The 144,179-nt window shown below is 37.6% G+C and overlaps 6 protein-coding genes across 13 annotated transcripts in view; 3 read left to right on the top strand and 3 right to left on the bottom strand.

The window, feature by feature from the left end:
- Positions 1-10,675: 10,675 nt before the first annotated feature.
- grm3 (glutamate receptor, metabotropic 3) lies at positions 10,676-57,581 on the top strand. Of its 3 annotated transcripts, XM_051870942.1 has the most exons (7): positions 10,688-10,839; positions 19,058-19,135; positions 29,363-29,976; positions 34,075-34,948; positions 45,893-46,968; positions 50,861-51,038; positions 54,713-57,581. In XM_051870942.1, exons 3-7 carry the CDS (start codon positions 29,518-29,520, stop codon positions 54,787-54,789), a joined length of 2,664 nt encoding a protein of 887 aa, XP_051726902.1. In that variant the 5' UTR covers positions 10,688-10,839; positions 19,058-19,135; positions 29,363-29,517; the 3' UTR covers positions 54,790-57,581. The 3 variants fall into 3 exon arrangements, with proteins under 3 accessions (XP_051726901.1, XP_051726903.1, XP_051726902.1); XM_051870941.1 differs by lacking the exon at positions 19,058-19,135 and having other exon boundaries at positions 10,676-10,839; XM_051870943.1 differs by lacking the exon at positions 19,058-19,135 and having other exon boundaries at positions 10,687-10,839; positions 29,366-29,976.
- Positions 57,582-64,787: 7,206 nt separating this feature from the next.
- Positions 64,788-86,306, bottom strand: elapor2a (endosome-lysosome associated apoptosis and autophagy regulator family member 2a). Of its 2 annotated transcripts, none has more exons than XM_051870945.1 (22): positions 86,109-86,306; positions 82,346-82,466; positions 80,679-80,868; positions 79,943-80,090; positions 79,745-79,834; positions 79,072-79,177; positions 78,830-78,982; positions 77,545-77,633; positions 77,179-77,359; positions 76,939-77,067; positions 76,664-76,754; positions 76,338-76,440; positions 74,972-75,109; positions 74,619-74,882; positions 74,088-74,261; positions 73,828-74,011; positions 72,226-72,331; positions 71,972-72,073; positions 71,552-71,678; positions 70,249-70,427; positions 69,977-70,148; positions 64,788-66,368 (listed from the first exon to the last, which is right to left on the bottom strand). In XM_051870945.1, exons 1-22 carry the CDS (start codon positions 86,295-86,297, stop codon positions 66,300-66,302), a joined length of 3,105 nt encoding a protein of 1,034 aa, XP_051726905.1. In that variant the 5' UTR covers positions 86,298-86,306; the 3' UTR covers positions 64,788-66,299. The 2 variants fall into 2 exon arrangements, with proteins under 2 accessions (XP_051726905.1, XP_051726906.1); XM_051870946.1 differs by having other exon boundaries at positions 72,235-72,331; positions 86,109-86,305.
- A 3,785-nt stretch (positions 86,307-90,091) lies between these two features.
- On the bottom strand, positions 90,092-99,237 carry si:dkey-5i3.5 (uncharacterized protein LOC565091 homolog). Its single transcript, XM_051871077.1, has 3 exons — positions 99,131-99,237; positions 95,240-95,730; positions 90,092-91,401 (listed from the first exon to the last, which is right to left on the bottom strand). Exons 1-3 carry the CDS (start codon positions 99,232-99,234, stop codon positions 91,040-91,042), a joined length of 957 nt encoding a protein of 318 aa, XP_051727037.1. The 5' UTR covers positions 99,235-99,237; the 3' UTR covers positions 90,092-91,039.
- A 10,911-nt stretch (positions 99,238-110,148) lies between these two features.
- Positions 110,149-119,736, top strand: LOC127499356 (uncharacterized). Its single transcript, XM_051869562.1, has 4 exons — positions 110,149-110,805; positions 113,016-113,773; positions 116,077-116,220; positions 118,695-119,736. Exons 2-4 carry the CDS (start codon positions 113,095-113,097, stop codon positions 119,699-119,701), a joined length of 1,830 nt encoding a protein of 609 aa, XP_051725522.1. The 5' UTR covers positions 110,149-110,805; positions 113,016-113,094; the 3' UTR covers positions 119,702-119,736.
- LOC127499360 (proline-rich transmembrane protein 4-like) lies at positions 119,734-121,900 on the top strand (the record flags this gene model as incomplete). The annotated part of the gene is made up of 1 exon (XM_051869572.1): positions 119,734-121,900. A coding segment is annotated over one exon (867 nt), but the record flags the coding sequence as incomplete, so codon positions are not given.
- Positions 121,901-122,055: 155 nt separating this feature from the next.
- The window catches only part of impdh1a (IMP (inosine 5'-monophosphate) dehydrogenase 1a), a 101,395-nt gene continuing 79,271 nt past the window's right edge, over positions 122,056-144,179 (bottom strand). The window contains exons 1-16 of one of the 5 annotated variants that reach the window (XM_051869563.1): positions 137,211-137,462; positions 136,509-136,607; positions 133,721-133,769; positions 131,873-131,974; positions 131,710-131,784; positions 131,308-131,514; positions 130,365-130,452; positions 130,080-130,279; positions 128,004-128,094; positions 127,740-127,835; positions 126,858-127,001; positions 126,596-126,740; positions 125,330-125,473; positions 124,566-124,649; positions 124,094-124,215; positions 122,056-123,057 (exon numbers count right to left, since the gene is read on the bottom strand). In XM_051869563.1, coding sequence (XP_051725523.1) covers positions 122,921-123,057; positions 124,094-124,215; positions 124,566-124,649; positions 125,330-125,473; positions 126,596-126,740; positions 126,858-127,001; positions 127,740-127,835; positions 128,004-128,094; positions 130,080-130,279; positions 130,365-130,452; positions 131,308-131,514; positions 131,710-131,784; positions 131,873-131,974; positions 133,721-133,769; positions 136,509-136,606 — 1,782 coding nt within the window. In that variant the 5' untranslated portion in view covers position 136,607; positions 137,211-137,462 and the 3' untranslated portion in view covers positions 122,056-122,920. Of the gene's footprint in view, positions 123,058-124,093; positions 124,216-124,565; positions 124,650-125,329; positions 125,474-126,595; positions 126,741-126,857; positions 127,002-127,739; positions 127,836-128,003; positions 128,095-130,079; positions 130,280-130,364; positions 130,453-131,307; positions 131,515-131,709; positions 131,785-131,872; positions 132,008-133,720; positions 133,770-136,508; positions 136,608-137,210; positions 137,463-144,179 lie in introns of those variants that run through there. The other 4 variants (XM_051869565.1, XM_051869564.1, XM_051869567.1 and 1 more) reach the window with 4 other exon arrangements.

Below are 144,179 nucleotides of genomic sequence, written 5' to 3' on the forward strand. Positions count from 1 at the left end.
CTTACTAAAGAATGTCATAGAGTAAAAAAGTTTGACATGACACATGAAACAAGCTTAAGAGACTGTTCTTTAAGGTCATTGACATACTTTGAGAGCTGGTGAATTTTACCGCCTCAATCTGGTGTCCATGCCTCCGTTACCAAAACTAATTATCATCAAACCCTGCAGTCATTGCCATAAAAAGTCCCCAAATTAACAGACACATGACATCTCACCTTCAAACACCCCAGCTACAGACAGCTAAACACAGCAAGTGTAACAGGTATAGAAATTACACTGTTAAATATATGTGTTGAGTATAATTCACACAGAATTGTTTATTTATATGTCTTATGTGGTTACCTGATCAAAATGAGTGCTTCTCCTTTAAGTGTTGTGTTTTCACTCAAACTTATGTGTATAATATTATTTTACTTATTTGTGTGAATATTTGTGTCATTTTACACTTTTTGAGTTATATTTTTGTCTTATATGTGGAAGTGAGTACATGATGAATGTACAACACATTTGTTTTAAAGAGCACAATAAGGGCCATTTAATCTGAGAGGCTGCTTATTTGTTTCTGTGTCGATCAGTAAAAAGATCCAGTGAAACTGCTGCCTGCTGTCCCGTGTCTGTCTCCACAACGCTACATAACACAACGCAGAACAAGTTTTTAATAACTGGTGTTGCTGGCCGCGCATCGCGCTGGGCATACACGAGCCACCGGTTACACAAGCAACAAAGTTAAGATGTTCCTTTGTGAACATAAGACACATTCGATTAGTCAACGCTATAGTGAAAGTCAGAATTACGTTTTCAGAAATAGTACTTCATAGATCTTGTCAAGTCAAGGTGACTCTTGATCTTGTCATCTCTTCAGTCGGCAGTGGCATGTAACTTTTATCTCTGGAAATAAGCAGCACACAGTTAAATATTTCATCAACATGTTCAAAAGCTTTTAGTTTTAGCTTATGGGTTTTTATGGGATTGATAGGTTAGTTTTGGTGGATCTGATGCTCTGAAAGGCCTCAGTGACTGTGTATGCGTGTGCATACACTGAACAATAATCAATCAGTGGAGCATAGCTGCCATTGTGCAGTTGATAAATGAGCCATTGATAATCGTATTAATATGTGGACTGCGCTGAACATTAAGGCCATGCATGTCTACAGAGGGGGAACAGATGGACTCACCCTATGTGGGGGAAGTGTTAAACTCTCCCTTTCTCACTCTTTCACACTGACTCTAATTCTGCACATGAAAACGTCTGTGGGGAGACGTAAGAGAGGAAGGGCTTCTCCTTCCCCTTACTTTCCATTTCCCTTTCCATTTAATTTCCTTACTAGTTTCTTCCTTTCTTTTATTTACTTGCATCCTAGCTTTCTTATCTACCATTCCTTACTATCTTTTACATCATTTTACAACACAGGCTTAACTTTGCTTTACTTCTTCCTTCATTTTTTAATTCCTTGCTTCCCTTTTTTTTTTCCCCCATAACTTTGCTTTCCTTCGTCATCTTTTTAGTTCCTTCATTTCTTTATGTCATCATTCATTCATTCCTTTTCCTCCTCCTTCTTTGCTTCCTACATTTCTGTCATTTCTTCCTTTCTTTTACATAACTTTGCTTTGCTTTCTCCTCCATTTTTCATTTATTTTCATTTCTTTAATCCTTCCTTCCTTCTCCTCCTCCCTTTTTGCTTCCTGCCTTTCCTTTTTTGTCATTTCTTTCTTTCTTTTACGTAACTTTGCTTTCCTTCCTCCAATTTTTTACTCCTTGCTTCATTTGTTCCTTGCTTTATTTTCCTCCTTCCTTTTGCTTCCTTCTGTCATGACTTCTTTTCTTTTACATAACTTTGCTTTGTCCTCATTTTTTCATTTTCATTTCTTCATTTATTTATTTCATCCTTTATTCCTTCCTTTTCCTCCTTTTTGCTTTTTTCTGTCATTCATTCCCTTTTTAATAACTTTGAACATTCATTTCCTTTTCATTTTCTTTCCTTCCTTCCTTTTCATCTGTCATTCTTTACTTTCTTTTACATAACTTTGCTTTCCTTCCTTCTCCTCTTTTCATATCTTTTCTTCATTCCTTCCTTCCCATCTCTTTTCCTTTCTGACTTCTTTTTTTCTATTCTTTCCTCTATTTCCCTCCTCCCACTTTCTTCCTCTCCTTGTCCCCCTTTCCTTCCCTTTCCTTCTTATGTTGTTTTCCTTCCTTTCATTTCTTCCTTTTCATTCCATCTGTCCATTCCTTTTCTTACCAAATTTCAACTTTTCCTTTCCAACTTCCTTTTTTCTACTCTTTTCTCTATTCCCCTCCACCCTCTGTTTCTAACTCCACACATCACTTTTTACTTCCTTTTCCCTCCTGTCATTTACCAACAACTGGACAATATGGACAGGCACCAGGCACGAAAGATCTGGCTTTACGGTGTATGGGTGTTTGTGTGTACATTTGTGTGTGTGTGTGTGTGTGTGTGAGAAAGAGAGAGAGGCGTTTGACCAAACAAAGCAGTTCTGTCCAGCATACATGCATGCAAACGTACAAAGCCTCTTTTCTTCGGAGGCCCAGTGTGGAGAGGAGGCTGTTGCTTTAGAGGCATCCATCAAAGCTGCAGTACCAGCAGCAGGGCTCTGAGAAACTACACTGGGAAACAGCTTTGATTGACAGGCTGATCATAACACTCACTTCTATTCAGATGAAGCGAGGGGAGGTCAAGGGCAATCCAGTTAAGCACTGATTGTTGTGCTTTGTTGAGATGTTGAGATACTTCCCACAACAACCACAACAACGACCTCTCTCTCCTTGTTGTTTACACTTTTCGGCTACATCAACGCTGCAAACCAAAGTGCCCATTTCTGATCTATTACATATTAAATAATCAAAATAATATAACTTATACGTTTTGTTAACTTTAAGGAGTACACCATCATATAGACCTCAAAACTAACAGACATTCATTACCTAAAAAGCTACAAAACTCCAGTTTTGATATAATGGGGTCTTAGATGAAACATGTTCATTAGTCACAGTAATGTGCACTGTATTATTAGTAATGGTTTGCTCGAAGACCTATTTATAGATCATTATGCATGTATCCACATATTCATTTGTATAAACACAGCATATTCCACCTCAGAACACCCAGCAAGGACTTGTAAAATTGGCGATTACATGCCTCAATAGAGATATTAAGCAATGACAAAGAGGTTACATAATTCACATCGGTAGGCGACTAATAAAAGTCTTCCATCTGGAAGTCACTACTCATTCCCAACAACATGTATCCCCATGCAATATCATTGGCACATTTGTAAATCTCATATGTAGATGTAAACGGCCTGTTAGATTATCTGTCACTTTTAGAGGACAGAACCAGAGAACAAGAGAGAGAAAGTGAGAAAGAAGGATAGAAAGAAAGAGAGGGAAATGGATGGAGGGACTAACAGCATACCCCGGAGGGTCCTTGCTCAAATAATTCCTCTCAAGTCTTATTTGTTTAGTGGCAGACCCGGCGTGGTATTAATAAATGCTGCCTATTCCCTTTCCCTTGATGCACATTACTCATCTAAAAAAATACACTATTGGAGGTCACCATTAAAATGGCATAAACATTGTTTCAAGATTGGACCCCACCACCTTCCTTCTTTTTATAATGTAAAAATTGCATAATATTAACTCCAATGTAAAATATAATTTAAAAATACATATAAAGACGTAAATAGTCACTAAATGTAAAATAATATATATATAAATTGTTGCTGGGCAAACAATACTTCGCGAGGAGTGTGTGTGTGTGTGTGGCTTAAATAGCTGGCTGACGTGAAACAGGTGCGCCGTAATCAGGCCAGGTATGTGGGCGCTTGGGATTTGTAGTCCAGTTAGTACTCGGGAGAGTGAGACCTCCGGTGGCCGATCGAGGGAACTTCACTGGCATTCGTGACAGAGCCCCGACACATCCGACGCCGGAGTCTTCCACGGGGTCGAGGGGCCGGTCTTCCTGGGTGTGTCCTATGGAACTCTTTGATGAGATTGGGGTCGAGGATATCATCCGCATTGACCCAGGACCTCTCCTCCGGACCGCACCCCTCCCAATCTACCAGGTATTGCATCCGGCGTCCCCGGCGTCTGGAATCTAGCAAATCTCGCACCTGATATGCTTCCTCGCCGTCGATGATCATGGAAAGGGGGCCTGATTCGTCATCCTCCACCTACACTCTCGGGCCACCCGCAGGTTTCAACAGGGATACATGAAAGGTGGGAGAAATACGATAATTAGTAGGCAGTTGGAGTCGATATGACACTGGATTAATTTGTCTCAAAATTTTGAAGGGACCCACATACCTGGGACTGAGTTTCTTGCAAGGTAAGCGCAGCCGAAGGTCCCGGGTTGAAAGCCACACCCACTGTCCAGGCAAGTAGTTGAGGCTGGATCGACGGTGACGATCAGCTTGCACCTTACTCCTGTTTATGGCCCGTTGTAAGTGGACATGGGCCTGATTCCATACGGCCTCACTCCGACGGAACCAATCATCCACAGCAGGAACCTCAGACGGCTCACCCGACCAAGGAAACAGAGGAGGTCGAAACCCCAAAACACACTGAAAGGGTGTTAAGTTTCGTGGAAGGCTTGACAATGGAATTTTGTGCATATTCTGCCCAGGGAAGAAAGCGGCTCCAATCGGATTGGTTCTGCTGGCAGTACATATGGAGGAACTTGGTGATTTCTTGGTTAAGACGTTCTGTTTGACCGTTTGACTGGGGGTGGTAGCCTGAGGTGAGGCTTATGTTTACGTTGATTAAACGAAAGAAGGCCGTCCAAACCCTTGATGTAAACTGAGGGCCCCGGTCAGAAACTATATCTTCAGGGAGACCATAATAATGGAACACGTAGTGGAAAAGGTGTTCTGCTGCTTCAAAGGCTGATGGGAGTTTTGGTAAGGGTATCAACCGGCATGCTTTGGAGAAACTATCAATAACCGTTAATATGGTGGTATTACCTTGTGAGACAGGCAAGTCGGTGATGAAGTCGATGGCTATGTGTGACCAAGGTCGTTGTGGTATGGGTAGTGGATGTAGTAGCCCTGCTGGTGGTAGCTTGGAAGACTTTGCTGCGGTACAAATGTGACAGGAGTTTACGAACGTTCTGGTGTCAGCTTGTAATGTTTCCCACCAGAACTGGTTCCGCAGCAGACGTACTGTTGCCGTAATACCTGGGTGGCCGGAGCCTGAGGCAGAGTGTACCCACCGAATTACCTTCTCTCTTAGATTGGGCGGAACATACATTCGATTGGGCGGGCAGTCCAGTCGACTGTCTTTTGGCAGAGCGCAGGTACTCAAGGTTGCGATGGTCTGTCAGAACCAGGAATGGATGTGTTGCTCCCTCCAACCAGTGGCGCCATTCTTCAAAAGCAGCTTTCATGGCGAGTAATTCGCGGTTGCCAAAGTCATAATTTTTTTCAGCGCCAGAAAGTTTCCGTGAGTAATAGGCACAGGGAAAGAGTTTAGGAGGATTGCCTTGCTGCTGTGAGAGGATGGCACCAATGCCTGTATTAGAAGCATCTACTATGAATGGGGTGTTTGGGTCGGGATGATGGAGGATGGGTGCAGAAGTGAAGCGGTTCTTTAATTTGTTGAAGGCTTAAGTAGCGTCAGAGGACCAGTGAAGCTTGGCATTCCCTTTTTTTACCATGGAGGTGAGTGGAGCTGCGATGGAGCTAAAGTTCCTGATGAATCTTCTGTAGAAGTTAGCGAATCCTAAAAATCTTTGTAGCTCTTTTATTGAAGTAGGCTGAGGCCACTTTAGCACTGCCCGTACCTTGCTTTCATCCATCGACACCCCCTCCGGGCTGATGATGTACCCAAGGAATGTAGTCGAGGTTTGATGGAATTCGCACTTTTCAGCTTTAGCAAAGAGTTGGTTCTCAATGAGACGTTTTAGGACTGCTCTGACCTGCTTGACGTGCTCCTCCTGGGTGTCAGAGTAGATCAAGATGTCGTCAATGTATACAATTACACAGTGGTTAAGCATGTCTCTGAATATGTCATTTATAAAAGACTGGAACACGGACGGACTATTGGACAGCCCGAAGGGCATAACAAGATAATGGTAGTGGCCACTGCTGGTGGAGAAGGCGGTCTTCCATTCATCCCCTGCCCGGATGTGAATGAGGTTATAGGCAGATCGTAGATCAAGCTTGGTGAAAATTTTGGCAGTTCTGAGCTGTTCCAATGCTGCTGGAACCAGGGGTAGTGGATATCTGAACTTGATCGTTATTTCATTTAACCCACGGTAATCGATACAAGGACGAAGGCCTCCGTCTTTCTTCTCCACGATGAGGTGGATGGGCGGATGAAAACTTTGGCTAACTCCTCCGCTATGTAAGTTTTCATGGCTTCAGCTTCAAGCTGAGACAGGGGAAAGATTCTGCCCCTAGGTGGTGTGGTACCTGGCAGGAGGTCGATGGCACAGTCGCTGGGTCGATGTGGTGGTAGTTGAGAGGCTCTAGTTTTGCTGAATGCTTCCAGTAGATCAGAATATTCAGGGGGTACATTGGGGCCAGAATTGGTAATGTTTGTTATTGTGGTTGTTCTCACTGGGGTGGGGAGGATGGACTTTAAGCATGTGGAGGAGCAGATAGGGTCCCAACGAATGATCTGTTTTTCCCGCCATGATATCAGTGGATTATGATCCTGTAGCCAGGGTAAACCAAGAATGACTGGGTTGTGTGGGGAGTGGATGACAAACAGGCGAATTTTCTCAGTGTGTAGTGCTCCAACTTGCAGGGTGAGTTCAGAGGTGGTGTGCAGCACGTGACCGGTCCCTAGGGGGCGTCCGTCTAGCACTGCCACTGCCAAAGGAGAGTTGCACGGTATTAGTGGTATTTTATGCACTTTGACTAAATTTTCATCAATGAAATTGCCTGCTGCCCCTGAGTCCAACAATGCTTTAGTAGACAGTGTGTTATCTTGGAATGTGAGTTGGACAGGTACGTCAATACAATGGGTAGTTTGAATGGAGGAAATCAGTAAACTCACCCTGCGATCCGGCACATGGGGAGGACGCGTCGGGCATTCAGCTCTCAAATGGCCCGCTTGTCCGCAGTATAAGCAAAGGCGGTTCCTGATGCGGCGTTCACGCTCTTCAGCAGAGAGGTGTGTGCGTCCGATTTGCATGGGTTCTGCGACTTCGGGGGCTAGATTAGTTTGGCTGAGAGGATTGGTGACGCAGGTAGATCTACGTGAACGTATCAGATTGTCCAAACGGATGGCTAACTCAATGAACTGGTCCATCGTCATCCCCTAGTCGCGACAAGCAGGTTCGGACTGCAAATCCATATTCAATCCTTGTCGAAACAGCAGCTTTAGTGTAGCTTCCACCCATACGGTCTGCGCAGTGAGCGTGCGAAAAGTTAGGGCGAAATCAGCGGCTGTGACCCTTGCAGGGTAAACAACAGTGTCAGAGACAGTCCTATGATTGTGGTCATAACCGGGCAAGAGATCGGGGCAAGCAGCAAACAATCAAAGACGCAGTCCAGGCAAACAAAGGGTAACAGGCAGGTGGCAAACAATCCAAGGGCAGTAATCCAAACAAGGTCAATACACAGGCAGATAGAAAACAGGGAAAAACGCTCAGAAATTGTTGCTGGGCAAACAATACTTTGCAAGGAGTGTGTGTGTGTGGCTTAAATAGCTGGCTGACGTGAAACAGGTGCGCCGTAATCAGGCCAGGTATGTGGGCGCTTGGGATTTGTAGTCCAGTTAGTACTCGGGAGAGTGAGACCTCCAGTGGCCGATCGAGGGAACTTCGCTGGCATTCGTGACATAGGGTCTAATTCTAACTATTAACTAATTATTAACTATGACTTTTGCCTTAATAAACTCCTAATTACTGCTTATTAATAGTTAGTAAGGTAATTGTTAAGTTTAGGTATTGAGTAGGATTAAAGTATTAGTTCACTTTAAAATGAAAATTACCCCAAGATTTACTCACCGTCAAGCCATCCTAGGTGTATATGACTTTCTTCTTTCTGATGAACACAATCAGAGTTATATTAATAAATATCCTGATGCATCCGAGCTTTATAATGGCAGTGAATGAAACCAACGAGTATGAAGCTCAAGAAAGTGCATCCATCCATTATAAACGTACTCCACACGGCTCCGGGGGTTAATAAAGGCCTTCTGAAGTAAAGCAAAGAATTTGTTTAAGAAAAATTTATGAAAGAACGTGTAATGCGTCTTGCAGTTCAAAACGCTTATGCTATGTCCTTCGCCTTTCATATTCAACTTACGAAAAAAGCTTAACTGATGTGACGTCAGTTCCGCTTTTTTCGTAAGTTGAATACGGAAGGCGGTCTGGCGGAAGCTAGATATTTTACTTCATAACTTGTTAAATATTGATATTTTTCTCATACAAACGCATCACTTCACTTCAGAAGGCCTTTATTTACCCCCCGGACCCGTGTGGAGTACATTTATAATGGATGGATGCACTTTCTCAAAGGGTTAGTTCACCCAAAAATGAAAATTATGTCATTTATTACTCACCCTCATGTCATTCTACGCCTGTAAGTCCTTCGTTCATCTTCGGAACACAAATTAAGATATTGCCAGCAAGTTAATTTACACTGTCAGTGCCCAGAAAGCATATTATAAACAGTTCATGTGACTACAGTGGTTCAACCTTAAAGGGGGTTTCACTGATTTGAAACAAAAGATTCAAAGCAGTGTTTTGAAATCGGCCATCACTAGATATTGTTGAAAAGTCGTTGTTTTGTTTTTTTGGTGCATAAAAAGTATTCTTGTCGCTTTATAAAATTAAGGTAGAACCACTGTACTCACATGAACTGTTTTAAATATGTTTTTAGTACCTTTCTGGGCACTGAAAGTGTAAATTAACTTGGTGGCAATTGAGGCCTCACTGAGCTATCGGATTTCATCAAAAATATCTTAATTTATGTTCTGAAGATGAACGAAGGTCTTACGTGTGTAGAACGACATGTGGGTGAGTAATTTATTTTCATTTTTGGGTGAACTAACCCTTTAAGCTTCATACTAGTTTGTCCTGTTCACTGCCATTATAAAGCTTGGATACATCAGGATATTTATTAATATAACTTTGTGTTCATCAGAAAGAAGAAAGTCATATACACCTAGGATGGCTTGAGGGTGAGTAAAGCTTGGGGTAATATGGTCATGCAGAATAAGGCATTAATATGTGCTTTATAAGTACTATTGAACAGCCAATATCCTAGTAATATGCATGCTTATAAGCAACTAGTTAATAGTGAGAGTTGGACCCTACACTAAAGTGTTACCAATATAAATTCTGTTACTTATAATTATTTAATTAAAAACAGTAATATCTTTCATCATTCATTTATTTAGAAGTCTGTCGTATGTCCGCATTTAGCTAGGTAAATGTTTTTTGTGTGATCAGTGTGCATAAATAGCTCACGTCAGCACTTGTACAACATTAGCTAAACACCACACTATGCATGCCAACTAGTTTATCACTCACACACACACACACGCACACACACACACAATCAGTTCGTGGTTTCGTGCAATACAAAAATGAAACATCCACATTTCTGAATTCCTCTCCACACTTCACAGATTAAAAAAGGCATAAATAACTAAGAGTGAATCAATTATTACATTTTTCCACCTCAAATGAACATTTTGTTTTTTTCATGCAGTTCAGTGTGGACAAAGCAGAGTGCCACACACACAAGTGCAGCCATGCATGCGCCTTTGCCCCGTCCAATTGCAGCCCATTCGAGGGGAACCACAGGCTTAAATACTTGCATTTTAATGACAACCGACAGACCTCTTTGACATCACGTCTGAGACAGAATGGATTAGTATTGAAGGACAGGAATCTAACTGCACAACTACCACTGTAAAGCACAACATGCTCAAGTGTTTACAAGTGTCTGGACGTCTCAATAGGGTCAGCATAATGAGACAGGAGTGTAGCCACACACAATAAGGATGACAGATTGCAGATGTTAAATTGGTTATCGAAACAATTACCTTAAATTGAAATGACCATGGTCTCTCTGCACATAATTATACTCTCAGAGATGTGTTTGTATGCAGAATGAAAATGATCTGGCTGCATATCTAACATCACTGCGCACTGCTGTCGGTGGGCTGAGCTCATTTCACACAGAGCCGCTGACACTCCCACTCATAACCGATCAGTGTTTTGTTGCATTTAAACATGGATTTTAATAGATTTGAAAAATTGCAGATATGCAAAGTGTTTATATGCAATTCATAATGTTGATCTATGCATTAATATAACTAATGCCCAATTATGACTGATGTGACTGCGGACAGAATCATAGCACACCTGAGACCCTGACCATGTGCTCCTGTAGGTAATGTTTGTTGAACTCTCTCTCTCTTTCTCTCTCTTTACCTCCCACCCTCCCAAATGCATTATCTAGGTAGCTGATCTTTATCCGTTTGAGCGTGCAACTCGTATTAATTGTTTAAAGGTGAGTTTTCTCTCTTTGGCCAATAAAAAATGCATCCTCTCCAGATCGATTGTTGTTGCTAGGAGACAGAAGCATCCTGAGGCAAGGCAGCATCCCGAACGCCAGACGTGTGTGTTTTCTACTACAGCAACGGCACTATTTCTCTCTCTCCCTCCCTCTCGCTTTCCCTCTCTCTCTATCTCTCACTCGCTCGCTCGCTCATTCTCTGATGAGTGAGGGCAGTGTTGTCAGCCTCTCTGCTGCGCTTCCCGCGTGCGGACCCACACTAACGGAGTTAAGGAACAGTTTGAAATACAGCAAAGAAGTGGAAACATGCAAGACTGCCAACAAAAGGAATATTTAACAGAGGTAACGCATTTTTTTTTCACATAGAATTTTAAATGAGCTTTGCTGCTGTTTTATAATACTGAAGAGATGGAATGGGAATAAATACAAAAAATTTAAAATGATGCTGTAGATAAGCCAAAGTGCAGAGTTGGGCTTCATAAATCAGGGATGATGTGACATCAGTCATTTATGATCATATGGTAATGCATAAATATGTAGGCAAAACGATATTCGCACGTTTCAAACTTACATATGGAGTTTAAAATGTTTAAAATGACACTTCCTAACGCCAGGGTTGCAAGAGAAAACTTTGCATCACTAACCATGTCTGTTAGTGATGTGTCTTAGTTCACACAAAAGCCACGCGTAAACGTCTTTAACCGATTTTCACTCCAAAGTGAATCAAAACTCACTGGGTAAAATGTTTTTATAGATATATATCTGTTTAAACTTACGCATAAAATGCCATGAATAAAATGAAATGCCATGCCATGAATTGATCAAGCAAACACTTCAGTGTTTCAAAGCATGGCAGATTACGGGTTGAAACTGATGGGGATACTCCTGAACAAAAAGTCCAGAAGTTTTGTAGGACCTCTGAGTCTTGCATTTATTTTTGTAAAGAATATTTATTTATATGAGGTTGTTTGGGAAATCTGAAAAAAGTGATAGCATTGCCTTGTGGTTAAAGATCCCAATTAAAACCCTTTCATTGTAAGGGTTTTCTTAACTTGAGGGGTTTGTTGCTTCTGGTGACTTGCAGGTTTGAACATGAATCATTGTGCCCTTGATCAAAACATGTAATTTCTGGTATCATCAGGACTGTCACCGTCCCTTTACCTGTAAGTCACTTTGGATAATAAACATCAAATAACAGACTCACTTCCAATTAGTCTTTTTTTGGATCCTTGCAGTTAGCTTCAGCAGCGGTGTGGCAGCTGTGCTTTAGACTTCACCTGGATCTGTAAGATAACCAGAGAAAAGACGAGAATGATTCATAATTTATTGCGTCGGGGGTCTGCGCTGAATTTTAATATCTCTGTTGCGTTAGGTTTGAGCAATGAATGTTATAGTGAGATGTGAGGTTGTAAAGCTTAATGATGATCTGATATTCTGCACGCAACACAGGTGTGGCTTTTACTCGTTTGGAATGATAATTAGCACAAGTAGTTAACCTGAAGAACACTACAGAATAGAGTACACACATGTGGAGGGACTTCACTTTCACTTCAGATCAACCACTGATAAAAGCAAAGAATGTCTGTGTCGTCCAGGGTTGCACTGGAGAGTGTCATTAAAGGTCTATAAATGTAATGATGCACCCATTTCATGCACACATGTTTTGTAAATACATTTCTAAAAGAATACTAAAAAAAAAAAATTTAAAATTGAAATAGATAGATAGATACATACATACTCTTGGTCACAGTGAAAAATAGAGACCAAATAAAATAAACTATTATATATATATATATATATATATATATATATATATATATATATATATATATATATACACACACATAGTCAAACCAAAAATTATTCAGACACTAGATACAATTTTTTTTTTTTTTTTTTTTTTTTTTTTTACTAGTGGGAGCAGGACACTATAGTTCATTTATGTAAGTGAGGATAGCAAAATAATGTAAACTGTGACATATTATACCCAAAAATTCTTCATACAGTGGACTACCAGTAAAACTGATAAAAATTTGGAACCAAAAATTATTCAGACACCTGACTATGTTTTGCTTAAGTGTTATCTGACATAATTAAGATTAATATTTTCTGACACAGTTTAACTCTGAGATCTTGTCATATTTTATTACCTTTTTTTTTAAACTATAGTGAATAAACAGTATTAATTAATGAAATTTTCAAGGTGTCTGAATACATTTTGGTTTGACTGTATATATATACATATATATATATATATATATATATATATATACACATACACACATTAGGCCACTATTTTTCACTGTGTCCAAGAGTTTCCACCATTGCAACATATTTTGTGATGACTGAAAATCAGTAGAGGATATGTTAATGTGGGTGTTCTAAACAAATCATTGTTATTGGACTGGAGGAGCTGGCCTTGAATACGCCGGACCACCCTGTTGAAATGCCTGAAGAGTGTATTGTGTATAAAGATTACAATGCATATGTTCTATGACCATGTATATGTGCATGGAATTTACAGCATATAATAAAATTGCACATGTTCATGTGCACACAATAGCATTTGCTAATTAGCATGCGTCAAAGTTGTTATTCAAAATGTCTGCTGGGATTTGCGTGATTTTATGCATGTGTGCACAAGAGTGCTTCTCTCCATCGGCATGCATGTTTGCACATTGGGCCGTTTTGTACACATGTGTGCATGTGTGGGAGTTTAAATTAGTAAGATGCAGGAAGGCCCAAGATAACACTGGACAGTGCTCTATTTACTGAATAGGATGTGGTAAAGTGCCGTATAGTAATAATTAGCCTTTCAACGGTGTGGTCCTCTCAGCGCATGTAAAGAAGTTAGTCCAGTACGCCATAACTAGACTCACACATATGCTGGCTATCTGTCAGTTAGATGAGCGTTAAATGAGACTGAGATCTCACTCTATTACAAATGCATTAAATATCACTTCCAGATGATGATATAAAGTAAACATAAAGTCGCTATGGATTTTTTGCTTTTAGGCGATCACATTTTAGATCATGTCACCAAAAACATAAATTTTTGAACAACCCAAAACATGCAACAAACAGCATTACAAGTCCAAGCCAAAAATGGCAGCCATGTAAACCACTGTGAACACAGCTGAAGTATTTGTGAGTTCAGTGATGCAGAAGCTGTTTATCTCCATAAGCGTTAAAGCATCCTGAGTGCTTATATTTTTCTTCCTCCTACGCATGTGTTCTCTCTCCGCTTAGGAAGTCTACCTTTGTTAGACTGCGTTTTTCCCTGCGACGAAGCCCATGGGTGCAGAGCTCTGTTAGAAATTCTGCTTTAGTAAGAGACTCCAAGGCCCCATCAAGCTTTCAAAAGCCTTGCCTTCATATTCATTAATATGGAAAGAGTATGGAGCTGAAAACTAAAGATGCCATCACTGCGCTGTAATATTCTTACATATGCAGCACAGGTATATACTGCAAGTATGCATGCAAACACACAATTCAAAAGTGCTTCCCTCTTCTCTGCATGCTAAAATATGACATTTGCATTGAAGGACATCATTGTAAAAGAGTAGCGTTAGATCATAATGAGAAGAATGAGCATGTCGAAATGCAGTGTGAGTGTGTGCCAGAGTGTGGCGCTCCCGCTGAAAGTGATTTTATAAAGTAGGCTATAGCCTCTTCAGACTCTTCAAAACAACAATTCTGTTGCATAAGTCATGCATCAAATCAATAAAGAGATGTTTGAGTGTGTCTGTCTGAGTGCATGCAGAGAGAAAGTGATAGTGATATGCAGAGATTTCAGCAGTCTGGCAGTCCCACTCGCTGCCAAGTGAATCCATTTCTGAGCAAAAAGAACAGCTTTGTAGTTTTTTTTTTTCTGTTTTGGAGGAGCAGCGTTGCTGCAGAACACTTCTACACTCTACAGAGCTCTACAATCTCACATTTACAAAGCAAACTGATTCTAAAACCTGATGCTAACACATTATTATGATAAAAATATTCAAGTACTGAATGTTTTTTCCTAGTGCAGCACAATAGTAGGGGATGTCAATTATGTCGATTAGGTTTAGGCTTAAATTCAGCCACAGATTATTTTGGTGGAAAAAAAGATACAAGGGCAATACAACAACGAAAGTAACAACCTTTCGTTTGAGAACATTTCATTCTTCCTCCAGGACAGAATAGGCACACTCTAAAAGGATAGTTCACCCAAACATGACAGTTCTGTCATAATTCACTCACCCTCATGTTGTTCCAATCTGGTATGACTTTCTTTCTTACGTAAAACACAAAAGATGTCATCTTGAAGAATATCCTGGCCACTCTTTTGAATATAACCAAAGTGTCAAACCTGTCAAGCTCTAAATTGACAAAAAAATACCATAATAGTATCATAAAAGTGGTCCATGTTCAGAAAACCGATTTGAATGATTCATTCACGAAACAGACTGATCCAGCTCTCAAATTCAACTCACTTACTAGCTGTAATTGAAGAGTTACCAGTACATTATTTAAAATTTCTGTTTTTGAATTCATGGTTGTGAGCTTGAAACAACATCAAGGAGATTAAAATACTTCTAAATAGCACCAGATCAAGGTTACCTTTCTGGCGCAGTACCATAAAAAAGTTAGGAAAAAAATCATTATATCAATTTTCTGAAATGCATCACTTGGGCACAGTCACCTCTGATAACAGATCACTCTAAATTGTAATGTATACATATGCATTTTCTGTAAAGCTGCTTTGAAACGATATGTATTGTAAAAAGCGCTATACAAATAAATATGAATTGGGTAACACTTTATTTTAGACATACGACAGACTTCTAAATAAATGAAAGATGAAAGATATTACTGTTTTTAATTAAATAATTATAAGTAACATAATTTATATTGCTAACACTTTAGTTTAGAGTCCAATTCTCACTATTAACTAGTTGCTTATTAGCATGCATATTACTAGAATATTGGCTGTTTATTAATACTTATTAAGCACATATTAATGCCTTATTCTGCATGACCATATTCTACATTCTTAATTCTACCCAATACCTAAACTTAACAACAAACTTAGTAATAATTAATAAGCAGTAAATTAGGAGTTTGAGGAAAAAGTCGTAGTTAATAGTGAATATGTGTTCCCTATACTAAAGTGTTACCGTGAATTGAATTTCAACAAGGCTGAAACAATGGAAATGCAAACAGTAATATATGCAGTGTAACACAGTTTCTGCATGTAAACGGCTCAATGACAGCTGATATTCATAGTCAACGCATGGAAGTGTATGGATACAACATCATGTCCTAGAATTATATACTGGAAATATACTCACATTATCAAAGAAAACCTGCTCCGATACATTGCGTTGAGTTGCAAATGTGGCTCGTGTCATTTTCCTATGAAGAAATGTACATATCACATTTCAAAAAAAGAAAAACAGTACATATTTTTTTGGAAAAAGAAATTGAATTTATGCAGATTAAAAAATGTATCTTAAACAATTATTGTACAAAAATACTAATGCAAATGAGAATCAACATTGAGAATAATGACCAAAAAAAAAAAAAAAAATACAGATTCAAAGGTAAAACACTGAAGCGCTTTACAAAGTAATAAGAATTTGGGAATAGGTCAAATGTCACGAAGCAAAAACAAACTAAATACTAAAAACAGGCTTCATTTACTTTATACAATTTTTTATTTTTTTTTTTTTCAAGAAATGTGACCTGGACATGTTTTCTTTAGATTCACCTAGTAGTTTAGCTTATTTACTGGAAAAGCCCTTGTATATTCAGCATATAGTTCAGTTTTGGGGTAGCAATGAACAGGGGATTCAGAATCTGCCTTAAAATTCCCTTTCAGCGCATGTTGAGTGACTGAAGCAGACAACATCTGAAACGACTGAAATGTTAAACATAGCGTAACACACATCTCTCCTAGACTGGAATGAAGACTTTCTAATGATAGTAATTACTGACAGCGACGGCATGGCAGGAGGGATCACAGTTTGACTGGAAAAGTTTGGGCATGTAGCCCAAAACGAAACTAACTACTTTGTGTTTTTTAGGAGTCTACTGCTGATTGTTTCAGAGGATTGATCTATATTGTGTGTGTGCGTGTCTAAATAAATGATGTGTTTTATCAGCTTCAGTCTATGGCTCCTGACAGCGCTTCTCTAAGTCGCCACTGCAGGGCCACTTTCCCCGCTGAGTCACAACATCCTGACATACACTTTATCTCTCTGCTCTCTCCGGCTTCTCTGAACATCTTAATCCATAGAATGCGATTAATAGCGAACTCACTCAACTCCATTTTGTATCTCAGGAAATGCAGCATGCTTTCAGATCATGCAAAAGTCTTAATAAAACACGTTGTGTAGGTCACTCTGTCTTGCAGGACTCGTCCCCAAGCACGGCTCTCTGGATTTGCTGCGTTTGGAGTTTTTCCCGGCTACACCTCAGTGTCGTGTTTATGGATCAGTGGCCTTACAGCTGTTAGAGGAGCACTTTTAATATTTAATTGTGTCCCTCCGCTATGGCATCTAACAAAAGGATTCAGCAATATAATATGAGTGCATTCAATACTATGTGTCATCAAAACAATCAACATATTAAACTGGAATTTTTAAATTTAAGAAAATGTCAAGTCAAGTCACCTTTTTTTATATAGCACTTTATACAATACAAATTGTTTCAAAATAGCTGTGAGGAATACTTGCATTTTTGAGACAGATTTCACAACTTGATTCATATAGATTAATTTGGAAATATTTCATTTGAAAACATTGAGTACGTCAACATTTCTTAAGGAAAAAATATCACTATTGCTATAAACTATTTCAGAGAACCATCTCACTTAGGCCTACCTTACTCTAATATTAAAGGTTAAAATTAACTGAGCCCAAACTAAATTGAATTGCTATGTTTAAAAATTTGTATTAATGTACTGTAAATATAATATATATTTGATTTAATAATAAGCACTCAAAGTTGTAGCCTATACAAACATTAAAATTTGCACACAAGGCAGTTTCTATATCAACCTTTGATGTGTTTTACTCCAATTCGTTGCTGAAATATTTAAATGGTGGCTGTTGTAAAAATTAGTTTTAATGACAGATAGATTTGTGCAAACATATATATATATATATATATATATATATATATATATATATATATAACAGGTCAATAATATAATGAATCTATAATATAGTACATACATTTACCACAAATGCTCCTCTCTAGAGTTTTTCCTAGTTAACTAAAAAATTATGGACACTAATTTTCTGTAAATAGTATGCTGTTTTTAATTAATGCAAATGAAACTTAACTAAACAACATTAGCATGCCTCCCTTCCAACAATAGCAACAAGCTTTGTGCTTTGTTACTTTTGAAATATGAAACAGTCTCAGCTTTCAAACTTTGTCATTTTTTTTATCAAGAAATGTAAAGAATAAATACCGTTTTGGCGCTCCTTGATGACAACTACTAGTTATAGCAAGACATACACAGGGGTGGAGCTAGGGGGTGGCCTTGTTGGTCTAGCTTGACCACTCCGCTCACGACTAGTGCTTTTGTATCTTTTTCTTGACTAGAATTGTGTTTATTTAGACGCAGAACAGACTCTTTTCGTTCACAACAAACGGGAGCCTTTTCAGAAGCGCACTATAACTTAGCTATAACTCAGTGCCAGTCGCAATTAAGTCAAACGAGCGCGGGAAAGGTACAGGTGACGGGTGAACTGCAGTCAGATGAGATGTTGTCAGGCTATAAATACAAGTAGTCCGTGTCCGTGTACGTGTCCGAACTGGAGTAAAATCGAGACTTTAGTCAGTAAAAATCAGAAAAACTAACTTTCCTGTCCTATCAGCCGTTATACTGTGCTGGCGGCGCGCACTCTTGAATTGCACGCGCTAATGCGGCGGCGCGCACTGTAAGTAAATCACTTAAATAAGTAAATAAAGCGCAAAAGAAACTACGAGCATGCGCGTCGTAGTTCTGTTGTAAATTAAGTCATGGAATTACCAAAAATGCGATTAAAGCTGCCTAAAAACTGTGCATGTATTTGTTATATATGCATCACATTTAAGAACATGTCTCTCTGGTCTGAAATATTCTGCTATGTGAGATCACAATATAAGGTACAAGCTGATATGTATTTTTTTTTTTTTTTTAATCTGTAATTTAATGCACAAATAAATGTGAGGAGTGTGCATTATGGTTGATTAACTTTCTGAACTATGTACTTGTGCATGTCTCATACATGAGGATGCAATGATGGAGAGAAAGCTTTTGGGGGTGTTGAAAACCAGAACCAAGCTGACTGAGCAAGTTGAACTTTAGCTGCAATTTGAGCTTTTTTCTATTAATATGCCCAGAGGTGAGGAATAATACAAAAATTCTCAAATTCACTCAATATCACTTGATATATCACTACTATCTCAATTACAATTAAGTACAATTAATTGTATTCAGTTGTGTTGAAGGAACTAAAACAATCCAGTACTTTATAGTCAAACTCGTTTTTTTTATGTTGAAATAATGACAATTTCTGTGCCACCCCAGACTGGTTGCTGGCCCCTGCCCTTATGAAAAAATCCTGGCTCCGCCACTGTACATGATGACTAAACATCAGAACAGAAGGTATGTTGAAAGATACAGTACAACATACTGAAATGTATCATCATGTATTCGTGTTTCAACCACGAAAAGACATCAATAAAACAGCTTGTAAAAACATGTCACGTAACGCTATACATTTACCCAAGGAAAACTGTATTTTTAACCAGCCCTAGTGAGCTCTAGCTGCAGAAATGCAGCACCATCAGTTTCAGAAAAGCAGCGCCAGAACAGTAGCAGAGATGGTCTTGTTATTGGGAGATACGAGGAGCTGTGGCTCTACCATTGGAAAAAGCGTAGTGCCTAACTTGGATCACTTGTGCCTTGATAACCAATCACGTTACAGTCTTGATGTCATTGAATTTCATTCAGAGTTGTGTGACAGTCAGTCACTGTTTGCGGGTACCATAGAAATGAATAAGAAGTGCCGTAAAGTGAATCAAACCAGTTGTCTGTGACTTCCCTTATAAAACAGCATTTTTTTTTTGGTGTAAACTCTAAAGATAGATAAATCCAAAACGATGCGCATATCGTTTTGGATTTATCTATCTTTATATGCATATTTGGAGCGCATATCAAACTGCCAAAGTCGCGTGATTCCAGTAAACGAGGCTTCGTTACGTCATAAGTGTTTTGAAATTTCAATGGTTCACCACTGGGGGGGGCGTGACTTTGCCAGTTTGATATGCGCTCTGAACCACTGATTCAAAACAAGATTCGTAAAGCTTCGAAGCTTCATGAAGCAGTGAAACTATGCCGTAGGCTGTGTGTAGCACACGAACAAAGCAGGACTATTTACACTCCAAATTGTAATTTGCTAAAGCAAGCATCACAATTGGTGATGGTTGGGATTTGAGCAAACCCTATCACTAGCTTTTAGCATTACTATACAAAACTCAAACAATTAACAATATATACATTTCAGAGACTTTTTCGCAGAACAATTTATGCAGCATCTTCAAGTGATTTGAGATTGAACCTACAGTCTTTTAATAAGCAGGCCAGAACCATTAAGCTACAAACATCCTAAACACAACAGAGATTGTGTTAAAGCATGGGAAACAAATGAAGAGCTCTCTGGCTCTGAATAGCTACTTCCTTTAGCGGGGGTTGATAGTAATGGTCCATCGGGCATGTGAGTGTGTTGTGGTGCCAGGTTTCAAGCTTAGTACCACCCCCCTCTATGAAGAACTCAAGTGGATCTTTTTGTCCTTCTTAAAGATTCGCTTCAATAGTGGGAAAGCATTCCTACAGAAACTCTCATAACATACATGCAGAGACACAGAACACAAACACATACTTCAGAAATAAATAAACCCTATTTGAACCTATCCTTAATTATTAAACCTCTCTGTGTTACTCTTCCTACGCGGTTTACCGCTCAGACGTTTTCTTGGGGAATGATAAAACAGGTGAAAAAAAATCAGTCTATTTGTAGACACCAGAATATCATAGAGACTGTTGACTTTCACATTTGAAAGTCTTCCCAAACAGTCATTCAGAAGTAAGCAAAATACAACAACCCAGAACATAGCAACCACCTACTAACGGCCTAGCAATTATCATATAAAACCATAGCAACTGCATAGCAACATGCTAAATGATTTAAATTGTGGATAATGTAATGTTTGGATAATGTTTTAGGTTTTTTTTATTTTGTATTTTTGTTAATGTTTAAACTAGATAAACATTTCAATAAATACATTTGGCAAAAAAATAAAAAAATCTCAACACCATATCAACCACCTAGCAACATGCTAAAAATGACTCCAAACATTATCTGTGTGTGCCTTTGGATAATGTTTATTTTATTTTATTTTATATATTTTTAATTTTTTTGTATGACCTTGTGTTAAACAAGGTGAAAATTTTAAATACATTAGGCAAAAAAAAAAGTCTCAAAACACAGTAGCAACTGCATAGCAACACCCTAGCAACCACCTATTACTAACATAGCAACGTGCTATAAATTACTCAGAACATCTTCGTAACTGCATAGCAACACCCTAGCAACAGTCAATAGTCTACATGATATTCTGGTGTCTACATATGATTTTTAGTGCATTAGTTGGTGGTTGCTATGCAACATAGTCAACATAGCAACCACCAACTAATGCACTAGCAATCACGTAGACACCAGAATATCATAGGCACCGTTGAATATCATAGACACACCATTTTAAACCACTGTGGTTTAAAAACCACAGATCTAACAGACGAATTGTACATGACCTCAACTAGATCAACATGCAGTGACTTTAAAGAGATTTAGATGACAACAGAGGTTCTTAATGAGCTGTATCTGGTATCAGACACATCAGTGAGTGATACGTCCTCCATGTGTAATTTGTCTTCCACTCCATTTCTAAAACCATGTGCTGTCTTAATGTAGTGCACTGTGGTAATGTCCTCCCTTGATCTGCTTTGCTGATTGGCAGATGAATCGATTGGCATGCTGGTTAAGACTCTCCGGTGCCTCTTTTGGTGCGTTTCATCATCAGAGGAGTTACTCACAGAAAGGACGAGTCATCAAAGGCTCTAGTGCACATTACAACATTGCAAATGCGAGCTCTGACAGATGATTGGATGATGTCAAATATCTCGGCCAATCACAAGCTCTCATTTTGCTGCAGTAAAATGGTATTGCGTGCACTACAGGCTTAACTAAATGTGTAAAATATATGATACATTGCTCAGCGTAAATGAGTACACCCCCTTTGAAAAGTAACATTTTAAACAATATTTCAATGAACACAAAAACAATTTCCAAAATGTTGACAAGACTAAGTTTTATATAACATCTGTTTAACTTATAACATGAAAGTAAGGTTAATAATATAACTTAGCGAACAAAATTTTCAGTTTTACTCAAATTAGGGTGATGCAAAAATGAGTACACCCTACTGAAAGTCTCTGGAGCAAAGCTAAATTACAAATGTCTAATTTAACAAGAATTCAACCACAGGTGAGTCTAATTATTCATTACACAGGTGTCCAGCAGACAGTTGACTATAAAAGGGTGTTAAAACCCCTTCCCATTTCATGCTGTCAGCAATGGCACCACATGGAAGAGAAATGTCACAAGACCTGAGAAAGAAAATAATTTCTTTACACCAGAAAGGTGAAGGCTACAAGAAGATCAGCAAAGCTTTACTTATCAGTCAGAATACTGTAGCAAAAGTGGTACAAAAATTTAAAAAAGATGGAACTGCAATCATCTCACGGAGACGTCCAGGTCGTCCACGGGAGCGTCTTTTGATGAGAAGGGTTGAAGAAAATTGGCATGCAAGTTCACTGCAGTTATCTGAAGAAGTAGAAAGCCAAACTGGGGTGACTATTTCCCGTGACACAATACGGCGTACACTGCAGAGGAATGGCATGCATGGGTGTCGTCCACGAAAGAAGCCTTTCCTAAAACCCAGGCACAAAAAAGCCCACCTAGAGTTTGCCAGGGCCTATGCTGACAAAGATGAAGACTACTGGGACTCACTCTGGAGTGATGAGACCAAGATAAATGTTTTTGGAAATGATGGCTTCAAAACTGTATGGTGTCGCAAAGATGAGGAATACAAAGAAAAAAAAATGGTGCCTACAGTGAAACATGGTGGTGACAGTGTGTGGGGCTGCATGAGTGCTGCTGGTGTCAGGGAGCTGCATTATATTAAACTTAGTCTTGTCAACATTTTGGAAATAGTTTTTGTGTTCATTGAGATATTGTGTAAAATGTTACTTTTCAAAGGGGGTGTACTCATTTACGCTGAGCACTGTACTAGAAATGGGAAAGTCGTCTTGTTGGTTCAGCTTTGAATTCTTGACATTCTAGGTAATTATCAAAATTAAGGATTTGTTTCTCTGTATGGCCAGGTCAGTAATTCAGATTTATACCTGCCCTATAAGTTATCTATTTCTTTTTTGTGGCAGTTACAACACAGTATCATGGCGATTTTTATGTTTTGGCAAATTGGTGGCTAATTCATATGAATTTGTACGATCTCATTTGTACGTTTTAGTACGATCTGCTTACACCCCATTGACCGATATGTTTAGGGGTGGGATTAACAAATTCACGCAAAATCGGCACCTCGTAACATACTTACATTTTCCTGTGAGGCTGGCAGTTCCAGTGAAAATGTTGTACTACTGGCCTGACGTAATTTATATATAATATATATTATATATATATATATATATATATATAATATGTCAGTTACATACAAAATTTTAAAATATTATGTAAAACTATATAAAAATTGTAATTGTTCATTTAAAAAAGGTTAAACACACCAGCGCATTTTGAAGCATTTTTTCCTTATAACAGCGAACAGAAATACTCTGTTATAATTGGTCATAGATAAGAGTAATACATCTTTTGAAACTATAAAGGGTTTTTATTTGTGTAAACTCAAATATAAACAACAAAACACTGTGCTTTTTTAAAATAAAGAAAATAAACAGGGTGTACTGTGCTTTCTGCTGTCTCAGTCTCCGTGAATGTCTTTCTAAAACGTGTCACAAAAATGAACCGAAATTCGGCAAATACTTGCCACGTAGACATGAGAAACATGTCGAAAGCTTGAAATGTCTACTTTTACATGAACCAATTCAAACTGAAAACAAATAACCTCTGATTATTTAATCTGTATGAAACCAACAAGAAGTACAATCTTTCCCATCTGAGCTCATTAAGCACAAATGTCAGGCATGTCAAAACATCTCCAGGGCCTAAAACCCCCAGTAACTCTTAGAAAGTAACATTATATATTTATAATCACAACTTTGCTGGAAAACAATGGCTTACAATACTTTATAATTTTCAACCCATTCTAACTGATACTTCCACTATCCACAGTGCCATAAATCATTCTCAATGTCAACAAAGCCTCATCTGTGTAAGCCAGCAACATAATGTTACATTGGTGACATATTTAATTTGCAAGAACAATGCTAAAATACACAGAAATCACAGAAAACCAAATGTTTAAATTTGAAAGGCATAAAAACACATGCACATGATCAACAAACTTAAAAAGCAGTGACAGCGCAGCACTGGCAAGTGACAGTTCTGTCAACTGGTCTGAAACTCTCATACTCGCCCTGGGTCATCCTTACTGTTGAGCCCTGCTATTATTCCTGAATTCATATAAAAAGCAAAAGTATGCAATTTAATAGAAAGTATGCTGTCCCAGGAGGATCCAGACTCTCTCCAATAAAGACTATTTCCAAATAATTGCACCAGGACAAAAGAGTTCTTCTTTAAAACACGCACTATATTCTCTGTGGCCCTTGAAGCAAGCAAAACAAATTTCATAGTTTTCACGGATGAAGACAAGCATTGTTGTTTGAAAAAAGGGATAACTTTAGTATTTTTTTTCCCATTCCTTTTTCTGGCACAGGAATTTGGAATTGATTTTTTCGAGCTGACTGTTTGATTTAAGCATGCTGTTAAGGAACTGCCTGCAAGCAAAATCCAATTAATTCCTGAGCCTCTCTGTACCCCAAAAACACCCCGTACCACTCTTCTGTCCTACCCCTCTTAGCTAATTAACATGATTAGCCAAGAGGAACTGCTTAAAGATAGGCTACAGTAGGTGGTTGAGGGAAGGAACGAAAATGCGTGTGATTTCCTACTGCCAAGAAGTTAATGCAGGAGAGAGAACTTTGTCAAAATCAGACCTGTTTGATATTGGGCATCTAGATGTGTTTCATAACTAATTTTAAGATGTTCAAGGATTAGTTTGACCACAGATTTTGTTGTGGTTCTTTTTCTGCCTCTGTACTGAGAATATGACCCAGGTGATACACTGTATAAATAAAATGCTATTTAATTAGTTTTTCTAATGAGCAAGACTCAAAGTTTTAAAGCATTTATCTCTCTACAATTCAGATTGTTATGAAATGCAATTAATTAGCCCAGTCTGAGAACTTTTTCCACATGCCAACACCTGTTCTTAAAATTAGATTCCAACTTAACAGAGAATGTAAATAATTAATTAGCACAAATTATGCACAGGGGCTCCCTTTGTGTACAAGAATATACAGCTGGTTATTATATTTCCACTGATTTAAGACAGATGTGTTTACAGAGAAATATATAATCATGGTTACATTTCCGTGCTCTTATTTTGAACAATATAGGTGTCATGTTTAAAAATCATCACAAAACAAAGTTTCCAACCCATACCTCATTTCTGAGAGAAGCAGGATATTCAACAAGAAAATAATGCAGGACTTTTATTTATCGGGAATTGATTGGAACATGAAAACTGTTCTCTATATGACAGGTGGTCAGAAGAAAAAAGGCTGAAAAAAAGAGTGACGTCAAACAAAAAGGAAAGTCTTTTCAGAGGCAGGGAAAGTTATTACATTTTGATGTTTTTCTTTGAAATAATGTGCACTGATGAAGTGCATAACTTCAAGCATCTTTTGTCTCTAATATTTCTTCAACGTTTTCTTAATTTAATTTTAAATATGTAATTATCACAAACATAGAAAGAGACCTCCTTATTTTCTCATTCACTATACAGAATTGAACTGAGAATGCCTTTTAAATGACAATTCTTAATGAATGTAAGAAAGTTCAATTAAAAGGCAAAGAAATTCAATTGTAATTTTTAACTAGAAAAGTTTGAGAAACTTGAAATGTACAAATGACAAAGCTTTGTTTAAATGTTTTGACAAGTTTAAAAACTTTAAGAGCTTGATGGATGAATGGATGGATGGATGGAACGATAGAACGATGATAGATAGATAGATAGATAGATAGATAGATATCCTGCTGGATACCTCAGTACATGCCGTTTGCCACACTTCAACTAGTGGACGATGTCTGACAGGGCCGCTCACACATTCTCCTCGCATTCTCACTCAGTTATGCTCGGCGTCAGAGTGTGAGGGGGGAAGCGGCCCTGAATTTCCTCTCACCCGGTGTGGCCACAGAGACTCAGTGTGCTAAAACAACACCAGTCCACTTCTGAAGAGTCCAAGAGTCTGTCATCAAAGCAGAAAGCACTCTCCCTCCCCTCTCCTCCGGCCCTCCAGATCTCCCACTGACCTCTCAGGAGAGAGAGGAGGAACTCAAGCAAGTGGAGACGCTTTAAACCGGTGGTGGCCGCGTAGCTTTTGCCCAGTGAGAGCACCATTGTTGCTGTTTGGCTGGCAGACTGAATCACGGTGGAAGAAGATAATGAGGAAAGCTGCCGTTAGTGTGATGCTGCCAGAGGCCTGCGTGTTGTGCTTTGTGTTGCATTGCACGGTGGAGATAGCATCACTGCAGTAGAGTGTTATCCAGCCTTTGAGCCATCTCCTGGCCAGGCTGTGAGCCTTTGTGTAGCTGCCAGAGCCGTGGAAACCCAGCAAGCCATCTCGCACACCTCATAAATCCGCCCCCCCCATCGCAGCCGCCGCCGCCTGCGCTCGCCCACCCTTCTGCAAGGAAAAGTGGAAGAGGAAATCAGATTAGGGAGTTTTTTTTCCCAAGCCCTAAGATCAAAACCCAGGCTTAGATATCAAGGCTGCCTTTTGCACGGTTTCAGAACTTTACTTCAAATGGAGAGACGCACATACCCGGCATCAGATTTGACAATTAGTGCTTTTCGCTCAGCTCTCTGAGAAGCTATTTATTGGGTGGCTAAATTTGTAGTATTTTCTAAAAGTTGTAGGTTCAGGGGCAAATCATGTTTGCCTGAGAAAAACATGATTTTCTTAGGCAAATTCACCATACCGCTGTGCATCCATGGCATTTTGGCCACTTCTTATTCACTAACAGCTCACAAATTCAGAATAACCAGGCACTATCTGCGCAAACTTAAAGGGATAGTTCACCCAAAAATGAACATTTTGTCATCATTTACTCACCCTCACGTTGTTCCAAATAAAAGAAGATATGTTGGTAACCAGTTGACGGCACCCATTGACTTCCATAGTAGTTTTTTTCCTACTATGGAAGTCAATGGGTGCCGTCAACTTTCTGGTTACCGACATTCTTTAAATATCTTCTTTTGTGTTCAACAGAAGAAAGAAACTCATACAGGTTTGAAACAACTTAAGAGTGAGTAAGTAAAGACAAAATGTTAATTTTTCGGTGAACTATCCCTTTAACACTACGTCATGTACATTTGAATTTAACACTTTAACACAAACTCAAAAAACAGTTAATGGGTCTTAAACGTCATAAAATTATTCCACACAGTTGAATGGATTTATTTGAACTTAATCCAGACGAACTGAGGGGAAAAAATAATCTTGATTTAGATGATATAAAATGTAATGTTAATTATGAAAGCAACACAATTTTTGAACTTTTTGTACATTTAATTTCATTATGTTTAATTCTAATTGGCCAATTTAAAGGATTAGTTAAAATATCCATATTTAACAAGTTATGAAGTAAAATATCTAGCTTCCGCCAGACCACCTTCCGTATTCAAGTTACGAAGAAAGTGTAAACTGGCTTCGCGTCAGTTACACTTTTTCCGTAAGTTGAATAGGGAAGGTGTAGGACGTAGCCTAAGCTTTGTGAACTGCAAGAGTTTTACACTTTCTTCGTAAGTAGAATACGGAAGGCGGTCTGGCGGAAGCTAGATATTTTACTTTATAACTTGTTTACATATGGATTTTTTTTTTTACACAAACGCATCGCTTCGCTTCAGAAGGCCTTTATTAACCCCCCGGAGCACACATTTATGATGGTTGGATGAGGATGGAAGCACTTTTTTCAGCTCATACTCATTGGTCCCGTTCACTGGCATTATAAAGCTTGGATGCATCAGGATATTTATTAATATTTCTCCGATTATGTTCATCAGAAAGAAGAAAGTCATATACACCTAGGATGGCTTGAGGGTGAGTAAAGCTTGGGGTAATTTTCATTTGAAAGTGAAATAATCTTTTAAGTGTATTTTAATAATTTTAAGTGTATTTTAATAAAGCAACTATATATTTTGGGTGCAATTTGGAAATCTGTTTAAAAGAGACGGCTATATACCTTTGCTATTGACCATGTAATTCATTTTGAGTATTTAACATCATTACCTGAGTAGCATAATTCCTTTAGTTAATCCGTGGTTAAAAAAAAAAAATACATATATATATATATATATATATATATATATATATATAAACCAATTTAAATCATTAAAAAAATAAACAGCACTATCAGTGGACACTGTTTTTGTTTACTTCAATCAGCTCAACAGTTGCATCTTCTGTCTGCAGCTTCTGTGCTGATTAATTTATGTTTCTCATGTGTTTTCCATCCTTGAGAATCTGTTTTGACAAATCTGTTCATAAGTGTACGGAAGGCGCGGAGGAGTTGGCGCTGGGTGAATTTGTTGAGATTCGTTTGTGTGAGAGCGCCTGTTGTAAATTTGGCAGGTTGGTTTTGCAGACAATCTTCTTTCAACTCTAAGAACAGAACACTGTGATTACAGTGAACTAACTGACACTGCAAGCATAGGACAACCCTGAAATGTCTAATATTAAAGTCTGAGTCTCAGGTAGATATTTTCTACACAGGTAGAGCTGTTTCGGGTGGCAGTCCAAAAGCATTTTTGACCCATGGGTTCCTTCTGGATGTTCCTATGGGCTTTTATAATGGCATTTTTAGATTTATGTGTAAAATATGGTCTTTGGTAAACATTGCTAGAAAATGCTTGGACATTTTGTTCTACAGTATAATGTGCACACAGTTATTCCCCAAACATGTACTTGTTTGTTGTGTATGATTTGTACTATGTATATGTTAGCCTTTTACCTAAAACAAATTTATTTCACTGGTTGATAGACAATAAAGTTTTTGAATCTTTAAATCTTGAATCATGTTCATCAAAAAATAACTAAATGCTTGACGAATTGGATAACCACTGCAGTTCTACAGCAACTTGTTGGCAACTTTCAAAATTCACATTTGAGGTATTATTTTGTGTAATTTTTGTGGGAAAACCCTCCAAAAATCCAAATAAATAAATAACAATTTAAATGGGAAAAGACTGAAATCTACTATATATATATATATATATATTTTTTTTTTTTTTTTTTTTTTTTTTTTTTTAATTAGGCTAAAAATGACCTGTATTTTTCTGTCTGGCCCAGTTTATGTGCTTGCTATAGTAAACAAACTATCAAAATAGAGCATTTTAACTGAAAGGAGGGATGTCCTACTGCTGCCACATTGATAATTATGATTTCTCACATTTATATTTCAATGCTTACTCTTTGCCTTATAGTGTCTCCTTCTCTCTGTCTGTTTGTCAGCAGGTCAAAGGCTGAACCCAGTGCTGTGGATCTCCATGAGTAACCAGACAGAGCTCCCTGCTGCCCCTTCATGCCTCTGTCAGTTCCTTGACGCCCACCTTTCACCCTCTATCTCCCCACCTGACCGTTACACCTCCTCAATCTTCTTCCCTTAAATGATGTGGTTCGCGATCCGTGCTCTGCTCCTGGTGATGCTGGGTGCCGAGATCCTGCTTTCCAGCGGAGACTCTCCCCGCAGAGAAATTAAAATTGATGGGGACCTGGTTCTGGGAGGCCTCTTTCCCATCCACGAGAAGGGCATCGGCATGGATGAATGTGGCCGGATCAATGAAGACCGTGGCATCCAACGGCTTGAGGCAATGCTCTTCGCCATAGATCAGATCAACCAGGACGTAGGTCTGCTACCGGGCGTGGCTTTGGGCGTCCACATCTTGGACACATGCTCGAGGGACACCTATGCTCTGGAACAGGCGCTGGAGTTCGTCAGGGCCTCGCTTACAAAAGTGGATGATACAGAGTTCATCTGTCCCGATGGTTCCTACGCACTTCAGGAAGACAGTCCGCTGGCCATAACTGGTGTCATTGGGGGATCTTTTAGCAGCGTCTCCATACAGGTTAGATACAGTCAATTTGATCTAAAATGGTTATGAAGAATACACAAAAAGTTCGAAATAATTGACTTAATGAAAATAGCTTTACTAAATTTAACTAAACCAAAAATTATTTGGTTGGAATGTATTTGCACATGCTTATCAGACCACATGCATCAGCCTATTTTAACACCATATTAAAAATAATATTACACTATATTTCTACTTATAAAACGGTTAGTTCCTGTCCTTGATTCTGACTGGTAAAAGCTATGACCGCTTCACCCAACGGTTCTGTATATCACTAAACAACACCCTTAGCAACCACTCTTAGCAATGTAAACTGTTTGTTCTCAATTTATATTGTTCACTGAAGCTTACTGTATTATATAGAAGGGTATTGTGAGAAAGAGATCGATTGAACGAGTTTATTACCTGCATTCAGATTTAGCATTTTCCTTCAGGTCAGTCCTATGTTCATAATAAAAATATGTTTAAATGTCCATTGCAATATCTTGTCCTTTTAACAGTTAAGGGGTTTTCCCATGACTGACAGCGCTAGTTGAAGCATTTGTCAGTTGCGTCTTGTTCCGTGTTCACAACAATTCAGTCTTTTCAATATAAAAGTCTTCGCTACTGACTGACACACTCATAAAGACAATCTTTGCCGCCATCTAATGGCATAATAATGTAACTTCTGTTACTGTTCACAGTCATGGACTATTTTTTCCCTGATTCGCGTCGTGCCTAACAATGCCCTTCAGCCATGACATATTCACAATACAGCACAGCCTCTCGTACCTTATTGCTTACATAATACCTAAACAATTGTACAATTTTTACACTGTAATGCAGAAATTGTGATGCGGTCAATAAGTCATGACAACAAATGTTGCAATCAATAAGAAAAATTATGTAAGTAAGTCATGACAACTGCAACTGCATGTTTTTACATTACTTTGACTCATCAAAATAAGCAATAATACAAGATTTAACATTTTTTTTTAAGTCAGTTTAATATAATTTAGGTTGAAATTACTTATACAGCCAAGTTGATTGTATTTAAAAAATTTAAGGCAGCAATTTTTTTACAGCGTGGGTTTTTACCAGAAATTTAAATAATAATAATAATGAATACAAATTAACTAGTTAATTACAATAAATTGTTTATGGAATAAATAAATTGTTGTTGGCAACATATGTATAAAAAGCTTCAAAATTCACATTTATGGTATAATTTTCTGTAATTTTTATAGTAAAACTAAACATCCAAATATCTAAAAAAAAAAAAAAAAAAAAAAAAAGGATAAAAACATAAATTAATATGTAAAGTAAGTAAATATGTCAGTGATTTGTGTTTACTTTTAAGTTTACGTCATGGCTGAACCGCCATACTAATTGAATGAATTAAAAAAAAATGTTTATTGAATAAATAAATATGGAATACAACAAGAAATGAGGAACCCACCATATTTTAAAATTGAATTTACATTGAAATAGAATTAAACTAAATAAACATACACAGATTATGATTTAAAACATTGGAAAAAAATAATTTTCAAAATTTCTTTCTAAAATTATTTATATTGCTTTCTATATAGACCCAAAACCAATGGATTAAATACATTTCGATTTTACAAATTTAAAATGATAGCAACAAAATGTTTAATTAACTAATTTTAATTGAACAAGAAGCAGAAAATCCAGTCTTTGTAGCATAACCTCCCTTAACATGTTCAAGTTCATTTTTTGAGCACAGCTAAACCTCTTTTATTTGTGTACAGTTTGAATTCATTACTTTTACTGAATTATTTGCAGGTTCGGCTTTATGAATCACAAATCTGCTCTTTACCCTCCAGAAGCCCACTTCTGAACAACACCACAGCTCTTTTCCCGACCAACTATGAAGAACCCAATTCATTATTTAGAGGGCCGCCCTCAAATAAAACTCTGCGCCACCCTCGTTTCCATTCTTCGCCCCTGTAAATCCAGTTTGCTCTTTCCTTTCCTCATGTACGTGCACGGATTAGCACTGCGGCTATGCTATTGTGTGTGTTGTGCGTTGTTGCTTTCTAGTGTCACTGGTGACAGAGCCATGGGAATTTGCATAATTTTGCATAACCCTCTTCCCATTTGTGGCTCAGCAAAAGCTGACTTTCTCTATCAGTTCCAAAATCCGTAATCTGTCTAACCCTCCTTTCTTTTCCCTCTCTCTGTCTTTTTCTTGTTCTCTGTCAATCCTTTCCCCCTGTTACTCTGCAGTTTTATTTAGTGATATTGCTCTGTTTCTGGCAAAGAGCTAGGAGAATTGTGACCTCACAGTGTTCTCTCTTTAGATAACCATTGTTATCCATTGCTGTCCTTTCATCGCCAACGACTGGGCATTGTTTTTCTCTCACGACACTGCCTGTTGTTTGGCAATCCTGCCTCCCTCCCTCTGGCAAACTCTCTCTTGAGATTCTGTATACACTTCTGTCCCTTATTCCTCCATATTCTTTTAAGTTACATAATTTCTCAGAGTTGAAAGGGATAAAGTAAGGTTACTTTCCATTGAACTGGAAAAAAAACCAGGGTAATTTTTTTTTCTTTTTTGGGGACTCCTCTCAGTAAACAAAGTTCAGACATTGCTTTTTCTTTACATCCTGAGATATTTAGTTTCTTTTCTTCTCATTAACTCTTTCCCCACCATTGACGGAATTTTCTGTCATTTATGAGACAACGCTTCCCCGCCATTGACAGAATTTTCTTTCCATGTTTTCACTGTTATGTGTTAGAGGGCACTAATACACATCTTCTGAAAGAGTACAGAATCTCTGGATCAAAACACAGACAAAAAAGAAGCAGAAACAAGTGATAAAAGCACTGCTTATACACATTGTAATCAGCTTCAAAATGTTCAAAATTTAGCTTTTTTATGAAACCTACCCACATTCAAGATTTTATAAAAAAGAATGCATGAAAGCTTTAAAAGCAGATGCTCTGTCCTTTCTTTTAATATAATGCATTTTCTGCTATTCATACAACAAAATATTCTGGGAGCCATGAAAGTTTTGTGAAAATGATCAAAAATGATGGTGGTGGCTAGCAACTTAAAAAAAAAAAAAAAAGCTGGCAGGGAAAGAGTTAAAGCCAACATAAATTACTGTTCACAACCCATTTTATGTCCGTAATGTGAAGTTCAAAAGCCTGGGGGGTCAGTAAGATTTTATTTTTTTTTTTATGACAGAAATGAATACTTTCTATTTATCAAAGAATCCTGAAAAAAATGCATCACATTTTCCACAAACATATTAAGCAGCGCTGTTTTCAACATTGATAATAATAAGAAATATTTCTTTCTTATTTCTTGATTTTTTAATAAATGCAGCCTTGATGAGCATTAGAGACTTCTTTCAAAAACATTTAAAAAACTTACAGGCTCCGAACTTTTAAATGGTTGTGTATTTCAGAGTGGAACAGAATCAAGTCCTGCCCTTTTTCTCATTGAATAAAAGGGTGTTACATACCAGACTGAAGACAGACAGAATGCAAGTTTGCTAAAACATTCAAAATAAGACCATATAAGACCAAATAAGAATGTACTTATCATAAAACGTGATTAATCAATATTGATTTCATGTTGACTTTAACCTCTACTTACACCTAAAAATCAACAAAATGACAACAACTTCTTTTTGAGCATTTAGCAAACATTCATTATGTTCATTTGTAGAACATATCTGTTAGCATCCCAAAACAAAACAAAAATCATCACATACAACAGGACTGAACTGCAAGTGTTGTTCTAGCTTTGATGTAAAGATTTGAATAATTGTGCATGTCAGTGTTATGCCGCAAAGGAGACATTATCCTCTGCATTTCTGCACATATAGCGTGGGGTGTGTGATATGGAAGAGCCAAGCTGCATCTCACCAAAGAAAAACATTTCCGTGCTGCTCAGCCCTGCTGAGCCTGTCTGTGTCCTCTTAATTGGACTAATGTGGCTTGATCTAATCAAACGACTAAAAAAAGAATATTTTATGTATAATAGTCTTTGGATAATTAATTCATAAGTTGCTGACTTATTGATCGAAAGGGTTTGTAATGCAATACTGTATATGTTTGTGTGTGTGTTTCTCCCAGGTGGCCAACCTGCTGCGGCTATTTCAGATCCCTCAGATCAGCTACGCCAGTACCAGCGCCAAACTCAGCGACAAATCCCGCTACGACTACTTCGCACGCACAGTCCCTCCAGACTTCTACCAGGCCAAGGCCATGGCTGAGATCCTGCGTGCCTTCAACTGGACCTACGTTTCCACTGTTGCCTCCGAGGGTGACTACGGAGAGACAGGAATCGAAGCCTTCGAGCAGCAAGCCCGTTTGAGAAACATCTGCATCGCTACTTCGGAAAAAGTGGGGCGATCAAGCGCGAAACGGTCTTCGTACGAGGCGGTGGTCCGTCAGCTTCTACAGAAGCCCACAGCCCGTGTGGCCGTGCTTTTTCTGCGTAGCGACGATGCTCGAGAACTCATCGCGGCCGCCGCACGCCTCAATGCATCGTTCCTCTGGGTAGCAAGTGACGGCTGGGGGGCGCAAGAGAGCATCGTCAAAGGGAACGAATTCACGGCGGACGGGGCGATCACGCTGGAGCTAGCGGCTCATCCTTTACCAGAGTTCAACCGCTACTTCCAGAGCCTCACGCCCTTTAATAATCATCGCAACCCATGGTTCAAAGACTTCTGGGAGCAAAAGTTTCAGTGTTCATTGGGCGGGCCTTCGGCAGCAGGGGCGGGAACCCCAAAGCCACCTTGTGACCCAGAGTTGGCTGTGGACAGCTCAAATTTTGAGCCAGAATCAAAGATTATGTTTGTCGTAAACGCCGTGTATGCCATGGCCCACGCCTTGCACCGAATGCAACGTACTCTTTGCGCCAACACCACACGCTTGTGCGATGCCATGCGCAGTCTCGATGGCAGGAAACTCTACCGGGACTTTCTGCTTCACGTCAACTTTAGAGGTAACCTGCTTCGCTTTGTTTTTCTCCTAGCGGTTTCTCTCTGACTAGTACTGTAAGAGTTTACGGCATTCGCCGCGTATCTGTGTCACACTGTGGTTCTGAAACGACAGGTTTACAGGCTCTGTAATTAGAGACACTGTGTGTCTTGATTGCGACTTGGAGAATGAGGCAGGAGTCAAGCGTCTTCTGTCAGCGTCGCCGAGAGCTCGGCTTTGACTGACAGCTGAAGGAGAGAGAGGCAGGTAAAAATAAACTATGTAAAAGTGCTCAGCATGCTCAGGTTGGCGTGGCAAGTAGATGGGATTAAGCCACACTTATCTGTGGCTATGCACAAACACATTTAAAGACAAACTCACAGAGGGAGAGAGCAAACGATAGCTAGAAGTTTGGGGAGGAAAAGATGCAGAGAATTTGACTACGCCAAACAGAGAAGATAGGAACAACAACACAATTACATTATACATAAGCAGCGCATAGCAAATACATAGGGGATAATGTAGAGATGCAAAACCTTGATAGGGTAATCAGGACAGAGTGGTCAGAGTGGTCTTATCTCATCATGAAGGGGGTTATTTTGCAATAATTATCAGCAGACCATGCATAATTTTGTTGATTACAAGACTACTTACCAAATAAATAAATAAATGGACATTAAATATTAATCTGAGTTGAAATATCATAATGTGAGAAAAGAAAGATTCTCACCAAGGCTTCATTTGATATCAAAAATATAGTAAAGACTTTTTTTTAAATACTATTTCTATTTAAAATGACTGAACCTCTCACATCAACACATTAATTTTCGTACAAATCAAACTGATTGAACAGCTTTAATAGCAGTACGTTATTGGCGGATGCTGAAATTAACAAAAAAAAAAAAGAAAAAAAAAAAATCTACATCAAAAATAGTGCCACATAACCTACATGGTATATCAAAATACCATGGTATTACAATCCGATACTATCTCTATACTGCCACAATACTTTTTGTAAGTACAGTACATGTGTGCATGTGCATGTATGAAAGGCAGAGCTAGAGAGGGAAGTAGCGCTAGTTTCACACACAGAACAGAGAGAAACACACAAAGACAGATGGAAAGAGTGAGTGAGAGAGAGAGAGAAAGATCGGGCAGATAAAATGACGGGAGAGAGGTTGAGTGGGCTGGTACGCATCAGCAGAAGAACATTCTCTTTGAAGTTCACCATCTTCATTTTTCAAGCGCAGAATCAAAGACGTGTGGGGTTTGCTGTCTGGGGCGATTGAGAGGGAGGCAGGAGGCAAGCCATGCAGGAGAAAAGGAGGAAAAAACGTCATCATCATCATGCAGACAGAGGAGATGGAGGTAGAGAGAGAGAGAGAGAGACAGAATTGAGGAGCTTGTGGAGTGAGAATGATTGTAGATGTGCTTGGAATCAAAAGAAGGATGTTGGTATGGATGGATGGATAGAAGATGGAAGAGATGAGAAGAGAAGCCCAAAAGGATTTACAGTTCACATTCTCCTCCCTATGGTGAAGTCCCTCTGTGCTTCTCAGCATTCTGACTTGCAAAGTTCACACAGCTGGCCCTTCTTTAGCTTTCACACTAGAGCTTTTGGTGCAGCCAAACATTTGATATTAAAGGAGACCTATAATAAAGATGTAATATAAGTCTCTGGTGTCCCCATAATGTGTCTGTGAAGTTTCACCTCAAAATACCCCACAGATCATTTATTATAGCTTGTCAAATTTGCCCCTATTTGGGTGTGAGCAAAAACATGCCATTTTTGTGTGTCCCTTTAAATGCAAATGAGCTGCTGCTTCCCACCCGCTTTCCAGGAGAGGGCGGAGCTTTCACAGTTCACGCTTCGGTTGCTCACAACAACAAAGCTGGAGAATCTCACACAGCCAAAATGACAATTGTCAGTAACGGTGTTCAGCCTTACATTGTTCAAACCGGAGTCAGACACTGATGAAGAGAAAGTTACAACTTTAAGAATGCATCTGGATGTTTCTGAATGGTTAGTGGATAAATTTATGTAGTTGCTGTGGAGTTGATTCTAGGGCTGCACAACGATTAATCGTGATAAAAATCGTTTGCAAAATAAAAGTCTGTGTTTACGTAATATATGTGTGTGTTCTGTGTATAATAATTATGGATATATAAATACATACACAGTATGTATAAATTTAAGAAATATATGCATGTATAAATAAATATATTTATATATATTTTATATTATATATAAATATTTATAATATACATATTAATTTAACATTTTTCTTAAATATATACGTGTATGTATTTATATATACATAATTATTATTCACAGAACACACACATATATTACGTAAACAGACTTTTATTTTGCAAACGATTAATCGCGATTAATCGTTGTGCAGCCCTAGTTGATTCAACTCATCAACTAGCATGTGCCATCATGTTAATCTTTTGTGCAAATCCAGTGTTGAATTGACCCCCATTTGTGAAGCAGTCCGGCGTAAAATGACAGCATGGCAACAACTCTACTACAAAAACTCTTCCTTTTCTCTAGTGCAGCCCAACATGGCCTCACCCCCTTTGTTGCATGTTTTTGGGGGGAGGGTTTATGTAAATTTTAGGGTTAGTGATGTCACTACCCCAGGAAGAAGCTTGATGTAGTCCCTACCAGCCATTTGTTGTAGTCCTTAAACAGAGAATTCTTTAAAAGAAAATATCTCCCTTTGCATTGAACTTTGAGTGTTGTATCTTTGCAGATGTTGTTTATGCTCTAACAGCAACATTACACACTAACTAAAGTTAAAAAAGTGAAATCATAATCAACCACCCCTTTATCATTTGCTCTGTTTTAAAACCCATTGATATGGGAGCTTGGAATAGAGTCTGTTCATTAAAGGGTAAGTTGACCCAAAAATGAAAATAATGTAATTAATTACTCACCCTCATGTCATTCCACACCCGTAAGACCTTCGTTCATCTTCGGACCACAAATTAAGATATTTTGATTAAATCCGATGGCTCAGTGAGCCCTGCATTCACAGCAATGGCATTTCCTCTCTCAAGATCCATAAAGGTACTAAAAACATATTTAAAACAGTTCATGTGAGTTCAGTAGTTCTACCTCAATATTATAAAGCAACGAGAATACTTTTTGTGCGCCAAAAAAACAAAATAACGACTTTTCAGCAATATAGTGATGGGCCGATTTCAAAACACTGCTTCGGAGCTTTACGAATAGAATCAGTGATTCGGAGCGCCAAAGTCACGTGATTTCAGCAGTTTAGCCGTTTGATAGGAGATCCGAATCACCACCAAACTCACATGAACTGTTTTTAGTACCTTTATGGATCTTGGGTGAGGAAGTACCATTGCTGTGAATGCAGGCCTCACTGAGCCATCGGATTTAATCAAAATATCTTAATTTGTGTCCCGAAGATGAACGAAGGCCTTAGGGGTGTAGAATGACATGAGGGTGAGTAATAAATGACATTATTATTTTCATTTTTGGGTGAACTAACCCTTTAAAGGGATAGTTCACGCACTTACTCACCCTCATGTCATTGTAAACCTGTGACTTTCTTCTCTGGAATACAAATTAATATTTAATATAATTAATTAGAATTTCTAAAAATAAAAATGAATTTTAAAAAATTTATAAAAACTATGATGACATTAAACAAAGATACCAAAATAACACTGTTCTGTGAAATATAAAAGACGGTATTTTGTGAAATGTCTCAGTGTGTAAATGGCAAACATCTCATCTAATTATTTGTGATTGAAAGATGAATGTTAATACCAGGTGTACCATCTACACCACAACCCTGAAAAATATTCCACCACCTTCTGGAACGTTCCTCCAGCAGGAACTGTTTATGCTTTATTGCATGTTAAAGTGTTAGAAGCGGTTAGCTGGATGTCACAAAGTGCTATTCACAGACAGCTCCTCTTGTCAGTGGTGTTGTGTAAAAACCTTACCCTCTGCGTCAGAGTGTTTCTGTGCTGCGAGGAGCCTGTCACATCTCCAAGAGCCTGACTCCTCGAATACCCTAACACACTGTGGCAACATGCCGTTGCTATAGCAATTAGGTCGCCACATGGCATCAAGTGGTGAGGTAATCCAGTAGGGTTACAGGGGGGTGTTCTATCAACAGAGAGAAAAAGAAAGCAAGTAAGATAGAGGGATGCAGTGCTTCTATTGAGTCACACTCATTTAGACACTAAGCACAAACACACACTTGTAGATATTAGCCCTCATATTCCAAAACCACATGATATGCCTTGCTTTCTACTATCTTCTAAAGTAACATCCTATCCAAAATTGAATCTCATAAGTGATATATCTGGAGCTCTGGAGAAACTGTATGCACCAGAAATAGCGCTCCCAGTGACGTGGCTACACGTGAACCGTTTGTAATCAGTCAAACTGAAGTTTTAGCCTATATGGACTTTTTTGTAATGTTTTTTTTTTTTTTCTTTAAATAGCAATTTTGAAAGTGTCACATATTGAAAAGTTCAAGAAACTAACAGTGCTGCATAACACCTGGCATATGCTGTTTTCTGCTGGGTAAGTTAAAAATCACTATTGCTGAAAATATTACTGTAAGCAATTTTAAATACTGTAAGCCATTTTTTAAAAAACAAAGCACTAACACAAAAATGTTTGTGTGTGTATGTGTATATATATATATATATATATATATATATATATATATATTTTAGGGCTGTCAATAGATTAAAAATTGTAATTGCGATTAATCGCACCCTTTTGTGGGATTAATCGTGATTAATCGCATAATTATCGTGCAATTAAGCATACATCATTTATCATGTTTAACGCATTTGTTTTGTCACCATCTGCTATATGCAAAGTAAACTATCAGATTGAAGGGTGATTCTCACAAAACTATATTTTCTGCAAGATTTTTTCAAGGCAAATTTAGGCGCCTTTCCAAAAAAGGACACTTGAAGACTCCAAAAGGACACCAACTAACCAAATGATATAAGGAGTCGATATAAGGAGTTATGCACACCAAAACACTGCAGAACAAAACTTTTCAGAATTCAGAGTACAGTAGGCCTATGTGTACAGTGCAAAAACAAATAGCTTGTTTACATTTTAGATATGTCAAGTTGCGCTACTGAGCAGAACCACATTGAGATGGCAAAAAAAATGAACCAACCGCCTTGATCTGACTGCATATACCTACTACAGTACACAGATCCATTCAGAATTACTAAACACAGCAACATATACATGACAAATAAAAACATTGAACTGAATGAGTTTGTGTGGAAACAATGTACTGAATGTACAGAAATGTGTCCACGCATAAATACAATGTGCAATCAGTGCATCAAGAGCGCACATACACGGTTTGTTTGCGCATCGATATAACGACTCACGCAAGCTTACTGTACAACTCCTTTACATGTCATTGGCTAAAACACACTATTGTTCAAATGTTTGTGGTCAGTAAGATTTTTTTAATTGTTTAAAATAAGTCCCTTTATGTTCACCAAAGCTAAATTTATCTAATTGTATTATACATATTATTACAATTTAAAACAACTTTTTTCTCTGTTAATACATTTTAAAATGTAATTTATTCCTGTGATGGCGAAGCTGAGATATCATTATCGTTACTCTAGTCATCAGTCACATGATCCTTCAGAAATCATTCTGATATGCTAATTTGATGCTCATGAAAAAAAAAAAATTGAGAACAGTTGTGCTGCTTAATATTTTTGTAGAAACCATGATACTTTTTTTCAGGATTCTTTGATGAATAGAAAGTAAAAAAAAAACAACAAAAAAAAAACAGCATTTTTATTGGAAATTAAAATCTTTTGTAACAGCATAAATGTTTTTATTGTCACTTTTGATCAATTTAATAAGTTGTTTATGAAGATGAAAAGAAAAAAAAAACCCTAAACTTTTGAATGGTGGTCCAGGTATCTAGAGGGCAGCATAATTCTGTTACTAACCTTTTAGAGCAGTCTTCTTCATGTCGGGAACTCCTATGACGCTTCAAAATGCTGTCTAGGTAGGCAGCTCACTAGAATTTGGAAAAGAGCAACAGACACACACACACACACACTAGGATATTTGTGTTTTTCCTTTTCTCAGACACTTTCAACCCACACACCATGAAACAAAACAATCGCTCGTCCGCCCACCATCGCCACACAAACACACACACACACTGAATGCTGAGATTTAACCATCACCTCCATCTGCAGCCACTAGATCACTTACAACTAATTAGCTGCCTCTCAAATTCACAGATCTGGAGTAAATATTTATCATGCCTCACAACAATAGATTATTATTTTAGCAATGGTGTATTTTCGGAACAGCAAAAGCAATTGACACTGAGAAGATTCAGAAGAGTTTTCACCTTGCTTACATTCTTAACACACACACACACACACAACATAATACATTATGAAACAAAGTCATCGCTCATCCACCCACCATTAACAAAGAGACACACACACACACACACACACACACACACACTGAACAGGCACCACAGAAAGAAGAGCTTGTGTATTTGTTGTTCTGTGGAAGATTTATTGTCATGTAAACAGCGATGTGGGAAAGCATGGACAGCATCTCTGCACTCATACGATACACAATTTTACAACACTGTGTCCAAACTGCTGTACATTTATATAGCTGGAAAAAGTTGTGGATAGAGGTGGTAAACCATAAGCAAATCTTGAGTCTGCAGTACACACAAATGTCAAGTCAGAAGCTAACCTTGTGCAAGCTGTCCTGCTAAGAATCAAGTAATGTTATGGTACAAAAGAGTGCCTTGTATTACTTATCTCCCTCCAGGAAATGAACATTCTGATTTACAGATCTCGCCCCCCCATTGACTACCATAGTAGGAAAAAAATACTATGGTAGTCAATGGGGGGCGAGATCTGCTTGGTTACAAACATTCTTCCAAATATCTTCCTTTGTGTTCAGCAGAACAAAGAATTTTATACAGGTTTGGAACAACTTGAGGGTGAACTATCCATTTAAGTAGTGATACGATCACTTTTTATAATGAACAGAGTGATATTTAAGTCGTTATTCACTCTCAAATCAAATGAAATTATTGATTAACTTGTGTATAGGTACACACAAGAACCAATGAGGTTTACTAATGGGTAACACATTTTCATTTGGACTCTGTATGGATGCAGTTGAGTTAAAAATACAAAAATGTATTTAAAAGGAATTTAAAAAGTCTTACATTTAATTTTATTAAACATACAGGTACTCTGGGTGAAAAAGAAACTTGATAACTGGCAACCTTCTGCATGTTTGTGCACTTTGTAGACTCTGATAGTGGTTCTGTGACTTTTATTTTGCAAAATAATTTATTGTCATAACATTGTTGAGTCATTTACAAGTCCAAGTAGAGTCCTGAGTCATTGGTCCAAGTCATTTTCTTTATTTAGTCAAGCAAGTCATAAATCCTTAAATGTGCAACTCGAGTCAAGTAATGTAACTGTAGTCTCCCACCTCTGCTATCTACTCACGACACACCTCTTTATTGTTTCTTTCTGCTCTCTCTTTCTCTGTGATGAAGCTCTTCAAACTGTCAAACTCAGCTGTGCGTGTGTCTGCGGATGTGTGTGTCTCCTTGACGGAGATGCTGTATCTGAATGGCGACTGTCAGTTGCATAGGTATGCACAGCAGAGATATGTTGTTTTTAAACCTTGAATTCTGGAAACGTCTCAGATGCCAGACTGACATGATGTGGTACCTGAGAGTCAAGCGGATCATGCTCAGCGGTGATGTCACATTGCCAGTTCTCCATGTCTCTGTCAAAACGGACAGAGTCCGTCCTGCGTCCTTAGTGGCTCAGATACCAGGAGTTTATTGAGACTCATATGTTTACTATTATAGGCGTTAACAGATCAGTGATAATGTTTACATAGCCGAGACATATCACGAGCTCAGGGACGGTCGTTTTTGAGTGCTGCTGTCCTGCAGAGTTTTGCTCCGACCAAACTCACCTTCCTTCACGCAGTTTTAGTAATCCTGAAGACATTCAAGTGTGTTTGATCAGGGTTGTAGCTAAACTGTGCAGGACAGTTGCACTCTAGGACCAGTGTTACTGGTAACGTACACTGTTGTCGCTTATGAAAACAAAACGGCGGCGCCGTGAGCAGAAACACACAGATTCAGGGGGCGGTAATATTATAATAAGATCCCCTTCCTGTGTCACAAGGGGAGCGAAATCTGAACGGCTCTTTTTCCACATGCTTGCAGAGAAACGCTTACCAAAACAAAATTACTGGGTTTGTCTTTTCTGGTTTGGTAGATGCACCGAGGACCCGATCAATTAATCACATAATGCTAAACTGTACGTAATGTAAACCACTGGGAGACCATAGATGGATGTCATTACCAGTTCTGCATTAATAGAATGTCAGTTAATATAAAGCTCTTTAATATAAAATATTTTTCAAATTATAATTGTAATAGAATTTTCGCACCGTAACCGTAAACATTTATGACGCAGCCATGCTCACTTACTAGACCATCTCATTCTAGCATTTAATGCTGAGGAGGACTTTAGCCTACAAGCTTCCGAAGTTCTGGACTGGGAAGGACGCATCCTCACTAGGATGCAGAAGCACCCTTAGGCCCTGTCCCAAATGGAACCCTAAGCCCTCATGAACTTCCTCCGAGTCCACACTTTCAAGACATAATGCCGCTTTGACTGTCGGCTAGAAGTCTGCTGCAGAACATCAAGGGCGTGCATCGTCTGCAAAGGGGGCACTCGTGTACCCCTCTGAAACCTAAAATGACAAATGGGACACCCTACGGCCTTGTGGACTTAACTGACACGCACACAGCGGCCATTTCAAGTCCACAAGACCGCAAAACAAGTGCACATGAAGTGTGCTATTTGGGACAGGCCTTTAGTGTATTTGAACTTTGAACAAACCAGTTGAATGAATGAATCAATGATTCACTCAGACAGTCACTTGTTGCCACCTACTGGCATAACCTGCAGAAACAGTCATTGAATAATCCCCATGCACAGATCATCTGGCAAGCACAGACAAGCAGAACAACATCTTACATAAAGGACTTCAAATTTTTAAGGTATTAAATGTTAAATTAAATGTTTTTTCTCCTTCAAAAAAATAAGTGCATGACACCCAATATCAACTACATTGATTTGAACTACATTGATTGATACAACTGATGTTCTTTATGCCTTAATGTGTCAAAACAACTGTTAACAACTTTGTGAATCCCCTACAGTGAAAAAGATGTCAATTATAAATTCATGTTCATCCTCAGTCGGTTTGTAAGTTTATGTCCCTCCGCTCCATAAGCAGTCTGAGTTATTTGTGTCAAGCAGAATTGCTCTTCTTACACAGGTTAAACTTCTCTTGCCGGTCTTGTGCAATCTGTTCAGATCAATTGAGCTATTTTAAGGCACTGTCAGACTACAAGCCTGATTTGATTGATTTACTGCATCTGTGTCTAAAGCATCCCATGACAATACATGCAAACATCTGTCAGGGATGCACAGAGATATTGTGATTGACACAGACAGATAGACTAGATAGACAGACAGACAGACAGATAGACAGATAGATAGATAGATAGATATCCCATCAATCCATCTGATTGTCTCTGTGAAAGTATTTGTTCCACAAATGGTATGTCCATATCCTTGGAGGCTCAGAGCAAGCTAATTAACTGCAATTAGTGTTTGTAACGGGTAATTATATTACAGTTATCCTGTTACCATATGTTGATTATTTAATACAGGGGTGTGCTCGGCATCTGCCGCCAATGAGGGATGATTACACATTATCAAGGTCGGTCGCCTGCCATCAAATTGTAGAATGAACAGATGAGCTACGAAGAAATGAACTATGGGCCACATAAGGTTAATATGATCCAGCGCACGATGAAGTCCTTGAATACACCAAGATGTTTGTGGATTTCACTGCACCTCAGCTGCATGTGTGTGGGGGTCTGTGAGTGCATGGGTGTTGACATTGACGTTATCTTTGTGAATGATGGGGTTCATAACTTCTAACCTGTTTTCCTTATCTGATGAATCATCATCCAGCTGCAAGCTTTCAGAGACCCTCTGAGCAATTACACCATGCAGAGAAAACGTACTGCAGGTTTGGCTGTAGCCAACTATTTGTGTGTTTACATATAATTAAAATGACAAAAGTAGATAAATAACATGGTATTACTTTTTTTTTTTAAGATGGACAGAACGATAGAATGATAGATAGAATGATAGATAAATAGAACAACAGATATAATGATAGATAGAACAATACATTAATAGATAGACAATACAGACGGTCGATAGATAGATTGATCAATCGATAGATAGATCGATATCCACAACTTCAAAATTCTCTTTTTTTTTCTCTTGCCACTATAGAAAAATAATCACTTGTATAAACAGTAGTGACAGTTTCACCATCATCTCTTGTGGGACATTTTTTTCTCGTCTTTTCTTTCGGTTCACAATATATCATTCTCCCTGAGGCCAAAACTCAAGACAGAAGCATCAGCTCCTCTGTGCTCATTTGCCCATGTCTTATTTTGCAATGTGCTGACCAAGGACGCTCCCTCCCAGAGCCCCGAGCTACACTACAGAGGTGTGTGGGAGACTTCATATGAGCGATAAAACCAATAACTAGCACATAAACCCTGACAAAAAACAGCCCGATTCCTCCTCAAACCCTTGATTCGTTCTCTGCTTGAAGTCGGATGGCATTGTGTAGTCATTTTGTTTAGAGATTTGATGATACTTTTCTTTGCCTGCTTCATGAGCCTGCAGCCGTTTACGTACTTACTGATAATAACCAAAGACAGTCATAAAGGGAACTATCTGTTCTTGAGTTAATGTGTTTCATCCCACTTAATATGTGTGAATTAACTTCTCCCCCTCTTTCTTGTACTCTCTCTAGCTCCATTCTCCCCTGTCGGCTCGGAGAATCAAGTAAAATTTGACGCATATGGTGACGGAATGGGCCGCTACAACATCTTCAACTACCAGAGAGTGCCAGGCAGTGACAAGTTCACTTATGTCCAGGTCGGGGAGTGGGCGGAGATTCTTTCTCTAAACGAGGGCTTGATCGGCTGGCCAAGGGGAGCAGACGTGCCCACGTCTCAGTGCAGCGATCCTTGCGCTCCTAATGAGATGAAGAAGATGCAAGCGGGTGAATACTGCTGCTGGATTTGCACTCCCTGCGAGCCCTATGAATACCTGCCAGATGAGTTCACATGCATGCCCTGCGCATCTGGCCAGTGGCCCCGTCCTGACCTGACCGGATGCTACGACCTTCCTGAGGACTACATCATGTGGGAGGACGCTTGGGCCATCGGGCCCATCTCAATTGCATGCGTTGGCTTCATCTGTACCTTAATGGTCTTCATCGTTTTCATTCGACACAACGACACACCGCTGGTCAAAGCGTCCGGTCGCGAGCTGTGCTACATCCTGCTGCTTGGTGTCTTCATGTCGTACGTCATGACTTTCATATTCATCGCAAAACCGTCGCCTATCGTGTGCACGCTGAGGCGGTTAGGCCTTGGTACCTCGTTTGCAGTGTGCTACTCTGCCTTGCTCACGAAGACCAATCGCATCGCTCGCATCTTCAGCGGCGTGAAGGAGGGCGGGGCTCAGCGACCGCGCTTCATCAGTCCCAGCTCACAGGTGTTCATCTGTCTGTCATTGATCTCAGTGCAGCTCCTGTTAGTTTCCATCTGGCTACTGCTGGAAGTTCCCGGGACGCGGAGATTCACCACACCGGAGAAACGTCAGACTGTCATTTTGAAGTGTAACGTAAGGGACTCTAGCATGCTGCTCTCGCTAAGCTACAATGTGGTTCTGGTGGTCCTCTGCACAGTCTATGCCTTCAAGACCCGCAAATGTCCAGAGAACTTCAATGAGGCCAAGTTCATCGGATTCACCATGTACACCACCTGCATCATCTGGCTGGCTTTTCTGCCCATCTTCTACGTCACCTCCAGTGACTACAGGGTACGTCTGACACTGAAATTCAAATGAACTGAAATTAATATAATTGCAATAAGTATGACTTTTAAAGGGATAAGTCACCCAAAGTTTTAAATTCTGTCACCATTTACTGACGTTGTTCCAAATTTGTATGACTTATTTTCTTCTGTGAAACACAAAAGAAGTTATTCTGAAAAATTCCAGTTTTTATTTTTACTTTTGTCCATACAGTGATAGACATTGGCCTCCAAGGTTGTTTAGACCCCAATGTCAAAGTATCTTTTTTTATTTGTTCTGCAATGAAACAATGACAGAATTTTCATTTTTGGGTGAACTTTTTCCTAGAAAAGTAAGGTTTGTCAAGACAAAGCTTGAATGATAACTTAGATAACTGAAAAAGTTTAAAAGGTCTTCAGCCATACAGAGAGATCTATAAGATTAGAAATAAGATTTAGATGACTTGACTTTACATATTATTATTTTATTATATAGGGTAAGATTGGTGAAGACGCCCTCCGTAGGAACAGTGCTCATTTAATGCTAAAATATGGCCTAATTTTAAATGATTTATTTAAAAAGTGTAAAAATGTAAAATTCAATAAAGAATGAAAAAATCTGTACTTAAAACTGTAAACTTATCTGTTAACTTAAATAATCAAGACATCACTAACAGGTTAAGTAAAATATAATGAATATATGGGCTAATACAGTGCATATATTAGGCGAAAGAGTTCATTTCTCTGGCAAACTAACAAGCTGTGGACACTGAATGGCTTTTCTGAGGTAAATGCTACATAACCGCCGCTGAAACACTGAATAAGCGATAACACAAGATATTATACGTTTCACTAAGTACTGTATCTTTCAACATACAGTTCATTTAAGTTTATTCTGTAACTACTGAGGAAGAGATTATCGCATTCACTCCGCGCTGCTGGTTGAACTGAGGCTCCATTACAGTGATCTGTCACGCCACATCAAAGCGCGTCAAAACGGCACTTTCTGTTTGAATTTCGTGATTTCGTGAACAGAATTTTAAAGATGACACTTTGTTTCTTATGGAAAGTAACAAAACGCAGAGCTTATTGCGATTATTGATGGTTCAGGCATAACATTATGACCACCTTCCTAATATTGTGTTGTGCTGGTCCCCCTTTTGCTGCCAAAACACCCCTGACCTGTCGAGGCATGGACTCCACTAGACCCCTGAAGGTGTGCTGTGGTATCTGACACCAAGATGTTAGCAGCAGATCCTTTAAGTCCTGTAAGTTGCGAGGTGGGGCCTCCATGGATCGGACTTGTTTGTTCAGCACATCCCACAGATGCTCGATTGCATTGAGATCTGGGGAATTTGGAGGCCAAGTCAACACCTCAAACTTGTTGTTGTGCTCCTCAAACCATTCCTGAACTTTTTTTGCTTTGTGACAGGGCACATTATCCTGCTGAAAGAGGCCACAGCCACCAGGGAATACCGTTTCCATGAAAGGGTGTACATGGTCTGCAACAATGCTTAGGTAGTTTGTACATGTCAAAGTAACATCCACATGGATGGCAGGACCCAAGGTTTCCCAGCAGAACATTGCCCAAAGCATCACACTGCCTCCGCCGACTTGCCTTCTTCCCATAGTGCATCCTGGTGCCATGTGTTCCCCAGGTAAGCGACGCACACGCACCCGGCCATCCACGTGATGTAAAAGAAAACGTGATTCATCAGACCAGGCCACCTTCTTCCATTGCTCCGTGGTCCAGTTCTGATGCTCACATGCCCACTGTTGGTGCTTTCGGCGGTGGACAGGGGTCAGCGTGGGCACCCTGACTGGTCTGCGGCTATGCAGCCCCATACACAACAAACTGCGATGAACTGTGTGTTCTGACACCTTTCTATCAGAACCAGCATTAACTTCTTCAGCAATTTGAGCTACAGTAGCTCGTCTGTTGGATCGGACCACACGGGCCAGCCTTCGCTCCCCACGGGCAACAGTGAGCCTTGGCCGCCCATGACCCTGTCGCCGGAACACCACACAAGAGCTGCAGTTTTGGAGATGCTCTGACCTTGTCGTCTACCCATCACAATTTGGCCCTTGTCAAACTCACTCAATCCTTACGCTTGCCCATTTTTCCTGCTTCTAACACATCAACTTTGAGGACAAAATGTTTACTTGCTGCCTAATATATCCCACTCACCAACAGGTGCCGCGATGAAGAGATAATCAGTGTTATTCACTTCACCTGTCAGTGATCATAATGTGATGCTTGATCGGTATATATTATATATACACTACGAATTCAAATTGAATTCAAATCATACTATGAATTCAAATTGAATAATTCCATTCAATTGGCCTATAGCATATGACAAATCTAATTATTGGAATTATTAACTAATAACTATTCATGTTAATGATTATTATATTAATAAAACCACCAACAACAACATGCCACTGGGGAACATCTGCCCCAATTCTGAGGGTGGGGGACATTTTTCTTTAACTTTTTACTTTTCATTACATCCATACTTGTTACTGTACAAATCTAAATGAATTCAACTTCCTTTGGGGTCTGGCCAAATCAATTAAAATTCCAACTCATGAATTTAAAAGTAACCAGTTCTTAACTGTATTTTGCCTAGTCCTGTCTGACATAAGCAGAAACACAGCTCAAATCAAATTAAAGTACCTGAAGCTAACTGAACACAGCTAGATTTAATCTACTTTAGTGAGAATGAATCAAACTGATCTGAGCTGAAAAGCGGAACCAGAAAAATCCATTAACATGCAAAACAGACAATGTTGTCTTGTATCCATGCTTGTGGGACCGCAAGACGCCTGCTGTTCGGATAGCTGTTACGTGTATTCGGAATTACACCAAGTAAGCAGAACTGTCAGATAGAAATCTGTTGACAAATTTAAATCTTCAGCAAACACATACCCTCAACAGACAACTTCTCAATAGCTCACTGATGCAACAAATATATAACATCAAGTGATGCAGTGTGACAGTGCCTAAGCGTGTCTATAACCAAGCTTGTCATTCACCACACCGAGTGAATCCAAAGGAAACTTGAAGTACCCAAACAGCATTGATGTAGATGGCCTGCTGACGCAAGGAGGAATTCTTGCAGGGAGCAGGACAAAAATGGGTCTTACTAGGCCGCAGTCAATGAAGTGCGAAGAGAGGCTCTTTGCTCAAGAGACATGGCCCTCAGAGACTGCTTGCCCACAATGCTGATGCCTATGGAAGCACAGGATAGTTGAAAGATACAGAAATCCGAGTGCAAATGCATGCAGCCGCGAGATCAGAGCTACCAACCGACCGAGTAGAACACAACAGAATAAGGACAGCTTTGTAGATGGCTCACACTGATTACACTGCAGAAAATATGAGCAAGACTAATAGAACAGCTAATCGGTTTGCGTATTTTTAGCAGAACATGAACATACGCGAATAGGGAACTTATTTAAACCCGCTGATAAGTCATATTGAGATAAAGGTCTAACTGAAACAGATCATACTGTTCATTTAGCTCTCTGTGAAATCGTTCCTTAAGCAGAACAGTGTTGTGTTCCCCTGGGGTTGAGAGATCCCTGTTCAGTTTAGTGTTATATCCGTCCTCCTATCCCTTCACTCACAGCGGTGCGCCTTGACGGGGGATTGCGGGGAACAACACAAAGATCTAAAACTGGAGTGAGGAAAATTATGTTGCTAATGGGAGACGTTCAACTACTTCTAATCAAATGCTATTTACGCAGCACTTTGCTAAATGTCACTGTTATTATACCCCCGTGCTCTACCTCTTTATTAACCAAGGGTTTCTTGATAGTCACAACTAATAGCTTCTGATTATCAGAATAAATGGAAGTCACCATAGAGACAATGATGGGTGAGAAATTAATTGTGATTGTCCTCTGTCTTTCAGGTCCAAACCACAACCATGTGTATATCTGTCAGTCTGAGCGGATTTGTGGTGCTGGGCTGCATGTTTGCCCCCAAAGTCCACATCATCATGTTCCAGCCTCAGAAGAATGTCACCAGTCATCGGTTAAACATGAACCGGTTCAGTGTAAGCGGGCCGGCCACTAGCTACGCGTCCCATGGTGAGATCTACATACAAACAAACAGATACTGTATATTAGATATAAACATTTGAACACTGACTTTTTGTATTACTTTGTCACATTTGTGCTATGGGCAGAAATAATACAGCAAACTGACCCTTCGCCGGGAGTTTGACTGACACACAATCTAACCAATCATAACACAGAATCCGACGTTATGTCCGACAAAGCAGTCAGGAGAGTTAGTAGATTAACGTCGGTGGACCTGAACTTGAAAAATGGTGTGTACTGACGTCTTTCCGCGGATGAAACCACATACCTTCTGATGTTCATTCATATTTATTTGATACTATAAATTAACTAGTAGGAAGAGATAATCGATTCAGGAGTCGCTTGAACTGAGGCACTACAGCGATCTGTCATGACACATTAACGAGCTACAAAATGGTATTTATTGTTTAAATTTCTTTAAAAATTACAAAATTTGAGACTTTGTTTCATATCAAAATTAACCTGCTCTGTCTTGTCTGTTGACACGTTGTCAGTGTCCTTTTTGCTCCGCGATGTATTTTTCACTGAGTGAGAATATAATGTGTGACGTGAGCATGGCATGGCTTGTCGGACATAGCAACAGTAACTAAAAAGGGCAGGTCCTTACGAATGGTCAATTGTGTGACTTACTGAGGAAAGATCTTCTATTTATTGATCTTTATTGATCTCCATATTTTTTTTTCTTTGTTGCTTTTTTACCTCCAGAATCTCTTATTGGAATTTTAGTAAAATAATTTAACAAACTAAATCAATAAATAAAAATAAATACAAATACTTAACTTCAGATAAAATATGTATAAATCATGCCACTATTCAGAGAAAAATCAATAAATAAATAAATCAAAATTCTGTACACTGCTATCATCAATTGTCTTATCACTTTTTCGTAATGATTTCCCAGAGTAACCGTTTAATATTTATACCTACTTATTACTGTTCTAAGCAATCAGACTTGGTTTCCACTTGGCAACTACCCGGGAAACCCTACCAATGTGCTTTAACCAGGGTCAAGAGAAAGGTCTGGGGCAAAAAAGTAATTAAAAAAAAAAAGTGCTGGATATTGAAAGTGTTGATGCTAAATAAATAAAGTCAGTCTAGGAAGAAAATGTTTGCTAATTTATAAAGTAGTTAGTTTCTGACACTGGATTAAACACACTTAGAAATATATTATATATATATATATATATATAGATGCCTCATTTGCAGCTGTTTCTATGGGCCGCTATAACATTTGAGAGAAAGTTGACTGTGTGTCTGCAACTGTAGTTAGACACATATATGAAAATCTATATCTGCAATAGACTTCAGCAGATGATTTTGCTAAACTAACATAATACAATATAATGGCGTCAGCTTACATGACATTTAAAAGTTACTATAGTTTAAAAACCTGTAATATTGAGTTAATACATATAAAAACACAAACCAACACATTCTCACCTGTAAAAGGTTATCCCATTTATTCGGGAATTTTAATCTCGGCGGCTGATGTTATTGATTTTATCATGTTTATGGCATTATGTGTCTAATGTGATAATATATAACATACACAAGCATGCAAAATTGCAACCATGATGGCATGACCCACAAAAAAAAACGGCATAAATTGAGAAAAATGCTGCAAAGCAATTTATTTCAGCTCTAAATAAAAGTGACGCACAAGGCCAACCGGTTGTCAATGTTGAACTTTCTGCAGTGCTTACACAGGCGGTTTGTAGTGATTACAGCCCTTTGATATGCCAATTTACACTGAGGATTTTAATGTCAGCATTGTCACACAGAGCAGTTGTGTAAGAGCCCGAAGGAAAGGTGCGGTAGGGAACGGCCGTTCTGCTGCTGATGGTGGGTAATAAGCCCATGTGTGCACAGACAACAGCTTCTGCTCTAATGCATTATTCACAAGCACAAAAACAGATCAGGTAAACAGTTTCATCTTTATTTACATTTCATTCGTCTAATAAATAACATGACAGACACTGCAAAGAAGAGAAGACACAGTGCAGAGCAGAGATCACATACAGTCACGCTCTAGGAGGGAAAAGAGGGGGAGGGAGTTGATGAGAGGAAAATCAAATGGGGGGAAAAGTTGTCGGTAAACTTTGTGAAAAGTTTGTGGTGCCTTTTTGAAGTTGGCCATCAGTGGCTGACTGTGAGTCGCATTCTAACATACTATCACTTGCTGCGGTATATAGCATGCATACACAGTGTATGTAAATTTTTATACCTTGATAAGTGATGACCTACTAACACTTTATAATAAGGTCTCATTTGTTAACATTAGATAATGTATTAACTAACATGTACTAACAATGAGCAATACATTTATTACAGTATTTATTAATCTTTGTCAATTTTGGTTAATAAATATACAGTTGTTCATTGTTTGTTAATGTTAGTTCACAGTGCATTAACTAATGTTAACAAATACAACATTTGATTTTAATAATGTATTAGTAAATGTTAACTAACATTAACTAAGATTAATAAATGCTGTATAAGTATTAATTCTTAGTTCATGTTAACTAATGTTAACTAATGAAACCTTAGTGTAAAGTGTTACCAAATAAATAAATACATATAAAAGAAATGGATAATCACAAAAATATGCATTACTGCATGGTTACGTAATATATAAAACATTTTTGGACTGATTTTAAGTAACATTTTATTTTTTAAAGTAGAGTAGTTACATATAGTATACTTACTTACTATAGTAATAACAGTAAATTATGCATAATTACAAGTAACTAACCCTTAACCAAACCCTAGTTGTTAAGACTTAGTTAGATTTGTTACCTGAATTCATACTGAATGAATAAAATAAACTTAAAATCTATAAGTTGAGTTTACTCTAATGGTTGACTAAACCAACACTAAAATATCAAGTGAATTTAACTCAATGTATATGAGTTTACAGTACTCATACTTAAAACTTAAATGGTTTACAGCAATCAGTTTCCTCAAATGGTTTGAGTTGCCGTAACTTATCGGTTTTACCGTGTAACCGTAACTCTATAGTGAGTGCATGTAGTTAATTAATATTACTCAGTACTTGAGTAATTACAATGTAACTACATCACCTTAAAATAAAGTGTAACCTGAATTTCTTGCCAATATAACTACATTATGATATATTATAGAGTAGTGGCCAAAAGTGATGCCCGGCCTATAGGAAAATTGGCATCCATGCTGTCATAGAAAGAAATCATGAACACATGCAAAACAAGAGAGAGCCAACGAAATATTAATAACTGATTATGTTGTCGTCAATGTATGTTTTTTCCTGTAAGCTTTTTTTTTTTTTTTTTTGCATAGTAAAATAACACCTGTAGCTGTAGTTTGCCACTTTTTCCCAAATAATTTTGACTGATAAATACCTTAACCAAGTTTAGTGTTTTGTTCTTTCTTCATATATATATATATATAAATATATATATATATATACACACACACACACACACACACATATATGTACTGTATATAAAATATTTTCCTTATATTTTGATGGTTTAATCGAACTTGTAGGGTCATTAAAAACAAATACATCACTTTTAGCCACTACTGTATGCTGTTACCATGATAGAAAATTACTTCATATGTCCCACCGCTTTTACTTTTTCTTTGCATTTGTCTAATTCTCCTTTCGCTCTGTCTTTCTTAAGCATCCGTGAGCGCCCAGTACGTTCCAACGGTGTGCAACGGAAGAGAGATTGTTGACTCCACCACTTCCTCTCTGTGACCCCGCCCCCTCCTCCAGACTCCTGCTCCTTAGCGACTGTTAGCCAATCAGCACACATTGTGCTCTGCCCAAGAACTAGGTCTGCCTACAATGTGTAGAAAGTGTGTATGATTATGATTATTATTAAATTATTTTTAGGGCTCGTTGTAAATATTAACTGACATTGTTGTAGAGAAACAAAAGAACAACAAAAAAAAATCCTTTATAGAGAGATTTTGGAAACTTTTGTTTTGATAGCTTTATTATGTATGTTGTAAACGGCCATGATGTGATGATGTAAAACTCAAACCAGTTTTTGATTGGGCCACAGTAGAGACTGACAGAAATGGCTCCGCCTGCAATACTGGACACAATTTGTGGTCGTTTTCTTTTGTAGGCCTCATTGTAATAATCTAAACTGTATGTATTTCTATGTTGTACATTTTGTACAGAATCTTAACCGATGGTTTTAACAGCACACGTCGACAGTATTAGAGTCTACGCTGGTCATGAGGTCCAGAGCAGGAAAACCATCGAGTGAGCGCTCGCACCTCAAACTTCACGTCGTCTCATTACAGGCAGTGGCTTGATGCCAGAGGTTACAACACCATTTTAGTAAACTGTCATGACATCTGAAAACATATTACATTAACTGCATCTCATAAGCATTATGTTGAGATGGCTGTGATGCGGGTTTATGTTGCAGAACAGATACGCAGTGTTTCGAGACGTTATATATGTTTACATTGCCTGTGATGAGTAGCCTTCAGGGACGGAAAGTCTGGAAGATGAGCATGTGAGGTACTGTGAATCTTACAAAGTTGACACATACCTCTTTTTCCATCATCATGGTGCTGTTGCCAATTTGCCGAAGAAAAAAAAAAAAAAAAACATCTGCCCCTTAAACCGTGACAAACCAGTAAACAGTACTGTCAGAGGGCAAACAATAGGTTAATGTCCTCTCCAAAAATAGTTTTCAAAACCACAAAAACTTAAACTGCAAATATTTATATATATATTTGAAAATATACATATTTGCAATATACATTTATATTTGTCTCTTATGCTCACCATGGCTGAATTTATTTGATCAAATATATATAAAAACAGCAATATTGTGAAATTATAATAATTTAAAAGAATTGATTTAAATGTTATTTATTCCTGTAATGGCATAGCTGAATTTTAAGCATCTTCAGTGTCACATGATCCTTCCGAAATCATCCAAATATGCTGATTTGCTGCTCAAGAAATATTTCTTATTATTATTAATGCTGAACACAGTTGTGCTGCTTTATATTTTTGTGTACCCCAACTCTGGCACTGGCACCATTTCAGTGGAAAAATGGATAATCAGTCACATTTTTGATGTGGGAAATGCTTTGTGATGCAGTGAATGTAAAATGTATTCTGTTGTTCAAAATCGGCTTGTTGTGCCTTATCATTTGTCCTATAGTTTTAATACGAGAGGTTCCTCAGAGCCTTTTGGCGGGAGGGGACCGGGCCATTTTTTTTACAGACATCTTTTTTTACATTTCAGAAGTTTTATACATTTCTATGTTTTTCTGTTGGTTTGTTTGGAAGAGAGAGGGACACTCGGGTTCTTCGACAAGCTGACGATTTATAGAGAGCTAAAATATTATAAGTTTGTTTTTAGCTCACGGCCATCGCTTGGCCTCAAGGGATTCTGTACAATATCACGTTACCTAATGCAAGTGTCAAACTGTATCATGTAATTTAAGGATCATCCATTCTTGGCCCGTCATGAAGATATATAGTAAACAAACATGTAACAGTAACCTAGAAATGCTAAAGCTCTCAACATCCATAATTCATCAGCATGGCGGCAAAGGAAATCATTTGTGTGTCAGTTAACAGTACCAGGAGGTGAACATGCACAGCAGGAGTGATAAAATCAGATAACAGAAAAAACATAACCAATCAATGACAGATTTAGTCTTCCAATGGAGACGGATTTGCTTACAGAAACACAAGAGATGTAGTACAACTATACACACACATACAATCAAAATGCAGCCAAGCCCATACTATATGCTTCCTCATTTTTTCCCCCTTTTCACCCACTAATTAGTGATTACTTCTGCTGAAAAGTAGGGTTAGGAATTTCAACAAACTCTTAATCCTAAGTAATGCCATTATGTAATTAAAATCAACAATTTGTGCCTGGCAAATGATTAAATCTTGTAAACATCCATTGGACTAACATTGAAGTAGGAATTAAAGCCGTATCTATGGATTAGAATAGATATGGACAACCCAGAGAGCAAAGCATTGGAAACCAGCCAAAACACCATAGTAACATGGCAAACAACTGTCAGACCACCATAGCAACTGCTTAGCAATGCCCAGGAACCAGATGAGAACATCCTAACTGCAGAGTAATGTTAAAAACCACTCAGAACACTCAAGCACAGTAACATGAGAAAAAACAATCAGAACACTATAGCAACTGCATAGTAACATTCTAAAAACCACTCAGAACATTTATCAACTGCATAGCAACATGCTAAAAACCACCTAGAACACCTTAGCAACTGCATAGCAACATCCTGGAAACCACCTACAACACCATAGCAGCAACCTAGAACAATGACATTCTAAAAACCACCCAGAACACCCTGGAACCTGCATAGTAAGTAACATACTAAAAACCACTTAGAACACCTTAGCAACTGCATAGCAACACCCTGGAAACCACCTACAACACCCTAGCAACACCCCAGCACAATGGCATTCTAAAAACCATCAAGAACACCCTAGAACCTGCATAGTAAATAACATGCTAAAAACCACTTAGAACACCTGAGCAACAGCATAGCAACACCCTGGAAACCACCTGCAACACCCTAGCACAATGGTATTCTAAAAAAACACCCAGAATACCCCAGCACCTGCATAGTAAATAACATGCTAAAAACCACTTAGAACACCTTAGCAACTGCATGGAAACAGCCTGGAAACCACCTACAACACCCTAGCAACACCCAAGCACAATGGCATTCTAAAAACTACCCAGAACACCCTAAAATCTCCATAGTAAGTAACAAGCTAAAAACCACTTAGAACACCCTAGAACCTGCTAAAAACCACGTAGAACACCTGAGCAACTGCATAGCAACACCCTGGAAACCACCTACAACACCCTAACACCACCCTAGCACAATGACATTCGAAAAACCACCCAGAACACCCTAGAACCTGCATAGTAAGTAACATGCTAAAATCCACTTAGAACACCTTAGCAACTGCATAGCAACACCCTGGAAACCACCCACAACACCACCCTAGAAATGCTCTAGTAACATGCAAAAAAACACAGGCAAGGCAAGATCTACAGTATAAATTCTTACAATATTTTACTCCTACAAAAAAAGGGCAACGTGAGGACAGCAAATACAGTCTGTACTTGAAACAAAGTTAATAAGTAAGTGAATGTAGGGAGAAAAACATCATGGGGTTATGTAAAGCAGTTTGCTGCCCCATAAACTCCAGCATGATACTCAGCAACTCTGTGCTTTTGTGGCAAGGCAACACCATCCCAAAATCTGCACACATCCTCTTTCCACACGTTAAGTTGCTAGGGGTCCTCATTCCAGCCTTAGCCTCTTTAAGAATGTTTTTTGAGAGAAGAAAAAGTCAAATGTGGTGGTTTCATCTGAGTGGCTTAGAAACGGTTTAGGAGGGAGGCGAGACTGCAGTCTGCGCAGAAACACAAATCGAGAGCGAGCCTCCCTCACCCACTGCAGCAATTTCATTCAAGTCAGAGTGGGGATGGAGGGTCTTACTGCAGAATCAGCCGACTGTGTCTAAACGCGTCACTGCGTGGGAAAGTTTAAAGAAAACTTTCATAGAAATGTTCATGTTTGACATAAATCTTCACTTCACAGCAGAATACGGTTGTCAGTCCTGTTTGGAGAGCTAAATATGGTGATGAGGTTCATAAACAGTTTGGTTGTGAAAGAAAGAGGCAAACTATAACCAAAGTGGCAAGTCCTGATTTTGCAGAGTTAGACACATTCCTGAATCAACATACTTTGGAACAACATTCCTAAAAATTTAGTCCTAACCATATCCCTACCCCTAAAGCCGGGTTTCACACCGTGCGATTTATAATAGTCCTTACGATTGTTGCTTGTCAGACTGTATGAACATGATTCTCATGTCACACTGTGGGATCTCAGCTGTCATTTATGTCAGACTGTACGACAGTCAAGACGCGTGACACACGCATGAAAACTTGTCCGGAGATTTACATCATCAACCAATACGCGTTCGGTGACTGTGAGCTGCATTACATGCGGGACTGAAATGGTGGCTAACAAAGAAATCTCTAGCATTCATTTTGAAAAGAAGACAAGTTGACATTTGTCGTAGGTGAAGTTACACTGCAGGACTGCACTCCAGAATTCCGTCGGAGGTAAAATTTGATCGCAACGGTCATTAATCAGCTGTCAGTGAACATGTCAAACTAGCGATCAAAGACTGCAGATTGTCAAACTAGCGATCAAAGACTACAGATTTTAGCCTAGGATTATAGGAATCTTTAAGGTTTCTCAAAATTTGTCTCAGAAGACCAAATCATGGCCAAAATTTTTCGTGTTCATACCCAATCGATTTTCACTGGCGTTGCACCAAGTGAACGTGCAAATTCACTCCCTGACAGTATATGGCACTTGTGCTTAACAGTAGTACAAATAAACATATTTATGATATAAAATTAAAGAAGACAAAAATACAGATATAAAATGACATATATGGCATGAGGAGATTGTAGTCAGAAACGGTAGTGCAAATAAGTCACAATGACAGTAGTGCAAGTGAACGGTAGTGCAAATAAACATATTTATGAATATACAGAAATAAAATGGCATATAATACACATCTATTGGTGTGGCCAAGAACTGGCAGAGCACCCATAGTTTGTAGGGGTCTTCCTCGTTTACTTCCTCTTCGTCGTCTTGGTATCAGTGTGTGCTCGGCAAGACTCGTGCTCGTTTTGTGCTTGAGCGCCACCAAGTCATGTTTTACAGTAACTTCAGCAGCTCCAAACACGTGAAAAAAAAGCGCCAATCTCATTGTTTGGCCAGTTTTTAACGCAGCGCATCAAACCAAAAAAACTAACCCAAAGCGTTTTTTTTAAAAAATGACACTTTTACCCCTGCCGTTTTTCACGTCGGTGTGCACACTAACATTGGCGCCCTTTGTTTAGTCACGAGGCGTTAAACATCAGCGATAATTGCGCACGATATTCGTCCTGGTGTGTACAGGCCTTAACCCTACCCATAAATTATCCCTAAAATCAGAGGAAAATGATAGATGAATAACACAGAGGTAGAAGCACCAAACCCTAAACATGACAAAGTGTAAACTTGTCCCTCAAATCTGATTAGTTGATTGGAATGTTGTTCCAGGATCAAAAAAGATGTTGATCCAAGAACATGTTGTTCTTAGTGAAATCAGGTTAGGCAACCAAAGTGACTCCTTTACACTTACAGGTGTCACATCTGAATTTTAAGAGCAAGTTCGGTTGATGTATGAGCAGAACTACAGTCAATAACTAGCGAAGAGTGTAGTATGTGAACAGAGAGCGAGACAAAATGCCTGTTAAAGGGATAGTTTACCCAAAAATTGTCATAATTTATTCACCCTTATGTCGTTCCAAACCTGTATGACTTTCTTTCATCTGTGAAACACAAGAAGATATTCTTAAAACACCCCACAATATTCTTCAAATTAACTTATTTTGTGTTTTGCAGAATATAGAAAGTCATACAGATTTAAAACAACATGAGGATGAGAACATGACGACAATGTTCTTTTTTGGTTGATCTATCCCTTCAAGTGTCCGGGCAGAGGAGGAAATTAGGGAGGAAAAAAAGACTTGATTTTTGACTCTAAAAGCAGCAGTAGTTGCCAAAAATATTTTATATAGAATATATTTAGAATAAAAACTAAATCCAAATAATACATATTTAATACAAATAATTCTTGATGTTTACTGTGGTTATCTGTCACTAAGGTTACAGGCACGACTCAAGACCAGGCCCAAATGGAATCTGCACATTTTTCCCAACATTTTCTGTACTTTTTTGGAAGGAAAACGTACAAAACGCATTAACCCGAGCTGTAATACAGATTCTATCTTATTGGAAGCTGAAAGCATTATCAAATTAGCCAAAACATTTAATAAATGAACACAGAAGGGGTGTGTATTACTTTGCGAAGGACAAACGTTCCAATTATGTGAAAATCTACGGAACTGATTCCAAGCGGGCCTGTAAGTTTGAGAATGGGATTGATTTTGTTTTCTGTTGTATGTACAGGCTAATTTAGAGTCATATCTGTTAGTAAATACAGTACATTTGTCAATCCCATATACGTTTTTCGATCTGTTTTTCTGAAACGGCATGTTCATTGGATGTATCAAGAACAATATGGAGTGATTTCAAACTTGTATGTAAGAGTTAAAAAGATTTCTCACTAAAAACTCCTTCAGATCTGTAAAAGAGGTATAAATGTGTGGAACATGTACTGCGGGAAGGCGCTGAACTTTTCGGTTTGAACACAAAGCAATAGAACAGTACCCACGGTGCAGTGTGCAATAAAAAAGGACATTATGACATCACAATAAACAAACTAAATGATGAATTGTCTTTTTTCTTCCTTATTTTGTGGGATAACAGTAAATCTTCATCACACTTCAGACATACACAAACACACACTGACATACCTTCTCAACACTTTCTGTCTCTGTGACTGTGATGGATTCAGATGTCTCACAAAGACGAGCATTTCCTCACTGATAAAAAAAAAACTTCCCAGTGTGTTCTCTCTTCTACTAAATTATTCTGCTGACATCCAATCAGCTGGCTTCTGGCTTTCTAAAAAGGATGAAGCAGAAGAGATTATGAGCAGGGAAAATGGAATGCAATTTTTGCCAGGGATTTTCTGGCCAGAATAATACATCGGAAGTGCTGAAGTGCTGAAGCCTTTGAAAACCCTTCCTTTTATCAGCCACATAAGTTCGCCTGAGGAGAGAGAGGACAGGTGAGAGAAAGAGAGAGAGAACAGCATGAATGAGAGTGTGAGAACGGGAGGTAAAGTGATGGCTGAGGGATAGAGATAGTGAGGGAGTTTTTTTGGTGAATTGTACACATCACCCTTCTTCTGTCCTCAGTGGAATTCTAATGGCTGTGGCACAGAGTCAAGGCTTTTATGGGAGATATTAGAACCGCTGCACTTTTCCAGGTTAGACACAAACTCTTCCACCTACAACACAATATTTCTGAAGCCCTGACAGACGAGGAATCACAGGAACGCGTGAGAGTCAGAATAAAAGAAATTGAGATGCGGCATTCAGACATAGTGAGAGAACTAATGAGGAGCGTACAAAGCGTTTGCTGCACCGCTGCAGCATTACTTTAAGCAATAGTTCACCCAAAAATGACAATTCTGTGATCATCTACTCACTGTCATGATGATATAAATTTGTATGCTGTTTTTTTTCTTTTTTCAGTGAAACTCACACAAAAAGAGACTTTTTTTAAGAATCTTTACTCAGCTTGTCATATTCATATTGAGCACATTAAAAACAAAAACAGAGTTAAATATAATAAAGGTAGTTCATTCACTATAGTGAGCTTTGTGTGAGGAAAAGATCTAAAGATTTACATTTAAATTGGATAAAAATACCATATTTGATTTGAGAAATTAAGATTATGTGTACTGTTTTGTAAACTGATTATCATATACAGCTAATTTTAGACCCTTAAAGGGCTAGTTCACCCAAAAATGAAAATTTTGTCATTAACTACTCACCCTCATATCGTTGCACACCCGTAAGACCTTCGTTCATCTTCGGAACACAAATTAAGATTTTTTTTTTTATCAAATCCGATGGCTCAGTGAGGCCTCTATTGCCAGCAGTGTCACTGAACCTCTCAAGATACAGAAAGCTATGAAAGACATATTTAAAACAGTTCAGGTGACTACAGTGGTTCTACCTTAATATTATAAAGCGACAAGAATACTTTTTGTGCGCCAAAAAAACGAAATCATGACTTTTCAACAATATCTAGTAATGGCTGATTTCAAAACACTGTTTTGAAACTTTACGAATCTTTTGTTTCGTATCAGTGGTTCGGATCGCGTATCAAAGTCACTTGAACTATTGAAATTTCAAACACTTATGATGCAACAAAGCCTCGTTTACTGAAATCACGTGACTTTGGCACTCCGAACCACTGATTCGAAACAAAAGATTCATAAAGCTTCGAAGTTTCATGAAGCAGTTTTTGAAATCAGCAATCACTATATATTGTTGAAAAGTCGTTATTTTGTTTTTTTTGGCGCACAAAAAGTATTCTCATTGCTTTATGATATTAAGGTAGAACCACTGTACTCACATGAACTGTTTTAAATATGTCTTTCGTAGTTTTCTGGATCTTGAGAGGTTTAGTAATATTAATGGCAATAGAGGCCTCACTGAGCTGTCGGATTTCATCAGAAATATCTTAATTTGTGTTCCGAAGATAAACGAAGGTCTTACGGGTGTAGAGCGACATGAGGTTGAGTAATTAATGACAGGATTTTCATTTTTGGGTGAACTAACCCTTTAACTGTCACACCCATTTTTAACCCCAACTTAAATTGTTTTAAATCCTGAATACTTTTGAGCACAGACTTAAGTTTGGCCTCCTTATAAAGGGGACACTTGGCAGATTTTAGAAGTGAAAGAAAAAATATGAAAGTTAAAAAAAAAATTAAAAAAAAAAAAGTTATTGAAGTTTTAGTTTAGGAATATGTAAAATGTAAAAATACGATTTCTCATAATTTATATAAAATATATATTTAACTCTAAAACTGCAAGAAAATCAAAGCCAAAATCTAAAATCTAATCAAGTTGTGTTTCAAATTTTAGGTTGATATCTCAAAAATTGAGCTTTCAGTAAGATTTTGTTTGGGCGCAGTACCAAACTTGTCCTCTAGAAACCATCCAGGCTCCACTGCTGACCGGGACCACATAAGGACTCTTCCATTTCCATATAACGTATGGTTTGAGTGACCTAAACCATTTATTTCCATAATGTTGATACAATTTATGAAACTGAAATCCTACACAAGTAGTATGGGCAGAATGGCAGTATTTGGTTTGAATTCAACCTTTAACAAACCCATAAAAGACATGCAAAAAAAAAATTAATAAATTGCTGTTCCTCTGTCAACTGTCTTGAAAATCAGAAAACTACAAATATGAAAACTACAATTTGTAAGCTTTCAAATGATATATAGTTTGTAGTTCGCCACTAGCGGGACGATGACAGTTAAGGGGTTAGAAGACAATGAAAATAATGCACAAAACATACAAGTTGTGTCGCAATTGACACACTATACACTCAACCGTGTAGTGTATGAATTTTGTAAGGTTATTTTGTCATTCAACACACTACTTGCGCTAATTACACTAATTGGGATGCACCAACAGTATGTACCACTTTTTTTGTTGTTGTCTTCCTTGCCTGCCAATTTTATTAGCTGCCTTGCTGTATTTTTCATTTATTTTTAAAATAATTAATCAACCCAAAGCAACCCGACTCACAATATTACAAGATTTGATTGGAAGGGGGAAAAAATCTTATGGACTTACATTTTTGTTGTTGTTGTTGTTGTCGTCATTGTCCTTTTTTGTCTTCATTTGCCCGCTTTTTCATCCGCCTTGCTGTTTTTTTATTAATTTCCAGAATAATTAAAAAATTCAAAGGCAACAAAATTCACAATATTACAACATTTGATTGGAAGAAATATACATTTAAAAATGTAAACACAAGGCATAACCATACAAAACTTGCCATGAACTGTTGCTATCAAATCAGCCAATGACATCACAATATAAAACTAGTGAATGTATAAATCAATGAAATGTATTAGAAGATTAATATAAAATATTCAAACATGCAAAAACTAGTTGAGAACACAGAAAATAATTTGAAGTACTAAAATTAAGTCAAATCACCTTTATTTATATAGCGCTTTAGACAATACAGATTGTTTCAAAGCAACTTTACAGTGATAAACAGGACAATAATGATTCAGTGACGCAAACAGAATTCAATAACTGTGTAAAGTACATCAATTATGAAATGAGTTCAAATCAGCTATAAAGCTGATTAAAACAAACTAAAATTATTAAAACTAAAACTGAAATAACAGCTAAATAGAAATATTAAAATAAATAAAACAAAATTAACTAAAATGAAAATGAAAACTTAAAAGCCAATTCAAAATATGAATACATAATATAATAGTATATATATAATACTAAAATAATACTGCTGACTGCTCTGATTGGAGAATCTCACTTATGTTTAAGGTTATAAAAAAATTCCCATGTTGGAGTTTTCTGAACAAGGTCTCTGAATTTCTTAAATTCAACACATTTGAGAGTGCAAACAATAATTTATTATACATGATATCAAAAAAAAATAAAAAATTCTATCAATAACTGACATCAGTTGGACACAGTTACAGATTAATTTCCATTTAAACACACACAAAATGAGAAAAATCACAGAATTATTAATATTGCCTACATCTAACACTTCAGAGTAACAGTGAACCAAACAAAACAACTAAATCCCAGCGGCACAGTAACTGTAGGTTTATACCTCATCCAGAATCAATATGGGATTCAACAGATCGTTTACCCAGATTTCATGTCGAGGGGTCTAAAAATTTAATGAATCAAACCCCACCGGCAGTTCATTAAGTTCTTTAATTAGATGGCAAATCTAGCAAAAGTTTCATCACCTCAGTCTGCCGTCGCTGTTCTGAAGGAATACAGTTTCTTCCTAATCTCCTGTGTTTGTCTTAATACTATAAGCCAAGCAGAATGACGCAGAGGTATGTCAAAAAAATCATAAAAATAGCTGTACAAAAAATGACTCCTGCTTTGCTGTAATCTCTTTATTCATAGACTTTATTCATGTCATATTTCATTTGGAATGTCACCATCACAGTCAAATAGGTTACTCAAGTTAAAAAAAAAAGAAAAGTCTATTTTGGCCATACTTGAGCACAACACACTTTACATGGCTTTCCAGTGCTGTTTAGCTGGGATTGGAAGCGCCTGTCAGTGAAGCTTAACGTCTGAGTGTATTTGTGTGTTCACCCTGACCCTTGGCTACATTCGCTCTGACAAGCAAGACTCATGTAAAGTCGTGGCTGTCGCTCCAAAAAGCTTCTTGAGAAACCCGGGCACTGGCGATGGAGGGAATTTTCATGCATTTACAATAGGAAAACACACACATACACAACTGCATAGTGACAAATCTTGACAGAAATATTCAATGAGCATGTACGTCCAAGTTCCTGAGGTGTCAAAAGCTTGTTTAACCCTATTCCTTTCTCGGGTACTTGTGCCCTTGTTTTTTTAAAGGCCACTGCGTGTGATATCGAAGAGAAAGAGACTTCCATGCATCCCTTTCTTTTCCGTATCCCTCTTCACTCTTCCTCTATCCCCACACAGACTTCTCTGTATTGGAGAATTTCAGTTGGACGGCTTCACTGCTCTTCTTGTTGCCCTAGAAACAGGAACATGGTTTTGAAAACGCAGCCGAAATGGGAACAAATCACTGAACGCAGGCGCGACAAATGTACACAAACAGAGCGCAGAATCGCCCTCCTCGTCAAGGTCGTCTCCCTTTGAAAAGCCTGCCCCGCGAAGGCCAAGGACTGTCCACGGACACTGCATGTTGCCAGGACGACCAGCGTGCAAATCAAACAGCAAGTTGCGGTAAACTACGCCTGTTAAACAGAAAGACAAATGGCCTGCAACTGCCTTGGTATGGATTTCAGGAACGCTAGAGAAACCATGTTATTCTGTTTACAAAATCAAGTTGCCTACATAGACAGTACTTTAATGCATCATTGGGACGCTCCCTACACAAAGGCTGCTCTAAAAGGTAGCCAGCAACATTATTCTGCCTTTAAGACATCTTGTTTTTGGTAAAAACAAAGAGAATGCATTGTGACAAGCAGAGTGAAAATTCCATTCAATATGGCGGATCACTTGAGCTGAGAGAATGTTAATTAAAAATGAACCAATGAAATGTGATTTTCAAACTCATGCTGATGTAAACAAAACGATCTTACCTCGCGCTGACTGACAGATCGGAAGCGTGCGCACAAAGGCGCCTCAGACAGCGCGCGATCCCGATATATACACAGAATTACAGTATTTAAAAAAAAAAAAAATCTATCTTGGCGAGTATTCACGCAAACTTTATCGGTTACATCTTAAGTGAATGTTTGGTTAACTGTTGGGGAAAAACATCTGATGTGTAACATTATATTAGATCCGTTTGGTACAGTATGCCTTAATATATAGGCTGTCTGTTTCATTAATGTTAATCAAACAATTGTGGAATCATGGAAAAAAAGTTAAATATATATATTTTTCCTATAGATATGGGTTTTGACTTGGTTTGTGCCAAATTTGGTGGTATTACCACAGATTTTTAGGTATGGTTGCTGGGTGATTTTGTTTTGGAACCTTCAGAAAACTTTAACTTTTAACTTCAAAATTTACTTTGCTGACTTCAAACAGGTCATTTTTTGTCAGATTCCAACAAATCATACACCATTTTGAAGGTTTTAATAAACAATAACTAATTTTCACTGTGACTCATGTTGCCAGCACGGGTCACATTTATTTTGCCAAAAGTAGGTATTATTTATGTGTTTTATACAAATGTTGCTATTCTTCTATGCTTGGTCACTGATGGTTAAATCAGTCCAAGCTAGTTTAAACTGGTTTCCCAACCTGGCCAAGATAGTGTTTAGCTGGCTGCCTCCTCTAAAACCAGGCTGGGAGACCAGCGTTTTTTTTTTATTATTATTCAGCAGGGTTTATCCAAGGCAAACCAGTCAGAGGGAACATGATTGATTAATTCCTCTCGAATTGGATTCTCTTAATTAACTTCCCTGAAAATTGCAGGACCAAAACTGACTCGTATACCGCAGGAAATCTGAGCTAGTTCCCACGGGAGGTCGTACGGCATCTTTCAGGAGTGAACGCTTGAGACTTTAAGTGACAATGGAAATTCTGAAGAGTGACGCTTGAATACAACTCTCTTCCTCTCAAACTCCCTTCTAATTGGCTGTGAACACAGTGTGACACGCCACATATGCCAATGCAGCTCAACAGTCTTTAATCTTACAGATGTTTCTAGAAGTCCCTCAGCGGCTCCTTCAACTGCCCCGAGTTAAACATCAAGGCATATACACACCCACCCTCAAGCAAACTCTCAGCTAAAATTTCTGAATGCAGCTGCTGCTAGTGCAGGGTGAGAGAGAGAAAGACAAAGAAAAAAGCAAAGCGAGGGAAAAAGAGTACAGGGAGAGTTGAGATGAGGTCATTTCAACTGAAAAGCTATGAAGAAATTGCAGGATGTGGAAGGGAGAATCATTAAGAACTTGAAGCATACTTTTAAAAACACTTCTTTGAATGACCAGTAGAGGTCACTATTACATTTATGCATTTGGCAGATCAAAGACATTCAAGGTACACATTTTATGGGTTCTTGCTTTCCCTGGAAATTGAACCCATGGCCTTGCTAAAAGTCTGTTCGAACCACAGGAAAGCTCAAACAAAATAAATAACTGTTCTGAACAGCCATTATTTTTGCAGTTCTTTTTGGTGCTGCTAGTGGCACAGAAACTTAACACTGCACCATTAAAAAAAGCTGTATGGCTATGAAGTTCAGTGGTGATAATGTAAGTTGCACAATTAGCTTATTTTCTTTGTCTCTTTATTAAACAAAAATAGTAAAGAGTGACACAATAAACTAAAGAGAGCTTGTTAGCATACATGCTAACTGCTAAGGCTTCACAACTGATTGAAATAAAACCAAAATCGCAATATGACAGTGTGATTAACAAACTGCAAAGGTCTCACAATTCTGACTTTTTTTCCCCTCACAATTGCGAGTTTATATCTCACAATTCTGACTTTTCTTCTCAGAATTGCGAGATATAAACAATTGCAAGTTAAAAAGTCAGAATTGTGAGATATAAACTCGCAAATACGTGTTATAATGTCCAGTTGTAAGGGAAAAAGACTTTTTTACTCAGAATTGCGAGTTTATATCACGCAATTCTGACTTTATAAGATTACGTGTTTTATACAAATGTTACTATTCTTCTATGCTGTGTCTCTGATAGTTAAATCAGTCCAAGCTAGTTTAAACTGGTTTCCCAACCTGGACAAGACAGTGTTTAGCTGGCTGCCTCCTCTAAAACCAGGCTGGGAGACCAGCGTTTTTTTTTTTGTTTTTTTTTAATTCAGCAGGGTTTATCCAAGGCAAACCAGTCACAGGGAACATGGTTGATTAATTCCTCTCGAATTGGATTCTCTTAATTAACTTCCCTGAAAGTTGCAGGGAAAAGGTAAGGGAAAATTGTAAGGGAAAAAGACTGAGTTTTTTGCTCAGAATTGCGAGTTTATATCACACAATTCTGACTTTATAACTCGCAATTGTGAGTTTATATCTCGCATTTCTGAGAAAAAGTCAGAATTATGAGATATAAAGTCAGAATTGCAAACTTGCAATTGCAAGAAAAAAAGACAAAATTGTGACTTTATAACTCACAATTGTTTAAATGTCACCGTTGCAAGAAGAAAAGTCAGAATTGTGAGATAAAAAGTCGCATTTACCTTTTTTATTTACCTCTTTTTATTTAGTGGCGGAAACAAGCTTCCATAGAATTGTCATATTTAAATTTTTATTTTTATATTTTTAATTAATAATAATAAATATAATTATTATCATTATTATTACTACTATATCTATATAATATCAATAATAATACTGCAATATAATTGAGAGGAATCAATAAACTCTTCTTCTTCATATTATTATTATTATTATTATAACACATACATATATTTATATATATATATATATATATATATATATATATATATATATATATAAACATTGCCTAATTGTGCACCTTACAAACAAGCACAGCAAATTTGGATTTTTAAATCAAATTTTAAATTGCAACTGCAATTTTCTTTAGGAAAAACTAAAATCACAATTAAATTTTTTCCCCAATTTTTGCAGCCCTACAAACTTATGAAGCTCATTTTAAGAAAAGCATTTACACCCACTGTGGTTTAGCTAACCTTGGTGGCGATAGTCTTTAGCTTAGCCAGAAGAGAAGGCTTGTTGGCATAAACCACATCCTCTTCCTCATTCTCCTCCCCTTCTCCTTCCATAATGGCACAGCTGTCCGCCGCCGGCAGCTCGCACTCTTTATTGGCTGTCATCACGAGTTTGGAATACTTATACTCAAGCCTATCAGACCACAAAGACAAAGAAGTATGAGACTTATTGGCATAAATAAAGAAAAATTGATGCACATTTCCAAAAACTGAAATAGTAACAGGAATCATACTTTTTGTTTTTCTTCCAAAAGTAGAAGGTCAGGGAGACAAGCAGAACAGCACAGATCGCTCCAAGCCCAGCGCCCACCTTCAGCCAGAAATCAATCGCCTCACATGGAGACGTTCTCTTCAGCGGGAGAATCAGTCCGCCAGTACACAGCCGAGGTTCAGTCCACATATACACTGTGTCCTTAGAATGAAATTCACATCATTACTTTGCCAAAATTATCATTTAAATCACACCTGTCAGTGGAGAGTGAGCTGAGAAAAATGACAAATATTTCTTACCAGCAATGAAGCCGTATTTTGCGTTATTTTCATTAAAAGCATATATTTTTGTCTATATGACAATGTGATTATTTAGCGTTCAAAAGTCTGGGGTCAGTAAGAGTTTTTGAAAGAAGTCTCTTATGCATTTATTTAATCAGTAAAAGAGTAGTATTGTGAAATATTATTATAATTTATCTATTTTATATTTTAAAATATTTTGAAATGTAATTTATTCCTGTGGTGGCAGACCTGAATTTTCAGCATCATTATTCCAGTCTTCAGTGTCACATGATAGTTCAGAAATCATTCTAATATGCTGATTTGCTGCTCAAGAAACAGAATTTGTTATCATCATGTTGAATACTTTTTTCAGGATTCTTTGATGAATAGTGAAAACAGCATTTATTTGAAATAGAAATCTTTCGTACTGTCACTTTTGATTTAATGCATCCTTGCTGAATAAAAATATTCATTTCTTTCAGAACAATCTTACTAACCCCAAACTTTTGAACAGTAGTATACTTAGTTTTTTTTCTTTTATATTTGTAACAAACAGAGCAAGTCATTTGTGTCACTCAAACTGCACCTGTTACAAACACATGAACACCCACTGTGTGAACGCCCACTTTTGTTTATAATTTTTGTTTTGGTGGCTTAAGGTGAGGAATAATCCATATATGTCGCCACATGGAGTTCTGGAGAAAACAAACATACCCTAGATAAATTTCTGATGGTAAGTTCAGTAGAAGTCGCACAAGTCATGACAGATGCTTTTTAGTAGACTGATTTAAATAGCTTGTATTACTTACACCAACAAGGATCAGACTATTATTCTTACTATTTGATTTAAACCATATATTACATTGCAGTTCCCTGCTAAAGCCGATTTTAATGACATTTGTTGCCTGCATACACAAACAAATTTATTATAACACATTTCTCAGTCAATATATATATATATATATATATATATATATATATATATATATATATATATATATATATATACAGTATATCATCAATAGAACTAATGAAAGGGAGTACCTGCACTCCTCCCTTACAGGCTCCTTCAATGGCGTGGTAGTCGACATTAGTGCAGCGTGGACATGCACTGGAGCTCTCCCACAGGAAGTGGAATGTGCAGCCATCACAAGTCCCAGCAGGGCACTCACTGACAAAGGACAGAAAAAGTTAAACTAAACACAACTTAGTATGCTCTATCACACTGTATAAGTAAGAAATTGGTTTGAAAGGTTAATTAAAAGCAACTCTTGTCATAGAATCTAGAAAAAAAAAAAAAAAACATATATACATTATACATATACACACACACATACTGTAACTCAGTGGACCTCCAGTGAGGGGATTTGATATATGTCATAATGTGAGATGCCCTGTGCCAAATTTAGACTGCATTAACAGCAGTGTGCTTGTTAGTTTGTTTGTTTGTGTGTGTGCGTGCACCTGGGCATGGATATGTCTCCCCTGGCTGTTTTCTTCGGGTTACAGCGCAGTGAAACCACTGCATTTCTGCCTTTTTGACATGAGGTTGTGACCTGTGTAGATCTTTACAAATAAAATACGCCATTAAACACATAGTGGATGATTGAGGGAAAAGAACAAACCACGCACCTTATTACAAAACCCCCAAAACTTAAACCTTAGACAACCATCTGTGAAAGGATCTTTAAGAGGCACATTAGGTTTGATGACGTAACTGCCTGTACCGATAGAAGAAGTGGACATCTGGGATTCTCTCGGATGGAGATGGAAAGAGTTCTGGTCTGGTGGTTATTCCGTTAAGTGATTTCTCCACTGTGGCTCCTGTGGCACAAACACACACACAACCTGTCTTAGAGGACACATGGGGGTGACAGCACAGCAGGAAGTGCTTGGTAAGTAGTAATACCCTTAAATTAGAGTAATTAATCATATTTATCACTAAACAAAAAGCCTGTTTTTTTTTTTTTAGATACGCCTGTTTTATCCCTGAGAATGTGAATTAAAAACCATGAGACAAGCACTATGTAGAATTATTCTAAAGGAACAGAAATCTACAACACATTTTATTAGCTGGTGCTTATCTAATATTATTCATTATGAAAAGTAAATATTCCAAGTGCCAGGACTTTATGATCTTTTAATGAAAAATTTGGTTCACTTTTGAATCGTACAAAGAACATATAACAATATCCAAGGCTTTTATATAAATACTTCATTCCATCTACAGTCAAACCAAAATGTATTCAGACACCTTGAACATTTCATTCATTAATACAGTTAATTTATTATAGTTTAAAAAAATGGTAATAAAATATGACAAGATCTAAACTGTGAGTTGAACTGTGTCAGAAAAAAAAAAAAAATCTTAATTATGTCAGATAACACTTAAGCAAAACATGGTCAGGTCAAAGTGTCTGAATAGTTTTTGGTTCCAAATTTTTATCAATTTTACTGATAGTCCACTGTATGAAGAATTTTTGGGTATAATATGTCACTGTTTACTTTATTTTGCTGTCCTCACTTACATAAATGAACTATAGTGTCCTGCACCCGCTAGTAAAAATATATCAAAAATATAAAAAATGTCTGAATAATTTTTGGTTTGACTGTAGGTGTTGATAACTCTTCACTGAAAGGTTGAAAACATATGGACGCATCTGTTTTAATTGAATAATTATTATATTATATTATGTTATTATAAATAATTACATAAAAAATTATATTAAAATAATAATAGAAAATAAAATACAAAATATTACATATTATATTGTTTCCTGACAGGAGTGTAACAGGATTTCTTATGTACAAAAGTGTGTGGAAAACATTCTTTTTTTCTTGTTTTTTTTTTTTTGTTTGTTTGTTTTGTTTTGTTTTTTTGCATAATTATCCTTTCATAATATAACCACAGGTGTACAATGCATTCAGATAGTAGACGACTAAATTAAATAAATAATTTTAAAACATAATGCATGAAGATATTTTATAGTCGCACAGTCCCCTAGCTGTCTTCTCATTAACGTTAGCAGCACTGACAATGTGTTTTGCTCGTAAGTGATATATTATTGAGCTTTGGTGATTAAACTGCAAATGACTTTACTTTAGTTAAATTATTTATAATTAAATAAACCATTAAGGATGCTTTTCTCCATTATTTACAAATAATAGAAAGTCTGTTAAACATAAATTTTATCAGCCCTATAGGTAAGTATTTCAAATGAATGAAATAAGGACATGCACATTACATCTGCTATACTATCAAGAAGTCATTGAAAAAAGTTTTTGTTTGAAAATTGAAATTATGGAATTGTTTCTCTCACCCTGAAAAGTGTCGGCCAGGCTAATGGACTGAGAGGAAAGGGCTGTTCGTAAGCCCCGGCCATCTGAAGGAATAATCGTTGACTGACAGAGAAAAGCCTCAACTGAACTGCCCAGCTGACCACCTTCAGCGTCCTCATTGGGCAGGTCTGTGACATTATCTCTGCAGACTGCAGCCTTGTGACCCTGACAAAAGACAGATGATGGAATAAATAATATTCTGTGATGTAATTTCTGCTCATTTCAGGTGTGTGTATTGTACCTCAGCTCCACACAGGCTGATATTGAAGAGGTGATAGTATTTTGTGCCTTTCGCAGTGAAGCTGGGCCCGTTCATGATGGACCCAGCGGACGTCAGAGCACTGAAGTCATACTGAAGAGTCCGATTCTGGTCAGTGTATGTGAACGAACAGTCGCTAAAACACACACTGTGCTCCTATGAGTTAAACATCCAAGAGAGGCCGGTCACACACTTAATAGTTATTATTACTATTCACAAAACACTTTTAAAAATGCCTATTCTTTAACCAATAAGTAATTGGAATGAAGAACACATAACATATTTATTTATTGGAAATAAAATCAAATAAAAAAATTGTTTGATAAATGTAATTAAATGGAAATATTCTAACAATTTAATTAAATAAACGATCAATTTAACATTAATTAAATTATTTTAAACAAATTATTTTAAAGTGTTACCAAATGCATATATAGGGAGAAAATATTAATAATATTAATTAAAAAAATAATAATTAAATTCAATTTAAAAAGAAAGGAAAAACTGAAATACCTTGTTGCTTTTGCTGCCCGGCCCACACGGTTGGCACGTTTCTTTGCCATAGATGTGGTGCCCAGACAGGACGGTGTTGGGAGGGCACTCTTGGCACAGGTTGGTCTCTTTATCAATGTAGTGTCCAGCTGGACATGGCACACAGGAGGAGCCGGCCTGCTGAGACTGCAGGGCACAGGCACGACACGCTGACGCCACCCCGTCCATGGCATTGGTGACAGTCACAGAGTAAATCTTCACCATGTCATTTACATACTGACGCACCTGATGGACAGGGACATCAACCATTATAACTATTGTCATTCTATAAACATGTTTTTTTAATCACTGTGTACATATGCATTTGTACTGACATCACGAGCCTGACTGGTGCGTTGGAAAGCCCAGGTAAACGCAACAGAAGAGTTTTCAGTCATGATGTGTGTGTAACTCTGTTTGGTTTTACTCCCATCCCATGATTCAACTACATTTGTGCTTCTTCTGTTCACATCCTGGAACGACAACAAAATCAATGATCAGTTACTACAATCTGAACCTAAACCTAATCTTACGTATATTTTACATATTTATTTTGGCAAAAAGGGTTAATGTGGGGGTAAAAAATTTAATTTTATGTTAAGCTTTTTGTAAGCTTTCCTTGTGACAGTCTTTCATTTCTATGTATATGTTACTTATTTATTTTGGCAGAAAGGGTTAATGTGAGAGGGGAAAAAAATACAATTATTTGTTTTTGCAACCTTTTCTTGTGACAGCCTTTCATTTTTATGTATTCTTTACTTATTTTGGCAGAAAGCGTTAATGGGGGTGGGGGGGGGATACAATGTTGTTCTGAAATTAAGCTTTTTGTAATCTTTCCTTGTCACAGTAACTTAAATTTTTTTTTTTTTTTTTTAGTATATTTTACTTATTTTGGCGGAAAGGGTTAATTTTGGGGTGAATACAGTTTTGTTTTGGAATTATGCTTTTTGTAAGCTTTCCTTGTGAGTCTAACTTTCATTTTCATGTATATTTTACTTATTTTGGCAAAAAGGGTTAATGTAGGGGGGGAAATACAATGATATGTTTTTGTAAGCTTTCCTTGTGAGTCTAACTTTCATTTTTATGTATTTTTTTACTTATTTTGGCAGAGAGGGTTAATGTGGGGGGGGAAATACAATGTTGTTATGAAATTAAGCTTTTTGTAATCTTTCCTTGTCACAGTAACTTTACATTTTTTCTTTTAGTATATTTTACTTATTTTAGCAACAATTTTGTTTTGGGATTAAGCTTTCCTTGTGAGTCTAACTTCCATTTTTATGTATATTTCACTTATTTTGGCAGAAAGGGTTAATGTGAGTGCAAAAAAATACAATTTTGTTATGGTATAAAGCTTTTTGTAAGCTTTTCTTCTTCTATCTTGTACTGTTCTGTACTGTCGCTTTAAGATAATAAAAAAAAACGGCTGCTAAATAAATAAATAAATAAATAAATAAAAAAAATGTAAATAAAAAACATCGTCAGGTTTTGTTTGATTCAGGCTGTACAACATCATACGACTTCAATTCATACCAATTGTTACAAAAGGCCAAGTGTGTTGACGTCAAAATTACCATTCTTTAGATGTAAAATGTTTTAAATGCACATTTAAAAGCAGATTAAAACTGTGTCTATTAAAAAAAGATCAAATAATCTACCATAAACAGTATCACAAACACATAATGCACAAACACACACACTTACCGTCATAAAGTAAAACTCACAGTCAGCTGAGCAGCTGGTTTCAAACTCAAAAGTGATCCGGCCGTACTCACTGCCGGATGCTCCTTGAACAGACACGGGCAACCTGATAGGAACAATACAGACTCGTTTTTACACAGAGAGCAGAGGTTATGTAAGGAAACGCTTCTTGTAATACCAACTCACACAGCAGAGGGGGTGAAGTACACTGTTTAACCATGCTAGTCACACAAGATTTTAATGAGCTTTAATGAACGTAACATGCTGTGGGCGGCACTTGAATAGTGTAGCTGCGAGGAGGTGGACAAGTAGCCTACTTGAAGACTCACTTGAATCCAGGCACTCTGAGAGTTAAAATGAGATAATCATTATCCGAACGACCTGCTCCTGATTGTATGTGATCACCCGCTACTTCCCAACCTAAAAGACACAAAAGGTAAAAGATATGAAGGTATAAATATGCACAAATGTGAAGAACATCTAGAATGTACAGAAAAGCCGATTTGTATTTATCAGTGACGCAACAGCGACATCTAGCAGCAAAAATAAGCATTACAACCATATGCTGTAAAATATACCACACCATTCTCGTGTAATCTCTCACCATTCAAGCCATCACAATTGTTGTTGGCCACGTTGAAGCAGGATGTCTTCATGTTGGCAGGCAGCACGTTCCACCACTTGTACTCATACCCGAGGACAGGTTCTGTGCCAGATGGACAAGGCTGGCAAGCTACAGATGCCACACAATCCGTGTTTAATATCTTTTGGCTAGTTATTTAAAATTTTGCTCGTGCTTTTGAAATGATCACGTTTCATACATCATGTTAGGATGATTTATCACCTTTGACCCCATCCGAGTAAGTCCCGGGTGGGCAGGGAGAACAGGTGGCAGTGTCGTTGTTATAGAAACCGGGATTACAGGGTGGACACGGCTCACGCTGACCAGAAGGTGGCAGTGTTACTGCACCTGCAGCAGTCTCCAAACAAATCTTAGGCTCTACCCACTTATATATGACCCGAGTCTATGAGAGAGACAGCAGCATTTACAGTATGCATTCAATTATTTACTTGAATATTTCTATTTGTTTTATTTAATGTAAAATACAGTTATTTTTTGTATATATTTTTTACATAAGTTTGTTAGAGCAAGTTATTTTGTGTGTGTGTGTGTGTGTGTGTGTGTGTGTGTGTGTGTGTGTGTGTTTACCTTTCCATCCTTATCACAGGTGTTGTAGGTCTGGATATAGTCTTTCTCTGTGCATGGAGATTTACTTTTGCACATGGCAGAACCTTCTGCTGTTAAAATACAGAAGAATCATACCTCACATAGACTGAATAGTTTGGAAGACAAGCCTAAAGGACCAAAAGAATGTGTATGTATATACAGTCAAACCAATAAATATTTAGACACCTTGAACATTTCATTCATTAATACAGTTTATTTACTATAGTTTAAAAAAAAAAAAATGGTAATAAAATATGACAAGATCTCAGAGTTAAACTGTGTCGGAAAAAATTCATCTTAATTATGTCAGATAACACTTAAGCAAAACATGGTCAGGTCAAAGTGTCTGAATAATTTTTGGTTCCAAATTTTCATAAATTTTACTGGTAGTCCACTGTATGAAGAATATTTGGGTGTAATATGTCACAGTTTACTTTATTTTGCTATCCTCACTTACATAAATGAACTATAGTGTCCTGCACCCACTAGTAAAAATTTATAAAAAATATAAAAAAAATGTCTGAATAATTAAAAAAAAAATAAATAAATCTTCTATCAAACTTAAAGGTACACAAAGTATTTTTATCCTTTTTTTTGCATACATTTTGATTCTTCATTTTAAACATATTCTAGCCAAATTCATAAGAAATTTGAATCAGTTGTACATAATTATTTATAGAAAAATAGCATTAAAAATGTTGAACCTAAACCAAATTTTATGTATATTTTACTTATTTATTTTGGCAGAAAGGATTAATTTGAGGGTGAAAAAAAAATCAATTTTACGTTATAAAGCTTTTTGTAAGCTTTCCTTGTGACAGTCTGACTTTCATTTTTATGTATTTTTTACTTATTTTGGCAGAGAGGGTTAATGTAGGGGGAAATACAATTTTGTTATCATTATATATATATATATATATATATATATATTACACACACATATTCAATTTTTGTATTTTTTTAATAAAACAGTAAAACCCTTACTAAAGATGACATATTTAAAAATAATAAGTTGATCCCTACATTAATGCATATGATATTTTGTATGCACATATACATACATATTTATGCAGAGAATGAGCCAAAAATTAGAATTCTGATATTTACCAACCATCATATTATTTGAAATTCATATGAATATATACACATATACATACATACAATTATTATTTCAAGTAATGTGTTTTTAAAGTCCTGCTACGAGCTCATATATCAGAATTTTCTAGAAACCAGCCTATGCGGTATTTAAATGTGTGCATGCACTTACAGGCGTAGTGTGTTTTTGTGTTGCAAGGGGTGCAGGAGCTGGCCCCTCGGCCAGAGTATGTGTCCCGTGGACAGGGCTCACAGGAGGAGGAACCCGGGGTGCGACTGAAAGTCCCAGGCTTACACGGAAAACACTCTGATGTGTACGCCACCCCTGAGAGAGAAAAATGACATCACTTTCAATGCGGAACAATTTTCATATTCTAAGGGAAGAGAGTGCAGATCCTCGTAGCACATCCTCACCTTCTATCTGTATGTTCTTCAAGAGTACCGGTTTGGCTGCTTTAGAGCCGAGTGTGACTCTACTAGTTCTCCAGTACAGGATATTAGTGCCAGAATTCAGATTAACCTGATCATATGAGAAAGATATCAGATATTACTCTTATACAGTAAAGATAACTTAATTGAGTGTTTTTGAGCATTGATAAACAGAATTGCAAACAGAAAATGACTACTGTATGTACAATAACAACCTTTTTTAAGAAATTAATACTTTTATTAAAAAAGAATACATTAAATTGATCAAAAAAGACAAAGACATTTACATTGTTACAAAAGATTTATATTTCAAATAAATGCTGCTCTTTTGAACTTTCCATTAATCAAAGAATCCTGAAAAAAAATCATTACAGTTTTGACAAAAATATTATATTGGCAATAATAATAAATGTTTCTTGAACAGCAAATCAGCATATTAGAATGATTTCTGAAGGATCATGTGACACTGAAGACTGGAGTAATGATGCTGAAAATTCAGCTTTGCCATCATAAGAATAAATTACATTTTTGATCAAATAAATGCAGCCTTGGTGAACATGAGACTTTCACAAAACATTTTTTTTTTAAAATCTCACTGATCCCAAACATTTGAACAGTAGTGTGTGTGTATATATAAATGTATGCGTTTTTGACTTACACTATGTGTGCCCCACTCTCCATGACTAGTCAGTTTGATCCATTTTTTATTTGAATCCTGGTCCATCTCTTGACACTGGTCGTTCTGAATCTGTCCAAAAACATTTTGATTTTTACAATACAGAATAGCTGCTTTTAATGTCTTAAAATACCTTACAAACAAACGTGTCTCCACAGTATTAACAGAATCCAAACTTACAAAGAATTCAAAGAAGATGCTGTTATCCACATACTGGTAGTCGAAGGACACAGACCCCGGCTTCTTTAAGTGTACAGTGTAGATCAGAGACACAGTACACTCATCCCTGTTGGACTCCAGATACGAGCCCTGAACAACCCACTTTGCACTAAAAGCACACAAATACACACGCACTGTGGTGATTATAGCCTTCAGTTGCATAACAGGATAAAAATAAATGATTGGTTTAATACTTGAATTGTTTCATGTCTCTGGAAGTGTGTGCTTGCCTGCACAAATAAGCCTGTGTATGCTTTAATCCGAATGTGTGCTGATTTAATATTAAATAAATAAAATAAAGTGATAGGGCAAAAATAAAGCGCTTTGATGAGAACCAAAGAAATGAGGACTTGGATTGGGAACAGTCATTGCAGACATATCTGACTGGTTATCAGTAAATCTGAATCTGATATGCACGTCCTACATTATGTACGTTCATTAAGATTTTAGTATTACTCTATGTAGTGTTGCACCAATGAAGAGAATGCATTCTCAATACCTTTTAAACACACCAAATACAGAAAGCAAAAATTAAACAAGTAATAAAAAAAACACTTCAATATGTCCCACCCTGACTTTCCGTTTCAATAGAAAATATATTAAAACAAGATTAAAAAAAAAAAATAATAATAATAATAATAATAATGGGGTCTTCAAAACCATCTTTTATAAATGTCTGACTTCTCCAATGTCTGACCTGCTGCAGGTGGATGCATCCTGTCGGTTGGGTGAGTTATCAGGGGAGGTTGCTAGGCTGCTGAATCCAGGAGGGATGTCGTCCCACTCATCAAAACGTAGGCCGCTGCCCAGGGAGTAAGTGCCAGCCGCACACTGTGTGCACTCCTGAGCAGACATCTCCAGAAACTCCCCCGCCTTGCACGAGAATGCTGACAGACAAGGATGTAAACAAATGTACAATGCACTTTAATGATATGCCATTGGAAAAATGTATTGACAAGATCGATCACTAATCCAAATATTTGGTGGGGCAAGTGTACCATGGTAATTGCTTTAAATAGGCCATAAATGTATCTAATATCCAGACCACTGATGTACACAAATAAAATATAAAACAAAACAAATAAAAATAAATAAGTAAATACATTTTGCTTGGTTTTTTTTTTTTTTATGTCCCTGGCAGATTCTTTGGTTATTTAAATAAAATTAAAAAAAATTAGCTTTTTTTGCTTTTTTACCACCATGCCATTATTTGTTTGACTATTAAACAAACAAAATAAATAAATAAAATAAATAAATAAACAAAAAAATGAAAATAACCAATTAATTAATTAAAAATAACCAAAAGTAAATACATGTAAAAAAAAAAAATAATAATAATAATAATAAATAATAATAATAATAATAATAAAATAAAAAATACATAAATAAATAAATAAAAATAAGCAAAATATTTACAAAAATAAATACATTCTAAATAAATAAATAAATAAATAAAAGGTTAACACCATACCAATTTTTTGCCATCTATTTTAAAAGAACAAATAAACAAAACAAAACAAACTAATAAATTAGTAAAATAAATAAATAAACAAATAAATAGTTTTAACACATTGCAGCATCTCTTGCTATTTATATAATTAAGCAATAAATAAATAAACAAAAATATTTAAATAAATAAATAATATTCCTCTGGAAAATCAACTGATATATCAGTTGCGTATGTGCTCATATGGAGTTGCATATCAACTGCAGAGTGATTATCAATTTTAAAATAAAAAAATGACAGCTTTCCTGTAATACAAAATCTGTTACAGACAACATTAAACCAAGCTTTTAATTTTCATAATGAGATGCATTTCCAATTGAGAAAGAATATTCGTTTTGTTTACACAGGAGAAATTTGTGAAAATTGCTATTTTTGTTTTTATGGTTGTTTTTGTTTAGTTTTTTTCCTTGCCTGTGTAGCATTGGTTATGTAAGAAGAAATAAAAGTCATTTCAGAGGCAGAGAATGTTTTGATGAATATATTAATAATGTGCACAATAAGACCACAGACATTTATTAATAAAGTAAAAAAGGGTCAATTTGATTTCAGAATGCCTTTAGCTGCTTTCTTCCAAATTACACATGACAAAAATAGAGTACATTGGCAGAGGACTCTGTGAGGTTTTGGGAATCATTATTCAGGGGCCAATGAACATATTCTGTCCAAGAGGAAATTCCTCTGTACTGATAAGGGGTAAATGCTGTTTAAACACACACTCTTGCCATTCAAAATGCACTGAATCACATTAGTGCACACATTCATGGATGAACATCCAAATAAACACACAATGTCCATTTCCTAAAGACCCCTCTCATAAATTAAACTTCCTCTCTGAGTAACACACTATGTGAACCTACTGCATTCAGTGCCCTGCACAGGGTCTGGCAGTCCTGTACACTCTCCTGGATTCAGAGGAATGGCCACCCTCCATCTGGACCCGGTGCTGTCACACTCCGTGTACTGAAAGTAGTAGTCCGTCTGTGAAAACAAACAACACCTCTATATTTAACAAGGATCCTGTCTATGCTTGTGTTTGTGGGTGTGTGAAGTTTGACTGTAAAAGAGTAAAGCACATGGACGCTTGAGTATTTTGTGGACTTAATGCAGAGGATATTAAAAACAGGTCGTAACAGGACTCTAACAAACACATGAGTCATCTGTCCTGAGTCTGCTGTGGCCGCACCCTTTCCTCTCCAGAAATCCGCATTACTGGCGTTTAATTCATGAATTGATATTTTAAGTGAAGGAATCAATGTTTTTGAACAAATCTTTTAATTGAACATATCATTCTTGTTCACATCGACAGTATGCAATGACTTAAAAAACAAGTATTTGAGTGAAGACTGTGACGGAGCATTTCATTGGTTGGAAAGACTGTCTGAATTAGACTCAAAGAACATTAGAGAGACATCTTGTTCATGAACGAACTGAACGAACTGCAACATATCTCGTTGCTCGTTAATGAGCTGAATGAACTGGAACATCACGTTCATGAACAAACTGGGACAATATCTTGCTCCTGAAAAAAACATTTCTGAACATATTAAACAAACCGGGACATGTCTGTGAATGAACTAGGACATCTCATTGGTGAAAAAAATTAACTAAACAAAATGGGATGACATTTTAATGAATTTGGACATCATGTTTTGCAACTGCAACTTCTGGCCCCCGAACGGACTGCGACTTCTGGCCCCCGAACGGACTGCGACTTCTGGCCCCCGAACGGACTGCGACTTCTGGCCCCCGAACGGACACTTCTGGCTCCTAAACGAACTGCGACTTGTGGACCCCGAACGAACTGCAACTTCTGGACCCCGAACGAACTGCAACTTCTGGCCCCCGAACGAACACTTCTGGCTCCCAAACGAACTGCGACTTCTTGCTCATGAACAAATTGAACGAACTTGGACATTGTGTCTATGAATGAACTGGGACATATTTGTGTTTGTGAACGATTTGGGACATATTTTGTTTGGGCATTATTTAAACAAACGTGGACATAATTCCTGAATGAGCAGGGATATTTCATTCTTTCTAGATTTGTAGGCACACAGATTTTAATTGTGTATTAAGGATAAAATAACTTGTTTTAGTGATTGAATGTATGACTTATAATACAAAAAAAAGACACTCAAACTTGTACCTACCTGCTAATAAAACTGGCAGAAAAAGTCAGTGAACAAATCTGAACAACTCTTTTAATCCACTAATCAGGATTTTACAGTATGGAAAATAAGAAAGGTGAAGTTAATTTTAGTCTTTAAAATACTTTGCTGATTCTCAGCTTAAACAAACTATAGTAGGCTATAAATAAGTTATTCGTAGATTAATAAACCCAAAAAGTGTAAACCCTCCATCTGCATGAGCTAAGGTGACAATTATAACAGAAAATGCACATTAATAAACTGATTTATTGTTTCTGATGAGATGGAACCATTTTGCTCAGCCAAACCGCTGAATCATCTCTTTACCACCACATTCCTGCGGGTCCTCCAGCACTTATCGAGTGATTGGGAAGGAAAGGCTGCCATCAGGAGGAAGCTGATAATAAAACCCAGAATGCCCTGCGGGTCAACATACGGCAGTGCATACACGGCTGAAAACAGGATCTAGTCTCAGATATTATACGTATTACCATACAAAACCCTAGTACAAGCCACATGCCTGAAATCAGCCTATAGTGCAAATCCACATGACAGCACAATACCATATTATTAATCATGATCATAATCACTTTACTTTAATCCCTCCCTATACTACCTTATGCTAATCTAAACAATGTCTGAAACTTTGTATTATGAGCACTTCTTGTGTTTATTTGCTTCTTTACGATGTATTGCTTGCTGTTTTCTTCATTTGTAAGTTGCTTTGGATTAAAGCATCTGCAAAATGAATAAATGTAAATTAATGTGTGACTGATGATAATGACAATAATGATGATGATAATTATATGTGAATAAAAGCCTAAATTAAATCTTTTCATCATATAAAGCGATCAAGTCTCTTCAGAAAATTTGGACTAAATCACTCAATTCATATGGATTAGTTTTACGATCCCTTTATGAACTTTTTGAAGCGTCAAAGTGGTAGTGCAGTCGTGTAACTGGAGGGACAAAAAACTCTCAGATTTCATTAAAAATATCTTAATTTGTGTTCTGAAGATGAACAAAAGTCTTACAGGTTTGGAACGACATGAGGGTGAGTAACTAATGACAGAAATTTCATTTTTGGGTGAACTACACCAAACTTTTAATCAGATCTTGCCTAATGAGGAATCAAATGTGCATATCAAACCCCACACCTCCCAATGTATGTAATTCCCTATAAGCAATTAAGTACTTTATATAATCTGTTATGGAATTATTATATAAATTATATAATTATTATTATATATTATATATATTATATAAATATAAACAGATTATATAAATTGTGGAGTAACAGCTTATATAAATTAAAGGTATACATTGATATGTATATCATATAAAAGCACTGTAGTCAATCTTTTGGTTTATGGGACACATAAAGATTTTAACAGTCACAGTTTTTCCATGCACAAAGGCCAGAGGAGGTGCTGAGCTCTCAGTGAAAGCCGTTTGAGGGAGGCTATTCTTAGCACCATATCACCAGGCTCTTGAGATGGGCACGCAGGGCTGACCATCTTTGTGAAAAGCGCCGCTTAGCACTCCACTGGAACCTTAACCATCCATCAGCATAATGTTAAAGATGCATACCCTGGCTGGATTCTAACATATTATTTCAGAGATTTAAAATGGGACGCCCATCCCAAATAGCAATCTGACACCAATCAATATACCCAGACAAAAAGCATATCAGCTTCTTAATCAATAAGTAAGCGGAATAGCTCAAGTAAACATACATTATAAAATCAAACACACAAAATACATAAGAATAAACGGATATTCAAAATTGTTTAGAGCATAAATTATTCTGAATACCTATAAAAACATTTATAGCAATACAGATTTACAGTATGTTCCCCACTGCGAAAGCAAACAACATTAAAATCAATTCAACATTGTTGAAACCAACAGTGAAGATTCAACTTAAAGCTCCACACTATATCAAAAAAGCAGGCGCATCGCTGCTTTCTAAAAGTGCCTCAGATATCTAATATGAAGGAACTTCAAAAGCCCTTTCAGGGTTACGAGAGGAACCATTCCAAGCACTTTTTTAAAAGACATTTAAGGTTCTGACAGTGTGACTTTTATATGATAAAGCAAAAATCCATGAATTGAAATCGAATTAAACTACTACCACTGAGCATCTAAACGTTTCTTTACCAATTTTCCCTTATTCATACATATGTAAACAAAACAGCCTAGTTCTCATTGGTTACGGTTATTCAGTGTGTGTATGTATCTGATGCACCTGTTACTTACTCTGGTTATAAGGTGAGACAACCTATAGACCATCTTGCTGCACATGTCAGTAAAGAGACTGATCCCAAAAGTACAAATAATTCTATGCCAAACAACCACGGATGCTTTAAAAACCCACAGACGAGCAAAAACAGTTACATGAACTGGACACATGGATCAAACGCAATGATCGCCGGTAAGTATCGCAAAAACATCAGCAAGAATGATCTCTCACCTCTTTACACTGACGCAGGTGAGCGGCAGACCCCGTGGACGCGTTCGGGATGAAAACGCAACATATCCATGCCGTATAATACAGTATACAACGCCTTAGGTGTCGGACGATGTTTTTCCTCGTGCGCTTCATCGCTTGCTGAACGGAATAACGGGACCGTCCCATCATATCAGCTAGCGACGTCAACATAGAACGTCATCTGACGGAGCCGGTTTGAAGTCTTAGAAATGACGTCACAAATGTGTTACCCAAATTAGGCCCAAAACGTGTAGAATACAATAGTAGGCTATATTTCTACTCAGCAGTTTTATGTACTTTGAGGGCGACCATCAAATTCATTGTATAATTCGCACATCAAATCATAAACATAGTCATAAATATAATAATAACTGATATCTGTTATAATATATTCGGATAGGCTAACTGAATGAATATTTAAAACGTTGCTTTTACATTCACTAATAAAATAACCAAAAGAGTTTGCAATTGTTATTTATCTGCACACCACTAGATGGCAGTCGTTTTAAAAGGAATTCTTGTATGATTGTGCATATTTCCATAATCTTATATTAATTAAGACTAGCCTGTGTGGAATACTTGTAATTTAAAAATAATAATAATAATAATCACCTTTTATGGTGTAATGTGGTGTAAGTTGGTGAAAACTTAATATTAATAACTTGTCTCAGCACCTAAAATATACTTTTTCTTAAACATTCAAACAATTAACTTAAAATCCTGACACTGAAAAAAAGTCCAAAAATGTCTAAATGTATGTCTAAATCAGATATTGCATGCTAAAATTGGTTTGATGGTTCATAGTGGTTTTGCATAATCATTCAACAGTATATTGATCTTCTTGAAAATTATTTTGCATACAGAGTAAAACCAGACTCACATCATCATGGTCTCCAACCCACAAAATATTTAACTTCTGTGGTGCATGTATACTATTTTATTCATGTCAGGGCTCAGACCTTTTGTACCAGCAAAAAAAAAAGAAGAAAAAAAAAAAACACAATTTATACAAGTAACTCTACTGAAATACTGCAGCATTTAGCATGACTCTTGACATCAACAGAAAATAATGAACAAATATTTAGTATATAATTATTCAACTTTGGCATAAAAAAAATACATAATGTACACTGTCCAAATATACATAATAAACTGGTAGATTTGAACAAGTATCAGATCTATGTACACAATGAAAACTGTGAGGCTCCTTTTTGACAGATAAACTACCTTTTATAATAATTTTACAACTTTTGTGCTTGCGAGAATTAATACGGTGCTCAATATGAGTGGTGTGTCTGAATCATGTCATCTTCCAACATCATGGAAGTACAGATTTGCACACAGACAGAGAAGGATAATGGGACCAATGGAATAATAAATCAGACCACGGAACTTTGGATCCAAATCACCTTGACGATACCAGAAAATCTGCAACAAACAGAAATTTTTATATTTTTAATAAATTATATACATATTAATTTGTACTAATATTATATGTATGTGCTGTGACAGACCATGTAGCACAGGAGAAAACAAAATCGTAAAAATTACATGATTTGACAAAAAGTATCAACAAATGGAAATTTAGATTCAGATTATTGAGTAAAAAAAAAGGGGGGGGGGGGGGGGGGAATTAAACAGTAGGCTTAACTATCAAGCAGTGAATGATAAAGATCGTAAACATAAAATTTATATACAAAACTTACCAGCACCAATACAGAGGAACAGATCATGATGATGCAGACCACAAAGAAGATATTTAATGGTGTCGGAGGAGGTGTAGGAAAGACGAATGAGCTGATGACAGTTACCTGAAAAAGAGAAAAAATGGGGTTCGCTAGCAGTTCACAGTTAAATAGAAGTGATCAGTAGTCAGTCATATTGCAAATATATGTAGGGGCGACACCATAAAGACATTTAAAAAATAAATAAAAGGATCCTGAAATTCATTATGTAAGACTCAGATAGCAAACACTACTGCAAATATACATGTATGTGTGTGGTTCAGGTATTCTTTACATTTCTAGAGTATAAAAACCAGTATGTCTATGAAAAGTACTCGTGTGTGTGTGTGTACAAGTGAGTAAAGTAAGGACCTTTTGGCCAGTCCTTACTTTGTGACACCCCATTAAAGGGCTTTTAGCTGTGATTGTTAAGATTAGGGGCTAGGGATAGCACGAATGTCCTCACAAAGATAGCCATTCAAATGCGTGTGTATGTGTTTGTATCACCAATACTCACTAGGACTAACAGAGATGTGAATCCACCTATAGCCAGGTTTAGAACTGTGTGCTTAAAGAAAACAAAAGCTGACATGAATAAATACAGGCACTTAAGTTTTGTCAGTTTAACTTTTTGATTTGACTGCATCTTTCCATATATCCAAGTTCATACTAGTGCGCATACTAAATTATCCCTTTAATTCTGCTTCATAATATATCCTGTAACACCTACTCATAAGATTTTCTGGCTTGATCAAGCAAGTAAGCAATCTTTAAAAAAAAAAAAAAAAATCATGCTTCTTCACCGCTCCTAACACATATATATATAACAAGCCAACAAGTAAAACAAGAAAAGCTGCTTCTCTCACCCGCGTTAAAGTCTCTCCAAACAGCGTGTTGTCTGCGCCACTGATGCTCGTCCTGAAATCATCCATGTTGCTGGTGGGACTGAGAGGGATTCTGGTCATGAGGAACGGATCATTTCTGAACCCCCCAACCTCCTGCACTCATGATCAGTCCTGAAAAGACTTTCTCATTTCTCCAGATCATGCCTCTGGCTGAGGCAGCACAAAGGGTGTTATTTTATATATATTTTATCTTTTAATGGAACACAGGGAAATATTGTTAGGGGAAATTGTCATGAGGTTATTTTGTTGGTTATGCGAAATTACATGGAAAATGTGATGGGTAACTTGCTAATCTAACATTTTCATTTATAAAGTGAAAACGGCAATTAGTATGAATGAAATGGACAGGGCTTAGTGGCCAAGACGGTTTCTCTAATTCAGGGATGTCCAACTCGGTTCTGGAGGGCCACTGTCCTGCAGCGTTTAGTTTCAACTTGCCTCAACCTGTCTGCAAGTTCCTAGTATGCGAACTTGATTAGCTGGTTCAGGTGTCTTTAATTGGGGTTGGAGCTGAACTCTGCAGGACAAGTGGCGCTCCAGGAGCAGCATTGGACACCGCTGTTCTAATTAGTCAGGTCTAATTTTCAGTGTCATTATTTTGGTGTAAATTATTGTCAAGACTGTAGCTGAAGTAACTTATAAAGAAGGTGGTGGACATGTGGTACGTTACCTTTTTCAGCGTTCGTAGAGAGGGCCCAATCACAGTCGTTTATGATTAGTGGATGATAATATTTTAAAATCATTATTTGAAGATTATGTTTTACATTGTTTTTTTAATAATCATTGTAGAATATATGCATGTTATTTTGATAATATTAGGCTACTGCATTTACACATTCGGTTTGAGTTGACAAGTGCCCTCTAAAGGAAGAACACTTAAGCCATTAATTTTAAATAAAATTCTGCAAACTGTCTTGTTTCATCTTAAAAGTGCAGTGTGTAAATTTTAGCGGCATCTAGCGGTGAGGTTGCGAATTGCAATATAGAGAAGCTACGGTGGACAACACAGGACAAATATGTCGTCGTCTGATACAGCAGAGAGTAGCTAGTCAATCTGACCCGCTCTGTAGAGCAGTTTGTCCATTTAGGGCTACTGTAGAAACATGCCGGCGCAAAATGGCGACTTTACATGTAAGGGGACCCGTGGTGTATGTAGCTAGAAATGGCTCATTCTAAGGTAATAAAAACATAACGGTTCATTATGTAAGGTCTTTATACACCACTGAAAACATGTATATTATATTGCATTTCTATCAATAGATCCTCCTAAAATTTACATCTTAAACCTTTAAACAACCCTTTTGTGAAACTTCTACACTAAATAGACAAAAAATAATAATAATTAGAATGATTGATTTATTTGACTTTTGCTAGATGAAGGGAAAAAAAAGTAAAAACCTTCATTATTGCACTGACAAACAGTGAATACAGGTAAAGCAGGACATTTTGATAATTTGTCATGGACGTTGTTTTAAAATATGCCACAATGTAATTTTAAATAGCTACAGATCTCCATTACACTATTTAGAATAAAAGTATAGAAATACGTAACACAAAAACCTAAGTGTCCGAGTTTACTTGTATTCACCATATTTTCTGTATAGGTACCTGAACACACCACCTTTATTTTATTCACGTGTCATTGCTAGAAAAACAACAATGCATAGGTTTACCAGGATTGTGTCAAATGGTATAATATACATTTAATTAAGATTTTATTGACAAATGTAAATAACTAGGCCATTTCTTTTGAAAACAGTCAAAGAAAACTGAAAGAGCAATCAGGGCTGTTACCTTTTGAAGCAAACAGATCAATGATACAAGATTGACAGTCAGTGTATTCAAATGAACATACTATAGATAGATGTTAAAAGTTGAGTCATGTTGTCATATAAGCTATGACTCAATACGTACAAAAGGTTTCCTAAATCTTTTACTGTTGTTGATCATAAACATCTACAACAAAATAATGATATACAGTGTAAAGATAGTCATTTTGAGGTCCGAAGTGCAGGAGTCTGTAGTGCTATAAACCAAACTGGTCACATATCAACAGCTTGTATGTAGTATTACACATCTTCAACACGCTAATGCTATGGTCTTCATTTAATGTAGTCTCATAAATATTTTGACAGACTAAAAATGTTTGAGAAACAGTCAATTTTTGCAAGACAGAAGCAATTCGACTAGAACCAAGACCATGAGAATGTCTATATAACAGTCAAAAGTAGGCACTTCAGGCAATTTCTGATGTTTAATGAGACAGGTGATGGACATTCACAGTTCACATTTTGGCCTTTAGAGGCACCATGTTGAGGGACAGCACGAAGTTCTCCAGGGTGGACAGGTATTCCTGAGTGTGGGTGCGCAGATGACCTGCATGAAGAGATTCCTTCCACTTCTTACTCTCGACAGATAGGCCTCGCTTCCTCCAGAACTCCACCATCTTCTCCAAGCTCTTGTAATCGCACAGTGCATCATTCTCAGAGAAAAAGAAGAGAGCAGGTGCCTTCACAGGAGTGTTCCAGAAAATGTTGATCGCTGAGTTAAAGTAGTCAACTGTCTGATGTTTAAAGACACGGAAGTACAGAAGGCTAGCCGTTCTCACGAGACCTTCCATCCGGGGAAACATGGTTTTACCTAGGCCTGGACAACAAAAAACAAACCCAAAATAATTAAGCAAGAGATTTAAAGTTCAATTAAAGTTCATCAGGATAAAATTTCTCTCTGAAGTTTTAGGGCTTATGTAGTTTGAATACTTGAGTCATTGAAAAAAAAATTGATGTTTGAAAGCTACAAGGTTGCTAGGGTGTTTTGTGTGGTTGTTAGAGTGTTGCTAGGTGGTTGCTAAGTTGTTCTAGGTGGTAGGCAGATAAATATACAGACTTACAGATAATGGTACTGTAAGACCCACCCACTCGGCCCAATGACGGTTTCCTATAGGGCGGGGAAGGTTCGCTCTTTTCAGCGTGGCAAAGTAGTTTAATTCCAATTAAACTTTTATCTGACTCCATTTTATTATGACCTCGAATTTAGTTTAGAATGACAATTGATTATTGGTCATTTGTATAATAGTTTAGCTACACATTTGATTATTCTAATTAACTCTTTACTCTTATTGTACTCGTTCATTCAGATTCCTATAATGCTTTGAGTCTTGCGCCGGCCGGGCATACGATCTCATACTCACAAACTCGTCAGTCTTGGTCATTAGACAAAAGCGTTGACTAATATTCTTGAGGCTGTACCAAAGTCCCTTTAAGACAAGTCATTTCACTCGGCGGCCATCTTAGAAACGCCCCTTGGACATCCAAGTGCAGCTCCTATCTCTTTGAAAACATCAAATTCTCCAAAGCTGTTCACCAAGCTTTCGATTAAATTTCATATTTGAAATCACCAATGAAATCTTACAACAACTGTCTCATGAATTTTGTTTCTAAATGCTTGAATCATGAAAAAAAAAAAACGGTATTTTCCAGGCTGGATCAAGCTAATGCGTATGCGCAGTCCTAAGTGCACATCTGACTGTTTCTATAGGAACCGGAGCTTCTAACGGCCGCTGCAGTGACGCAATGACTTTACTAATCGGCGATTGGCTCTTATTTATAAAGGCGGGACTTATTCCGGCATATTGTGCGTTGCACTTTCTCCCATTCAAAATAATACGGGTGACACGTCTTGTGTTATTCTATAGTCTTTTACCGTACCCACTTTGCTCATTCTAGAATACGTTATTTAGTCCCCATAGATCTGAACAATTAAGGTAAGATCATTTTTAACCAGAGGCCATGACCATTACCATAGAATCAGGCCAACCAATTTAGCTTCCTCTAATGGTAACTTTATATAATCATGCAGTAGTTTTCCCACAGACACTTAGTTAGAATAATCTTACAATAATCAGAAGTTGAGGCCCACCCCTATTTAGATTGGTCCAGCAACGCTCTGTTGCTCTAAACGGAAAAACCCATTATTAGCCTACACAGTCTAAGTGTATAACTGATGCCAATGTGTTAGTCGGAGCTCTAAAATATCAGTTGGTGTGCCCCACTGCTCCACCTAAACTGTATTTTAGTCTGTTACTAACCTGAGTGCAGATTTGTGGGGTTATGGACTTAACGTAATCTACTAGAGTGAATAATTTTAAGTCAGAATAAAACCAAATGTAACAATTTATTAGTCAGGTAAATGTATCATGCCAATTACATAATCAATTCAAAGATAATCGATACAAAACATAAAATGCTCAGAAATAAAGAGTAAAAGATGAATACCTGACATTAGAAAGATACATAATGCTGAGTGTCCAAAGGACACACAGCATTAAGGGCCGACCTGGCTACAGAATTGTGCCTTGAGCATTCTGCAATATCTCTTTAAATACTCAGACCAAGACAGAAACTTCTTCACAATGTTAATTTGCATTAATCAGGGTCCCAGACTGGGTAGTTTACACCTTTTTGGGGACAGAAAGCCATTTGCATGAAAGACCCTGAGAAAGGGGGGCCCACCTACCACAGAAAGCAAAATATCTCTATACTCTTAAAACCTTTATTACCTTCTGGTTTACTTTTGTGGAAATGAGACCTTTGTACCAGTCACGCTGAGATAATTCAAATGATACCAAACATGTACTACATAGTGTTGTATAACTGTTCACATTAAACCATATTGATTTTTGGGTGATTTTCAGGTCATCTCCATATGTAGAGAAAAGAGTTGGCGGAAGAGGGGGTGAAGGAAAGGAAATGTAGATTAAGATGATACTGAGGTGTGATCGGCTCAGTGTGACCGTGTCTCGGATGGGGATGCTAATTTTGCACGAGAGAGTTCAAATGTTAATTTCCTTTGTTTTCTTCAAAAGTTTGGGGTCACATTAAATTGAAGTGACAGTAAAGACATTTTATATATATTGTTATAAAACATTTCAATATCAAATAAATGCTGTTCTCTCTATTAATCATAGAATCCTGAAAAAAAATGATATCACCATTTCCACAAAAATATTAAGCATCACTATTTTTAGCACTGAGAAATGTTTCTTGAGCAGCAAATCAGCATATTAGAATGATTTCTTAAGGATCATGTGACACTGAAGACTGCAGTAATGATGCTGAAAATTCAGCTTTGCATCACAGGAATAAATTAAAATATATCATAATAGAAAATTACTTTAAATTGTAATAATATTTCACAATATTACTGTTTTTACTGTATTTTTGACCAAATAAATGCAGCCTTGGTGAGCCTAAGAGACCTCTTTCAAAAACATTAAAAAAATCTTTAAAAATTTTTAAAAAGTACTGCAGATAAGAGTCAAAAAATGTTTAAGGATTTTACAAGTAGTAGTGTTATGCAATGCAGTTTACATTAAAAAAAAAATATGTGTACATTGTGTTTTATTTTCGATGAGGTAGTACTACCAAACAAGCATGATTCCTACAACATAACTTTTGGGAAATGTGAAGCTTTGGATGTATATTGCTATGTATATTGCTTTTAATCAAGTTTAAAATTAAACCTGACAAACATGATACGAGTAATCAAGTAACCTATAATTATTAGCACAGGCTGAGTGATTTATATGGTCTACTATGACTCAACGTTTGGTCGTAGTGTGAACTTTAATTCTCCAGTACATGTTTAGCATCTGTTATGGGAGTTACTCTACAGGAACCACACTCGTACACAGGCGTATTAAATTACAAAGGAGAGAGGGGTGGAAAACAACACATTTACAGCGTACTACTAGGGCTGGGCGGTATGATGGTGTATTTTTATAGAGAATTCACTGTTTTAGTTTATTGTTGGTAATATTTCTCTCTTTTTTTTTTTTAAGTAATTAATACATTTATTCAGCAAGAACATGTGAAACTGTTATTAGATGTTTCCATTTCAAATAAATGTTGTTCTTTTGAACTTTCTATTCATTAAAATAATCCTGAAAAAAACGTATCACGGTTTTTTCCACAAAAATATTAAGCAGCTCAACTGTTTTCAACTGATAATAATAAGAAATGTATCTTGCGCAAATCGGTTTATTCGGATACAGCATGAGCATTAGAATGATTTCTGAAGGATCATGTGACACTGAAGACTGGAGTAATGGCTGCTGAAAATTCAGCTTTACCATCACAGGAATAAATTACATTTTAAAATATATTCAAATAGAAAACAGTTTTTTAATTGTAATACATTTGTAATATTGTAGTAGATACACTGCATTTATGTAGCTATTATGTTTGGGGTAATGTGAAAATGCAGATCAGGACGTAAGCCAAAAGAAGTCAAAAAGAGAATTGTTTGTACAACTGTAGAGTTTGATTGTTTAATATTACTCACTGGAACAAATAACAGTACATAATATAAAAATAGCCATACCATGATGCAAGATTCTGTTCATACCATCTACCCCAAAGTGTTAGCAGTGCAGACTGAAAGGTTTATATATAAACATTCTTTACACGGCAATCTCTGTACATACCGGTGGCCATATGCTCCAGTGATCCCATGACCAGGCTGTCGTAGATGTGACCCCTGATTCTGTTTGTCAGGCCTTGGTAACGTTGGGTGTCTTTGGCCACATGTACAAGCACCTGAGAAAATGTATATCCCCCTATGGAGAAAGCATGGACCAGTAGTGGGCGCTGTGAGAAGCGCTCGCTTTCTAATAATTCCAGTAAATGCCCACCATACTCCAACCCCCAGCGGGGCCACAAGAACTGGCTCACCTCACTTTCCACTACGAGTACATCGAAGCCCGTGCGAAAGTAAATCTCACAGTATTTTGCAATGGCTTGTGGTCTGGAGCCTAGCCAAGGCAGTAACAGCAATATAGGTTTAGGGTGACCAGGTGAAAAGCTAGCTGTAGGAGTCCCAGCGACGTCATTGGCGAAGAAAGTAATCTGTTTACTGATCTTGTGTGCAGTGACCCCAGCCACTGGGACCACTCTGGAAAGCATGACAGCAGGTGAACTAAAGAAAGAGCACAGAAAGAACAGCAGTTTATTTTTATAAAACGTCACAGCTGGCTTCAACTTACTCACATGACTGCTCCCGCCACAGAAATGCACTCAAAGACACCTGAACTCTAGAAATCTGCCGCTTAAGGAAAAATCTAATCTTCTGGATGAACGACATGCTGTATTGCCTGAATTATTGCATTTGTCTGAATCAATTAAAACAGTCTGTTTCTCAGCCCTGCTCCTCTGACACTGCACATTTTGGATGTCTTGAATTCCGACAGACCCAATTCAGGCCATGGTGAAGAAACCCTCTGTCCTATACTTGATCAAGTTGAAATGTAACCCATAATATATATAAAAAAAATTAAAGGTGAAGTATGTAACATTTTTATGTAAAAATATACATTCTCTTAATCCAGTTTATTGTTCATTGACTACTATATATAGTCCCTATTGTGACATATCAGAGTAAAATGGCTTCTCAAACAAGAAAAAATGTATGGCGTGACTTGATTTTGTCCATCAGGGATTGTTGGATGGTTGTGGTTTGCTACTGCTGTGATCTCATGGGAGTGGCAGTTTATCCCGCCCTTTCGTTGATAAACATGTCATCAGAAAAGAGAAGTTATTTTAATTAAAGATTACGAAGGCACATTAATTTAAAAAAGAAATAATGATGTGTAGGGCTGGGACAATAAATAATTGAACCATTGAATAATTCTGGATTAATTCTGAGATTTTCAGAATCCATCGTGATTCCCTCTCAAATCGATTCTGAGCTTAGTTTTTAACAGCAGATGGCGCTGCGTGCTTTAGAAACAGCCGTACTCTGCTCTCTTCCAATTCCTTACTCACACCACTTGAACCTTCTATAAAATAATCATTCATAAAGTTCGAAAAGTGTTTGCAGTGGGCTGTTTACATTAATCTTGTGTCATAAAAGCATTCTGAGGTACAATTACATTCCCGAACGCAAGAGCGCTCTTCTTCGTCAGCATTTGAGCGAGCAGTTAAAAACTAGCCTATAGCGCCATCTCCTGTTAAAAACTAAGCTCAGAATCGATTCAAGAGAGAATCGCGATGCATTCGGAAAATCTCAGAATCGATCTACGAATCGAGATGAATCGATTTATTCTCTGAGCCCTAATGATGTGCACAGATTAGGGCTGCCACAATTCCTCGATTCAGTTTGAGGACTCGATATTAAAAAATCCTCAATTGCACTTTGCCTGTGTCGATTAACCGGCAAAATACTGGAAGTGGCGCATCCCATGGACGAGAAACCATGAACCGCATTATTAGACCATTTTCAAAGGCTGCACTATATAGGGATGTGACGGTGAGGAAATTTTCCCACCGGTTAATCGACGTGTGACTACACCGGTAATACCGGTATCACTGGGGCGGTGGATCTGGAGTTGGAGTTTTCCCCTCTTTTTCTACCTGGCTTTTAAGTCACGGTGCATGTCCACTGGCACAGAGCAGAGCTAGCATTTGCAGTTAATTCCTATGGAAGCTCAACTTCCATAGGAATGTTCTGAAAATGCTCGCTTTGCTCCGCGCCAGTAGACACGCACACGCACCATTATGAATGCCTGTGTGCCCGTGCGCATTTTACTTTCGTTTTATTATTATTGCCAGTTCGGGTGCAGTAATTGCTTGAATGGTGGGTTCATTATTATTCTTCATGAAAAATACAACAACAAAACAGTACAATGACAAACTCACTTAAATATGTGCTTTTACATTTCACTTTGAAACCAAATCTTCCGTCATCATTTTATCAGTCAGGAGTGTGGCACAACTGGCGAAGTGAGGTGAAATCTGACTCCTGCTGCTGATCTGTGCCGTGATTCTTGTTCAGCTCACGCTGAATTGAGCAGATGCGTTTAGTTTTTAATTGAAGTGTCTGTTCTCTAACTGAACTAAATGATTTTTATTACTATACAAAATCACAGTGGGGGCGGTGCCGCGGTGGGCAAGTGATGTAAACCAATGTTGCAGCTGAACACCGGTAACACAGACTATCGCAGGAAGCCTACTGCATGATATATTAAAACCACTTAAAAATACATATTTAAATATGCTGATTATTTGGTTAATATATTGCCCATTTAATTATACTTTAATATAACAGATGAATGAGAATTTCCTTCCTATATATCTAAAAAATCTCATGTCATGGAGGACATCAAAAATGTGTAGCAAAAGGGGGCCTCCAGCAGCAGGATTGAGAAATACAGTTTAATTTGTGATCAAAGGTCAAAGAACCTCAACATTAGGGGACAAACACAGATGTGGATTTTGATGCATGTCAAAACATTAGTGGCATGTGTTTGTTTCCATGATTCAAGTTGACATTGACCTTTCAACACAAGTGAGAGCACAACACATACTCACACATGCTCTCACAAGTCTGAATCTAACTACTTGACTTATTGATGCTTTCCATTCCAACTTAAATTACATGTCTGCTTCTATAGCATTGTATATATACAGTGCCGATTCTGTCATTTTTAGTGCATTAAATATGATAAAAATTTTAATTGACCCTTAAACTTCACATAAAGAGCCATCTCAAAGAGCCAGCATACCTCACCCAGTGTCATAATGCACTCTTGAAAATAAATGAGAAACAGTAACTGGGCTGAAAGTTCAAAAACTGGATCAGTACAAAATGTTCAAAATGAGTATTTTCAGTTTATTAGACTGTGTATCATAACCCTTTTTCATTTTAACACATCCTTGAAAATGATCAAGAAAGACAAATGGCTCACTCTGTATTATGTCATTTGTGGAAAAGCCAAAGATCAGCAGATCTTTACTGTTTTCTTATAGCTACTATGCTTGCTACATACTTGAATCCAATCTATGTCAGCTATGCATGTGCTCCAAGGTCAAAGTCAACATGTCAATCAAAATAAAAAACAGTCTCAAAATAAACCGAACCTCATCAGGCCTGATCATCTACCGCTGTTTGATGATGATAACTTTATTGTACGCTGCAGAAAATCACATGAATTCATGCTCATTCAAAGATATGCTAACACAATTAGCCACATTAGCGCCCTTTTATTTTTATTTATTTTTATTATTTTTTTTAACAAATGTTAAAACACAAATTTAGGAAAACGTTTGGAATATAATCCTGGAATTCTGCTCCATTTTATCCTTACATATCGATCTATTATGAGCAGCCTGCCCTGTGGTAGTTTAAGAGGTTGTTACTTGTTGACATGACTAGCTGTCAAGTTAGCAAGGTCAAGGATAAAACCAACACAAATCTTCGGTTTTTCACTTATATAAACTGTCGTTTATCTCTACTGGTCAGCCTATGTGTAAGAATATTTTTCGTTCAACGACAATATGCCAAAAAACGCCAGTAACACCGATATGAGTGCGTTTCTTACCTGCTGTTAACAGGATTCTTGCTGAGCACAGGCAGATGCTGGCGTGCACGAGCACCGGTAGATCGGGGACGCTCTGCGCGTGAAAATTTGTGTGGCGGGCGCATGCAAGCAAGGCATGCATGAATGAATGAATATAGGGAACTATATTTGGATAAAACTAATGCAGATATACGAATATAAATACATATATAAGGCTAGAGCACGCACAGTTTTATTTGTGTAGTAATTATAGGGAAAACGGATGTGCTGCTTACTGTTAATGTTCTTAATCTTAATCTTCACCACTATTTATATAGCGCTTTTTACAATGCAGAATGTTTCAAAGCAGCTTTACTAAGTGATAACAGGAAAATAATGCAACAAAGTTTGCCTCTGGAGGAGACTTGTCGTTTCTTAAAGGTGCACTATGTAACTATTATAACTAATGCTGCGTTCCAGATGAGGTTAGGAATATCCCAAATTAAATGTCCCACTTCAGACCTCAGTGAGTTCCAAGCATCAGACACGTTCACTTGTTTACCACGTGATGTCGCCATGACACAACGAGAGTATATCGTGTTTTTGTGACAATTATGGTAAAAACAGTATAAAAACAACATAAAATTGCTTTGAAAACAGCTTACGAAAAGCAAAAACGAAGGTTTACATAAACTTAATGTATAATGGGGAAGTTTGTTTTTATGTTTATGATCACTGGAAGCAGGAATTCCCAACATCTTGGAAGTGACATCATCTCGCTGAGGTTGGGGTTGATCGATGTACCCCGATGTACCGAGAAGCGGCTCGCTACTTGGATGTACCCCGACCTTTGAGTGGCATTCCAGACCTTGGCTGCGTCCGAAATATTATAAATGCTGCCTTAAGGATGCATTCCCAGGTAAGGCATCAAGGCACGTCCGAATACAATTTGCTTCACTTCCTGTCTCCTGAGATACCTTTCTGATAGATTTTTGAAGGCAGCATAGATGTATCCTTCGCTGCCTTTGATATCACACAATCCTGTGCTTCCCATTCTGTGCTAGAAAAATAAAGATGGCGTCTGAAAGTTGTGGTTCCTGGACAATTTGTGTGTAAATGTACGTTTTTTTCTCTAGAGATGAGGAAAGTTTCCCACCAATTAATCAACGTGTCAATTAATCAACCAGTAATACCGTATCACCGATGGAGTTTTTCCCTCTTTGCCACCTCACTTTTATGAATGCGCATGCAGCTGTGCGCATTTTACTTTCACTTTAAAATTAGCCTCAATTCGTGGCAATTGTTTGATTGATGGGTTCATTATTCTTAATGAAAAACACAACAACAAAATAGTACAATGACAGATTCGCTTATATTAAACAGAGAACTATTTTGCTTTGAAACCAAATCTCTCTCGTCAAGTGACAGTGACGTGCACAGACCGAGCAGGGGGCAGGGGCGAAATCGCGTTCCCGGGGGTGGCTTGTGGGTCTCACTCGGTAGAAATCGTGTTCCAGGGGGAAGAAATGGGAACGCGGGGGAAACCTTGTTTCCTCACTCCTCCGTCCTCCAGCCTGTGACTCGGAAACCGATCAAAGAAAGCCATCTTGAAGGACATCTCAATTCTCTAATTGCACTGCAAGGAGGCAAAGAATGAGGAGTAAGGAAGCTTCCAGAGGAGCTATGAACGAGGATGCACAGGTGTATCCTATGCGAAAGACTTTCTTGTCGTGAACCTTAAGCACGTATAAATTCTCCTCCCCCTTCATATCTGTCACAATATTTTTCATTTTATGCTTTACCTTTGCAGTTTAAATAAACCATACATCTCACATATTTCAACAGGGCATCTTGCATTATTATTATTTATTATAAATTTCTTAAATAACTAAACTTCAACAACATAAGGGCAGATCCCTTGAGCGCAGCTGATGACGCTGGAAAGTGACGCTTGAGTGATCAAGAACATTCAAATGTACAAATAAGCTTTCCTTTGATTCCTCCATCTTCATTTTCAAGGAAAGGAAGCGAGGAAAGGAAACGAGGATGCACAAATCAGAAATGAAAATCACCTGAATCCTGCAGTCATTGCCTATAGGGCAGCGAGGCAACAAGTCAGCTGCCTAAATTTTTAAGACGCAGCCTTTTTTCTAAGAACGAGGTGGGAAAAATCCAAATTCCAAGCTGTCTAAGTGCATAAGTGTACATTTTAGACAGAGTGGGATGCTTTTTGCGAGAAATTGCATACTTATGTCTATGCATGTCTTATCATATCCGTAAATAGAGAAATGTTGCTCCGGCTACTTTGACGCGTGTGGGTGGGAGTGGCGTAGGTTAGTTGTCACAACGAGTGAGAAAGGTTGACATGGAGCAGCTAAATCTCGAACCTCCAGGGAATCACCTGTAAGAACGCGACAGAGCTCGTAATAAAACAAGAATAAAGCAACATTGGCTTGGCTTTTTCAGAGATGGTGAGAACTGGGATTTGAAATGTTGTAAAAGCAACGCGGAGATGGCGTTTTTATTACTCAACAGGTGAGCAAGGTATTGAATGGATATATTGCCATATGTAGGTCGCTAACAGCTCAAATGCATGCAGTTTTGTTTTTTAACCATTAGAGGGCCAAAAGTTACATAGGCTGTGTCCCAATTCAGAGTCTGCATCCTTCAAAGGACTCTGTCTTCAAAGGCCACGCTTTTGAAGGCTGTGAAGGTCAGACTGAGCAACCCTGTCCCAAATGGCTCTAAACACTTGCGGTCTTCCTACAAGTCCGCACTTTCGTGACATAACGCCGCTTTGACTGTTGGGAAGAAGTCTGCTGCAGAGCTCGCTTCAGTGCGGGCTTGGCAAAAGTTGATGAGCGGCAGTAACGTTTGTACTGGACTTTTAAGTTATATTCAACTGCCTAAAAACAAAACAGGTTCACAGCCTTTCTAAATATAATCACCTTGGTCTATTTATGTACATAATAAAGAGTATAAACTATAAAAAATCGCATTTGGTAAGATATACAGTGCCCTCCGCTAATATTGGCACTCTTAGTAAATATGAGCAAAGGCTGTGAAATTAAATCTGCATTGTTTATCCTTTTGATCTTTCATTAAAAAAAAAAAATCACAAAATTCTAACCTTTCATTGAAATAAAACAATTGAAAATGGGGGAAAACAATTATTGGCACCCAAGAAACGTCCCTTTCCCAAGATAACAGCTCTGAGTCTTCTTATATAATGCCTGATGAGTTTGGAAAACACCTGACACGAGATCCATTCCTTCATTCAGAATCTCTCCAGATCCTTCAGATTCCCAGCCTCCATTTTGGTGCTTTTTCTCGTCAGTTCACCCCACTCATTTTCTATAGTGTTCAGGTCAGGGAACTGAGGGCAGCCATAGCAGAAGCTTCATTTTGTGCTCAGTGACACATTTTTGTGGTGATTTTGGATCATTGTCCTGATGGAAGATCCAACCATGGCCCATTATTGGATTTCTAACAGAAGCGGTCAGGTTCTGATTTTTTATCTGTTGGTATTTGCTAGAATCCATGATACCATGTATCTGAACAAGATGTCCAGGACCTCCAGCAGAAAAATAGGCCCACAACATTAAAGATCTGCTGATATTTAACTGTAGGCAAGGGGTGCTTTTTATCCCTGTTTGCACCAAACCCATCTGGTTGGTTTGCTGCCAGAAAAGCTTCTCTTTTTTTTTAGTTTCATCTGACCATAAAACCAGATCCCTTTTGAAGTTCCAGTCGTGTCTGACAACTGAATATACTGGAGATTGTTTATGGATGAGCGAGGAGGATTTTTCTTGAAACCCTCCCAAACAACTTGTGGTGATGTAGGTGCTGTTTGATGATGTTTTTTAGGCTTTCTGACCCCAAGTCTCAACTAATTTCTGCAATTCTCCTGCTGTAATCCTCGGAGAGTCTTTGGCCACTCAAACTCTCCTCCTGACCTGTGCATTAGGACGATATAGACAATTATCCTATTCCAGGCAGATTTGTAACATCTTTAGTTGATTGGAACTTCTTAATTTGCAATGCTTTAGCTAGCCTATTTAATTAATGCTTTCTTAATTTTCAATGCTTTAGTGAGTTTATTAGAGCCACTTTCTATTTTGTAAAGCTCAATCTTTTGCTGCACATCAGAACTATATTCTTTAGTTTCAGTCCTTGTGATGCATGATTAAGGGAATTTGGCCTTTGCGTTTCCTCTAGGGATGTGACGATTCACTCAACTCACGATTCGATACGATTCACTATACTGGTTTCACGATTCGATTTTCTCACGATTTTCTCACGATTTTTTTTTTTTTTAACAAAATGAGATTTAAATGAGAAAGTGTCTTTATATTATTTCTCAGACAAAATGCTGCATATTTCTTTGGAAATTGAAATATCTTTATAACAAAACTAAATTGAAATTTTAAAACAGATCCTATATCAAATAAATAAATAAATAATACAAATAAAAGAAATCTCTTCATAGGAGTACATGAACATGATGTTTATTTGCTCTATTACAGGCTGAACTATCTGTAGCCATTTAAAATTAGAGGCAACTACTGCATTTTAATCACAATCCCAGCAAAGATGCTACATACATGCAGCATGAGCAGTTTTTAATTTAAATTAGATTGTATAATTTTTAAAATTTGAAGCAAAAACAGAATGTTCAGACTTTAGCTTTGTGAAATTATGCTACATAAAACTTCATAACAGCAGACGGGCTGCATGAGAACGCAAATTCACTGTATGACAGCAGGTCGTGCTTATGGAACAGCTGCAATACAGCGCTTCCATGGTTACCGCTGTAAACAAAGCAGCGCTGTGCCCTAAAACTACTTTAAAATGTATTGTACGGAAGTAAGATGAAAAGAAAATACCATCTAAACTTTTCTGAACCCAGTCAGCTCTCCTCAGATATACATTCATATGAACCCCCGCCCCCAAATGTATCGCGATTTATTTAGCATCTCACCCAACTTGAATTGTCACATGTTTTGAATCGATTTTCAACCTGTTCCGGATGTATCGTTACATCCCTAGTTTCCTCATATTTATACTCCCATTTTCACAGCTGTCTTTGCTCATATTTACCAAGGGTGCCAACTATTAGTGAAGTCAATATTTGAACCGCTTTATATACAGTGCCTATAGGAAATCATCATACCCCTTTGAAATAGTTACTTTATTTGTTGTACAGCCTGAAATCAAAACCCATTCCAATAAAAAAAAAAACCTTTTCCAGCTATTACAAATTTTGTCTTGCAACATTAGAGTAATGAAAGAAAAAGCAACAGTTAGGAAACTTAAAAAACTGAAAAACTAGAATAACAGGGTTGGTAAAGTCATCAGTCCCCTGATTTAATACTTTGTAGAGCCACCTTTGGCTTTAATTACGTCCATTAATCTTTTTGGATATTTCTGTACTAGCTTTGCAGAATTCCTTGCAGAATTGCTCAAGTTCAGTCAAATTCCATGGTGAGCAGCAATGGACTGCTCTCTTCAAGTCCATCCACAGATTTTCTGTCGAATTTAAGTCAGGACTTTTTGCCAGATGGCATCAGAGTCTTCCAAGTGTGTTTTTGCATAGCACAAACAAGGCATTATGATGTGGGGGTGTTTCTCTTCAGTGGAGTTCTCTTTCGCATCTTTTTGTGCTTGAATGCTTAAATTGGCTAGGCTTGAAAATGCATGCAAATGATAAATGTTCGTGACCATGCAGCACAATTGGGACAGTGACAGTTCTTTCAACTGTCTGGAACGTCTTTCACACTTAAAAGCGTGTGTTTGGCTTACCATTCTTGGACCCTGGGCAACAGATGTTAATCCTAAAATGATGAAAAAACACAGGCACAGGAATGTATTTTGTCATCCGAAGGTGACTTCTGAGACAAAATTGCCCCCGCTTCCACCTCTGACGCATCCACCTCCACAACGAACTAACGAGATGGATCATGAGTAGCAAGGATGGGAGTTGAAACAAAGAGACTCTTTAAGTTTGTAAGCTTCCAGTCAGAGGAAGGTTGTTCAGAATGAACCGCCTGTAAAAATTGGCAAACCACAGAAATCGCGACTATCTGGGGTGGGCCAATCAGCAACTGTTTATACCTTGGCAGGATCCATTTGGATACCCTCGGGTGAAAGATTAAATCCCAGGAATGGAACTGACCGTGCATGAAACCCGCACTTCTCCACCTTGGCGAATAAGCGATTCTCAAGCAGCGCTGGAGCACTCGCCTGACATGCTGGACATGCTTCTCATTCTGGGAGAAGGTTAGGATGACGTTATGGTAAACAAATGAGCATGTCTCTGACGAGTGCCTGGAAGATCGCCAGGGAGTTAGAAAGCCCAAAAGGCATGGTCATCCCTTGCAAAAGCTCGAAGGCCGATGGATAGGATAGAGATTCTTCACCGTGATGTCATTCAACCCCTGATAATCTATACAGGGGCTCAGCGATCTATCTTTCTTCTCCACAAAGAAGAACCTTGCCCCAGCCGGAGAGGAAGAGGGCCAGATGATGCCAGCAACCTAATAATCATGAATATACTTCTCCATGGCCTCCCTCTCACGCCCTTCCGATGACAGGAACAGAGAGCTATCCAGTTGTCAATGGATAGGCTCACCGGAGTACGGAGTACGAAGTGGATAAAGGTGAGGTTTGGCGTGACGGTGAATGGCCATGGGGAATGGGTTGGGAGGAGGCAGAACAATTGGAGCCACAGGAGGTTTGGTCTGCAACTGCTCAAGCCGTTCTGTGAGTTGGTTTACCTGGAGAGACATTTCAGAGAAGGCGCAGCGAGATGCAGTGAGTTCCTCCTGTTGCAGTCCCAGAAGAACACCTTGCTGCTTGAGAACTCAGCGTAAATCTGTTTCCTCTGCTGAGTCCATGATGTGGTCAGTAGATTCTGTCAGGTATGGTGAACAGAGGACTCAAATGCAGAGGGTTCGTGAACGGAGTTTATTGAACTTTCGGGAAAACAACATCCAAAGTGAAGTGGACCACGTGAACAGAATATAACAAATTTTATAGGAGCTCCATAGCTGTCCGTACAGTCACCAGCAGGCACACAGGCTGTAGAGACCAGCCAAGATGCATGAAACAAGATGAGACAGCGATAAGCAGTGAGAGAAGAACCAGTAGTGCCACTCCTCGTCTAAGGGTCCTGGGCACAGCAGCAAACAGAGGTTAGACACAAATCACACACAGAATAGTTCCAAGAACTCATGAGATGAAGCACGAATAATCTACTGACAACAAAGGGCAGACACAGCTGAGCGACAGGTGAGGGCAATCAGCTCATGATCCGTGCGCACCCGCTCTGCAAAGTCAGTGCTGATTGCCCAGGTCACGAGCTGCAGAAAATGACAGGACAAACTTAGACAACAAGGGGAAGCTGATGGTGCACCCTGAAATGTGACAAAGAGCTATCTAGACCACAGTGCTCCCGGTAAACATGGCCATGGCCTGTATAAGTCTTTTCTTTTGGTCGTAGTCTTTAACTTTCATGCCCCAAAGGGCCAGATGACTGCACAGGTTCTGACCTTTTAGATGTACACTACCAGTCAAAATGTTCATTTCAATTTCAATTTTAATACATTTTAAAATGTAATTTATTCCTGTGATTGCAAAGCTGAATTTTCAGCAGCATTACTCCAGTCTTCATTGTCACACAATCCTTCAGAAATCATTCTAATATGCTGGTTTGGTTCTCACAGTTGAAAACAGTTGTGCTGCTTAATATTTGAATAGAAAGTTCAAAAGACAGCATAAAAATGTAATATATAAAAATGAATAATAAAATATTAGTTTATCAAAAAATCATAATTGTAGTGTACCTTACATTTTGCAGACTTGTGGCTTGTGTTTTCATTTTCCTTTTATTAGGAAAACGTAATTTATGGTGAGTTTTTTTTTTTTTAAATAATAAATTCAGCATTTTTTCTGCTTTTTGGGCTGACAGGGTTAGGTACGAAACTTGGGGTTATGTCTTCATCTGGACCTTTAATTTGTTTGTGCTAAACATCCTATTTCCCATTTGAAATGACATTTTTTACCCCTTCATGAGAATTCTTTACTTGACACAACTGCTTCACAGTGGTCATGTGTACATTTTAACTGTTTCTGCAGTATGTGTGCTGTGAACTGTTGCTGCTGTCTTGTTTGCAGAAGTCAGCATTGCTGGGTCCAACCCAACAAGCCCCCTTCTCAGCAGCAATGATGCAGATGATTGGTAGGGCAGTAAAAGCAGCCCTTAGCCTGGGGGGAACTGGCTGTGGGCCATGTTGATGTCATATGTTTGATCAGCTCATCTGGGTCATTGTTCTAAACCAAACCCCCTTTAGTTCCAGCTCATTTGGTGCCTTCCTGTACACACACTATAAGCAAATGCAATGTGCAATGCTTTTATATATACGTGAGTGAATATGTGAAAGCAAATTAATATTCCTATAGAATGAATTTTAATAAATAAGTGAATTCAGAGTCAAATTTACAAACATACAACGAATACTTTAATTGTATTACCAGATATCATAATGGGTTACTCAGCTATACTAATGCATCCATTTATATTCCCTAAGCCCTAACTAGTCCTCTCACAACTACCTTTTTATGGGACTGCCCCAGTTTGTGTTCTCTCGGGGTCTGTTTTAATAAGGATTGATCTACATCCTGCTCGTTCTGTCTGACCACACACACTGGTGCGTCCCAATGGACCATCCATCCTGGATTCAGTGAAGGGGAATGGCTTTAAATATGTATTGAGTGTTTATATGCTCTGAATATGGAAGAGGAGTGTTTGCCCAGCTATTGCCACTCACTCATTTACCTAAATAGATTTGCATGCCATCAGGATCAGCCAATGAAAATGTGTAGCCATAATACAAAACAGCACAACTGCTGTCTGAGATTCTAAAATTTAAAAATTATACAGCTATACAAATTATACAATAAAAATTATACAATTTAAAATAACTGTTTTCTGTTTTAATATATTTTCACATGCAATTTATTCCTGTGATGGGAAAGCTGAATTTTCAGCATCATTACTCCAGTCTTTAGTGTCACATGATCATTCAGAAATCATTCTAATATGCTGATTTGCTGCTTAAGAAACATTTCTTATTATCAGTGTTGAAATCAGTTGTGCTGCTTAATATTTTTGTGAAAACAACAATACATTTTTTTTCAGGATTCTTAGATAAATAGAAAGTTATGAATGTCATTACTGTCACTTTTAATCAATTTAATGCATCATTGCTGTCACCATTGTGTACAGTATGTTTGTGTCTTTGGGATTTTTAGTATGTTTTCATTAGTTTCCTGTTTCCTTTGTTCAGTTTTCCCACTTCTCATTTGTCTACATTTGGTTCGGCTGTGTTTGATTAATCATCTCGTTTGTGTTGTTCTATAAGTTGTTCCCTCTTAGTCACTCATTTGTCCGGTCACCGTTCTGGGTTGGGCTGGACGAGGAAATCCGCATGGTAATGCCACGATGAGATCCAGTCTGGTCATTAGCGAAATACATCAACTTTGCATTATGGATAGCAGGATCCTCGTTCACTGTTGGCGAAACAGAGGAGGACTCCAACTATACCGTTCAGCCCAACCCCACACCAGTCACATAGCCAGACCCAGAGCAAACTTCTACACCTATGACCGCGGGGAAGTCACATGAGGCCCCCGCAGATCAAGCGGCACCACCCACCACGATGAATAAGCCAGAGTCCGTGGACAAGAGGACATTTGCCCCGGAAGTGGAGCTCCAATGTGGATCTGACCAAGGGTGTGAGCCTGTGACACCAGCGGCCGAGGGAACGGAAGTGGAGGACTGGCTGATAGACTTCGATGGAAACTTGTTCACTCCCACCCTATCCCACCCGGTATCTTCATCATCGCTGTTTTCAGGTAGCACCAATGACATTATGGCCCATGATCTCCTCTTCTCATTAACCTGCATGAACTGTACTATTCTTACCATTTTTCTGTCATGTTGTGTGCAATCGTGAAGCTCGCCAGTCACCCAGCCTCACTGCTGCCGGATGTCCACAGCCTTGTGCCATCTCCAGGGAGACCCTGTGACGTCGAGCAGCAGGTCTTGCAGCGCCTGTGCTAGGGGATCCTGTGGCTCCGCCTCCTGCCTTCGACCTCTTTGCTCCATCTCAGGCTGTTGACCTTTCAGCTCCGCCTGTGGCTCCTCCCACCTTCGGGGGCCCTCAGACTTGCAGCCCCATTGGGTTCCCTCGTTTTGCCGGTTCATCCTTGGTCAGTCATCACACCACTTCCGCCAAGGACTTGAGGGCCATCTGGTGTGCTCCGTCTCTCCATATCTGCGCCTGTGGATCCTTCGGCCTCGTCTCCGTTGGTAATCTCCCAGTTGTTGTTAGCCTCCGAACCTTCTTGGCTCCTCCCTCCCTCTACTCCGCCGTGGGCTGTCGGCACTGGCAAGCTCTGGGTCTGTGCCAGCGGACATTCTCCACCATTGCCGCAAGGGGATTGTCATCATCCTCCCATCACCATCCCTTCACCTCATCCTGCCATCATCCCCACACTTCTGCCTCTCACCATCCCTTCGCCATCTCCTCAACCACCTCCATCCCTCCCTCTGTTTCTTCTGTTACGGCACGAGGCCACACCTTGCCGGAGGGGGAAGTAATGTCACCATTATGTTCAGTATGTTTTCATTAGTTTTTCTGTTTCCTTTGTTCAGTTTTCCCGCTTCTCATTTGTCTACATTTGGTTCAGCTGTGTTTGATTAATCATCTTGTTTGTGTTGTTCTATAAGTTGTTCCCCCTCAGTCACTTATTTGTCACTTATGTGTTTGCACTGCCTGCCTGCCTGTTGTGGATTATCATTAAACTATGTGACAATTGCTGATTAAAACTATTAATTTTCTTTCTTTCAAAAAAACAAATCTTACTGTCCCCCAACTTTTGATTGGTACATGCTATGTACACATTTTAGCTACACTGCCCAGCTTGAAGTATGAGTGGATGAGCATTAGCCATGTTGTTTTGTGGGTGAAGCTGATTGACCAAGTTGCTTTGCTAGTTTAACTGATTAAGAAGTCTGGTTGAGTTTTTCTTGGCAGAAGGTTTTATCTCTATCAACAATAATGAAAAATAGAGCAGCAGTCACTCTTGCACGCTTTTAACACTCTGATTTATTGCTGCACATTGATCTCTGACTCTCTGTGGGATTCAGAAAATTACGTTCAATATTGTATATTGATTGGCTTAACTGGGAGGAGAGGTCCATCCTCTTGTTTTTAAAGCTGTGAATACTGTACAAATATTTTTTTGTTTTTTGTTTTTTTGCTTTTTAGCAGCATCAATGCAGTAGAGGACCTGCTCTGATGCTCAGTGATGTAAGAGAAAGGAAGTCAAACACCTAACATGGCTAATCCAGCTCTGGAAACTAGAGACACAGCTTAACTGAATCAGAAGAGAGGGATCAGACACCTGAAGAGAGAGAGCGGAGATGGGATACTAAAAGGGGGTGTGTCAAGCACCATGTGTGTGTGTCCATGCGAAAAGTAGAGAGATGGGTATGCGTGTGTGTGTTAGAGAGAGAGAGAGAGAGAGAGAGAGAGAGAGAGCACTAAAACACACAGGCACGCGCAAGCACAGACAGAATCAAATCTTTCCGCAGCAGGACGGCAGGGTGAAGGATTACTCCTATTTAAGACTCTTCATCCATGCTTCCCGTGGTGAGCACATCTTCTGGCACAATTAAAGTTTGTGTCTATTCGTGTATTTTTATGTGAGTTCAGTTGCTTCGGTGTGGAAATGTGTCACTGCATGCTGCTGCTGAAGAGAAGATGCATTGAACAGGGCTGCACTGGTTGGTAATGTAGACCAGCATCCCCCTCTTTCTCTCTCTCTAATGCTAAAATTTTAATGATAAATGCTGCATCCACTTTAGTAGACAGAAATAAGAGGAAAGAGAGTTGAGAAATGAGTTAAAATGCAATTAAGCAAAAAAAGGAAAGGTTAATGTGAGTTAAGGAGTGTGCACTGCAGCAGCTGTCAGATCATTTGACATAAATCTAAGCAGTCTAATAAAATTGCAAACTGTTAGTCACAATACAGGCTACCTGCAATCTTAGTAATGAGAATTGATTCATATAGAATGTATTAGTGTGTGTTTGGTTGCTTTCCTCTTCTGTGAGGTACATTTTTCTGAATTGGGTCACATGACTCGAGGGGATCGAATAAGACTGATGGTGTGTAAATTCTGCTCTGGCTGTAATACGCCACTCAACGTTTAGCTTAGTGCCGCTGTTGGGGGACAAAACCTCCAGTTCCGTGGGAAGATATTTATTTGGCGTTAGAGATTTACAATATTATATATACAGTTGCAAGAAAAAGTATGTGAACCACTTGCAGAATCTGTAAAAATGTGCAAAATTTTCACAAAATAAGAGAGATCATACAAAATACATGTTATTTTTTATTTAATACTGTCCTGAGTAAGATATTTTACATAAAAGATGTTTACATATAATCCACAAGACAAAAAAAATAGCTGAATTTATTAAAATAACCCCATTCGTAAGTATGTGAACCACTGATTCTTAATACTGTGTGTGGTTACCTGGATGATCTACGACTGTTTTTTTGTTTTGTGATGGTTGTTCATGAGTCCCTTGTTTGTTCTGAGCAGTTAAACTGAGCTCTGTTCTTAATGCATCGTGTTTCCTTCTGGAGCATCAGTGAATGTTTGAACCTTTTTTAATAGTTGTGTTTGAGTCCCTCAGTTGTCCTCCATGTGAAAAGATGGATCTCAAAATCATTCAGTCACTGTTGTAAAGGGTTCAAATATGCAAAAGATGGTGGAAAACAGAATAATTTTTGGGACCTGGAGATTTTTTCTGAAGAACAGAGCTCAGTTTAACTGCTCAGAACAAACAAGGGACTCATGAACAACCATCACAAAACAAAAAAACAGTCGTAGATCATCCAGGTAACCACACACAGTATTAAGAATCATTGGTTCACAAACTTTTGAACTGGGTCATTTTAATAAATACAGCTATTTTTTTGTCTTATGGATTATATGTAAACATATTTTATGTAAAATATCTTACTCAGGACAGTACTACATAAAAAATAACATGCATTTTGTATGATCTCTCTTATTTTGTTAAAATTATTCACATTTTCACAGATTCTGCAAGTGGTTCACATACTTTTTCTTGCAGCTCTATTATATATCACATATCAGAACCATACTGATTATAAGATCATATCATACATTTAATAAAATCACAGATATAGACTGATAACCATTATATTGTAGATACCTAATTTCAATATTATTGGATTTTTATTGGGTACTTAAATATTTTTCAAGCCAATACTGGACATTTAAATTGCCTGTTGATATTTAAATATTAACATAACATTTGATAGCAAAGGATGTTTTATTGTATTTTGTTTTGTTATTTATTTTATGTGTTATTTTATCTTATTATTTTGCAAAGAAGTATATATTTATAATGTATATGTATATATATATATATATATATTTTTTTTTTTTTTTTTTTGCCATGAAGTATAGTTTTATAATTTTTACATTTTTATTTATTTTATTTTATTTATTATTTTGCCAAGAAATATAGATTTATAAAAATGTATAAATATTATTTTATTGGCAAATGAAGTATAGAGGTATACTTATTTATGCATTTTTATTTTATCATTTTGCAAGGAAATATAGATTTATAATAATTTATAAATATAATAATATTTTATTTTGCAAAGAATTTTACTATTATACTAATTTATACATTTGTATTTTTTCAAATAAGTATAGATTTTTTAATATTGTTGCATGCCTAGAAATCACTTTCTGGTTGAATCCAGTTACCCAGCTGTTCTTATCTTAAGCTTTTCTTTTTCTTTTTTTTTTTTGCAGAACCTGCGCAAGATGTGAAAGTCAAATGGAGACAGCCTGGTGACATTGTGAGGTGTAACATCTTTAGAGGAGTGTCAGCATGACCCCTCAGAGAGAAGCGTTACTGCTGGTCTTCAGTTTCTCACTGTGTTGTAGTTTGTATGCTGTATCTTTAAATAGAAATGAAAGAGCTTGGGCCAGCACTGACCCAGAACCATCTAGCAGCTCACCGTGGACGTTCCTACTGAGACAAATGGACAAGACTACTCCAGCCATTCTCAGTTTATCCCCAAATGCACTACATTCAGAGGTGACTAGCAGAGACCTTGAGGTAGACCTTTTAGCTGAACAAAACCCCTATGTCACAATGGAGGATCATTTGTCAAGACTTCCAGCCACAAGAACACCATGGATCAAATCTTTGACTTCCACTGAGACTGAAATTCCTTCAGACATCCAGAACGATGAAGAGGGACCTCAAACGGAAGCCTCTGATTGGCCAAATTTTAGTAAGCAAGGAAATACTGACCAATCATTTAAATCTTCTCAGGCCTGGAGTACAGAGTCAAAGACACCTATTGCTTGGAATACAGAGACAAAGACACCTCAGATTAATGCTGAAACAAGATTTCGCAACTATCAGACACTGTGGAAGTCATCTAGTGCTACCCAAACACCATATGCCAGAGGAACCTTAGATGGTACCACTTTGCCAAGAGGGCTGATAGACTATCTGTGGCCATCTGAGGAAACAAAGGATTTGACAGATGCTTCTACAGGTAATCCAATTAATGAAACATCAAAGCCAGCTCTCCATGTCGTGACAGAACTTGATAGCGTGTGAAAGTGTATCTATTCATAAAATACATGCAAAATACGTTTCAATGATCTGATTTTCTTTTTGTTAAAAAGACCAACTTAGACCAAGATGAATTTCATTGCTGGATCATAATGTTTCATGCTGGTCTGGTGCTGATAATCAAGCATACACATGCTTATCACACACAGTTTCTGCCAATCTCGTGTTAATCCTAAGTACCTATAGAGTAGTAGTGCATCCTTCATATCTCCAAAAAGTCTTTAGTTTAATCATATTTATAAAAGATACATACACTGTACCGAGTATTTCCGAAAACAGCCGAGCGCCTGGAGGCGTGTCCTGTGAGCGGAGCTAGAGTCACGAGTACACGTGGCTTTTGTGTAGAGATCGTCTACAAGCTATCAATGGTCAGCTAAACAACTGTATTTAAACACACAATACACCATCGCATTATCCATGGATAACTTTTGAATCACTATGATGAATATAGCGTATGAATGATGAATAATGAATTTATGAATTCACTACGTTCGTGTTGTTTACATTATATGCACTTAGGCGCCTATTGCCAACAAAACAGACATTTGAAGCAGTTTTATCCAGGGTAGAACTGGGCCTTGTTTATAAAACCATAAGCGCCTATCCTGAGGGCTCGAGCAGCCACGGAAAAACACGAGATATTCTCCATTCATTTTAACCAATAAAAAAGTGATTACGGAGCACGTATCAAACTGCCAAAGTCACGTGATCGAAGCCTCGTTTACTGAAATCACGTGACTTTGGCAGTTTGATACACACCACGTGGTTTCAGTAAATGAGGCTTTGTTACATCATAAGTGTTTCGAAATTTCAATGGTTCACGTGACTTTGGCAGTTTGATACATGCTCCAAACCACTGATTCGATACAAAAGATTCATAAAGCTTCAAAGCTTCATGAAGCAGTGTTTTGAAATCGCCCACCACTAGATATTGTTGAATAAAGTCGTTATTTTTATTTTTATTTTTTTTTGGCTCACAAAAAGTATTCTCATCGCTTCATAACATTAAGGTAGAACCACTGTAGTCACATGAACTGTTTTAAATACGTCTTTAGTACCTTTCTGGGGATTGAAAGTGTAAATTAACTTGCTGTCAATGGAGGCCTCATTGAGTCATCGGATTTTATCAAAAATATCTTAATTTGTGTTTCGAAGATGAACGAAGGTCTTACAGGTCTGGAACGACATGAGGGTGAGTAATTAATGACAGAATTTTCATTTTTGGGTGAACTAACCCTTTATAACTGGTGAAGGTGATATATCATTTTCAACAACTAGTGAAGCTGAAAATAATAATAATAATAATAAACAGTGAGTCATATGTTGATTCATTAAGCATTCTGATGGATTCTGTTAATGGATTTGACAGACTGATTTAAACCGGTAACTTGATCGTCTTATTAAACTGGCTCATGAGTCATTTGTTTGGGAATTACACTATATTTGTAACACTGTATGTTTTGGTTCACAAATCCCAAAAAAGAACCAGCTCATTTGAGTATTTGTTCATGAATCAGACTACTCTGTTGATGCTGTATGCTCTTATGAATCACTAAAAAGAATCGGCTCATGAGAGTCATTTGTGAATTAGACTTCTGTGGTTGCACAGAGGTTTTTGATTCACTACAAAAAATGGCTCATAAGAGTCTTTCAAGGACAACACTTCTTGTCATTATTTTGTGGTACAGGGTCTTTTTACTCCGTCACTTTTAATAAAGACAGTATATTCACTTTTACTCAGGTATAATATTATTAGCAGGGCAACATCGCTGCTCAGAAATGATTGTGACACATTTTAAATTTAATAGAATGTGTACATATCGGAATCATTGCACTTCTACTGCATCTATTTGGTAATGCTGTTTAGGCATAAAAACTATAATGACTGCATCAATGGTGCATCCACCTTTTGCTCTTAGCTGTTCCTCAAGCTGCAGTGAAAATATCAGTATTCCAGCAGCGAACAAGCTGTTCATCACTGCAGATGTGAGTGGGATACATGCCCCCTAGTGACTCATTGGGAAACTGAATGCAATTTACAGCTTTTTTTTTTTTTTTTTTTAATCTGTTGGAATTAATGTTTAGCTGAGGTCAATGGGTAAAAAACAAAAACAACAGCAGGTTAAATGAAATGAGAGATTGTACTGTGACTTTCTGAGCTAGTATTAGCTCTCAGTTCCTCTTTTATAAGAACAGGTTTCTAATCTTCTCTTTCTCTCTCAGATAGTCTGACAGAGCTGACACTCAATATGACAAGAGCTGACCCTGAAAGAGAGGAGCGTGAGGGTCTTGACCAAATGAAAAAGGAACAAAATGGCCAATTGACCACCACTGTGATCAAGGTCACTGGAACCTATTCTGAAGCAGGTACTGAAGCATTCATTGTCAGAATGACCTCTATTCTAACACATTATCTTTTTCTGGTGGTGAGCAGAATGTAATGGCTTTCCAGTGCTTTACAAAGCTTCTGAATTTACATGTATCTGGGAGGATACAAGAAGTAGAAAGAAAGTACTGTTCCATCTGTGTATATATATATATATATATATACACTATATTGCCAAAAGTTTTGGGACACCTGCCTTTACGTGCACATTAACTTTAATTACTTCCCATTCTTAATCCGTAGGGTTTAATATGGAGTTGGCCCACCCTTTGCAGCTATAACAGCTTCAACTCTTCTGGGAAGGCTTTCCACAAGGTTCCTTTCACTGGAACTAAGGGGCCAAACCCAACCCCTGAAAAACAACCCCACACCATAATCCCCCCTCCACCAAACTTTACACTAGGCACACTGCAGTCAGGAAAGTACCGTTCTCCTGGCAACCGTCAAACCCAGACTCGTCCATCGGATTGCCAGACATAGAAGTGTGATTCGTCACTCCAGAGAACACGTCTCCACTGCTCTAGAGTCCAGTGGCGGCGTGCTTTACACCACTGCATCCGACGCTTTGCATTGCACTTGGTGATGTAAGGCTTGGATGCAGCTGCTCGGCCATGGAAACCCATTCCATGAAGCTCTCTACGCACTGTTCTTGAGCTAATCTGAAGGCCACACGAAGTTTGCAGGTCTGTAGCTACTGACTCTGCAGAAAGTTGGCAACTAACAGTTAACAGTTGACCGTGGAATATTTACTAGTGAGGAAATTTCAGGAATGGACTTATTGCACAGGTGGCAACCTATCACGGTAACACGCTTGAATTCACTGACCTCCTGAGAGCGACCCATTCTTTCACAAATGTTTGTAGAAGCAGTCTGCATGCCTAGGTGCTTGATTTTATACACCTGTGGCCATGGAAGTGATTGGAACACCTGAATTCCATGATTTGGAGGGGTGTCCCAATACTTTTGGCAATATAATGTAAATATTGGAATAATTTAACTCAAGGTCTTCAGTATGCTCCTTTATCTGGGTTCATAATTATTGCATATGTAACCTGTTTCTTTATTTTAGTCTCTAATGAGGTGATTCTTTTTAGACTGCACACAAAAACAAACATACAATATGGTACTTGTAGTCCGATTCACATGCTAATGACTATTATGATGCAATTCTTTTTGGTGAATCAAAAACATTTTCAAGGAAAAGTAATAGATTTCTCATTATATAATATAATATAATATAATATAATATAATAAACGGCTAAAACTGATATCAACATTGCTAATAATAAATGTTTCTTGAGCACCAAATGAGCATTTTAGAATGATTTCTGAGGAATCATGTGACAAGAATTGTGTATATAAACTGATTAGCTATGGACATTGGTTAACTTTTCTGAGGTAAATATAGCCTTAAATGACAATTTGTTTATATGACTGAAACAAATTTTCATGAGAAAATTAAAAATTTGTTGTGGTATGAAATCTCTTCCTGTGAACAGAGGTCAACCATTCAATCTTTAGGCGGGGGAAAGGTAAGCCAGATCCTCTGACCTTAATTAACACATGCTAAAGGACTAATGCTGACTCAGAGTTGCAGCCCCAGTGTATTCTGGATCATTACTAATGTAGAAAAAAATTACTGATAAGCAATATCAATCAATTAACCCTGCAATAAACAACAGGGTTCACAATTAGCACAGGCTATTTGTAAAAAATTAGGCAGTATTCAGAAACACAAGCTTGAGAAGCCCCTTCTTCTCATTTCCATGCACAGGTATTTATGTGACGTAAAGTGATGAAAGTGTGTCAGTTTCTAGTTTTTAAATAGTCACACACATGAGAATGGCAACAGGGTCAATGCCCTCTTATCTGTGCCGTATGTGAATGTGTGTCAGGGATGAAGTGCGACCCATTTACAACAGCCTACTTCCACATCTCTGGTAGCTAATTAACATAGTCATTGTTTTATATACTTTATGGCTGATGGTGTATTGATGGTGTAAGATTCATGCCCCTGCCTTTCATACTGGAACACGATCTACTTACCTCTAGTTTTAGATTTTTAGATTTGTATGCTTCGAGGTTTTTTTGTTGTTGTTGTTGTTTTTTTTTGTTTTCTCTGTGGTTTAAATACCTCTTGTGCTGTAATTATATGCAACAAAAAACAAACAAAAACTAAAACTAAAAAAATTCATAAGCTGCTTGTGGAGAACATTAGCTTTGTGTTTTGTGAATATAACATCGTGAGTGCATAAACAGCTGGATTACATTGTCAGATTCCATTTTAACAGTTATAATATGAATAAATAATATGAAATGGTTTCACTTTATATTGTTTTGCACATAAAAAATTTTTTTTTACATTTTTGAAAATTGTCACTTTTGAAAAGTTGAAATATAATACACAGTAAATGCATCTTAAACTAAACTTTATGTTGTATTTCAACATCTCCAGGTGGTGACTGGCGTGAGTCTTCCACACTTCCGGACTGCAACCTGGTTGGTACTGGGATCTGTCAGTCACCTGACTCTTCGAAGAATCACGCTTCTACTAACAACACTCTGTCCACTCCACCTCCTGTTTATGAAACCACACCCCCTGGTGTCATAACCCCACCCCTCGAAGCCCTGACTCCGCCTCTGTTAGTCCCTCTACTGACTGACTGGAATGCTGCCATGGCCACATGGGGCCTGGCATGGGAATTGCAGGTATACGGGCTCGGCTGTGTGTTCTCGCTTGTGGCTGTGCTGTCTGTGCTCAGCCTGATGTGTTTGCCATTGCGCTGGCCCTCTGGTTGTGCCCACTTTAGCCTCCTCCACCTTCTCCAGCTACTGACAGGTTCAAGCCGGGCTCTGTGGCTCCTCTACGATCCATATGGCCAAAAAGAGCGACTTCCCGTAGTCTGGGCACGACTGCTACACGAAGCTGCCTATCCCTGTCTTACGGCATCATTTGGCCTGCTGCTGCTACTGCTAACTGCTCGCTCTTGTACCCAGCTACTTTCCCAGAACACCCTGCAGCGCAGCACCTGCCTGTTGGCCGCCCTAGTACTGCTGCACGTAGCGATAGTGATGGCTTCCATGGCAATACTGCAACTTTTTCCCACCCTGCAAGTTGTGCCTCTAATACCGCCTGCAGCCTTTGTCTTGATGTCCTCTCTCCTGTCATTGACGTACCTGCTTCTCTACTGCTGCGCCCGGCCAGACGTCAAGCACATTTACCGGCTGAACGAGAGCTCTCCTGAGCGGCCATCGTGCCACGCCAGCAGGTGTCCATTTCACAGAGGCACAGATGTGGGAAAGGGCGGCCAGGGCTGGGGTGTTCTCTGCCCTCTTTCTCTTAGCATGTGGCAGTCTACGACTCTATGCCATGCTCAACGCTGGAGGGCTGACCGGTGGGGTCATGGTTGGCCTGATGCCCTGGCCCTGGTGGGGATTCCAGCTCAGCTGCCGAGTTTGTGAAACAGGGGTATGTCTCACCCTCGCTCTTGTAATCACTCACCCTCTTCTCTGTTGTGGAGTGCCCCCTTCAAAATCTGGTGCCTGCAGCTGGTTCTTCAAAAAGCCACCTACAGAAGGAACCACATTGGGAAAAACCCACCATCTTCTCAAGTCGGTGTGGCTGGTCACTACGGCCCACCGAGAAGCTGGGGTTGTGTGAGGGAATAGTACGGCGGGAAAGCGAAAGTGTGCCGCTCTACACCTTGGTGGAGCTTCCGCACAGTGAATCTGATGGTTTGGACCTCCATTATCCCAGCAGCCCTCAGCACGAGTCTTCCACACAGCTCTCCCAAACCGCAAAGAAGAGCAAAGGATCCCATGCGTCCTCCTTTGCCAGCTTGGATGCCGACTCCACGGCAGATCTGCGGCCCCCTTCGCCCATCGACCTGCGACGAAGCATCGACGAGGCCTTGAACAGCGAAGCTCTGTTCCAGCATAGCCTGTTCGGCTCCTCTAGGCTCTCTCTTAGCACGCGCGGACCCCCGGATGGACAACCCTGTTGGGGAAACTCCACTGAACCCAGCCTGTACCGCACTGCCTCCTGTGGGGATGTGGACCCTGCTACTGTACCCAACCGACCCAGGCAATGGAGCACTATATCTGGGAGACCAGCTCAGGTCTCGGTCCATTGCAGTGGGTTAAACTCAGCACAACAGTCTCAGAATAGTCTACACAGGGGCTCACAGTCTGGGCAGCGACTCCACAGACGGTACACAGCCTTGGGCTCTACGTCCTCCAGAGGAAGCGTGGATGTGGAGACAACGTCTCGTGTTGATGAGCATGCCGTTCAGGCCGAATTCATCAACGTCTGCAGGCAGATAGATGCACTCAGTATCAGTAGTGATACAATTGACCTTTAGGGGAAGAAATCTCTGAATCAACTAACCTAACACCCACAGTAATTTCAGCCCTAGCTACTCCAATTTACAGAAATTTTCTTAAGATAGATGTAGACAGGGAATTTGCTGTTGAAACATTCTGCTTCAGTGGAAAGAAATGTTTTGTTTTAGAAGGAGACATGACAAGGACAAAATGGCAAACAGCAACCTCTGAAAGATTGATGTTCTTTATCAACTGTGAGAAGTTCCCTAAAACCCACTTCCCGTTTTTTAACAAATCACATATAATCTTGTTGAAAATGCTCGACTTGATCAAAAGACTTTGAAAGAATCAAGACTAATTTTAAAAAAGAACATGAGGCTTTTGTGTACCTTTCAGCAATAAAGCTAGCACTTGCGAACATTTTTTATGATGAGTCTTTGGCTTTGCTGTTACAGCATGGATCACCTAAACACTCATTTGGCAACGTTACTACTGTATAGAGACACATTCTATAGAACTCATTTGCAATTCATTGCAGCACTATCATAACCCAATTATTTGTGGCAGCTTTGTTACTTGGGTAACATTTTGTTCTCGAATGAGACCTACTGTACATGTTCTGTTGAAGCATAAACTTATGGGAAAGATGTCATTAGCAAAAGGCTGCGTGAAGATAACAATGAAAAACAGAAAAATCCCTGCAGTTTCATATTAAATACTAAATGTACATCATGTACTCATGTCACGATCTTATTGAAATAATGTTTATCTGCCAATTCACATGCAGCATATTGCATATTGTGGCTATGTTCGGAATAACATGCTAGTATACTGCTTGCATTGTTTCTGTAGTATGTGAATTTTCTGTATGCGTATAACACCTCATGTGACAACAATGTAGCAGAGCCTACTACAGCAAGACATTTTTTTATTGTTGTATAATGCACATCTTTCACATATATAAACTGCAAAGTATGCAGTCATATGCTAGTAGTCCATTTCGAACATAGCCTCCGTCTTTACAAAATCAAATGCTTATAATGCCTGACATTCTGGTGCAGATACTGCCCTCTGTTGGCCGTGGAGATGTAATAACAAGAAGTTGTGACAGCTTATGCCTTTGCCATATTTTAGTGCACATCTTTGTGATTGACAGCAGAAGCTCAACACATGAAGCAAAAGACTAACAGACAGAGCAGCTTATATTCTCTAAGATCGTCTCACTGTTGACTTTTCTCTTTTTTTGCAAATGTTTAAGATATGCTTTTTCTCTCTGTGCTTAGTAAATGGCCCAGTCGCTGCTTCTCCTAAATGATAATTAAAGTTTTCTGAATTACATTTCTCATTATGCTTCTGTCTTTATAAAGGGGTATATAAACATATTTAAATATACAATTTAATATATAACAATGTTGTTAAACATTTAAAATATTTAAGAAAAGTTATAAATAGAAACTACAGGATACTACAGGAACACAATAAAAAAAACACAGTCTATAAAACTCATTCTTTATTCTTTCAACTGCATTATCTTCAGAATGACAACACAACAGTCTTGGCAAACTACAAAATGGAGCCCAAAATTGAAAGTGTCACTTTTACAGCAAATGTTTTTTTTACTGTCCTTCACTTCTGGCCTTGTAAAATCTCAATTGCTTACTTTTATATACTGTAAAATGTTTGATATATCTAAATGATGCAAATGTGTGAAACTATTAAATAAACTTTAAAAAATGAGCATCTCTAAAGTCTGTGTACATTATTGACTAGTGTAAGGCGAGTAACAGTACAGAATCCCTGATTTTAAGGCTGATACTGATAATCTGATCCATAAAATAACATTGTTCTAGTGCTATGTGACTAACGGGATAGCCTGAAAAGCACTCTGACACAAGCAGCCTGCAAACTTGCTATTCTGGAAAAATAAAAATAAAAACCAAATGCATTTCTCAGATTACATTTAACTCATAACACTCTAATGGCAATGTGATATGCACATGATTTTCTCATATACCACGACAAGTATTATTGCTAATAAACCAACAGACAATTTTAATTAGAACATTTTGACAGTTTGACAAAACATACCATTTATATCACATACTGTATCATAAATGTTCATAGACACTCTCTCACACATATACACACACGTAGAATCCTCATATTTCAGATGGTGTAGTACATTCATAGCATTTTGAAAATAATCTCTCTATTGCCAAGTCTAATTTCTTACAGGGAGAACCGAAAATAAATAAACAAAGAGAATCAAAACAGTCCATAGTACATTCAGTACTGTTGCTGGCTTTTATTACAATCAGACAGTTTTATTTTTATTTTTTTAATGTTTATCCAAAGCCATCAGGAAAAAGTATAGGGGCTGAGGATAACAGAAATCACGTTTAGCTGCTGTGTTTTGTGACGGCGGGTGACGGGACATTGGGTCCTGCTCTCATGTGCCCCCTGCTGCCCGGGCTCAATATAACCGCTTCTCATAACTGCCAGAAACAGAAAAGAAACAGCATTAATTAATGTTCTTATATTGTCCAAACATTCAAAGTGATCAGTGCAAATTAAGGGTTTTTACAAACATTTTAGCACAGCCAATTAAAGGAAAAGTCTGCCTCAAAAATGAAAATAAAAAGCACCATGGAAGTATCATAAAAACTCCTTTAAGCAAGGAACAGACTAAAATTTAAATCAATATTCAGCCTCAAAGATAATTTGTGCTTCCAAATATCAGTAATGTCAGTTATGATACACATGAGAACCACTGGCCTAACAGACGTCAAATCTGGTGTAATATTTGAATAACGACTTAAATTTCGGTCTGTTCTTCACACAAAGTTATCATAAGGCTATGATAAGTCATATAAGTCATATGGACCATTTATTTTTGATACACTACCAAATACACTATCAAAATTTTGGGGTCAGTAAGATCAAGTGACAATAAAGACATTTATAAAGTTAAAAAAAAAAACTATTTCAAATAAATGTTTTTAAATTTCTATTCATCAAAGAATCCTGAAAAAAATGCATCAATGGTTTCCACAAAATTATTAAGCAGCCCAACTGTTTTCAGCAGTGATAATACTAAGAAATTATACTTGAAAATGTTAAAGAAAACATTTATTTTAAACTGTAATACAGTTTATACTCATCAGATAAATGCAGCTGTGGTGAGACTTCTTTCAAAAAACATTAAAAAGGGGATCTTACTAACCCCAAACTTTTGAATGGTAGTGTACTTTCCATGGCACTTTTCTGTCTACTATCCCTTTAAAAGTAGGACTGGGATTCTTTCAAGATAACCTCCCTTTCAATGTCAAGTCTCAGAGAGTGTTACGAATACACAACCACAGCAGGACACTGGGACAGTGGACACTAGGTTTGTCTCTGATACGACAGTAAGAGGAAACTAAAATGGTCTCAATGCCCACTAAAGAGTCCAGACCTTACCAGTGTTTACAACACAATCCCCTCCACCAGAACTCAACGTTATTATAAGAGACATGAGGGCTGAGTACTTACATGGCACAAAAGAATATCTATGATGACGGCATAAGAGAAAGGAAGAGAAGACATTTTCACATGTAAACTCTACTTTTCCATGACAACGTAAGAAGGGATGGACTGAGGGTCTCTGGGAGGAACTTAAAAAAAACAGAGAGGGAATTGCTAAACTGGTAGCACTTTATTTTACAGTCCTGTTTCGCATGTACATACTACGTACTTGTTATAGCAATTACAATAACATGGTTATAACTAGGTACTAACCCTGAACCTACCCCTAAACCTAACCATAACCCATGTAGTTACCTTATATTACCTTATATATAAGTACACTGTACTGTAAAATAAAGTGTAACCGCTGAACTTTTAGTTTTATGTGAATGGTAAGAATTCTAACAACATGAAATGTGTTTACAACCATTCTTTTGAGGGCATGTGCTGTGAGGAAAAAGACACGTGGGTGGGGCTAAGTGAGTGGGCGGAGACTTACGAATGCAGTCCATGAACTCCGCCCTCAACCTGAGCAGACATTGTCCTCTTCTCAAACTTCAGCTCTCCGGAGTACATCATCGATCTATATGTAACGCAGGTGAGACTTTAACAGATATACATAAAAACAGACTAAATTCTTTTTCGTTTTGGAATTTGTTTGTGGAATTTGGGGCGAGACATATTAAAGAGCTTGTCTTTTTTTTATATAGCCAGTAAACTTTGGTTAACATTTCAACCTGGCAAAATCAAATACCATGGATGAAAGCAATGAAGACACTTTCAGATCGAAATGATGTTTGAGACAGAAAATGCTGTAGAAACATTGAAGACACACAGCTGAAGGCACACAATGAACCAGTTGCTACTACGGTAGCTACTAGTTGGATGTAGGTGATATTTATAATTTAAAAGGAGGGGATGTTCTCATTCCAGAGAAAATTACTTTTTTTTTTTTTTTTTTTTTTTAGTGCAGAATGAATATCAAGATTTTTAGTTCTTTTTTTCCAGAAGAAAAAAACTATTAAATATGTACAGTATATATGCTAAAAGTTTTGTCCATTTTGGTCTAGAAAAGAAAGGCTTGTGTATGTGTATATCTGCTAAAAGTTAATGTAGTTAACTACCTGCTAGAGTAAAAGTGACTAATATACAGCATATACTCACTTATAGATGGCCTCAAAGCTAATAAACATGAATTAAAAGTCACAAAAGTCACTTTTGTCAAGCTCGTCAGATGTCTATAAGTAAAAGTGCCACTCTTACCGCAGAATGGACAGGCTCTTTGCACCGATATCCTGACAGCCATGTTGAATTCCAGCGATGAGGTATGGAACAAACTTGTGTATCGAGCCTTTATCCTGAACTGAGCCAGAGACTCCCTGAGCTACCTTTACTTTATCACCTTCACTGGAAAACACACACATACACACACAACCCATTATACATTGCATACAATACAATAGTTTTAAATATAACAGATGAAATGTATCTTATTGGGGTGTTTCTTCAACTACGGGCACTTTTATGATTTTTACTTTAAACTTTTACCTTAAACTTTTTTATTTTTGTTATATGAAGGTCACATTAAAATAATGCTTTCATTGTTTATTTATACTTTTTACTGTTTATGTATATATTTTATTGTTTCACCCTTTTATTGATTTCAGACCTAGACTGTAAAAACTTAAATTATGAATTGTTACTATAAAGTACTATAAGACTAATACAAAAAGTTAAGTCTAACCAAAAACTAAAAATAAACCATTTCAATATTTATTTTAAAAAAAAGTTAAAAAAATTTCAAAAATCACACCTGTCCGTTTATTTTGGTATCATTTTCTTCCACAACAAAAATTTTGCCCCTAATAAAATGAAATGTGATGCATGTAATGTGTGAAGAAAATAAAGAGAATTCAAGGTAAATATAATTTATATTTATTTATAATTTAAAATATGAATTGTTAATTGAATAAACCATTTCAATATTTATTAATATATAAAAAAATTGTATTAATTTTTCAAAAATAATGTACATCAGTTCCTGTACATCAATTTCCAACATAAACATTTTTTCAAAAAATTGTGTATTTGGTTACCAATGAGATAGTGTCAATGAAGAGCATACTTTAGATGAAATATGATACTAAATAAAGAAAATTGTAAGTAATTATGAATTTACATTGTGCATTATTTTCAACCAAACTGTAATTTTGTCAAATTATGCAGAAATGTGAACATTTTATTTAACTGTATTTAGGATAATTTAAATGCTGGCGATAAAATTAGTTATAAAAATGTAATTTCCATCACTCTCATATCCACCAGAGGATGCTGTTAAACACAATACATCATTTGAGATGTGCTGGAAATGACACTGTGGTTAAAATGTTCATGGCTTTCAGAAAAAAAGAATTAAATGTAAAAAAAAAAAAAAAATCCTGTGCACAGATCAAAAATGTATAGTTTTCATAATTGAAGAAACACTTTATCTATGTACACATGCAGTTGTCTGAGTGTAAGAGTGTTTACCTGAAGTAACGTTTCTGACTGCTGTTGTTTTTCTCCATAGCGTCCAAAGAGCCCATACCACGGTACTTCTTCAGTCGTACGCCATCTGAGAAAAAATACTCCCCAGGCGCTTCGGTGGTTGCTGCTAACAATGACCCCATCATCACTAAAACAAAACAGGCAGAAGGGAACGGCATGGTCACAGACATTAAAATGTAGGCAAACAAATCCCAGCCATTAATAATAATGATCGTTCAGGCAAATCACTCAGAAAAACACACACCTGTGGATGCTCCCAGCGCCAGGGCTTTCACAACGTGCCCGACCGTCTGAATGCCACCGTCTGCAATGACTGGAACTCCAAAACGCCGGGCGTACTCAGCCACCTTATACACAGACGTGCCCTGTGGTCTCCCACACGCCATCACTAATGATACGCACACACATGTACATTACTAAATAACTTCTCATTAATTTCTCGTTTTTAAAGGGATAGTTCACCCAAAAATGAAAAATCTGTCATCATTTACTAACCTTTAAGTTGTTCCAAACCTGTATAAATTTCTTTGTTCTGCTGAACACAAAGGAAGAAATTTGGAAGTATGTCAGTAACCAAACAGATCTCGCCCCCCATTTACTACCATAGTATTTATTTTTCCTACTATGGTAGTTAATGGAGGGCGAGATCTGCTTGGTTACAAAACATTCTTCCAAATTTCTTCCTTTGTGTTCAGCAGAACAAAGAAATTTATACAGGTTTGGAAAAACTTGAGGGGGAGTAAATGATGACAGAATTTTCATTTTATGGGTGAACTATCCCTTTAACAATAAAATGAATAAAATAAAATAAAAATAAAACAGATAATAGCTATCCAAAAAATCCTAACCCTAAAATAAAACTTGACATTTTTAGACATGAATAAAGGCGCTATATTTTTCCAAGTATGTCCACATATATCCATTTGCATAGCTATATAAATTGGAAATTCTTGTTAATTTTTCTTGTATGAAATAAAATAAAATACAATTTTAAAATAATCTTTTCCATTTTTCAAAGTGGATAAAGGCAAATTTTTCCTCATAAAGTTCTTTCATATTAAGCTAACTTCTGGGCACTTTCCACAGCAATTTTGTCCTCCAAAGTCAGTAAGAAACGCACACACACCTTCCTGTGTGATACAGATGGATCCGCAGCCCATGCCCACTCGTAAAGCATCAACCCCGGCATCTATAAGATTCTTTGCTTGAGCAGCAGTCACCACTGTAGACAAGAGAAAGAGAATAAATTGGAAAGAATATGCTATTACTTGATTTCAGTATTGGAAATTAAGTCCATGCACAATCTTCAATATGTCTAAAATCACTCTTCTCAAAGCTACCCTCAGTTTATACAGAAAACGAAGGTCCACAAAGGGCAGAAAAGCCTCACCGTTCCCTCCCACCACTTGTAGGTCTGGGTATTTCTGTTTGATGTAGTTGATCATACTGATCTGAAACACTGAGTTCCCCTGAGAAGAGTCCTGGGACAGAACAACAGAAAAACCATTATATAATATGTAGGGTTAAGAGCTAAGAGGTCAAACACTGTGTGTATACAATTTTTCTGTCTGAGACCAATTTTGGAACTTGCAAAAGATTTATTTTGTCATAGTATCATTTTAGTTTTGGGTGTCACTCAAGGAATAGTCCTACCCTGCGGTCCTGAAGAATTTAGTTCTAGCCCTGCCCTAATCCACCTTGCTTATTAATTTCCTATTAAAGCCAAAGAAGTTGATTAACTGCTTCAAGCGTGTTTGATTGAAGAAGGAGCCAAAAGGTGTGACAGTAGCTTTAGGCTACAGCTTTGCACATAAACCCATAAGTCTGTCCTTTTACTGTCATTTGCAAGCAATGAAATCAGATCTTTTGTTCAGACAATGAGGTCAATATTCGGCAAATACATCAGCAACACCTGTTACTGCGTATGAAGTCGGACCTGAAAATTCGTTTGAACAACACAAGATCTAAGCATCATTAATTGACCCTTGACTCAATACAAATTATACAAACTTTTAAAGTCCCCGTGAACCAGAAGTTGCAACGACTTTTCTCCTGTGTTGTGACGTATTTCCAAGTGAAACGGAATATTGAATAGAGGGCAGGGTTTTACTTTAGCGCTCCTCCTCTCCATCTCTCGCTCATAGCAGACTAACGGTTGGAGGGGAGTGGTTTAAGCGTTTTCAACCCAAGCCGTCAAACTGACGTCATCAGAGAAGGAACGGCATTCCTGACTGGAAGTAACTTTTCAGATTTTGACTAAAGATTACCATGACAAACAATTTTTTTCTGTGTATTAACTTGCAAGGATTAATTGTTCACCACAAGACTAGTAATATGCACTAACAAAGTAAATAGGGTCAATTTTGATTTCATGCCGACTTTAAGCTGCATAAGTGATGTATATGGTACACTACCATTCAAAAGTTTAGGGTAAGCTATTTTTTCTTTTTTAAAGAAATACTATTCAGCATATGCAATGGTTATGTCACACTGAAGACTCGAGTAATGGCTGCTGAAAATTCAGCTTTGGCATCACAGGAATAAATTACATTTTTAAATAGATAACAGTTTTAAATTGTAATACATTTCACAATTTTACTGTTTTTACTGTATTTTTGATCAAATAAATGCAGCCTTTGTGAGAATAAGATACTTATATAATATATGCTAATATAATTTCTGATTAAAAACAGAAGCCCTAGTGTGTAACACCATATACTGTTTTTAAATATATATTTTGCAGGATTATTTTACATGCCAACCTTTAGATTTTAACTGCAACCCTTCCCTCACCTGCCAGTATTTTCCAAATAAAACCAAACATCTTGATTAGCATTTCACTCTTGCTTCGTTGGGCCTCCAAATCAGGCCTCAGTGCTAAGTACTTATCACTTATCAGATCACTTACACATTGTGAATGCAAAGCACCCCAGGTTCACTTTAATTCAATTTAATTTGAATTCAAAATACTTTTGGCCATACACATGCTAATGCTGTGTTCCCCTACCTGATACGTGGAACAAAGAAACAAAATAGCAATGCTATTGTTAGCTTTGCAGGTATTTGAATGTAAACAAAGTCTCCACTGCATGTGCTCTGCGTGTGTATGATTATAGACAGGGTCATTTACCATGTTTGACATGATCTGTCTCTGCAAAAGTTTGCTAAACAGGTTTTTTGTCATCTAATGTTGGAAATTTGACTCACTGAATAATTTTATTTGCTTAAAAGTGAATGTTTGTCATTAACTGCGTACATCTACTTGGGTGTTGCCAAGTTTGTATTAGAAATTATGGATTTCTGAATTAGAAATTGGAATTCTGTTTTCAAGTTCTGTTTAGAGTTCTGTTGCAACTGTCCAAATTTCAGGTTAAATGGAATGCAGCATATGTGCTGCAGGAAGCTAGATCTCCAGAAATAGAGTACTGCTAAAGTTTAATGTCACCCTATTCCCCTTTGGACTCACCAGAACTATCACGTCCACTCCAGCCTGCATGAGCAGGTCCAGCCGGTACTTGTCGTCCTCTCGGGTGCCGATGGCTGCGCCACACAGCAGCTGTTTGCGAGAGTCTTTGGAGGCTAGAGGATAGTCTCTGTTCTTCTTTAAATCAGTACGAGCTATTATAGCTACGAGCTCATCGCTGTCATTCACTATAGGCAGTTTACCTGAGAAAGAAAAAACAGAAATGTGATCAGCAAGCTTGTGCTAAACATCACAACATAAACAGGACTTAAAAGTTAAGTCTCATACCTTTTTTACTGCGCTGTAAGATGTCATTTGCTTCTTTTAATGTTACACCTGCTGGAGCAACCACTAAATCTTCTCGTTTTGTCATTGCCTGTAGGATTGAAGATTAATAATTCAGAAACTATTATCATTCAAGGATATTTGCAGCATTCAGGACTATTATGAGTGTTTAAGGAGACAACATGAACTCAAAACTGACCCTGCTTATTTTCTTAATAAATGTACCTGTTTTATTGTGAATGATTCAGCTGTCATCAGTTATTTTACATTCTAGCATATTAAAAAATTATAACCTTTTATATACACTACCATTCAAATGCCTGGGGTCAAGATGTTTTTAAAAGAAGTCTTTTATGCTCACTGCAAACCAAAACAGTAATATTGTGAAGTATTATTACCAAAAAAAAAAAAAAAAACTATTTCTATTTAAATATATTTTAATATTTTAATTTATTCCTGTAATGGCAAAGCTAAATTTTAAGCATCATTACTCCAGTCTTCAGTGTCACATGATCCTTCAGAAATCATTCTAATATGCTTATTTGCTGCTCAAGAAATATTTCTTATTTCATCAATGTTGTCAGATGTACTGCTTAACATTTTTGTGCAAACCGTGATACATTTTTTTTGCAGGATTCTTTGAATAGAAAGTTCAAAAGAACATAATTTATTTGAAATATAAATATTTGGCAAATTTTTACTGTCTTTACTGGCACTTTTAAACAATTTAATGCATCCTTGCTGAATAAAATTAATTGTTAAAAAAAGTAGTGGCCCCAAACATCAATCAAATCTTGACGGATAAAATCAAGTTCTGCTCCTACATTCAGTTTCACTCAAAAGTGCCAGTTAAATGAATACTTACATTATGAAACATCACTTAAATTGGAATCCAACTTCAAATTATTAAAGCTAAATTAGAATTTAGATATTTTGAATCACAAACCTCCTCCAGCGGCCTATCGTAATCTTTCTCTGACAGGAAGTCGATGTCTCGTGATGTAACGATGCCCACTAGCTTGCTTCCCATCTTGCCGGTTTCGGTAACCGGGATGCCGGAGAAACCGTGCCGTACCTTTGCTTCAAACACATCACCGACAGTGTGCCTTGGACTCATCACTACAGGGTCCGTAATGAAGCCCTGCTCAAATTTCTGCCAGTAGGATAGATACAATACATATTAATTATTGCTATTTAAAAGTATATCTTGAACCCAAAAATCAAATAAAACTGTATTATCATAGTCATAGACTTTTACATCAACAATTGAACAGATTTACAAAATACAGCTTTTACATTTGTATTTAATTCCTCCAAAAGTGCGTCTCTCAACAATCGTGTGACTGACCTTGACTTTCCGGACCTCATTGGCCTGAAACTCAGGTGTGCAGTTGTGATGAATGATTCCAATTCCACCCATGAGCTACGGGACAAACCAGTGAACGAAATGAAAAAGCAATTGCAGTTTTGTTGGATAATATATATATATAGTTTCTGTGAGTGTTACTTACAGCCATAGCGATGGCCATGGAGGACTCTGTGACTGTGTCCATAGGAGAGGAAATGAGTGGCGTCTTCAGGGTTATCTTCCGGGTCAGAGCAGAGGTCAAATCCTGACATCATAACACATGACCGTTACGAAAAATCTAAGGGGGCAAAGTGTCTATGTAAACCGACGATGTTCAACTAAACAACTAATTTTATGATATCCTTTGGACCTTGATATAAGAACTGGACCCTCAACTATGCCTGGTTTTTGCCATTTCTGTCACAGACGGAGTTTGGGTTCCTCACTTAATATTCGGCAATATTATTGACTTGACTGCACTGACACTATGAGAACTATGGATGAGAACTGAACTGAGTTTTCTCCAGAGCTGCTTTATAGATTATTTGAACTCATTCCATAGTTGATTAACTTTATACAGTTAGTGAACTGGACTGAATCAACACTGAACTGATCTGACTGTTTACTATTGTCTTGACTCTTTTTAGAGCTGCTTTACAGCAGAATTGAATTCTGTTTGCATCTAATCATTATTTTCCTGTTTATCACTGTAAAGCTGCTTTGAAACTATCTGTATTGTATAAAGCTATATATTAATAAAGGTGACTTTCTTCTACTTCGTTGTATGTAAAAATTACCTTTTGTGTTTCATGAGAGAAATAAAATCATACAGGTTTGGACCAGCATGAGGGTAAGCAAATGAGAACAAAATGCCATTTTTGGTTGAATAATTTCTTTAAAGAAAACTTTTACAGTACAGGGAACTCAGAGAAGTGTTGTTATTGTTACTAATACTGAAACTATTAAAAAAAATAATAATAATTTAAATAAAACTGAAATAAAATAAAATATAAATATTATATGAAAAACTAGTGAGTAATGTCAGAAACTGAAATACTAAAACTACAAAAACTAAAACTGAAATAAAAATAAAATAAAGCTAAAAAGAAATATAAAAGTGCACACAACAAGATTATTCAAACAAACTAAAATTAACATTTTAAAAATAAAAGCTAATTCAAAATATTAATAAATACTATAATAATATATAAATAACACTAAAATAGCACTGACTCAGAGAGTCTCGCCAGTTTTTTTATTGAATTGTAGACACTGCCATGTCTTATTTTTCTTCCTCTCTAACACCTGTGTCCCATCATTAGCCGTAGCTCAGTGTAATCTCAGAAGTGCTTAAAGAAATCACAAACAGTGCTGTGTATCTGTGTTTACATCAGCAAGAAGCGAACCTACCCGGCCTACTGGGAAAAATCCAAAGACTTAGACTAACTAGCCTCCTAAGTTCCCAATTACACAATCACAAAAATGTGAAATAACACTACGCGCATGCCATAAACAAACACACAAATACGTAATAGTCCTGCAAATATCCCTAAAAAACCGAAAGCGATCTTATAAGAAATTAGCTTTTCAACAAAAATAGTCCCTATTAAGTTTAAGTGATTTCCTGTTTAACTAAGTTATTAGCTTATAATCTATCCCTGGAAAGTGAATTTGCTGCATCTTTAATTAAAAATGTGTTTAAAGTTGTGGTTCCAGGGGGATTGACTGATATTTGTTTCGTTCTGGTCTCTCTCTCTCTCTCACACGCACACACCTGAGCATCACTGCCTGTGACAACATGCCCAGCACACCAGGGACTATATGGATGCTAACACAGCCATGTTAATACACTACTACTACTTTGCAGATCTTCCACCTCATTGATAGTTAAAGAGCTCTTTTTCCATCGACAGAGCACTGACTAAGGTGATCAAAAATGATCCTTTGCACTAAAATGTCTACTAACACAAGTGCAATTTGTCATTAACCTCTGCTAAACATTGGTACTCACCACTTCATCGGATGTGAAGTCAATAAAGCCAGGCAGTATCAGGAAATCACTGAATGAGGAAGGACAGATGGCAGAGTTAGGCAACAATGACCTTTAGATCAGCAATTTATGAATCAGAACATTATCAAAATTACAGAACGCTTATACAAACACTCAAATCTGTGTCAAAAACAGGAAGAACACTCTAAGGCCTGGTTTGACAGACAGAGCTTAGATTAAGCCAAGAGTAGGCCTTAGTTAAATTAGGAAATTTAAGCAGCTTTCCTAAAAGTGCTTTAAAAAAAAACATTACTGGTGTGCATCTTGAGACAAAACAATGGCACTGGCATATTTTAAAGGCACAATATGTAAATTTTCGCCACTATAGGTCGCTTATTCAAAACTAAGGCATAGTTTGATGATTGAGCACTGAATCATGGGAGGTGTTGTCTTCACGTCCACAGCCGGGACTCGGGCAGAAATGGATGTTCATGGATGAAATTATTAACGTTACTGTAGTATGAAGCAGAGCAGGGCAGCTGGAGCATTGCTAATGAGAGACGAGCGCAACACGTCTCGAGAGCAGCGGAACTTTTATTATGCCACAGTCGCCACTTCCACGTAATGCAGCGCTGTTTTATCATATTGATATATTTGTGTGTTGAAAGTTGTTATAGTGCTACTCTGCATTTGCTTGGCGGCTACTATGAGACACTTGTTGTACACTGCAGTAAGCTAGATCGATATTAGGCATGCTAAAACATGGTACTCGCTGTAAATCAAGAAAACGAGATTCAAACAATAAGACTTACTGTGTTGAGCTATATAACATGATTAGTTTATAAATGTATCCAAACAGTTGCTCACCTGTCTAATAAAACACATAATATATTAAAGCGTCTTTGGTGTTTCCATGGTTTCTACAAAATAAAACCGGAAACCAAGAGTAACACGGGTATGATTGATAGGCGACGCATGGACACGGTTCGTGTCCTGGTTAAAAATGGCTTATTTTTCTGTATTTAAAAATTCTTGGAAACATTTGGGATAATGTAAGTACACAAGTCTACAAAATATGTAACACTGTTCTTGTGGTTTTTGGATATTTTAATCCAAAAATCTTACATACTGTGCCTTTAAGATATGTCAGTGTAAGTTGATTCAGACAGCTCAAACATGCATTTTATTCTGGGACTAGGCTTAAGCCTTAAGTCTGTGATACCAGGCATAAAACAAGCAAAAAAAAAAACCAAGGTTGATTCAGAATTATGGCTAGTTTATGCAAACAGCAATGTGTGTGACTGCTATACACTACAATTTGAAAGCATAGGGTCAGTAAGATTTTTTCTTTTTAAAGAAATTAATTTTTATTCACCAAGGATGCATTAAATTGATCAAAGATGACAGTAAAGACATTCATAATGTCTTTATAGTTTTTTAATGTATAATAGATTTCTATTTCAACTTCTGAACTGCCTATTCATCAAAGTATCCTGAATAATTGTATCATGGTTTCCACAATAATATTAACTGTTTTATCATTAATAAAAAGAAATGTTTCCTAAGCACCAAATGAGCATAACAGACTTTTTCAAAAACATATAAAAAGTCAAATTTTTTGAACGGTAGTGTAAGTCGACTGATTATTGATTACAGTGCATGAGTAAATGAATATATGCGTGTTTGCCTGTAGCATGAATACTTTGAGTAGCCAGAAATGATGCACTTGCACGCGTACGTCTCTGATCTTGTCAAGAGGAGTTATATAATCTACTTAAGGTGTAGCGTACAGAGACGTCCTGTTAATGTTCTTAACCGTGTCACCAATGTCACACGTAGCCTCTTTCTAAAGCAGCGATAGTGTACTGAAAAGTGTGTGCAAACTAAAAAGATAAGAGATTTGAGTTATTTTACACACAAGTTTGGGGTTGGTAATATTTTTTAATGTTTTTGAAAGTCTCTTTTTTACTTGATCAAAAATACAGTAAAAACAGCAATATTGTGAATTATTATTACTTTACTGTCACTTTTGACAATTGAATGCATTATTGCTAAATAAAAGTATTAATCTCCTTTAATAACATTACTGATCCCAAAACTAAAGTGGTACCCAGTGGTACTTGATGTTATTAGTGTTGTTAGAAAAGCGCTGTGTATCATGGCCACTATTAGAAAGTGTTAAAACAATATCCCTCATTTTAAAGCACAATAATGTTTTGATAGGGACTGGATTTATCCATCTCAGGAGGATGTGTGAGAAGGCACAGTTCAGTGTCCCACCCCATGTGGCCTAACGCTCATAAAACCTCCATTAGACCAGATTAAACACTCCAGCCAGCATGATAAAAATAGACACAGAGACCACTGCTCTGCTAACAAGAGTTTTTAGAAGGCTGGGAAATCACATGCTCATATTCACACACAAACAAGCTCATTTAATGCAGTGGCGTACAGCATATAAAAAGGACTAATGTTTATAAAATCCCATGCTGCATTTCTAATTATAATAATTGCATTGTCCCATAAACATGGGCTGCATGTGCTGGGACTGAGCACTTGAGCTCCCCGTTGCTATGGAGATGCACAGAGGGTTGCCATGGAGCTGAGAGCCATCTCACTGACAGATGTCCAGAGAGATGCCTACCTAGAGAGCATGTGTGTGTGTGCCGGGGTGAAACTACACATGATCGGACTTGCTTTGACATTAAGCTGTCCCTGTTTGTCTATCTGACTTATGACGGTATGTGTACGTGTCTGAATACAAGGCAGGGAATCTAAAGGGGTTTTGTGCACATGATCCTCTTCTTACTTGTATGTGAGACCATCACCGATGGCAAAGAGCTGCTGGGCAGTGAGTCCATCTTCTGGAACGTACCCAGTTCCCCCACTGATAAGGTAATCAGCCATGCTACAATCATGCACACACAAAAAGAGGGGTTGTAACACATGCAAATAAAATTTGGCTTCAACTTTGTCATAAGCTGACTGCACTGCCATCCATTCACTGACAAGAAAAATGTCATACAGTACATACAAACCAGGACATGTCAAGGAGAAATAACAGTGTCCTGCAGTGTAACATACAATAATACATAACACACACACACACACACACACACATATATATATATATATATATATATGTATACACACACACACACACACATATATATATATATATATATATATATGTATACACACACACACACACACATATATATATATATATATATATATATATATATACACACACACACACACACACACACACACACATCACAACCATTTTTTTTAACATGTGACGCAAATAAAACACAATAGAGGAACAATGCCTGGCTGATAGTTAAGCGAGATAATGTCAAAAATGTGATCCAGAATGGAAATGTATTCAAAATAAGAAGCAAGAATGCAAAATGACTAACTTGCAACTAACTTCCCGTTCATTCTCATTAATGCAGAAACGATCGGTTTATAAGCGCGTTAGATAGAAAAACAAATATGAATCACTTACAGGTTTGAGTTACTTTCTCTTTCGGATCACTGTTATGAAAACACTTCCTTCTGCTGAATATTCACCCTCGTGTACAGTAACTCACATGATGACGGCTATAGCTATTAAAGTGCATATCAATGCGGAGAAAAGCAGTCTCTCATCCCGTACAGCAGCGCTCTGAGGAGTGTGAAGCTGCTCTGGATGTAGCAGGGTCTCATGGTGAGACGCGCAACCGTGTGTCCAGAGACTGTCAACCGTGTGTGAACTGAGGTCACATGTTAAACACGCTTAGTTTAAGGAGAGGAAAAGGAAGAGGAAATGTTGGGTTGTTGAATACTACCCAAACCTGTTTTTTCACGTTTTTCTTTGGAGTCAGTAAAATTCATTTTTTGAATATCTCCGAATTTACATACGCCACTCTTTGGTGTAGGCTATCTTGAGCGATTTTGAAGTCTATATAGTACTATATAGTCATATAGTACCTGACAGACATAGGTGTCTTAGAATCTGACAGCTAAGAAGACCGATTTGTAAACAAATTGTTATTTTAGGTTGAATCTTTTTAAAGACTCGGTTAAACCGAGACCGATCTGAGCAACGCGTTCACGAATCGGGCTGGATATCCGAACGGGTTTGGACTTATTTGCTATGCCCTAAAAGTAGATATGTACTCTTTTTGTGAAGAAAAAGTACATACTTTTGAGTGTGAAGCAGAGGAGCTTTGGGGCATACTATCACGTCATAAAATTGTGTCTTTATTTTTGTATAATGATGCATTTAAAAGTTAATGGCAAAACAGATCTTTATAAAAGTTCACATTGTTGTTGCAGATGAAATATAACATGGATAACATTAAATATATATATATTTTTATCAGGTTAAATGTTGATTATTAGTCACTCAAACCCCTTTATCTAAACCTCTCTACTTAACCATCGGTCACTCACACCCACCATGTTTGTAGTTTTTTAACACTTTTTATTTGTGTTTTGTAGTTCTGAACCAAATCCTCCTCCAAAGCGCAATGGTTTGTGGGCAATATTAGCAGTTAGACTGTGCACGGATCCACACTTCGAAAATAGTACCGGTGTAGTGACAAATTGGGTCCCCCTCGAAACTGGGATCTCCATTAGGACCCCACACGATCCCATTGGCTGCATCCGAAAACCTAGGCAGCTGACTTGTTGCCTCGCTGTCTTATCAGGCAATGACTTGTAAGGCAGCATTTGTGCATGAAGGCACCTGACGAAACTGATTTCGGACAGACTTCTGAGGCAGCGTAACAGTTCAATGATCTACAGCAAAATAGCGCAAGCTTTGGTGAGAACTAAACAAATATTTAATTACTACAGTAGTAATTTCTCGCTAGAAATTACATCAAAAGTGGAAAATGTTGGTCAAAAACGTACATTTACACACAAACTGACCAACAAACGCAACTTTCGGATGGCATCTTTATTTTTCTGTCACATAATGGAAAACACAGGATTGTGGGATATCAAAGGCAGTAAAGGATACCTCTATGCTGCCTTCAAAAATGAAGGTATCTCAGAAAACAGGAAGTGAAGCTAACATTGGTTTTGGACATGCCTTGATGCCTTCCTACCTTGAAATGTGTCCTCCGAAGGCAGCATTTTCCAGTTTTCGGACGCAGCCATTGATTCAAATGACTTTTAATAGGTTATTTCTTTAGTGCCTGTTTACAATTCCTACAAAATCATGTTACAGTATGTTAAATGCTGTTTCAACTACGTTATAATGACCATTTATGTCTGTATTAGTTAGCTTATGTACTAGCATAGCATAAAGACACCCGATTAGCCTGATAGCTGTTTATACACGCATTTGCACTTACCCTACGTGTATTCACAATCGTCTTTAGTGTAATTGTGTTGAATTAAGTGTTAAATGTCCAATTATTTCAGTTATAAATAAAACAAATGAATGATGTTCAATTATTCACATAATAGACTATTATAATTATTATTTATTAATTGTAAGAATCAAGTGTAAGAAATTATGTTTAATTGGTGTAATTATGCAATTATGGATTTTTATTATTATAGTACATATAGGATAATCATTAACTGACAGTTTGGGGAGATTCTGTCATCATTTACTCACCCCCAAGTTGTTCCAAATCTGTATAAATTTCTTTGTTCTGCTGAACACAAAGGAAGATTATTTTGAAGAAAGTTTGTAACCAGGCTGCTTTGGTGCACCATTGACATTGAGTTTTTCACATTCTTCAAAATATCTTCCTTTTTGTTCAACAGAACAAAAGAACAGGTTTGGAACAACTTGCGGGTGAGTAAATGATGACAGAATTTTCATTTTTGGGTGAACTATCCCTTTAAGATGGTAAACCTGTGCACTGCCTTTTAATTTAATTTGTTAAAGGATGCAATATATTTTGTTGGGTTGTAATGTTTTATTTTATTAATATTTTTATTTATCTTTTTTATATTCTAATTTTCAATCCTAATTGTACTATAACAAGTCTGTATATTTGCATTTGTTTTTTCATCCATGTAATTTTTTGTGTTACCTTGGCAATTAAAAAATAAATCTTTGAAGCGAACTGATATATAAGAAAATATTAGGGTAAAATAATATTTTATCTAAATGGCATAGCTTTGGGGTATTTGACATTTTATTCCATGAGATTGTTGCATTTTTTTGTATTTAACAACTCAGTGGACTTTAGTGGTTGGTATTATTCATTGCAAATTAGGCTTTAATGATAAATGAAGTCTTGATTATAACATAGGGTTTGTATTGCATTTTGCACTAGAGTTGCACTGCATTTAACTGTACATATAGAGCCTTTGGACCACTAAAAAACCATTAAAGCCTCTTTGAACATAAAGGCAGTTCTAACACCCAAATGAGTCTAAGTGGTTATGCCGACAGTTGAATCTCTCCCTGATGGACATTTAATCTTGCCCTCTCAACATACACAGACATGCTGTTCTTTCCTTGCGGGATTTATACTCTAAATTGCAGATTAGACCTAAAGAGTGCTCTATCAATGTAATCCTTCATTAAAGTTCTCATCTCATCTGTTGAGAGACCACTCTAATGGGAAAGAGAAAAGATGTGGTGGAAAAATGACACGTTTCACATCTGAGCTTCATGACACAGATAGTAGAGAATATTTCGGATGATGCACAACATAGAAGATGTGAAGGGTGCATTGGGAGGGAGTTTATACAGACATACTGTTGATTGTTAGGTCATGTCTTACATTCTAAGACAAAGCCAAAGATCTGCAGTTCTGAGGCAGATGAATACTAGTAAACCTCTGAGGGCAGAGGTGTCAACTGCAGAGGTGACTATGAGAGTGGGGGAAACCTTTGCTTGACCCTCAGAGAAGCATCTGTGTCACAGGTGTCAGTGTCAAAGCTGGGATGAAGTAACAAGATGTGATGCCAGATCCAGCTGAAAGCTCATGGGGTTTTTGAAAAAATGTCAAAACAACATCACATACTGTTGCTGCAGACATTCCCAATATTATTTTGAAATGAGATTGTTGTGAGACCAAAAAGTACAGTATATCGAACTTAAAAATGCACAAATGTCACTGTAACAAAATATCAATTCAGTGGCATTGATTTTAAAGAAAGATAGCACAAACACACTTTTGATAAGATTCAAATTATAAAACAATAAATATACTGTAAAAACAGTGAGGTGGACCATCAGTCAGCTAATTAAATGTTATGAGTTGATTCATTTAATATTGGTAAATATTTGTCAGTTATTTTATTCACAGTTTCAGAACCACTGCAATGCAACGACATACTTGTGCAGCTTATACAGTAATACACACTACAATAATCATAAACCATGATTATTTGTCCACTAATATATCATTATATTGATTTATTTTGTATTTACAGATGATCTATAATAAATTACTGTCTTCACTTGTTTTGACTGAACAAAATAAAGGTCAAAACAGACAAAACAGAGCCACCCCCTCCTCCTCATTCTCTCCCACTCATTCACATCTGTTATTTTTCTATTATTCCATCTACATTTTTAGCACAACACAAGTTTAAAATACAAATAAATGATTCACACACATACACAAAAGGGGACCGAAACCAAAATGAGTTATTCCTAAAACTGTATTAATTATTAATAGGTCAAAATACATAATTAATCATCATTTAATAATCATCACTGGCTTAAATAAATAAATAAATAAATACATATTTCATAGGCTACATGTGTGTGTAAATAATGGGCATAGACATATTGTATATTTGTGTTTATATGTCTATCCTTATTGAATTTGATCAAATATAATCTACAATAATGTCTTAAAATAGATAATCCAGACTTTTGAGAAAACCTTCTCATTCATTCATTCATACATTCATTCACAGACCTGCACTATGTTCTCACCTCTCTGGTTCATACCCTGCCTGTATCCTGGTGGCACTGTAGCGCTGGGCAGCCGTCTCATGCCCATGCCCATGCCCATGCAGTGTATTATGGGTAAACGGGCCATGAAAGTGGTGATCCGAGTCTCGTAACGACATCCGTGGCCTGGCCGGCTCCATGTCCCCAACGATACGCCGGTAGTCAATCTGGTAGCTGTCCCTGTCCCCTTCCGCATAGCGGTCATACCCATGACCGTCCATATCAGCGAAATCCAGCTGGTCGTCCTCCACCGTGGCTCTGTTTGAGCCCGTCCGACCCTTCCAAAAAAACACCTGATTTTTGTTTCTCTCCCCTCACCTGAGACCACCTCTCAGTCTCTGCTCTTTGCTCATTCACCAGGTTGTACTTTGGATTCAAACTCTTCACAAAGTTTAAAAGAATACAAAAATCAAACAAAAACAATAACAGAGCTGGATATGGGTGTCCTCAGTTAGATTTGTATCCAATTTGCATAAGATATTAGCATCTTCCAAACCACAGGCCGAAGTTGTAGAGTGCTACGAGTGCAAAGTAGTTTATCTGCAGCAATTCAAATTAAGTTGGACAGATTCTGATCAGCAGCTAACAATCCCAAAATTAAAATGTCCAGGATGAGATAAGACTGGCAGACTTCCCAAAAAGTTCTGGTGGGATGTGTTTTTTGTAGTCCCGATAATCAACCTGCAAGAAAAACCAGATCACAGAACCTCAGACAGGACCAAACAGTAGTTAACCGGATGGCAGACAAGCAGAAATTGAATGAGCCTGTTTCTCTCTCTCCCTGTTTCACTTCAGCTAAGCTCTGTTTCTGACAGAAGCGCGTCACTTTCACAAAGAGGATTGCAGCATTAAGTGTGCATGTGTGTGTTTGTGTGTGTGCTTTAACAGGGGGAGGAACTTGTAGTGCTTGCATGGTGTTCAGTAATGGGGTGAAGGACAAGGGATGGGTTTTACATGCCCCACCTCTTGTTTCTTCAAAGGTAACATTGCAATGTGCATTTGAGAGTTTGTGTGGATATGAAAAGTATGCATCTGTGTCAATTAAAACAAGTGTTAACAGTTTATTTGGGTACCATATTAATTTTTGTGTGTGTGTGCACGCACACACCTCTATGTGTATGCAAAGCCTGGAAACGGCTTTCTCACAAACAAAGTCAAATCCCAGTGTGCATTGATGGAGAGTGCTCAGCCCTGGAGAGGCTTCAGGTTGGAGCAACAGAAACGGCAGAGACAGAGGCTGCTCTTGACGGACTAATTACACGCAGACGCTCTACAAGAAGTGCTCTGGCAAAACTGTGGCTTGAACAAACATGCCCCCTTGTTTGTGTGCACAGGCAAATAAGTGTCCTTCCTTACATCAGACACTTGTGTCGACCTATCTATTTTGAGGAAAAGGCAATTAGCTTGTGACTGAAGGTGTATGTCTGCGTGTTGTGGGAAGGTTCTGGAGGAGGAGAAATGGGTTATGGGTACACAAATGTGTTTATGTTGCAGGATGTTATGTTGTCAACAGGTCAGCCAGGTATTCAAATCCCCTTGACGTATGTGTGCGTCTCCCCATCACTAAGCAGGAAGAATTAACAGACTTACGTAAGGAAGGCAATTGTTCCTACACTGCCACCGTCTGGCAAACCTCCAACAGAACAGGACAGTATGTGTATTCGTGGAAATTGATTAACTGTTGATGAACTGCTGTTCATGAGCTGCCCTGTTGGGGTGTATAACTGCACACATATATTTTTAACAACCAATGCACATAATGTAATCCTATGATTGTTGTGTTTTTGATTACTGTTTTGTCACCTGAAGTACACTGCTGTAGCGAATCTGTACAGGTATTTAATTAATTTATGGGTGAAATATATGGATATAATAAATCATAAAGCTTTATGATTAATTATAATACATATACCGACCCGAGAGGGAATTATACATATATTGTGAATTAATTACAACGAATTATAATCAGTCACATATATGATTAGTTCTGGTTTGATAATAATTTAGAGAAACTATTAGTTTGTCCAGCAAACCGTTAGCTCCTCATAACCGATTATAAAAGGAAGGTTTTTCTCTGGCCACGAGAAAGACTTCCTATTCTAGCATCAATGCGTAAAGCAAGGATACTGGATCGAAACGTTAAAGTGACCTGGGTTTGTTGCATGAGCAAAAAGGACAATCGAGCATGAATATAATGTATTTAATATATATGAAACTACGGATACAGAGACTATACTACTAAACATACACAAACAATACACATATATAGAAAGCGAAAGTAAAGTCAAGAAAACAGAGGTGATCAAAGGAATGGCAACTTACTAACAGTTAAAACCTTTGAGAGCCAGCAAGGAAACTCAGCTTACACATCGAGCTTAAAACGCTTTGGAAAGAATGGTTCTATACTTGCATAGGTTCAGGGGCTGTGGTCGTTTCGTGTTTCTGCAGGAGTTTCGGTGCGTGCGGCTGAAGCGATTGGTCCTTTTCCGAGAAGGTGTTCTTCGGCGGGATTTTCAAACAAGGGTTTAACTTAAGAGTAAGATAACCGGAAAAGAA

This window comes from Ctenopharyngodon idella, chromosome 18, assembly GCF_019924925.1.
Source record: "Ctenopharyngodon idella isolate HZGC_01 chromosome 18, HZGC01, whole genome shotgun sequence".
Classification (NCBI taxonomy): Eukaryota; Metazoa; Chordata; class Actinopteri; order Cypriniformes; family Xenocyprididae; genus Ctenopharyngodon; species Ctenopharyngodon idella.

Excerpts from the sequence above, each read along its gene's own strand:
- elapor2a (XM_051870945.1), bottom strand. The coding sequence starts at position 86,297 with ATGTTGACGTCGCTAGCTGATATGATGGGACGGTCCCGTTATTCCGTT. Across the intron at positions 76,441-76,663 it reads CTCAGAGTGCCTGGATTCAA|GTTGCCCGTGTCTGTTCAAG; the intron begins GTGAGTCTTCAA and ends TGTTCCTATCAG. Across the intron at positions 72,074-72,225 it reads TTCTTCTATCGGTACAGGCA|ATCTACACAGGTCACAACCT; the intron begins GTTACGTCATCA and ends TTATTTGTAAAG.
- LOC127499356 (XM_051869562.1), top strand. The coding sequence starts at position 113,095 with ATGACCCCTCAGAGAGAAGCGTTACTGCTGGTCTTCAGTTTCTCACTG. Across the intron at positions 113,774-116,076 it reads TTTGACAGATGCTTCTACAG|ATAGTCTGACAGAGCTGACA; the intron begins GTAATCCAATTA and ends TTTCTCTCTCAG. Across the intron at positions 116,221-118,694 it reads TGGAACCTATTCTGAAGCAG|GTGGTGACTGGCGTGAGTCT; the intron begins GTACTGAAGCAT and ends CAACATCTCCAG.
- grm3 (XM_051870941.1), top strand. The coding sequence starts at position 29,518 with ATGATGTGGTTCGCGATCCGTGCTCTGCTCCTGGTGATGCTGGGTGCC. Across the intron at positions 29,977-34,074 it reads TTAGCAGCGTCTCCATACAG|GTGGCCAACCTGCTGCGGCT; the intron begins GTTAGATACAGT and ends TGTTTCTCCCAG. Across the intron at positions 34,949-45,892 it reads GCTTCACGTCAACTTTAGAG|CTCCATTCTCCCCTGTCGGC; the intron begins GTAACCTGCTTC and ends TACTCTCTCTAG.
- si:dkey-5i3.5 (XM_051871077.1), bottom strand. The coding sequence starts at position 99,234 with ATGCGCCCGCCACACAAATTTTCACGCGCAGAGCGTCCCCGATCTACC. Across the intron at positions 95,731-99,130 it reads AAGAATCCTGTTAACAGCAG|TTCACCTGCTGTCATGCTTT; the intron begins GTAAGAAACGCA and ends CTCTTTCTTTAG. Across the intron at positions 91,402-95,239 it reads ACTGGAGCATATGGCCACCG|GCCTAGGTAAAACCATGTTT; the intron begins GTATGTACAGAG and ends TTTGTTGTCCAG.